At 36.1% G+C, this 144,179-nt stretch overlaps 1 protein-coding gene, 2 long non-coding RNA genes and 1 pseudogene across 5 annotated transcripts in view; 1 reads left to right on the forward strand and 3 right to left on the reverse strand.

The window, feature by feature from the left end:
- Positions 1 to 2,563: 2,563 nt before the first annotated feature.
- Eif3e (eukaryotic translation initiation factor 3 subunit E) lies at positions 2,564 to 35,128 on the reverse strand. Its single transcript, XM_090339265.1, has 13 exons — positions 35,039 to 35,128; positions 30,485 to 30,599; positions 28,443 to 28,560; positions 26,598 to 26,640; positions 25,416 to 25,520; positions 20,629 to 20,754; positions 19,534 to 19,658; positions 13,488 to 13,614; positions 12,523 to 12,624; positions 11,465 to 11,574; positions 4,318 to 4,420; positions 3,357 to 3,491; positions 2,564 to 2,642 (listed from the first exon to the last, which is right to left on the reverse strand). The coding sequence occupies exons 1-13, from the start codon at positions 35,126 to 35,128 to the stop codon at positions 2,604 to 2,606; spliced, it is 1,338 nt and encodes a 445-aa protein (XP_090195391.1). The 3' UTR covers positions 2,564 to 2,603.
- An 80-nt stretch (positions 35,129 to 35,208) lies between these two features.
- LOC150059125 (uncharacterized) lies at positions 35,209 to 106,471 on the forward strand. 3 transcript variants are annotated; one of them, XR_016536688.1, is made up of 7 exons: positions 35,209 to 35,478; positions 37,989 to 38,130; positions 39,734 to 39,830; positions 50,480 to 50,552; positions 61,786 to 61,887; positions 91,020 to 91,139; positions 106,210 to 106,471. It is a non-coding gene; the product is annotated as an uncharacterized LOC150059125 (long non-coding RNA). The 3 variants fall into 3 exon arrangements; XR_016536687.1 differs by lacking the exon at positions 106,210 to 106,471 and having other exon boundaries at positions 91,020 to 91,377; XR_016536689.1 differs by lacking the exons at positions 50,480 to 50,552; positions 106,210 to 106,471 and having other exon boundaries at positions 91,020 to 91,377.
- On the reverse strand, positions 66,646 to 67,603 carry LOC150059126 (spliceosome-associated protein CWC15 homolog pseudogene; annotated as a pseudogene).
- A 33,725-nt stretch (positions 106,472 to 140,196) lies between the features above and the next one.
- Positions 140,197 to 144,179, reverse strand: part of LOC150059127 (uncharacterized) — a 5,205-nt gene continuing 1,222 nt past the window's right edge. The window contains exon 2 of the long non-coding RNA XR_016536690.1: positions 140,197 to 140,432. This is a non-coding gene — a long non-coding RNA (uncharacterized LOC150059127). The remainder of the gene's footprint in view (positions 140,433 to 144,179) is intronic.

Below are 144,179 nucleotides of genomic sequence, written 5' to 3' on the forward strand. Positions count from 1 at the left end.
TGTCCACCTGATTGAATGGCCAGTGAATAAATGGCTATTTATTATTTTGCCTACTTTTTGGAAATTTCAAGATGAACTAATTATGTTTATATGTACCAAAAAGGCAATGTCCTCATAAAACATAATTTGACAGTATTTCATTCCCAGAGAACCATCAGATTCTAAATGCTAATTAAGCAGGAGTGTCTACTGTGACCCAACTGCTTTCTCCAAGTGCATTTGCCATGCCTCTGGCCTACAAAGAGCTACACTAGTCAGCATGACCTTACCAGCACACTTTTAAACCATTAGAGTATATATACATAAATATACTTAGCTTATTTACCTGGAATGTTGTGTTAAGTGACCAGGGTGCCTTCCTGTTTAAATGTCAACTTCAAACAACCTCCTAGGCCCTCACTGTCTTCACAACACTTAAAAACAAGATGAATCAAGCTTGACATTCTTCTCCAATTATCACTTAGGACTAAATGGAAGGCAGCACAGAGCCAGTTTTAGAACCAAAATAGGAGATGCCTTAATGTTATTTCTTGCAGATTCTAACAGTTAAACAGTTTATAAAATACACGAGATAAGCAAAATAGAAGTGTTTGTGCTAACTCTCCAGGAAGATAAAGCTTTTGAAGAGGATGGCTTGATCTGAGAATTAAAAATGCATGACAGTAAATTATGCATGTAAAGACACAAAACAGTTTTACAGTGGGCTGTTTTAGTTTTTAAAATTAAAGCCTCACTGGAAGCTTTAAATATTTTACAGTAACAGTTCAGCCTTGACCTCTTCTCAATGCTAGTCTTCACTATTGACTTAATGCTGAAGTAAACTTGACTTAGGCCACCAGTGCTTCCTAATCAGCAACTAGGACAAGACAAAAGGGTTCACTTCCCAAGTGTGCTCATCTAGGTACTTGAGCATATGTCCAGATTCCTATAGCACTCTGGTCACATATCTAATGGGGAAGCAAAGCAGCGATCCTATTTGGAGATCAGTAGGTTGTTTTCTGACAACTGAGAAGTTTCAAGGGAGGAAGGTATCTAAGAAATCCTAAGTGTGCTTGCTCTTCTGCATTAACAAGTGATAGCCACAACCAAAAGTAAGCTGAGTCTCTGTTTTTCATAACTTATTGCATCATAAACATTTGAATGTTTTTAATCTCTGAAACATCACAGGATAAAAACAGAAATTTGCTAATAAACTGAACTTTAGTTTAACAACCAGTTAAAAAAGAAAACCAATCCACTTCTCTGTAATAAAGACCAAAAAAGAGATTTATACTGCATATCCATGTGTCCACTGAATGTATGATGTGTATGTGTAAAATTTATAAATTGTATAAACATACATCATACATTAATGGATTCAGCTTTCCATCCTACTTACTATAAGTTAGAATGAGAAAGATTAAGAAACCACCTTAAGGAATTAAGGAATTGCTTTATTTGTAATAACAGCCTCGATATATACAAAAGATACATAATCATTGCAATCTTATGGAGCAGTAAAAGGATCAGTGGATCTGTAGAAGATCAATAGATTTGCATCAAAATCTGAATTGATTTCAAAGGTATTGGAAGAAAAACATAATAAAAATTTCTATTCTTAAAAGATCCCACATTACATGAATCTAGAGTGAATCATGTTGAGTGAGACAAGTCAAGACCAAAGGAACAAGTCGCATGGTATCCTTAATATGTGGCTATTAGATCCAAACAGTACAAGAGCGAGGACTCAATATTTGCCTACTCAATGCTATGGACATGGTATTGGAAATATAAACATAACTACATAGACATAAAAACCTATGACTCTATAGACATAATGTTTTATTTCATAAATTAATATGTATCTATGATATACAAACCCTTAGCCTAATTTTGATTATGTTCTAAAAACTAAGTGCCAGTGATTGTATATAGAGATTCCCTTCTTGAACACTTGTTTGTTAAACATGTCATTTGAAATATGATGTAAAAATCAGTGTTAATAAATTCTTAAAAAAAACTTGTAAAAGTTTACAAAATCCTTTGATGCTCAAGTTCCTTACACAAAATAGAATAGTATAACTATATACTTTCCTTTTTTAAAACTACTATAGTTATAATACTTGATAACAGAAATGCTATTTAAGTAGTTGTTAAATTATCTGGGGAATATCACAAGAAAATAGCTGTATATGCTCAGTATACCATATTCTGATTGAATTTGCACATGTAGAGACTCTAACCATGGCAGTTTTGTGAATTTTGTTTGCAATGACAAATCTGTCTGTGATTAAACAGCATAGTCTTGGTTCATACACATTACCTTACATGGACCTATCTATACTGACTGAAATTTCCTACAAATATATAATCATTTCAAAATAAAAATTAAATGCACACACACGCATGCACGTACACACACATACACACAATAAACACATTCACACACAAGGAAATTCACAGCAAGATAAAATGAACCTCCACCAATTTTATTCAAACTCTCCAAAATTTATACCAAGTGTGTTAACTGCTTCTGTATGACACTGCTTATACAATAGTTGAATGATTTTGTCTTTCCTTTATGTTCTGCCTTTCCTTTATGCTTTCTCCACGTGTTCAGTTCTTCAGTAGAAACCAGAATCTTGGGTTGCCCAGTTAGGAGCCTAAAACACACAGAAAAATCAACAGAAGAAAATACTTTCTGAAAATGTTGATAAAAAATGGCAACAGCACAAATACTACGACAAATAATATAAATAATAAATACACAAACAATAACACACAAACAAAATACAAATAATAAAACTTCAGCTAATTAGAAAGCAGAACAGTGAATGAATCACCAACACTGGAATAGTAATCCATAGTGATCCTGAGGTATACAGAAAAAGACTACACATACAAGCAATTTTCTACGCTATGCTATTCTAATTCATTACTCCCTTCTAAAACTAAAGGATTATTCTAAGAACAAAACCCTATTCTAAGACTGTAATTTTTTTTGGGGGGGGGAGAGTGGGGGCAGCCCTGGGCTTGATCTCAGGGCCTGAGCACTATACATGGACTTTCTCAAGGCTTGAGCCTCAGCACAACTTCCAGCTTTTTTCTATGTATGTGGCACCGAGGAATCAAACCCGGGTCTTCCCGATGCATGGTAGGCAAGCACTCACCACTAGGCCAAACTCCTGGCCCCAAGAATGTACTTTTTTAAAGTTTCCTTGACTAATTTAAATACTATACATCTATAGCCAATTTCCTTTTACTTAGTAATTACTTAAAATGTTCATGAGCTTAAAAATGTACAGATAAAAATTATACTGGTATATTTTTAAAGTTCATAAAATAACTATAGATTATAGAATATGTGTGGTTCTTACCTCTGATCTACTATTCTGATTAAGTTTCTTTTCAATATTCATGGCCAACATCTGGCTTCTAAAAGAAAGACTCTTGGTCTTTTCAATCACTTGCTGATAGGGTGAGACTGCATTGTTACCCATAACCACATGGCCCTAAAATGAAAACAGGGAAATTGTTCCTAAAATGTTAATGACTAGAATTTTCCAGTAAGTCATGAGAATAAAAAACATGTGACTTAAGCAATATTTCATGCAATGTACAGGATCCAAATGTTTACATAGCAAAACAAAAACAAAAACAAAAAAACAGAAAGCTCTGTCTTCAAAAAAACTCAACAAAAAAAAATCATTTTTTGGTCAGTTATGAGAACTGAACTCAGGGCCCGATGCTGTCTCAGACCCTATTTTTGTTCAAGACTAGCACTCTATCACTTTAGCCCCAGTGCCACTTACAATTTGAGTGGTTATTTGGAGGTAAGAGTCTCTCACAAAGCCGGCAACAGCTCATGCCTGTAATCCTAGATACTCAGGAGGCTGAGATCTGAGTATCAAAGTTCAAAGCCAGCTGGGGCACAAAAGGACCAGAGACTCTTAAGTCCACTTAACCTCTACAAAATGGGAAGTGGGGCTTGGCTCAAAGGTAGGGCAGTAGCCTTGAGCAGAAAGAGCTCAGGGACAACACCCAGACCCAAGGGTAGGGCGGTATCCTTGAGCTGAAGAGCTTAAGGACAGCACCAGGCTGAGTTTAAGCCCCATGACCCACAAAAAAATAAAAAGAATCTCACAGGACTTTTCTACCCTGGACTGGCTTTGAACCATGATCTTTAATCTCAGCCTCCTGAGTAGCTAGGATTAAAGGCATGAGCCAGCAGGACCAGGCAACAAAAATTCTTAGAACATAGTATTTTATTTATAAATTCTCAGAAGTGTATATTAAGCAGCAGCTGTTCTGAACTACTATAATTAATGTAATACTTACTAATTTAGAATCAATCTTGGCATCCAGTCTTGCATTTCTTATCAAATTCACAATCCATCTTTCAGCTTCTTCTGGAGTCATATTAAGTTTATCTGCCAACATACTATCAATGAAAAAAAGAAAACAATTGTAACTTACTGTGACTAAAAATAGTTTTTCAACCACATTGTAAAGAAATTATTGGGTCATAGTCTCTTCTGCATCACTTATTTTCTAAATTACTTATTTGTGACTATTGTCTAGCATAGTTTTCATTGGGAAAGCCATACTGTAACTATCTTGAGAAGGTACCGTATTTTATATCTGCATCTAGAACAATACTTACATACAGGAACCGAAAAATGTAGCAAAGAAAAAGTCTTATACAATGAGTGGCAAATATACACTTACTATTGCATCAGTAGTAAGTATAAAGTAATTTTTTAAAAAATAACTTAAGGGTCCAGGAATTTGGCCAAGTGGTAGAGTACTTGCTTAGCATGCACGGAGACCTGGGTTTGATTCTATCGTACGATACACATAGAAAAAGCTGGAAGTGGTGCTGTGGCTCCAGTGGCAGAGCTCTAGCCTTCAGAAAGCCCAAGGACAGTGCTTAGGCCCTGAGTTCAAACCCCAGGACTGGCAAAAAATAAAACAAAACCAAAAAACTTAAGCATAACAGAATGAGTATCACATAGGTAGTATTAGTCATTACCCTAATTCAGGTTACATTACTATTCTTTAGGTCTCTAACTTACTTTGAGGACTAATATGGTATTAGTCATAAAACCTAATCAATTTAAAACCTTAACAGCGCTCTTATACCAGAAGAATAAAATTTCTATCTTCATTCATGGCTGGCTGCAATCTAACTTTCTAGTATTCCTTTACTCATTCTCATGAAAACCATATGCGAGCAGAGTCAAACTTAATTCTTTCCTTCACTGACATTCATTCAACAAATTATGAAGTGAGTTAGATGTTTGTGACAAAGTACCAATCATTTCCTTTCAGACTATGAGTTATTTCAAGGGATAGTTTAATTCCTTCCAAATGAAAACTACTGTTGGATATAATGAAGAAAAACAGGACTTAAAAATTAAAAAGTATAAATATAAGAAAGAAAAAATGAGAAGGAAGTATGTGAGATACACGAGAATTTATCAATTGTAGAAGGAAGTATTTGAAGCAAAGGTAGATAGAAGAACACTACCATTCTCTTTTAAGTTCAACTACAAATTTAAGTTTCATATTCCAGAATGGCAGGAGCAATTTGGCAACATTCGATTCATGACTATCTGTACTTTTAGCTATAATCCCACTCTGGAGATTTATTGTTTGATACTGGGCTTGGTTGATCATTTAGTAAGTAAATCAAGTCAAATAGAGCGCAAAATAAGGTCCAAAAAATATTAGTAAGTAAATGATGGTTATTTCAGGTTATTTAAGCTACTGGTCGCTCAGAACAAATTGAAGAAAGTGGTAACAGTTTAAGATGAAAATACAGTAAGTAAAATTAAGTGATACTAGAAATCATCGAAGTCTATGGTTTTTTTCCACTCTAATACTTCTATGCAAAACAGTGAAGATTAAAAAGAAATAGGAAGGTGCTTTTCTATCAAAACTTAAAAGAACAAAAGTTAGCTGAAATCATCATTCTACATTTACTTGATATTATTGGGATATGGACAGAATCCTGAAGTCTTTTTTCAAGAGATGAGCAAAACAAAGTATTTCATCCATAGTTTAATTTCTTTAATTGATCATGTTCATGCTTCCACCACAAAGTTACACTCTTTCTGTTTCAGGTAGCCACTGATACCAGTGGTTCCCCTTCATACTTCATCTAAATCTAGATTCAAAGAAGTTCATCAACTCTGGTTTGATACTGTATTAAGACTTCAAGGCCCAATCTCTCAGGGAAGTTGTTTCCTCATCACAATCCTTCCTTCCCACTCCTTATCTTACCCAAGATTTGGGAAAATGAAGACTTCACATGTCTTATTAATCACTTTTCAAATATCTTGTTAATCACTTTTTAAATAATCTGGCTTTCCAACTGTTGTGGGGCTTGGACTCTGGGTTGGACGCTGTTCCTGAGCTCTTCGGCTCAAGGCTACCACCCTACCCCTAGAGCCACAGCACTACTTCCGTTTTTTTTTTCCTTTTTTTTTTTTGCCAGTCCTAGGCTTTGAACTCAGGGACTGAGTACTGTCTTTGGGCTTTCTCAAGGCTAAAGCTCTACCACTTGAGTCACAGCACCATTTCTGGCTTTTTCTATGTATATGTGGTACCGAAAAAAAATCAAAACCGGATCTTTGTGTATGCTGGGCAAGCACTCTACCACTAGGCCAAACTCCCAGCCCCACTTTCTGTTTTTTAGTGGTTAATTGGAGTTAAAGAGCCTCATAGACTTTAGTGCCCGGGCTGACTTTGAACTGCCATCCTCAGTTCTCAGTCTCCTGAGTAGCTAGGATTATAGGCGTGAAGCACCATGCCTGGCCCAATTTTTACTTTATAAGCATACTTTAAATATTGCTGTCTGCAAGCACTAAGAAATGACAATCTCTGGCCCAGGTTTTACTGAAGACTATGACCAATATACACACCTCCTAGAAAAGAATGTTATCAAAATCAAAGAATAAAGGTTAAATACAGACTACGCTGAACTGCCAAACTGGGAGGAAAAGAAAACTAGGAAAAAAATGAGAGCTAAATGCTGCATGAGACAAATAAATATTCTCCCTGAACTCTCTAACATCTTCAGTAGTTAAGGAAATGTATTCACTTTAGAGCTAATACAGAAATATGGTATTAATGATCTTTGGAACTACAACGATCTGGTAATGTACCTTTCAATTTCTGTCAATGAAATAATTTTAAATATAAATTGTTAGGTGGTTAAGAGTTCAAGAAAAAATATCAAGATCTAAATTACTTAATAAAGTGAATAGAATAACTTCATAACATAAATAATAGTTGGTAAATATCTTCTTTTGGGGATAGCAAAAACTAACCCCCTTTAGAGAAATCAATATATGCTCCAACATGTTTATCACACACATTCAATATATCATTTCCATACTTTGCTTTATCTCCAACTGAAAACTGGTCCAAGAATTGTTTTAGAACAGCTTTTAAATTTCAGACACACCACACAAAATAAACTATTCAGCTATAGTAAATTATACCCTACCATAGTAATTGTTTTTTGACAGATGTTGAAAACGTTATGGTAAACATATTTGTGACTTATCCTATAAATCTATGGAACTGCACATAAACTGATAAAAAAACATTCTTAATTTTCATAAGGGAAGAATTATTACATGTGCTTATAGCCATTTTAGTAAAGAAACAAAGGATGTTTCAAATCACAAATGGAAACAGTTACTTAATAAACCATGGGTTTTATAATACTGTTCTATTCAGAACTAGAAATGTGTCCTTGGGGGCAAGGAAATAGGCAAGAGACACATACTTCCCTTCACTATTAAAAAATAAAAAAATCAAGTAGGCATATGAAATCAGGTAAAAGGCAGGTCAATAATAACTAGTAAAAGGAATAACATATCCTAACTAGTTTTCGGAAGAAAGTCTAGTTTGGAACTTAAGAGGCATTACATTTATAGCATTATGATGGTTCACTGAAATGTCCAGCTAACGTCTCTGGGCTTTCCAATGTACAAAAATAAAAGTCATGTAAATTAAATTGTTCTCCAAAGCACCTATCATAAAATTGTATTTGTGCACTTAATTAGTAAGTGCTTCTTTGCTTGACACTCTCTGAAAGGACATTCACTATTTTCTCCCCCAGAGTCTAGACAGAAAAAGCACCCATTAGTATTTCTTAAGTTTTGATAAGGTTTGAGTGAGGCTAGGCATTTATTTTTACTTAAAATTTTTTTAAAAAATGGAAACAAGAGCTTTATCTTGTGTGATTGTTGTTCTTAATGTACTGTTATTTCCTCTTCTCTATTTTTGCCCTTTGTTTAATCTCATATTGTTAATGTATGACTTTGTTACTTTGTATATACATTTATTTGAAATAGGAAAGGGAAGGGGGGGGAAACAAGATGATTGGGAGGGGGTGGGGAGAGGGAAATGGGGATGAGAAGCAGTATCAATGTGTGAGAAGTAATGCACCTACTACCCGACAAATGTAACTATAACCCCTCTATACATTATACCAACAATAAAAAATATTAAGTTGTTTAGCTTCTTCATATGATTGTAATACATATATGGTTTTACAAACCTTTAACATAGAGAACAATTGCTTTTATCTAAGGTATTACTCAAAGGAAGAGGTTAGTTCACATTAATCATTTTCATTGATTCTTAGTCACTGTAGGCTAAATTAAGATGTCTGCTGCATTTGTAAAAACGGAATAGACATTAAAGGTTATTTTTAGCTGCTGTATTTCTAATGCAGTAAAGTAGCTTTAAACCACTAAAAAAGCTACCTTACTCATTACATAATAAAAATACTATATCATTGATTTGTACTTCATCACTCTTAACAGTATGTGATTACAGAGCTAAAAATAGGCAACTTAACCTGGTAGTTTTCTGTTCTGGTTGTATTTTGGAATAGGCACCACTCAAGTACAACAAAACATCCCTGCAATACACCAGTAAACCTGACTCAATCTGAACTGGATACAAAGAATCTGCTTATAAACCAAAACTCTACAGGAATTTGTAGATTTTTTTCAGTTAAATACTGACAGATTCCTTCCTTACTGTCTGGGTCAACTGATACACTAAATAACCAATAACTAATTAGTCTAAACTAATTATCTCTGAAAAAGTTTTCACAACAAAGTAGAACCAATACTGTCATATAGTGAAATGAATGAGAAATCATCAGCTTATATTATATGCTTATACCCAAGCAGTTTAATGTCCTTGCTCCTCAAGTTTTCCAGATAAAAGAAAATGATGACTTATCCTTTTGAAAAGTGTTACCAAGTAGTTAAGAATTTAAAAGTCAGGGCTCTGTGTTTTACAGAAGCATCTAAGGGCCAGGATTTTTTTTTTTTTTTTGAAAGTAGTATATATATAGTCAAAAGAATGTCATATTGGACTAGAAGTTCTCTAAGGTTTCTTTTGACTCAAAATATATGCCGATATTTAATAAAAATACATTCATCTATGTACTCTTTTAAGAAGGCATGTTATATTTTTGATCATCCAAGTCAGTAAAACATTCTATGTACAGTCAATACATGTTTGAACAACTTAAAAGTAAGAAAATGTTATCATTAGAGGAAACAGATTTCTGGGCTCTGATAGCCCCTACAAAAATGCTTTGGAGGCTAGGTCCCAGTGTCTCACACCTCTAATCCTAGCTATATGAGGCTGAGATCTGAGGATAGTGGTTCAAAGCCAGTCAGGGCAGACAGGTAGGAGAAAATTATCTCCAATTACCAACAAAAAGCCAGAACTAGAGGCATGATTCAGGTGGCAAACCACTAGCCATGAGCAAATTAAGAGTTGAATGATAGCTTGCTACCCTAGTACTGGCAATCTTATTGGCCCGTGTGCATGCACGCACACACATAGTTTTGGAGATTTTGTCTACCAGAGAACTAGAGGTGAAAAAAAAATACAAACCCAAATATGTACACTAGGATAAATCTGAAAATTTCTTAGGTAATGATGTCACATGGAAGTTTTCCCACCCTATTATCTTTGGGCTACACATCTCTAATTAGACGGGATAAGTTCATAATTTACTTTAAACATAAGATATTGAATCACAAGAAAAAATAATGAAGCCAAGATCCCCATGTTAAAAAAGGGGTAGATCTAGAGTTGGAACAAACCTCCTTATTCACAATGCCTTGGAAGCAAACACAATATAAAAGTATTATCAAGTGCAAAACTTCGAGTTCACTAACACAAAAGACAAGAGATTTACTCATTAACAGTTGTATGTACAACTTTTATATTATACTGTACAAAGTCTGCTAGATGTTACAAAGTTAGTATACCAAGTGCTAAAGATACATGAGGGAGAATCAGCTTTCAACAGCCAACAGTGTTTCTGTAAAAGTCTTACCACACACAGAAGTGACCATATTCTAAGAGGAAATGGGGAAATACATCCAATACAAGAGAAACCAAAGAACTAATCTTTCTCGTTCACAAAGCCCCCATTATAAATCTTAAAAACAAAGAATATATGAACATTTAGCAACTATTATCCACTAGAGATCCATATGACACACCTGCCTAATTATCTTACAACCAATTACATGAGGAATATGAATGAATTTTTTGAGAATCAAATTTTTGAAATTATGTCTCAAATAAAGTACTAATAAAACTGCAAAGCATAAATTCCCATAGGAAAAGCCCCACGATTACTTCTAACTGGACAACCACTTCAATGACAACCCACTAAAAACAGAATGCCAGTTATGGAGTGCTTAACAAAAACAAAAGGCATAAGAAAAAGAATTTTCTCTCCACATAATTCCTCTAAGGCAAACATTAAAGTGCTAAAATTTTTATGCTTTATATTTGACTTCATCTGTGGCCAAAAGGCATTCATTATTTTTCAAACCTTAATATGTAAAATTAGTTTCTAATAGGTCATGTGCATTTCACAATTTTTTTCCCCAATAATTTTCTCAGACAACAGAGTAAAATTCACCATACTTTTTCCAAGTTTAAACATTTTGAGTTGTCACAGGAGTTTTCTATAAAAGAATTCAAATATGTAATTAAATAAAACAAACATAATCAACAGAAATTATTACCAAATGTAGTGGTCTTTCAACAGAATGTCCACTTTACTAAGGGCTAATTCCTTATTTGAACTACTGCTAAAAACTAGTTACTTCATTTTCCCTCTCAACATAATGATATAATCGCATTTACTTCTTAGAAGGGTAATTAAAAACAAGTCAATCAAAGTTGTCAACTTATCATTTTGACGATTTATGCTGTACTATACACATAAAAAGCAAAGATATTTCTTAAGTCTACAGCAAACAGAATTCAATAAGATTTTCTCCAAATCACTGTCAAAGTGTTTCCTTTCTTCTACAAGCTGAGTAAAATTAAAAATGTAAATAACTAAAATTATATTAAGTATTACTTTGCAAGTGACAATTTCCAGAAATTTAAAAAATATACATAATCAAGGTAATCTTACTTAATGCTGATACACTGGTGAATACGACAAAAAGTCTCAAATATGAAGAGACGGGCATTTTCAATGAAGTCCTCAAGACAAGCCACCAAGAAGAAGTCATTTACAAGCACCTGCATATGTAGAATATATATTAAAAAAATGAAAAGGGAGAAAAGAAATTACCCCATCCACATTCAAGCATCTAACAACTTACGTAAAAGAATGCTCCAAAGAAAAGACTAAAAAAGTAGACTTGAAAATTTTAAAGGCAAAAAATACAGAAGAGGCTCCTTTAACAATATACCACCAGTGACTCTCATGGATTCAAAGGGAAGTCTCAATATTTAGCATAAAGAATATAGAACAATGCTTATTTGCTAGTACAACATACATATAATCCCAAGCATTAAGGAGGCTAACAAATAGGACAGTTATGAATTCAAAGCCAGATTGTGCTACACACTGAAATCTTGTCTATAAACAAATAAGCAAATGAAAAAGATGAAGTAGATGATTATTATTTGTGAGTCTGACAAACATAAAAGGTAGATTAAGTATTAGTTTAGTGTGGAGAAACACAAACTTACTATACATTACTTCGATCTTATTTTCCATTAAACAACAGTAAAAATTACAGTTGTACACTCTGCAACTACATCAAACTGCCTGGTTTACAGAAACTTTAAAAATCTATAAAAATTCTAAAGATAAACCCACTTACAAAACAAAATCCAGTTGTAAATGTGATGTATAGTTCAAAATGATCTTGCCTGCATAATCTGAAACATTCTACATGTTTACTCATACAAGATATAAAAAATATACTGTGCATTTAAAGTAATCCCAATATAGGTCAGGCGTGGTGGCTCACACCTATAATCTAGCTACTCAGGAAGCTGCTATCTGAGAATCTGAGGATCCCTGCGCTCAGGGACAACACCCAGGCCCGGTGTTCAAGTCCCATGACCAGAAAAAATAAAAATAATTTAAAAATCCCAATGTTTTAACAAATTGCTCTGAGAAAAGATAAACACATATGCAAACAATCAAAGAAAGTAGTTAAGGAAAAATTCACTTACCGATTCACATTCCCTCAGCTTTTTCTGAGCCCCATCAAAGTCAAAGTTAACATATAAGCATTCTACAAATTCTGTAATTGGATCTTTATACGTGTAAGACTCCTATAAAATTAAATCAGTTAGATTTTAATCAGCAAAATGCCTCCAAATTATCTCAATATTTCAGTTTTATTCTTTCTTACCATTTACTTTTAACAAACCAGTTATTTTGTTTCCATAACATTTTATCCTATTCGTTTATTCAAAATCATACCTAAAATTCTATATAACCATTCTAAAATCTTTTATATTTTTTCTTTCAGGCAAAAGGTTCCTTTAATCAAAAAAGTGACTAACTTTCCCAGCTCTACAGCTATTCATAACCAACTCAAAGACTGCATCTTCTTTGTATTTAATTCTTTTCCACTGTCCTTGGGCTTTCCTCAAGGCTAGTGTCTACCACTTGAGCCACAGCATCACCTCTGGCTTTTCTATGTATGTGGAACCAAAGAATTGAACCAGAGCCTCGGTGCATGCTAGGCAAACAATCTACCACTAGGCCAAACTCCCAGCCCCTGTATTTAATTTATTCTTAAGCCAAAGAAACATTTGTCTTTTTTCCCCCAGAGCAGCTTACTAAAAATCAACCAGTAGGAATGTACCTTTTGCCTAATGGGAGGAATATTAACACTCTACTTAAAAGCTCATTACTAACTACTGTTACACCCAAAAAGCAAGCTCTAGCCAGCTTCCACAGAAACAACACAAATTATGTGTAGAAAAGCTTCCAGCAATATCATGGATTTTAGGAACAGCAAACTCACTCAAGGCTCTTTTCTTTCAATTATACTTCACTGAGTATGTTACCAGGTATTGGATGCAGAGTCCTCTCAGCACTCTACTAACTGAACAATGTTCTATTTCCAATTCCACAAAAGAGGACTAAAGCTTCTGTACTTAAACAACAATAGAAATTCAAGGTTTACCTGTTGAATAACTTTAACTAGATCTTTTAGCACCTGCCGGCGTTTTCGTACATCTTTGTTTGTTATGACTGCAGTAGTCAAATAGCGGAGAATATGTGGACACATAGTCTGAATTGCATTAAGGTACCTAAAACAAAAATATAAGTGGATGTAATATTCAGTAAGCTTATGTATATAATGTAATGCAAATTAATGGGAATATCTGAATACCCAAGTAGGCTCTAATATTTAGGTAAGATGAAAGGAATAGTACAAGGGCATTTCCTCTCCTCCAAAGAAACTATATAATCTAAATGATCATGTCAGGCTTTTTGGTAGTTAACTAGAGTAAGAGAGACTTTTCTTGTGTAGAACCTCTGTAGTAAGATCTCTTAAGCAGCTGATTTAGTTATGAGCCAGTATGGATAGCTAATTTTTTTTTAAATGTCAGTGTGTATACTAGGGACTGAATTCAGGAACTCATAATCTTGCTTGGCTTTTTCATTCAAGTTTGATATTCTACAACATGAGCCCACAGCTACATTTTGGGGTTGTAGCGGGTTAACTGGAAATTTCGGGAATTCTTCTGTCTGGGTAAGCTTTGAATCTTGACCTTAGTGTAAATAGTAGCTAGGATGATAGGTGCAAGCTGGAAATTTTTAATTTCTAAAATATCACCTGTCATTTAAACCCACGATCATTTCTAAATATTCCATCTATTTTATTCTCAAGTAAAATTGTAAATTAAAATGGTATAAATTATAAAATTTCAATTTCTTAACTGTTTACACTTAAATTAAAACAAACTGCAGGTAAAGATTATGCACCATCTTCCAGCTCAGTACCATGTTCATCTTCACTTTTCAAACAAGAAAAATTATCTGTTGCAGAAACATCCAAGCAGTGACTAAATATATGAAAACCAAACTTTAGTTGGAACATTAGTATAAAAAATATATCCAACTGCTAAAAATACTTCTATTAACCAGATTTAGGGAAGCATTTAATGTTTAATGTACAGAACATTAACACAGCTTTTTAAAAATTAGTGCTTGTCCATGAAAAAAACAAAAAACCTCCAGTACTCCTCATTGAATACTTTTTTACAGGTATAAATAATCTAACTTTCTTTTATATTCAAAGTCCTGGTAATTATTATGCTAAGAGTTAACTAAAAAGGCCAAATATTTCAGCACCTCAAAAACATGCCTAGGGGCTAGGAGTTTGGCCTAGCATTAGAGTGCTTGCCTAGCATGCATGAAGCTCTGGGTTCTAGTCCTCAGTACCACATACACAGAAAAAGCCAGAAATGGTGCTGTGGCTTAGGTGGTAGGCTAGCTCCTTGAAGACAGCACTCAGGCCCTGAGTTCAAGCCCTAGGACTGACAAATTCTTTTTCAAATGCCAAAAATGAACACTTAAAAGAAATTTTATTAGTATTTCAGTTAAGATTTTAGCCCACTGAAAAATCTCTGCAAAGGTATCATTTTGGTTTCATGACTAAAAATTCCATAAACTTAAAAATAGGTAATTCAGTCTTCATTAATACTTACCTAATTAACTTTAGCTAGTTGTACAAAGGGGTCCCCAGAAATTTATGAATACAAGATACCCTTTTTGGGGGGAGACCTTTTTTTTGGGGGGAAGGGGTTAGTAGGGCTTGAACTTTGGGCTAGCACAAGGCTAGACGCTCTACCACTTGAGCCACAACGCCACTTCCAGTTTTCTAGTGGTTAATTGGAGATAAGAGTCCACAGATGTGCTCAGTAGTTTAGCTTTGAACTCTGATCCTCAGATCTCAGCCTCCTGAGCAGCTAAGATTACAGGTGTGAGCATTAGTCAACTCTGAACAATCTCATCTATGCCACCCCACCCACTCTTAATTTTGTAGGATTCACATTGGGTTTTTTTCTTGGCCAATCCAGGTCCTGGGCACTGTCCTTGAGCTTTCTCAAGGTTAGCACTAGGCAGTAGCCTAGGATAGTCACTGGGCAGAGAGGCTAGAGGCTAGCCAGGCCGCTAGCTTGCTGTAGCAACACTTCTCACTTTTTCTGTGTATGTGGTACCAAGCAATCAAACCCAGGGCTTTGTGCATGCTAGGCAAACACAATACCACTATGCCACATTCCCAGCCCCACACTGGATTCCTGACTGCATTTTCCTCCTCCTCTCTTCATTAATCTACCAGTTTCCTTTTGATCTTGCCCCATCCCTTCCAAGTACCTGACTTTGCCTTTCTAAAGAATTAAGAGTTCTCCCTTGAATCTAACACACTGCAGATAATACATGTGCATACACTTGCACACCATCCAAGCTAATTCTAGCTTCCATATACATGGGAAACCATGTATGTTTTGTCTCTCTGGGCCTATTACTTCATTTAACATAGGTGTTTCTTTTCCCATTTATAAATGGTACAGTATCATTCCTTCTAATGGATAAATAAAATTCCATTGTGTATATATACCACATTCTGATTCATTTATCCATTGAGCGGCATGTGGGCTGATTCCATACCTTGGCCATGGTGGACAGTTTTGCAATAAATATGGTTGCACAATGGTTCTACTGTCTCCTGATTTGTAATCTTTTAGGTAAATGTCCAGTAAAATTGTTGGAACATAGGATACTTCAATGCTCAAGTTTGTGAGGAACTTACACTGCTTTTTGTGGTTGACCAAGTTTACTTTGTCACCAACAGTGTATTAGGGTTCCCTTTTGGCTATGCCTATCAGAAAGATATTTCACCTGTTTCTATACTATACTTTTATAAATAAAAATGAGCACTTTAGAAAAATGGTAAAAATAATTTTGCTTTGTATTTGTTAAAAATCCCAATTTCACAGGCATAAAATGACCATAAAACAAATATATGTGTATTTGGTTATTTGAAGTCGGATAGGGAAGGGAGGAAAACAAGATGAGGGGTAGGGGTGAGGGAAGGGAAATGGGGACCAAGACATGAGAAAGGGTATCAATGTATGTGAAGTAATGCACCTTCTATTAATTACAATAGAAATATATGAAAAAAAAAAGAACTCAAAAAGCTTCCTTTTGGTCAATAAATACATGGATTCTGTGTGAAAATTGGCTAAAAAACAGTCAATGTAGGTCAAACTAAATTGCTAAAACACTTTTTAGTAATCTTTGGCTATTTTAAGCACATGCACAGATTGCAGGAGCTAAAACCACCACAATCTATAAAAGACAGATAGCAAGCCTGGAATAAGGTTTCAATTTCAAAGATACAAAATTTGAAGGTAAGCATAAAAAGAAAATTATCTGAAAATCTATATTTTAAAAAAGTAGTCTCTGGTGGGGAGTTTGGTCTAGTGGCAGTGCTTGCCTAGCATGCATGAAGACCTGGATTCAATTCCTTGGTACCACATACATAGAAAAGCCGGAAGTGGTACTGTGGCTTAAGTGGTAGGGCTCTAGCCTTGAGGAAAGCCCCAAAACAGTGCTCAGGCCCTGAGTTCAAGTGCCAGGAGTGACAAGAAAATTAGCCTGAAGGATATATAGAAAAATAAAAATTAACTTCAAATGAGTTGGTAACAAATAATAAAGTTGTATTTTCTGTTGTTGTAACCAATAAAATGAACAGTTGAAAGTTTCAGAGGCATTTGATCTTTTTGTGTGTGGTACTGGTTCAGGGGTTTGCATTGGAATCCTCATACTCTGGCTTGAAATGTATGCTCAAAGCTGTAACTCGGTACCATTTGAGACATACCTCTACTTCTAGATATTTTGAGATTCATTACAGATAAGCATCTTGAGAATTATCTGCCAGGCCTGGATTCAAATCAAGATCCTTGGACCTCAGCTTCCTGAGAATTATAGACATGAGCCATTAGTATACGATAAAATTTTTGTTGTTTTGGTTGGTTGTGGAGCTTGAACTCTAGGCCTGGACACTGTCCCTGAGCTCTTCAGCTCAAGGCTAGTGCTCTATCACTTGAACCAGCACCACTTTGCAGTTTTCCAAATGAGTTTCACTGACTTCCTTAGGCTGGGTTTGAAACCTGATCCTCAGATCTCAGTCTCCTGAGTAGCTAGGATTATAGGTGTGAGACGCCTGCACCCAGCTGAGAGTAAACGTTTTAAAACTAACTTCTGGATAACAAAGAATGGTCTTTATAAAATAATAAATTTCCTACCATAAGATTAACCAAACCTAGATAGGAAAAACATGACATAAAAAGGATCCTTGTGCTATTATAGCTCAAACCTTTATTTCTAAAACATTAATGTATAATCATCCCTCAGTAACTGCAGGGGCTTAATATCAGGACTCTAATTTGTGCTGAAATTTGTAGATGCCTAAGTCCCTAAGACCAAGAATCACAACAAATCAGAGAAAGGCTGGATAAGTGGGACTGCATTAAACTGCAGAGCTTTTGTATGGCAAAAGAAATAGCTAGTAAATTAATTAGGGAGCCTACAGAATGGGAGAAGATCTTCACCAACCATACAATGGGCAAAGGCCTCATATCTAAAATATATCAACAGCTCCAAGAATTGAATCAATCCAAAACTAATCTCCAAAGAAACAACCATCCCATTAAAAGATGGGCCAAAGACTTAAAGAGAGTCTTCTCTGAAGAAGAAATAAAAATGGCCTATAGACACATGAAGAAATGCTCAACATCTCTGGTCATAAAAGAAATGCAAATCAAAACAACTCTAAGATTCCACCTCACTCCAGTTAGAATGGCCAGGATCAAGAAAACTAATAACAACAGATGCTGGAGGGGATGTGGCCAGGAGGGATCACTACTACACTGTTGGTGGGAGTGCAAACTTGTTCAACCACTATGGAAAGCAGTATGGCAGTTCCTCAAAGGACTAAACAGAGCTCCACTATGACCCAGCAATTCCACTACTAGGCATTTACCCAATTGTCCAGAAACAAGGACACACTAAATCCACTAGCACAATGATGTTCATTGCAGCACTATTTACCATAACAAAGATATGGAACCAACCCAGATGTCCTTCAATTGATGAGTAGATCAACAAGATGTGGCATTTGTACACAATAGAACTCTATGCTGCTGTCAGAAAGAATGACATTGCCCCATTTGTTAGGAAATGGAAAGACTTAGAAAAAAATCATATTAAGTGAAGTAAGCCAGACTCAAAGGAACATAGCCTCAATGGTTTCCCTCATTTGTCATAATCAGTAGAAACCTTTGGCTCTCCTAGCAGAGACTTGCAATAGAGCAAAACCTACATACATAAGGCCATATAGTATGACACTAAATGAAAGGACCTCTAGGATATAAAAACAAAAGCCATATAATGAATGATTGTTGTCCTTAATGTACTATGTTATCTCTCATCTCTTTTGCTGTCCTTTGGTTATCTCATATTGTTACAGTATCTCACTTTTTTATCTGATATATTGGATATATTTGTATTTGGTTATTTGGGGACCAAGACATGAGAAATCAGGGTATCAATGTATGTGAATTAATGCACCTTCTATCTGGCGAACATAATGTAAACCTTCTATTAACTACAATAAAAAATATATGAAAAAAAAGAAAATGCAGGAGTGTTTTCATATAATCTAATCATCGCATTCCTTATACTTTAAAATTATCTCTAAACTAATTGCAATGCCTAATAAAATAAAAATGCTATATGTAGCTGTTCTGCTGTATTACTTGGAGGGTAATTAAAAAAACAATATTTATACATGGTTTAGTACACAAGTTAACTTTATCCCCAAGTATTTTCAGTACTCACTTGGTTTAACCCAGAAGTGGCTTACTCACAGAAACAGAAAGCCAAATTACCTGGGACCTTGTTAAAATGTACTTTCAGATGTTTAGAATGAGTCCTAAGATTCTTCATAAAATAGTATTTTGAAGGGCCTAGTGTACACTTTATCAATTACTTTATCTAGGAGCTGCACATGAGCTTTTCAAGTAAACAGTAAATCTATCACATAAGGAAGAAGTAAACGAGGATAACAAAGTCTAAGTAGAGAGAAGCTCATTTTACAATTTAAAGAATTCCATGAAATTTCAGATAATTATAACCAAAATTATAAAGTAACTTACTGTGGCTGATAAAGGAAGAGATCAATAATATTATCTCGACCTTTGGGGTGGTTGAAGAAAACAAACAAAGACCAGTGAATGAGCCAAGTTCGTTGCTGAAGAGACTGGAGTGGAGAACTCACAGACTAAAGGATTAAGAAATATATAAATGGGATATATTAATATATGAGAAAAAGGCAAGGGAATAAATATCACTAACTTCAAAACTGTAATTTCACTAAATCTAAGGCATGCAGTACGACCATTATAATTAAATTTTCACTACCCATCCTTTCATTCTACTGGATCCTTGAGTTCCCAAATTATACTCCTTAGAAGCAGAAGTCAAAAATGTACACTAAACCATACTTACACGTTATAAATAAAAAAATCTCTTCAGAAAACTATTGGATTTGAACTCAGAGCCCCATGCTTCCTAACAAGCATTTCATCAGTTGAGCCACACTTCTAGTCCTTTTTGCTTTTTTATTTTAAAGCTACTTTTCACGTAGGGTTTTGTTTTTATGGTGGAGGCCAGCCTGGGAACATAATCCTCTTGACTAAGCCTCTGTGTAGCTGGGATTATAGACATGCTCCACTAAGCAGTTTATTTGTTAAGATGAAGGTCTCACTAACTGTTGCCCAGAACTATGACCCTCTTGATCTGCTACTTCCTGGCTAGCTGGGCATACAGGGATATATTACCATGCCTATCCCTCAGAAAACATTTTACAAGCAAGGACTAAACTAAACAGTCCCTAATTACTGGTTTAAGTAGAGATAAATTGGTTGAAACTGCCATTTTCTGCAAAGACTGTGTATAACAGCAGGCACCAACAGCAGTGTCACTTTGACAAGTGCAGAAAAAAATGGGTACAGGAGATACCACATAAGTGAACAGTGAGTTCTATTCTCCAAGAGCCAAAAGAAATTTGATAGTTTTCTTCCAGAAGATTTGCTTACCCATAATGATTCTGTTTTTTGGTCAGGTCAGGAAAAGCCAATTTGAAACATTTTTAGCCCCTTGCCCCAAACTACACAATGTTTTCCCTTGTGAGAATTTACGAAGAGTATTTGGAAATTTTAGAGACTCTCTCTAAAAAAAGTACTACTCACATTATTATCAATGGTCTCTTTTAAACGTGTGAGGTCTTCCATGGCTGCATCCCAATTTTGCATTAAGATTTCTGAAGCCAGTTTCCCCCAAAGTGAACTTAAAGCATTTCTATCTGTTGCTGGTACCTGTTTAAGCAATGAAATTATTTTCTTAGTACAGTACTTAGAGCAAAATAGATAATGTCCTTAATGTTATTCTAGCTCACAAAATAAAGCAGCACTATTTTAGCATGACTCACTTTAGAAACCAAGTTAGAGTTATAGCAAACTTTTTACTGAAATCACTAGAATGAAGATACAGGAAATTAAGATTTGGGGGATTAACTATAATGTGAAACAATTATGTAGATAATGAAAAGAGAATGAAAAAAATCTAATTATTACACAAATGGAAGTAGTGTACAATGCAATAGAAAAAAAATACAGGCCTACTTGTTTATACCAATATACAAGATCTGACACTAAATGTTCATGTTTTTTTTTATAACCCTAAGAAAAACTTTCTAAGGTAAACTATGTTTTTTCTTTGTACCTCCATTTTCAAGAGGGGTCTTAGATGCTCAAAATTATCCACCTAATCCTACAATGCAAACTTTTGACATACTAGAAAGGAAGGCTAATAGCTATTCTTATTTCTTCTATTAATTAGTGAGTGTTATAAACACAAATAACAAAAACAAAGCAGGATTCTCTAGAACAAAGCAACAAATGTAGGTAAAATGGTTCTGAACGAACCATGTGGTAAAGCAATAAGAGTAAGTGAAAACACTGGAGAGAAGAACACATTTCTGTTCCCACAGAATTAAACCTCTTATCAAAATACTCAGAGTAGTATAACTATAATAATTTATGTGTATTATAAGTGTCATTGTATAACCAGAAATCACCAAATACTTTGGCTTTTTCCTCAATATTGCTACAAACTGGTCATAAAAATATTCTTCCATTAATGGATAATAGTTATTAACCAGAGTTCATTTAAAGTAAAACACTGATTTATAAAAATTATTGTTTAATAGGATTAAATGTTTAATCTTTAAGAAAGAAAATCTGAGTATTAAAACATTTCAACAAGTCTAAAAGGCAATCGTTTTAAGAAACATTTCTTTTGTTTCTCAAAGCAAAAGCAATTGAACATTACCAGTTCAGATGTTTTCAAACATCACTGTAACTTAAGCTTCACCAAATTTCATGTTAAAGTACTTTTAAACAGAATAGCATGTAGTAACTAGAGTAGTTACATCTTAAATTCTGACTGGAAAAAAGTCTATAAATATATGATAACATAGTTCTAAAATCTTTAAATCATCTTTATTTCAATTAACTGCTTAATAAAGGAATGGATTATATTTTGGAACAACTAAAGGCTACACAGGACTGATTTTAACAAAATAATTCATTTTAACTTTTAAGCCAAAAATATTAATAAATTCCCACTAATCTTCTCAATTTCATTTCAGTTAACAGATTTCTTGGAGGATAAGGTAAAGAATTTTCACCACCAAACAGGGTGTATATATATTCCTTGTATAGTCTAAAAGATACCAAGTCTTTTTTAAAAATAAAAGCAGATTCTAGGGTCACACAGCTTTAATTTATAAACACTGACCTACAATAGGTCATTTGGAGAGTCAAATTCTAATCTCGGATCATTGTTACAATGGTTCTTTCATAGCTTATGTTTCCCTAACCATAGATTTAAAAGAATAATCAACCACTAGAAAAGAATTCAGAAATGGAGAAAAAAATAAGGGGGAGCTATTACAAAAAATTTAAATTACATTTAAACTACAATATTACCATTTTTCAACAAACATCCAAAATTGTTTTTACTCTTGTAATAAAAATTTCAAACAAGCACATGTATTTTATAATACTATTTACCTAAATTAAAAATATAACTTGTTATTTTAACTTTAGCTTTGTTTACACCTGTAAATATGCAATGCAAAACTTCCGGATAACTCAAATGTTTGCTTGTACAAAAAGGAAAAGGCCTATTTATTCCCTATATAGTGACTAATCTTCAGTAGCTTATTAATATTGTGTTCAGAGAATGTAATCATTTATGAAAAGTCACAAGTTCTAGCACAAGAGCTGCAGGTCCAATTCAAAAGGTTAAAATTAAATTAAGACAGAATGACTTGATTAGTATAATGTAAAAAAGCCTAAGAACAATTTAATAATCTATACTTTCTAAAATGCAATAAAAAACTAGTCTTTTCAAAAAAGAAAAAAAAAGCCTAAGAACAGTCCCCAAACTTTTTAGCATATACCAACATTACAAATTTTCAGACTAATTAGAAAACTGTTCTGTACCAACACAGGACATTAAACTAGAATGCGGTGTTATATGTGGTAGGATAAAAGCTTTTTGTAGAACTGCTGAAAGTTTTTCAGGCCTCAAAGGTTCATGTGTACTACTCTGGCTCAACTCCATGTCATTACAGTTGGCTCTTCATACCAACCTGCTTTCAAGAGTGGATATACTAGAAGCATTTCAATATCTGGATTTCCAGCAGTTACCTTAAGTATCTATGTCTTAGCAAAACGGCACATTCACTTACTGACCAGCAACAATAAATTTACTGTGCTGGACCTCTAACATGACACTAAATCTTCATTCTCAAAATTCACTCCCAGCATTAACAAATGATATGAATAACCAGCTCTTTTCATGTACTTGTAATCATACCAGGCTTCTGATTTTACAATCCTGGTTTAAGCTGTTTACATTCTCAAAGTAACCAACTTTTGCTTTCCTAAATCCAGGTAATATTCAAAGCAAAACTGATGGAATTTTTTGCTAAGGCACTACAAGTTTAGCTTCACTGATTACCTTCAATGCACTTACAAGCTAATCAGAGCTAACTTGAAATTAATTCATTTATAAATATAAGGGAAAATTTGTTTAAAATCAAACCTAATAAACAAAAAGTTTTTATTTCTTTGAAGGGAGATGACCGTACAATTCCAGTCTCAGAATCATCTGAATCAATACTTCACCAACTCTAAACACTACAAATCATTTAATATCTTAAAAAGCAACTAAAGACTGTAGGCATGTCTTGTCTTGTGGCATATAGAACTAAAAGAAGTGTCAGAAAATAGACTTAAAAAAAAGACAAAAGAAATCTTTTTTAAGATTGGAAGACAAAAAGTCTCTGCCTTTTATTATTGTCATTACTATTTTCTTTCTTCCTTTTTTTTTGGTACAGGCACTAAGGACTCCTGAAACTTTATCTTGTTTTGTTGAGATAGAGCCTTACTAAGATTGTTCAGGCTATCCTTGAACTCTACTTTAAACCTGTTCCTCTACCTCCTGAAAACCTGGATTACAGGGTATCAGTAAACCCAAGAAAGGCCTTGTTTTAAGAGAAATTCATGCAATTTTCTTAGGAATAACAATAGAAACTACAGGCTTTAGTAACTTGCTCAAGGTAAATACCAAATTACAATTTCTCAAATCAAAGGGAGCATTTCGATTCATAGTACCTACTAATACAATTATCTAAACAAAATTTGAAATCAGTCAATGTAAAGACCTGACTTAAATCTGGCTTTATATCACCATCTTTCCCTAATCAAAAACACTGATCCTAGGAATTGGTCAAATGAACTAACAAACATAAGTAGTACACCTGAATTAATAGTATGATTTAAATTTACTTAAATCCCACGGAAGAAAGAAACCCCTGTTTTTTTCAGTTTAGGTAAATAGCAAAATAATAATAATGTTACCTTTAAGGCATAAAATCCCAATACCCTTAGAATTCTACAGCTGCTTATAAGTTTAAGGATAAAATGTTAGTACTGAATTAAAAATAACAACTATGGGTTCATTCAGTAACTTCAGGTTAACTTCACAAAGCAGACTTAATCTGTTGGACAGTAGTATTACATTAATAAATCTATTACAGGACAGAATTCTGCTATTGGTAAAAATCATATAATTATAAAACAAAATGAATGGTTCCTACTTATGGACTTTATGGACGAGGTAAAACTTTCTCTAAATTTTGAGACTCTACTAACATAAGCTTAACTGGGATTTTTGTGAAAAGATTTTTGTTTTTGTCGATCAGGCCCAGCACTCTGGGCCTGAGTGCTGTCCCTGAGCTCTTCAGCTCAAGGCCCTACCCCTAGAGCTATAGAGCCACTTCCAGTTTTCCAGTGGTCAATTGGAGATAAGAGTCTCTTGGACTTTTGTACCCAGGATGGCTTTGAACCTCAATCCTCAAATCTCAGCCTCCTAAGCAGCTAGGATTACAGGCATGAGACACTACCCGGCGAAAAGCATTTTATTTACCTTTTTTCTTTTTTTTTTTTTTCTTTTTGCCAGTCCTGGGGCTTGAACTAAGGGCTGTCCTTGGGCTTTCTCAAGGCTAGAGCTCTACCACTTGAGCCACGGCACCACTTTTGGCTTTTTCTATATATGTTATACTGAGGAATAATTAGAACCTGGGTCTTTGTGCATGGGAGGCAAGCACTCTATCACTAGGCCAAACTCCCAGCCCTTACTTATCTTCTTTACTAGAGACTAAAGCTTAATGGAAAGCCCATATTCCTTATGAAACTGGGGAAGGAGGACCAAGAGGTGCTTGAGAATAGCCTGAGATACATATATATATATATATATATATATATATATATATATCCAGTCCTTACCTCAAGAAACAGAAATTTAGAAAAAAATTAGAATTTTAAGAAATAAAGTACCGCAACAGAGAACTAGGATTCTACCAGAAGACAAAGGAAATTTTAAAACATACAAACAGGCTACTTACCAAGACTCTAAAAAAGTAAAGATATTCTGCCGCTCCTGAGTAATTTCCACATTCATATTGGAATTTTGCATACCTGTAGAGTGTATCTAAAAATTCTTGCCTAAACTGAGAAAGAAAATAATAGTTAAGTCCTACTCTTAATTTTGAATTCTAAAATTCCATTAAGTCCACTTTTCACTCTCTCTAAATTTGCCACCAAGAACAAATACATAATCAGAGAAATGACTGACCATTAGGAATGGGTGACATGAATGTTATGGTTTTAACATCAGAGTTACAAATTTTTATTTTTATTTTTCTACAATACGACATCAATTATGACTAAAGGTCTGATCTATGACCCAGACCAACTACTAAGCACATGCACACCTGAAAGCTTTGTGTTTCTATATAATGTGTACTGTAACATCTGATCTCTGAAAACTAACTTCAAAATGACACCAACTTTTAAATAAGGATATAAAGAAGTCGACGAAATATCTATATGGGAAGTAAGAAGAGTACTGCACAGTATGTGGTCAACAACATTTCTGACAGTTAAATTATTAAATGAATGTACACTTAAGATTTAAGTATGTGGTAATATAAGCCTGTACATTGTATACTCAGAATCTACAAGTTTGAGGTTACTAGAGGTCCCCCAAAAAACCCAAAAGAATTAATTTTATACAAAGTGTCACACTTTCAAAGTAACATAGGAAATGAGATCGAGAGATGGCTAATAAAAGCTTTACTATTGTTCTATTTGAGAATTTTGGAATTTACAAAGACTTCGATAATGTCAAGAGTTACTATAAAGTACTTCTTTATCTTATTGTTCAGAGATATCATTTTTATTTCAAATCTAGTTCTTGTTCTCGATTATAAGTAAATCCAAAGAAAATGCATCCTGTGCCTTGAAATTCTTAGTTGGCTGTTAGCATTAAAGATCATACTAATAGGTACTAATGTCAGACTAAATAAAGCAACAATTTTGAGAATTCATTACTGAAAGCTGTTTTCCTATCAGCATCAATTTTTAAAAACTGAAATTTCAGAAATATACTAGACCTTACATATAGGCTACGAAGCTACTTGAATAGCCCACTAGTCTGGAACTAGCATTATTAGAACATTTACTACTGAAGTTTATTTAATTATTGTATTTAATTTTATTAGAACCAAAACAAAATATAAACTTACTCCGTGCTTATCTGCCAGGTAGTCAAACAGCATTCGACCATCCCTGAATAAAAAAGTGAAAAACTGTGTACTTTATTTATTTATTTTTATTGGTAGTTTGTTGTAGATAATGAGGCTTGAACTCTGGATCTGGGCACTGTCCCTGAGCATTTCAGCTCAAGGCCACAACTCTACACTTCCTTTTTTTCCAGTCTTGGAGATAAAGAGTCTCCAGGACTCCAGTCTCCCAGGCTGGCTTTGAACCATGATCCTTAGATCTCACCCTCCCCAGTAGCCAGAATTGTAGGTGTGAGGCACTGGTGCCCAGCTTTAGTGAATTATATAGGTGACAGAAAATATAAGTATATCTAACTTCTAAGTCACTATTCATAAATTTATGGGTAGTAACTTTATTATAGGAGTTTTAATCTGAATACTAAAGCAAGAGAAATAGAAATTCCAGAATAAAATAAACAGAATATCCCATATTTTAAACATAAGAACCGAATAGGGGAAATACAAATTTAGAATTTTTACTTTCAGATTTCCTTAGCTTTAACTGAAAACTATACATTTAGTATCACCACATTTAGGGTAAAGGCTTTAAGAAATTTCTAATAAACTAAAAGGCTAAAAGAGTGACGTATATTAAGTCATATATTTAGGAAATACAGTTTCTCTGGAAACCAAACAAAGACTATTTCTAGCTAAAGGGAAATCAGAAATAAAATAATCTTATCAGCTGGACTGGGCAGAAGTTGAAAAGCTGTAACACAAAGTAACAAGATAAGTGAGTTCAGATTTCTCTTACAGTAAGCAACCCATGTGTCCAAACTCAAGGTTTCCTAAGCAATACTTAGAGCTAGCTAATGTTTTGGGGGAAACAGAAAGATGAGGACAAGGCCCCAAGGCTGCAGCATATCTGATCTTTACTTGCTAGGTACCAGTAACGTCTCTCCAGTTGTAACATCTAAAAAGGCTGCCCAATACTGTCAAATGTCTTCTAGAAAAAGGGAGAAGGGGTGGAATGTCTATAGCATAAACAGGTTTCACTAACTGTTAAGGAATAAAAACAGTTATTAAAAAAAATCTGCATCACAGCCCAGTGTGGTGGCTCATGCCTGTAATCCTAGCTACTCAGGAGGCTGAGATTTGAGGATTGCAGTTCAAAGCCAACCCAGGCACAAAAGGGCACAAAAGTCCATGAGCTGGCGTGGGGGGTTCACGCCTGTAATCTTAGCTACTTAGGAGGCTGAGATCTAAGGATCAAGGTTCAAAGCCAGCCTGGGCACAAAAAATGACCTGAGATCTCTTATCTCCAATTAACCTCTAGAAAACAGGAAATGGGGCTTGGCTCAAAGGTAGCCTTGAGCTGAAGAGCTCAGGTACAGTGCACAGGCTGAATTCAAGCCTCCGACCCACAAAAAAAAAAAAAAAAAAAAAAAAAGTCCATGAGACTATTATCTTCAATTAACCCACCAGGAAACATAAAGTTGGATTTGGCTCAAAGTGATACAGCACTTGCCTTGAGATGAAGAGCTCAGGGACAGCACCCAGGCCCAGAAGCCCCACTACTGAAGGGAACAAAAAAAAAAAAAAAAAAGAGAAAGAAATTTGCATCAACCCTTATCACTGGAGTTATATTTCAAGCACCTGCCAACCACGTATGAAGCTCTGAAATTCAAATACCAGTTCTACAAAAGGAAAGGAAGGAAGAAAGGGAATTAAAGGAAGGGAGGAGGAAGGGGAAGGGAAGGCAGGCACCCTACAATATCAAACCCATGAGTTTTTACTATAGAACACTAAATAATGTTGGTGTTAACATTTAGTTAACAATCTAAAGAATCGAAGTCAAGAAGAGATTACCTGGTTGATTGCATTTGCCTTGTAGTTTCTGGATCTTCAAACATCTTCACAATTGGGTCTGTTTCTGCCTGTAGCTGTTTCAGTTGGGCAACAACTGTGGTTCTTTTCTCTCTCAAAGCTAATCAAAATCAAGAGTACTTTTATATTAAGGAGTGTTAAACTATACTGCTTGCTTATGAAGCCCATTAACCTTTTACTAAACACTCATATTCTGAAATTTTTATATGCCAAGGATTAACAACTCAGTAACTTCCTCAGATTCAATATTCCTTTTGTGGTAGTGGACCACATAAAGGGAGAGGGAAAATCCCGCCTACTATAAAGGAAGCATGGGCATATCAATCATTTAATTCTACATTTCTGTAATTTAAAAATAAATTGTTACCATTCAATTTTCAAGCAAGTATTACCCTAGTTTCTCAACTGAGGTTAAATGGGTTTGCATATAATTTATAACTGCAGGCTCTGAAAAGAGAGAATAGAAGTTCAAGATTTTATCTTTTTACTATAAATTCAGTCTAATCCTATAAACCAAAATCTACATTTTTTTTAATTACAACATAAAAAGAGAACATTTTGCCAGGCACTGGTGGTTCACACCTATAATCCTAGTTACTTAGGAGGCTGAAATCTAAAGATTACAATCTGAAGTCAGCCCAGGAAGGAAAATCAGAGAGACTCTTGTCTCTACAGACTACTCAAAAAAGTGAAATTATTTTTCAAGTTGTAGAGTGCTAGCCTTGAATAATATTAATAATAAAAACTTAGGGACAGTGCCCAAGCCTAAATTAAAACCCCAGGAGATATATGAATGATTGAATGAATAAATGAATGGAGAGAGAGCACTCTGCTAACATTTAGATTTAAGACTTTACTAATAAATACTAATTTTACTAAGAAATAATTAGCTTTGTAAATTCTTTTTGTAGGCTGAGATAGGAAGATCACTTGAGCTTAAGGCCAGCTCACCAAACATTGAGAATCCCATCACAAAAATAAGAGAATGGGTTTCAAACTAAATCAAATAGCTATTACTATTGCAGATGAATGTAAGGAAAAATGAAACCATATACTGCATAATATACTAAAATATAATATATACAGTGGTTCTCAAACTCAGAAGGGGATCTCTGAGCTAATTTAGAGAAGTCTCTAAATTCATTTATTGCAGAAAGAGGCGGGAAATCCATCCCATTTCCTAGTTTTCCAAATGGAACGTAAAGCTTTCAACAATTGGAAAAAATTATATCAATTATATCTTTGAAGTAAGCCAGACCAAAATAAACATAGGATGCATGTTTCCCTCCATTTGTAATAATTAGTATGTGCCTATAAATTTAAATGTAAACATAATAGATAGTAAAACAAAAATTTACACTTGGAAATGATAAATTAAACCCCCCTTTTGTTGCTATTTTTATTTCTGTACCCTGTCTTGTATGTTAACTTTTGTTCTGGAGAGGATAAGGGAGAGCACAGGTATGACGGGACAAATAGTAAACTAAGGTAACAATGATACTCAGTAGGCACATGTTGAAAATGAACTATACAAACTTTTGGAGGGAAAGGAGCCAAAACTGAGAGAAAACAAGGGGTGACACTGTTCAAAAATAAACTTATTATGACGGGACAAATAGTAAACTAAGGTAACAATGTTACTCAGTCGACACATGTTGAAAATGACCTACACAAACTCCTGGAGGGGAAGGAGCCAAAACTGAGAGAAAACAAGGGGTGACACTGTTCAAAAATAAACTTATTACATGACTTATGGTACATCAACTTTACTATAATAATAATAATGAGGAGGAGGTGATAAAGCCTAACCCATTTGCATTTCTAAGAAATTTTCACTGGAAGGGTTAAATGCTAGTTTTAGAGAATGCAGGAGGAAATGAAGGTTATACAGGATGGTCCAAGTCTCAGAATACACTAACTGAAAAAGTAACCAAAACTCTCAACTTTCAGTTCTTAAAGTTTCTGAGTTAAAGCAATTTATGAATCACAAAACATGGTCCCAAGCTTTTAATGACAAAACTTACCATGAGGAATGTCATCAGAATAGAGGTTTTTATACACATCCATAGCGAAATCTACCATGTTGGTATCACTGAGAAGATCCAATTTCCCTTGAAGTAATTCTTTTTCATTATATATCTGCAAAAGAAAATTACTTTTTAATAAATATATTTGAGTTCTTCAAATTAATTGATGAATATCAAGATGAGTTTACTTGGAAATGCACTACATGAAACATTTCTTTCAATAAATACTATAAACTATTAACCTTACTTTCATACAAAAGGAAAGGCAAATCAATACAGCAACCATTTAACTCAGAGACAATAAGAGTACTCTGGTTATCTAAAAATTTGAAAATAAAGTCAATTACAAACTAAAGCCATTACCACTTTTTTAGGGGTAGGTCATGGAGCTTGAACTCTAGGCCTGAGCACTGTTCCTGAGTTCTTCAGCTCAAGGTTGACACTCTACCACTTTGGAGGTAAATCTCATGGATTTTCTTGCCCAGGCTGGCTTTGAACCATGATCTCAGCCTCCTGAGTATCTGGTGTTACAGGTGTGACTCACTGGCACCCGGCCCCACTTCTGATTTTTTTTTTTTGCCAGTGCCAGGGTTTGAACCCAGGGCCTCATACTGGCTCACCGTGCTATACAAAATGGGAGCCTGTTATTAAGTGCCCAAAAGTATTAAAGTATTAGAAAGCTATATATATTATTATTTCTTTTCTTCTTCTCCTTCTACTTCCTCTTCCCCTTCTCCGTCTTCTTCTTGTTCTCCTTTTTTTTTGCCAGTATGGGCCTTGAGCTCTGGGCCTGAACACTGTCCTTCGGCTTTCTAAAGGCTAGTGCTCTACCACTTGAGCCCCAGCTCCACTTCCGGCATTTTTTTCTATGCATATGGTACCGAGGAATCAAACCCCGGTCTTCGTATATGCTAGGGAAGCACTCTACCGCTAGGCCAAACTCCTGGCCCCAGAAAAATATTTTTTTAATGTCCATATCAGCTCTACTCACAATAGCCAATTCCATTACAACATGAAAAAAAGGTTTTGTTTCAGTAAATACATGTCACTTAATTGGAGCATAAAATTAACTTTCTAACTTCACATGTTTGTAAGTGCTCATTGTTAGAATTCCCAAATACATTCTACCAATACATATCATTTGGCATCTTTCATGATACCTTCTGCCCTTCCCAATTCTTTCATCATCCTTTTTGGTATCATTTTCTACCTTATTCTGTATATCACTTAGCTATTTCAAAGATTTTTCTCTTTAGCCTCAATTCAGACACCAATTCTTTTGGTTCACATACAAGTCAATGTCAAACTATCTCTGGGAGAAAAATGTCTTCTATTTTTTAGATTCTGGCTAAGCACAACTGGAAAATGTTTCGAAAGTAATCAAAATATTATATGTACTTTTCTTTAGATAATCTTTTCTACTAATCTGTAAATGATATCTACAAATAACCCTCAAACATGTTTATACTACTCATAACCTTACATTACTCCTCTGTTACAATAATCTTTAAGATCATCCACTAAAAATGTTTGTCTTTGGTCAGTTTCCTCAGTTATCTGCCACTTCTATTTTTTTTCCCCCCTGAGGTACCAAACCCTTTGCTCTACTCCTCTCCCTTACAGGTTGGCCTTACCTCTTTTTAGAAAACAAGTAGCAATACTTAAGTACTTAATTATCCCCAAAGAGCTAAGTGGTTTTTAAAAAGTAAAAGGCTGTACAAAGTTATAATTTAAGCCCCCGTGCCAGTGGCTCACACCTATAATCCTAGCTACTCAGGAGGCTGAGATCTGAGGATCACAGTTCAAAGCCAGCCTAGGAGACTGGAGTCCTGAGACTCTTATCTCCAATTAACTACCAGAAGACAGAAAGTCCTGCTGTGGCTCAAAGTTGTAGAGCAGTAGCCTTGAGCTGAAGAGACAGTGCCCAGGCCCAGAGTTCAAGCCCCACTACTGGACCAAAAATAAGTAAATAAATAAATTACAATTTAATATGTTTATGTGTCTCCAGTGCTTCTCTATCAGTCACGCCTTTCAGCATTCACCCAGAATCATTTCACATTTCCCACTTCCTTTACCGCATAGGGTGGTATAATTCAGTCTTCTTGCTATATTTACCCCTTGTTCCTTTTTGCACTCATCCACCCTGTTCCCATCACTCAATTCCCTTCACAACCTTTTTTCATCTTCTTGATCATTTTGCTTACTGACCTGCTAAATATATATATATATATATATATATATATATATATGCTCATATAATTTCTCTAACATATCCCTGACTGGTAGATAGTAATATTGTGTTCATGAGAAAAGACTCGGTTAAGAGGTGAAATAGCCTGCTTTTTAAGCGGGGTTACTGGGTGTTAAAGGCAGAATTTTAATCCAAGTTCAAATCCAGAGCCCAGAGTTTCTGTACGGTGTCATCGTGTCCTTCCACTTCTCAAAATAAAAACAGTGAGACATAAACATATAATCATGTAACTACCAGTCATTAAAAACCTTTACATCAGTCTTTTTTCACACGCTGAGAACACAGCAGCAAAACAAGTTCCTGTTCTCTGGAGTTTATATTCCAAAATACTACTAATTTATCTAATTATAGTCCTAGTACAATATTCTTATGAATAATGAACATTACCTTATCAAAACCCACCTCTTTAAAGAAGTTGTCCCCTTTGAAAGTAACAAAATGTTTAACTTGTACAGCACTTTGCCAATACTTTCTAACATACATTATTTTTGGACTTACATTTAGTTTTAAAGGATTTGAGTTTTTTTAATGATGAAATGCCCGAGTTATAACTTGTATTTCTCACATTTCTACAGCTCCAGTACTTAGTTATTAAATAAACACCACAGAATGTCTTATTGATGCATTAAAGCCGTTTTACTAACATTCCCTCCAAGAAGGCAGACACACTAAACACTTCCCCGATTTATTCATAGTTTTGAACTTGCATTAAGAAAACCTAATCTATACCCTTTCCCCTTCTGTCTTGAAAAATAAAGTGTAAAGAATAAAATATGAATTCCAACTAACCCAGAAGTATTTCAAATACAGCATATTTTTCCTCACTTTTCCAAAAAGGGAAAGGGTGAGAAGAGTTTTACCAAAGATAATAAAATATCACAGAATGCCTGCATTTCACCATTAATTTGAGTGTATCCTTACAAAGCAATGTAACAACAACTGGACATTTTTTGAAACTGTATGCTCTTGAGTGACTATGAATATATATACATATTTTTTTGGGGGGGGGGGCCAGTCCTGGGCTTGAGCTCAGGGCCTGAGTACTGTCCTTGGACTTTCTCAAGGCTAGAGCTCTACCACTTGAGCCTCAGCACCACTTCCAGCTTTTTTTCTATGTATGTGGTCCCGAGGAATCGAACCCGGGTCTTCGTGCATGCTAGGTAAGCACTCTACCACTAGGCCAAACTCCCGGCCCTGACTGTGAATTTTTATACAAGCCCTTTTATAAGTCAGATAAAACAGAAAATAATTAAATATAGGCATTAAAAATAAAGGCAAAAGTGTATCTTTTCAAGATAGTCATGTCATCTTGGAAAGACACTGTTGACACTTGCCATTCATTTAGGTTTCCTAACATCAGCAACTCTAAGGTTGTTTATGTTTTAGAGAGAATTCTGCACTACGAATTGTAATAGGTAACTTTAAAAAGTTATTAAAAACAAATGAGTATACATTAGTAAGGTGTTTTGTTGCCTTTCTGCTGTTGTGACACACAAAATACTTCGTTGGTAGAAAAAGAATTCATTTAATTTTCTGGACAAAAAAATCCCAACTCTTTTCAATTACTGTACTGTCACCGCAATTATAAAAACGCACCCATTTTCCTCTGGCCTAAATGCATACCTAAAACCTCGTGTTGGTTTTAACCCGACCATTCTTTAGAGGGGGGGCTGACACCTGTTTTCACAAGTTCCAGAACTACGCCTGCTTCTGCGAGGTTCTCTCAAGAATGACCAATTCAAGCAACGTGAGCTCCGCTGCACACACAGTCACAGACTGCACCACCACATTTCGGTGAAGGATCTATGGCTGTCGACCAACAGCCGGGTAGCAAACGACTCCTGATCAGGAATTCACAACTCCCTAGGAGTTCTCCCCGCCCCTTTCCAAAACAAAACAAAAAACCTTCTTTTATTTTTTGAAAAGATTCCGCCTGTAACAACTCAAACCCAAGCCCACTTCCCGCCGAGCCCCGGAACACGGTTTTCACCAGGCCGGCCTAGGCCAGGCCGCGGCCGCGCGGTCAGCCATTTCCCTGGGGTCCCCGGGCCTCCCCGGCACGAGGCTCGGCCGCGGCGGCCGCTCGTCAGGACCCCGCCGCCGCCCCGGCTTGAGGTGCCCACCTCCGGCCCCTCTGGCCTTCTGTCCTTCACCGGCCCAAACGCCGCCCCGCCGCCGGCCGCCTCGCACGTGCGCCAGGCCTCCAACCTCCCCGCACCACCTCACCCCGCCGCCGCCGCCGGACCCCGCCGCGCCCCTCACCCGCTCCCACGCCCGCCACGCGCCCGAAGCCCTCTCACCTCCTTCACCGAGAGAAACTCCAGGAGCGGAAAGACCAGATGGCGATCCAAAAAGTGCGCGATTCGAGTGGTCAGGTCGTACTCCGCCATCTTGCCGAAGGAAAGAGGAAGCCTGGTCGCTAAAAACTTTATTGACAGCGTCAAAGAACGAACACACAGGCGCGCGCAGCCCTCCGCCCCGCCCCCCCAACCACCCGTACTACGCATGTGCACCAGGGAGCGGCCTCCTCCCGGAGCGAGCCGAAGACAAGTGGCGCATGCGCGATGACACGCCCACGCCGTAGGGTGGGGCTCCGGGCGCCGGCGCGCTTTCCTCTGTTGGTCAGCTTCCTGCTGTCACCCTCCGGCCGCTCTGCGATGCTTGGGGTGCGGACAAGAAAGACGCTGTGCCTTCCAAGAAGTTATCTACGAGGAGGAATGTTTGAGCTTGCGGTTGACCTGTATGAATCAGTTCGTGAGCTCATGTTAACCTAGGGGGAGTGAGTTGACTCTAAAGAGCTATTTTCTTTCTCTTTTTTTGACTTGTTGGGATTGGTTGTGATGGACCAATTAATGAGTTGCTAAACTGCGAGGAGTCCTGTGTGTCGGGAGAGTTCTATTAAAGGGGTTGAAAAGAGCCCTGTCGTGATAATAGTCAGAAACCCCTAGCTAGATGCCCTCCCCCCTACACCCCGGCCTGCCATCTACCACAGTTTGTTTGTTTTTATGTTTTTTGTTTGTTTGTTTGTTTGTTTTATCCTGTGGGTCATGGGGCTTGAACTCTGGGCCTGGGTCCTTAAGCTCTTCAGCTCAAAGCTACCGCCCTACCCTGGAGCCAAGCCCCACTTCCCGTTTCCTAGAGTTTAATTGGAGATGAGAGTCTCGGGTCCTTTAGTTCCCCGGGCTGGCTTTGAACCTTGATCCTCAGATATCAGCCTCCTGAGTAGCTAGGATTACAGGCGTGAGCCACCGCAACCAGCTTCTATCAGAGCTGTTTATTTTGGCATTGGAGTCCAGACCAGAGAGCCCTGAGTGATAACATCCAGTCTGGTGGTCATCGGCACACTGAAAATTTCCAAACTACAGCCCCAGTACCAACTCTACAGGTACCCAGAATCTCCAAACTACAGCCCCAGTACCAACCCTACAGGTACCCAGAATCTCCAAACTACAGCCCCAGTACCAACCCTACAGGTACCCAGAATCTCCAAACTACAGCCCCAGTACCAACTCTACAGGTACCCAAAATCTCAACGTGAACATATCCCGAATCAGACTCCTCCAGGTAGCTCACGGAAACCTCAAACTGCACTACTTCTCTCAGTGAATAAACAGTGGCACCCGCGCAATACCCAACCTGGGAAATCAACCCCGACTTCCCGTTCTCTTAATAGTAACCTAAAACAACAAAGCCCTTGGCTCTGATTTGATGTCCAGATCCAATCTACACAGCCTACAAAGTTGCATCCCTAACCATATTTACCATTGTTTTGATTTCTGTGACAGCCTCTCTTCACTAACTGCTTTCTCTTCTTCTCCAGTGTTTCACTCTTCACACAGCAGCCAGAATAAACTTAAAAAAACAATTTTTTATTAAAACCTCTGTGTTACAGTTTCAGAGTAAAGTATATAAACTTCTGGACCCATTATGTTGTGCTCTGATCTATCACCTAAACCTCTTCCTCTTTTTTTTATAATTTTTATTGTAATTAATAGAAGGGTTACATTATATTTGCCAGATAGACGGTGAATCACTTCACATACATTGATACCCTTTCTCATGTCTTGGTCCCCATTTCCCTCCCCCCACCCCAACCCCTCATCTTGTTTTCCTCCCTTCCCTATCCTATTTCAAATAACCAAATACAAATATATCCTATATATCAGGTAACAAAGTGAGATACTGTAACAATATGAGATAACCAAGGGACAGCAAAAGAGATGAGAGATAACATAGTACCTTAAGAACAACAATCATTCATTATATGGCTTATGTTTCAATATCCTGGATGACTTCAAATAACCAAATATGCATATATACAATATATCAGATAACCAGGAGAAATACTGTAACAATATGAAATAACCAAGGGACAACAAAAGAAATGAGAGATGACATAGTACATCCTCTTGATCACCCTAGCTTGACCTGATCAGATAGCTTTCTTTTTAGTTCTTTTAATGTTCCCTCACTTTTTTCTTTGCCTATCATTGTTATTCCCTTTATTTAAAATGTTCTTCCTAGTCAGACTAGGTGGCTCACACCTGTAATCCTATTCAGGAGCTGAGATCTTTGGAACCAAGTTTAAAGCCAGCCTTGGCACAAAAGTCTGTGAGACTCTTATCTCCAATTAACTACCAGAAAATTGGAAGTGGCACTGTGGCTCAACGAGTAGCCTGGAGCTGAAGAATTCAGGGATAATGCCCAGGCCCAGAGCCCAGAGTTTCCTCCTTTAATTGTCATCTGTGTAGATGAAATAGAAGATCATTTACCAAAAGGAGGACAGGTAGGATAGATGCTACTTTTAAGAGGAAAAAAAAAATAAAAAATTTGGCTTTGATGTAAGTTTAGCAAGCTTTTTTTTTTTTTTTTTTTTTTTTTTTTTTTTTTTTTTTTTTTTTTGTCTCCCACTGCCAGGATTTTAACTAAAGGCTTTGAGCTTGCTTGGCTTGGCTTAGTCAGCTAGTGTTTTATGACTTGAGCCACACCTGCAGTCTAGCTTTTTTATTATTATTATTATTATTTTGGAGATGGAGTTTCTGCCCAGGCTGGCTTTGAACTACAATCCTCCAGGTCTCAGACTTTTAAATAGAGAGGCCTTATAGGCATGAGTGACTGGTAACTGGCTTTGGCATGCATTCTTCATCCACCAGTAGACCTTAATAAGAATGTGATACATATAGATCAGGGGTTGCGGGAAATGTCGAAATGTCAAAGCAAACATATCTCTTGTTAATCTGGTAAAATTAGGCACCATGAAATTATAAATCAGAGCTCATGCTGGGAAGACAGATGAGGAAGGCTAAATCCTGAGTACTTCTACTAATAAGTAGCCGTTGGAACAAGCAGCTTAAAGCAAAGAAGCTGGAAGAAGACCTGACAAAAGATAGAGGTGAGAAGTAGAAAATTGGTGTCCCAGAAGTCAAAGGAGGGATATGGGCCAAATAGCAAGCAGTATTTCACTAAATGAAATGGTTTGTGAATTCAAGATGATAAATAGAACATTTCAAGAATAGTGTACTAGCTCCAAAGATAAAAGAAGCAACATGTACAAACAGATCTTTTGAAGAATTTTTACTAAAAAGTACAGTGTAGGCCAAGTGTGGTGGCTCACACCTGTAATCCTAGCTACTCAGGAGGCTGAAATCTGAGGATCAAGGTTCAAAGCCAGCCGGGGCACAAAAGGACCTAAGACTCTTATCCAATTTAACCTCTAGAAAATGGGAAGTAGAGCTTCCTTCAAGGGTATGGTAGTAGCCTTGAGCTGAAGAACTCAGGGACAACACCCAGGCCTAGGGGTAGAGTGGTAGTCTTGAGCTGAAGAACTCAGGGACAGTGCCCATGTGGAGATCTAGCTCCATGACACCCCTACCCCCAAAAGAAACTACAATGTAGATGTAGGATATAGGCATATATATATATATATATATATATTTTTTTTTTTTTTGCCAGTCCTGGCCTTGGGCTCAGGGCTTGAGCACTGTCCTTGGACTTTCTCAAGGCTAGAGCTCTAACATTTGAGCCTCAACACCACTTCCGGCTTTTTGCTATGTATGTGGGGTACCGAGGAATTGAACCCGGGTCTTTGTGCATGCTGGGCAAGCACTCTACCACTAGGCCAAACTCCCAGCCCCCCTAGGCATATATTTTTAAAGATGCAAAGTAGATAACAAAACAGACATAATACTTACATGGAATAGAATAGCATATTTTTATTTATTTATTTATTTTTGCCACTCCTGGGCTTCAGCTCAGGGCCTGAGCACTGTCCTTGGACTTTCTCAAAGTCAGAGCTCTACCACTAGAGCCTCAACACCACTTCTGGCTTTTTTCTATGTATGTGGGACTGAGGAATCCAACCTGGGTCTTCGTGCATGCTAGGCAAGCACTCTACCGCTAGGCCAAACTCCCAGCCCCTAGAGTAGCATATTTTGTGAAGCTGTATCAAATACGTGAAGAGCATGACATATCAGACTGATTCCCCATGGAGACTGATTATCAGTTAAAACAGCAAAGTGGGAAAGGCTTGGGAGATTGGATGTCGATGGTAGGGGACTGCTAACTCTTAGGACAAAGAAGAGAGCATTTCTCAAGTAGTTCAGGAACAGCTTGAACACCAGAAGACACAAAAATAGGAAAAAGCCGTATTTGTGGATAACTTGGGAATTTCATTGAATATTGTAATCTATAGGAGAGAATATACCAGAAAAGAAAGACCAAGGTGAAACAAATGTGTGCAATCTGAACTTTATCTTAGATTATGTAGAGCCTTAAAGTATTTTCAAGTAGGAGAATGGATAATCCTTTGTGTGTTTCAGGCTGGTAATTCTGACAAGTTATATAGACAGTGGATTGGACTGGTGAAATGCAGCCAAGACTGTGAAGGTCTTGAAAACCAGATTGGGAAATTTGGATTTAATCAGATAGACAAAGGGAGCCACTTATTAAGTTTTAAATAGAAGAAGAAATGAAGACAGTGTTATTTTGTCCTTTAGAATTAAACTGGAAGTGATTTACAAGATGGATTAAAGCGGTGACAGATTGGAAACTCTGCAGATTTGCCTGGCTTTTTCCCTGGAATTTTCCTTGCTGGTTAGTAAAAATATCTTGTTTCTTTTTATAAGAGAGATTTAGCCCCAAATATGGAAAATCTGACTTTATTGCGTTCATCTCTTTGTAATGTTTTTGTTAAAGAGAGAGATTACACAGGAAACACAGGCTGTCCTCACTTGGTTCTGTCAGGTGTAAACTCTGATTATTACATATTTATCAAATGTTGAATCCTTTCCATTTAACAATCATCATATCAAGCACTTGAGAAACAAAGGAAGAAAACCAATACCCGCCCACAAAGAATTTACGGTTTCATGGAGGTGGCAAGCATATAAAATATAAGGTTAGCAAGCTCCTGGTGAAAATAGCTAGGTACACAGTGTTCTCAGAAGGCCAGGGAGGAAGTAACTCACTACAAGAGAAAGTTAGAGCTTCCTGGGGATGACAACCTTTAACTACTTCTACCTGAACAGATGTTGCACTGGAGAAGAAAAGGGAAAGGCTTGGTTTTCTGAGGAAACAGTATGATCAGCGACGTAAGAAAGTCTAAATCCTAGTGGGTAGTATATCTCTTATCCAGTGGCAGGCAGGAAATGAGACTGTATTGAGGTGCTGGAGCTGAATTGTCAGAAGTTCTGAGAATCTGAGTTATGTCCTGTAGGCCAATAATTTCCCTTCCTGTCTCCATCACCTTGAAATACTGGAGAAGAAACCCTCTACCAATGAGCTTTATTTCCAGCCCTTAGATTTTTTTTTTCTTCCTTTGGAAGTCATGGAGCTCAGGTTCTGGGAGCTGTCCCTGAGCTTTTATGTTCAAGGCTAGTGCTCTGCCATTTGATTTCTAAGATGGAATGTTGTTGTAAACTCGAGCGTGATCTTTCTTCCTTCCCAAACTACAGAGCCCTATGGTTCCTGGTGTTTGCTACTGTATCAGGCCAGTGATTCCTCTTGTGTGTTTTGGTCCTGGAGTGTCAACACAGGGCCTGGCATAATCTCTGAGCTTTTGTGTTCAAGGCTAATGCTCTGTGACATGAGCCACAGCTCTATATCTGGCTTTTTGGTGATTAATTGGAGGTGAGACTCTACCAGACTTTCCTTGCCTGGCCGGCTTTGAATCATGATCCTCAGATCTCAGCCTCTTAAGTAGATGGAATTACTGGTATGAGTCACAGGTATTCAGCCCAGAGATTCTTTTCATTGTTGTTTTGTGTGCTGATAGTAGGGCTTGAACTCATTGCTTTCTGTTCTTGCTTGGCCTTTTCTACTCAAGCCTGGCACTGTACCACTTGAGCCATATCTCCATTTCTGGTGTTTGCTAATTTATTGGAGATAATAGTCTGACACATTTTCAGCCAGGGCTTTGAACCTCAATCCTCAGGTCTTAGCCTCCTGAATAGCTAGTATTAGAGATAAGAGCCACCATAGCCTGGCTAGGCAAGTGATTCTTTTTTTTTTTTTTTTTTTTTGAGGGGCTGGGGGCGGGGTCATGGGGCTTGAACTCTGGGACTGGGTGCTATTCCTGAGCTCTTCAGCTGAAGGCTATACCCTACCCCTTGAGCTACCACCCTTCCTATTTTCTGGAGATTAGTTGGTGATAAGAGGTTCTCTGACTTTTTAGTGCCTAGGCTGGCTTTGAACTGAGATCCTCAGATCTCAGCCTCCTGAGTAGCTAGGATTACAGGTATGAGCCACAGCACCCAGCTTAAATTTTTGAGTTCTAAGTATACTTTAGATATTAGGCTCTTGTCTAGTGCATAATTAGTTTAAAAAAATCTCCCATTCTTTGGGCTATTTATCTTGTTGGCTGTGTCCTTTGGACACAAAAACAAATCAAAACAACACTGAGATTCCATCTCACCTCAGTTTGAATGGCCATTATCAAGAAAAGTAACAATAACAAATGCTGGCATAAATATGACCAAAATGGGACACTAACATCTCTAATACCTTGTTGGTGAGAATGTAACACAAGCTCTTGTTAATAGAACACAAACAAGGCCACACTAAAGCTACTAGCACAACTATGTTTGTTGAAGAATTATTTACCATGTTAAGATATGGAATCAGCTCAGATGCCTTTCAATGGATGAATCAAGAAAATGTGATATGTACAGTAAAATTTTGCTTATTCGTCAGAAAGAATAATATTTTACCATATGTAAGGAAATGAAAAGACTTAAAAAATTATATTAAGCAAAGTAAGCCAGACCTAGAGAAATATAGGTTGCAAGGTTTCCCTCATGATAGCTAGAATGTACCTATATATCTACAAGTGAACGTACTGGATGGAAAAATTAAAATGAAATAAAATACATTGGGACATGATAAATTATACATTTATACATTATACATTTGGCATTTACACAATGGTGAGACCAAAAGAAGATATTCTTAGGAGAGGAACACAAAGGTATAATACCTATGCTCATCTGATCATGTAAAATTTATCAAAATGAACTCCAGGAAATGGGAACAAGAGATTTTTCCTTCTTGCTGTTTTTGTTTTCTTTTCTTTTTGTCTTGATTGTTCATTTCTTTGTCTTTGGAAAGGAGGGGGGCACACAGAAATGTTGGGTGAACAAATGCATTACTGGTAAAACGTTCCTCCCATTCTGTGGGTTTCTTATTTATCTTTTGTTGGTAGCAGTGGTACTTACTAGGAAGTATGTTGAAAATCAACTATACAACTTGTGAGTAGCGATGGAGGGAAAACCTGGGAGAGAGCAAGAGATGGGGTGTCTGTTCAAAAAGAAATGCACTCCTTGTCTGACTTACATACTATAACCCCTCAGTACATCACCTTTATAATAAAAAATAAAGTAAATGACATTGAAGTACATTGGCTGCACATATGAAAATTTCACAATGAAACTCATCTATGTAAGAAGCTAGGTGCCAGTGGCTGATTTCTAAAGTCCTAACTATTCAGGAGGTTGAGATCTAAGAATTGCCGTTCAAAACCAGCCTGAGCAGACATATTAGTCATACTCTTCAGCAAAAACCAGAAATCGAGTCATAGCTCAAGCACTAGAGTACCAGCCTTAGACAAAAAAGTCAAGCAAGGGCCAGGAGTGTAGCCTAGTAGTAGATTGCTTTCCCAGCATGCACAAAGCTCTGGGTTTGATTCCCTGGTACCACATATAGAGAAAAAGCTAGAAGTGCTGCTGTGGCTAAAGTAGTAGAGCACTAAACTTGAGAAAGCCCGGGGACAGTGCTCAGGCCCTGAGTCCCCAGGACTAGCAAAAAAAAAAAAAAAAGTCAAGCAATGCCCTGAGTACTAGCCCCTGTTCCCTATCCTCTCACCAAAAGGGAGTAGAATAGGTAGGGGATAAAAAGAATGAGGAAGAAAGTACAAGTACATTATACAGATATATGAGATCCAAGTACATTATATGCATATATAGAAATATTGCTGTAAAAGAGATAGGTTAAAACCAGATTGTTAGTGTGGACCCTCATCCATTGTAATTAATGTGTATATAATAAAAGAATGAAAGTATGTACTGGGAAAAGACCATGTGAAAAACCCAGGTAGATAAACATCTATAAGCCAAGGAAGCTTTATGAGAAATGACCCTCTGAACACCTTGATCTTAGATTCTAGTCTCCAGAATTTGAGAAAAGTTATCACATAAGCCACTCAGTCTGGGATGCTTTGTTAGAGCAGCCCCAATAACTAACTATATTTTCACTTCCTAATATGTATGCTATACAGTCAAAACTTCTTGGCATATTAAAATGCTTTAGGGCCATGTCTGTAGATCAATACACCTTATGCCATGATCACTGCTCATCTTGTTGATTATACTTCTTGTCAGGCTTGCATAAAGCATCATCTTCCTTATACTATGTTTTACACTTGCAGAGCATTCTGACGTAATCGCTCCTTCCTACCCCTCTAGTTGACAACAAACTAACATCTCCAAGAGTATAATGTCTTAGCCTGTGATAATAAGGTTAGTGAACATTGTTGTAACAAATCCTGTACAAGCACATGAACAGAACTGAGGACTGATGGAATAGAATTGAAAACCCAGAAATGAACCAATGGCCACCTAATCTTTGGTAAAGGGAAAAACAACAACAAAAACCTCAAAACAACAGAATGGAAGAAAGCCTCTTCAACAAGTGGTGCTGGCAGAATTGGCTATACACATGTAGAAAATTTAAGTTGGATCCTAATATATTACCCTGCAACAGAATCAACTCCAAATGGATCAAAGACCTTAATGTAAAAGCAGATACCCTGAAAATATTACAGGAAGGAACAGGACAAACACTAGGGCTCCTCTGCGCAGGTTGAAACTTTCTTGATAAAGACCCAAAAACACAGCCAATCAAAGAAAGGTTGGAGGAATGGGATCACTTTAAACTGCAGAGCTGCAGTTTAATGGCAAAGGACACAACTAGCAAGATAAGTAGAAAGCCCACAGACTGTAAGATCTTTATTAGCTATACAACAGACAAGGCCCCCATATCTAAAATATACTTAGAGCTCAAAAAATTAAACTCCACCCCAAACAAATCCTCAACCACCCTATTAACAAGTGGCTTGTGACTTAGAGAATTCTCTGAAAAGGAAATAGTTATCTCTTATCTCTTTTGCTGTCCCTTGGTTATCTCATATTGTTACAGTACTTTATCTTGTTATCTGATATATTGTATATATGCTTATTTGGTTATTTGAAATAGGATAGGGAAGGGGGGAAAACAAGATGAGGGGTGAGGGTGGGGGGAGGAAATGGGGACCAAGACATGAGAAAGGGTATCAATGTTTGTGAAGTAATGCACTTTCTATCTGGTGAATATAATGTAACCCTTCTATTAATTACAATAAAAAATATATGAAAAAAAAGAGTTGCCATTAGATACACAGAGAAATGTTCAACATCTCTGGTCATAAAAGAAATGCAAATCAACATTGAGATCACCCCTTACACCAGTTAGAATGGCCATTATTAAAAAAAACTAATAATAAAAAAAACCTAATAAGAAAAGATGCTGACAAGGATGTAGCCGAAAGGGAATACTACTACAGTAAACTTGTTCAACTACTCTGGAAAACAGTTGAAGGTTCCCCAGTAAACTACATGTCCCCCTGCCGGGCATTTACCCAAATGTCCACAAACAAGGACATCCTAAAGCTACCGGCACAACCATGTTCATTTCAACATTTTTAAAAAATGTTTCCAAGACATGGAAGCAACCCAGATGTCCCTCAATGGATAAATGGCTCGAGAAAATGTAAATATATATAATGGAATTCTATGTTGCTGTCAGAAAGAATAACATTGGCCCATTCATAAAGAAATGGAAAGACTTGGAAAAAAAATCATGTTAAATGACGTAAGCCAGATACAAGAAAACATAGACTATCTGCTTTCCTGTGTATGTAATAATTTGTATATGTCTAGGATAATTCTAGCAGGCAATCATAATACCTCAATAGCTATGTATGTATGACCTTATAAAAATGATATGAATATCAATGTAACCCCTCTATAATGTATAGAGGTGCTGATCAAAATAAACTACAAATTATGAAAATGAGGGGTTTTTCTGAGGGTGAGGAGTTCTTAGTGTACTGTATGCAGCTATTTCTTTTTTTTTTTTCTCTCTCATTCCTCCCCCACCCCTTGGTTTACTCCCTGTTGTTACTGTTTTTGGTTTTGGTTCCCTTTTTTATTTTATTTTATTTATTTATTTATTTATTTATTTATTTATTTATTTATTTATTTATTTATTTTTGCCATTCCTGGAGCTTGAACTCAGGGCTGGGCACTGTCCTTGAATGCTTTTTGCTCAAGGCTAGCGCCCTGCCACTTGAACCACAGCACCACTTCCAGCTTTCACTGAGTATGTGGTACCAAGGCATCAAACGTAGGGCTTTGTGCATGCTAGGTGGGCACTCTACCATCTACCACTAGCCTGTGCTCCCAGTCTTTGGTACCCTTTATATTGCATATAAGTTTATCTGATTTGGGGATAGGAAGGGAAATTACAGAAATGCTGAGACAAAGGTCAAAGTGAACCAGTGCAACAGTGATACAAGATAATGAACTTTATAACTTGGTGGGGGGGGGGGGAGAGGAGGGGGAGGAAAGGAGGAGAAAACAAGGGAGGGGACAATACTGTTTGAAAGGAAATATACTCAGCTTACTTATGTAATTAACCACTTTGTACATCACCTTTAAAATAAAGTTCTGGCCTGGGAGTTTGGCCTAGTGGTAGAGTGCTTGCCTAGCATGCACGAAGACCTGGGTTCGATTCCTCAGTACCACATACATAGAAAAAAGCAGGAAGTGGTGCTGAGGCTCAAGTGGTAGAGCTAGAGAAAATCCAAAGACAGTGCTCAGGCCCTGAGCTCAAGCCCAGTTCTGGCAAAAAATAAAATAAAATAAAAATAAAAAATAAAAAAGTTCTATCCAATTAACTGGCATGTAAGTACTTAATAAATATTCTATAAAAAATATACCAAGTGCTTGGATATCCAGAGCTACATGATCTTAAAAGAAATGTATCTATACTGAAACAAAAGCCATATAACGAATGATTGTTGTCCTTAATGTACTATGTTATCTCTCATCTTCTTTGCTGTCCCTTGGGTATCTCATACTGTTACAGTACCTTACTTTGTTATCTGATATATTGAATTTATTTGTATTTGGTTATTTGAAATTTGATAGGGAAGGGGGGAAAACCAAGATGGGGGAGGGGGCGGTGGGGGGGAGGGTAAAGGGTACCAAGACATGTGAAAGGGTATCAATGTATGTGAATTAATGTACCTTCTATATGACAAATATCATGTAACCCTTTTATTAATTACAATAAAAATATTAAAAAAAGAAATGTATCTATATTCTTGATATTCATTAAAGGAGACATATTTGTACTATGGTAGATGCTCATTTAGTGATCAAACTGTTTATATCTGTTGATAATCTCTCTCAGACAAAAATAGCATTCTAAATCCAGCTATCTTTTTTATATACTGCATGCACATGCCTATGGTATTTGAATGTGTTTGCTTTCTGTTACGTTTTCAGTTTATTCTGTCTATACATTTTTATTTCCTGTTTGGTGCTTGACAGTGCTATATTCAAATGGAAAAAAATTATGAAATTGCTGTTTCTATGTAAAGATATTTTTAGCTAGGCAGAAGAAACCAGCAATCATACTGCACAATGATAAGTACAAAATGTGCATGAGGTTTGACAGTGTAGCTTAACTGCAATACATCTAAGTATTGAGGGTTTCTTTTTAAACTTTTTTCAGCAAAGAAATTATTGTTTCTTGTGTTTATCTTCAAAAGATGGCTTTTTCCTGACCTTTCACCCTTGCTGTAGAAGAACATTATTGGAACTCCCTATATATTGATTAAACCCAATGTCTGTGTGAGAATTTCCAGAATCCTCTGTCTGGCTGTCCTCTTCATTAAAGAATTCGTAAGAGAGAAGGAGCCTTCAGAGGACTTTAGCTCCCACCCCCTTCTCTGCTTATCACCCTCTTCTCACCTCATATAGAGTTAGTATTGACAGCTATTTCTTTTCTATTTCTGTGGCCTTCCAATATGTGAAGGAAAGATACTGAGAAAATGGAACCTCCACTGCTCTTTCTTGTCTGTCCCCAACACCAAGTTCTTAACTGTAGCTAGTCAATTCTTCAGGGGAGAGCAATGCCTAGTTTTTGGTGGTATCTCACAGGAATCTGAAAGAATTGTGATAAATCTAAGAGACTTGATAAACTAATATAAACTACTAGCCAACTTAGAGCATAACTAGAATGCTTATGGATTTGTTGGAATATTTCTAATTCTTGTCTCTTATACAGTATTCTGTGTCTGTGGTATCTGCCTTTTAACTTTCCCACAATATAAAAACTACAAGCCTGATAACTGTGGTTGGTGAATATACTTACAGATAAACTACAATTAAAACAATACAGTTGTACTGGAATCAGTATATATATATGTCTAACTGATAATTACCAAGCAACACCCTTTATCACTTCTTTCATAACCAACTTCAATTTTTAGCCAAAAATCTTAGCATTTATTTATTTATTTATTTATTGCCAGTCATTAGGCTTGAACTCAGGGCCTGAGCATTGTCCTTGGACTTTTCTCGAGGCTAGAACTCTACCACTTGAGCCACAGCACCACGTCCAGCTTTTTTCTATGCATGTGGTACCGAGGAATTGAACCCTGGCCTTCATTGAACCCTGGCCTTCATGAATGCTAGGCAAGCACTCTACCAATAGGCCAAACTCCCAGCCAAATCATAGCATTTGTTTGAAAACTTTTGCGTTATAGTCTTCTTACAAAGTTGATTTCAAAATCAATTTGTTTCCCTCCCTTTTTTCTCTCTTTCCTTCCTCCTTTTCTTCCTCCCTCTGCCTCTCACTCTTTGTTGTGCTAGTCCTGGGCCTTGAACTCAGGGCTTGGGCTCTATCCCTGAGCCCTTCTCTGCTCAAAGCTAGAGCTCTACCACTTGAGCCACAGCACCAATTCTGCCTTTTTTCTGTTTATGTGGTACTAATAAATCGAACCCAGGGTTTCATACATGCTAGACAAACACTCTACCACTGAACCACATTCTTAGGCTTTTTTTTTTTTAAGTTTTATTTATTTATTTATTTATTTATTTATTTATTTATTTATTTTTTGCCAGTCCTGGGCTTGAGCTCAGGGCCTGAGCACTGTCCTTGGACTTTCTCAAGGCTAGAGCTCTACCACTTGAGCCTCAGCACCACTTCCAGCTTTTTTCTATGTATGTGGTACCGAGGAAGCGAACCTGGGTCTTCATGCATGCTAGGCAAGCACTTTAACCACTAGGCCAAACTCTCGGCCCCCATTCTTAGGCTTTTAAAATCAATTTGGCGCGTGACTTTAAGAAATTGTAGAGCTCAAGTCAATGCTAGAATCAACCAGCAACGGGATAACTAGGCCAGTATTGCAGGCAAGTCATTTCTGTTAAGGCCTGTGTAGGAGAGGTTGGTGAGAGGTGCTCTGAAGGGAGCAATTTTATTTCTTTCTTGAGTTTTATCATCTCAGATCCCAGGACAATTTTTTTCTTTTATTTCTCTTTCTTGAGTTTTGTCAATGGCTTTTCTGGCCAGGTTTGGTGTCACACACCTGCTTTCCCACTCTTGTACTCACAGTCTCTACTCTTCCTGAGAAAATTATCTATTGCTAATACTATTGCCCAAGATACAAGACTCCAGCTTCTTCCCAGCCTTTTTTTTTTTTTTTTGCCCGTCCTGGGATTAATCCCAGGGCCTAAGCACTGTCCTTGGACTTTCCCAAGGCTAGTGCTCTATCACTTAAGCCACAGCATCACTTCCAGCTTTTTCTATGTATGTGGTACCAAGGAATTGAACCCGGGTCTTTGTGCATGCTAGTCAAGCACTCTACCACTAGGCCAAACTTCCGGCTATCAGCCTTTCAATGTTACACAAGCAACTCTTATTCTTGGGCAGAGAGGCTGCATCATGTCCTCTTATTATGAAACCTCCATCTTGTTGAACTAGCCACATCTAGTTCTTCAGCTTTCCAGCCTGAGCCATCCAACCTTTGATTGTATAAGCCAATCTAATAATCCCCATTTATATTATGCATGCATATGCAAAAATGTATATAATATGTACATACATAGAAATACATACATATATGTATAAAACATATATATATATACATACATGTCATGCACACACATATAGGAATTAATTCCTGACTTTTTTATACCAAGACTAAAAGTAAAGTATATTAACAAATGTGTGGTGGTGGTTTTAATGTGATTTTTTCTCCAACTTTCTATAGAAAGTATATATAACTTATTCAAGGAGAGAAAAGAAGCTAATATTGCTTTTTTTGGAGTAGTTGAAAATTTGTGGTCAAACTTGAAGTCTGGCAGAGAAAACTTCTGTTTCAGTCACAGAGGCTCTGGCATTACTTCCCCTGGTGGCAATCAGATTCAATTTCAGGAGCATGCTCAAAGGTTTGATAGTCTAGACTTCTGAAATTTGAACAGTATAAAATTTTAACTTTTAAACTTACAAATTAATAGAAAATGATACTGCTTTACTGTTGTCATAGCCAGGAGGTAATGGTTCACACCTGTAAATCCAAAATACTTAGGAATCTAAGGATTACTACCCAGCCTGGGCAGGAAACTTGTTCAAGAAATGCTCAGGGAAAGTGCCCGTCACACCTGTGCATGCACACATACACATGCACTCCTACACATACAAAGTTACAAAAATGTAATCTCAAAGTGTAACATTTTTAATTCATTTAATTTTTGAAAACTCAGTTTGGTCTTTCTAATTTTCATTTTTTCTATTTATTAGTAAAAGTTCATATGGGAAACTCATTCAAAGAAGGAATAAATGATACTGAGATGTAAAATTATAATAGGAATAGAAAATGCCATGTATATTGTTGCTCAATAATAAAGTACTTTGGTTTCCCAGCACAATTATCTTTGAAGTGGAGAGAAATGAAGCTTCTAAAGTCATGAGTCATGCAGGCTTCTTCCTAGAGCAAAGTATCTCCAAGTTAGATGCTTATTAAATAGTCTCAGAGGCCCTATCCTAAACAGATTATTAATCTCTGGAAGAGTGGCCTGCAAATATACATTTTAACATACTCTGGAGAGACATCTATACTTGACAGTCACATTGTTTTTTAGGAATTCTCTATCATGATCTGATTGGTGAAGTGGAGAGAAAACAGAAGAAAAAGAACGAAAGTCTGGAATATAGGTAAAAATTCCTTAAGATATATACTGAGGACTGATCATGGCTTAGCATGACAATATTCCCAGGACTGAGAGGGAGGAAGAACAATACATTAGGAGACTATTTGGCGATCAGTATAGGCTGTATAGAGACTGTCTCGAAAATCAAATCTCTAGTTAGAGAAATAAAGCAAGAAGAAAGACGTAATATGGATTCACATAGGGGAAGAAAGAAGTCAAAATCTCTATTTACAAACATGATCTAATATCTAAAGGACTTAAGAGACTCCATTCCCTAGGTTCTAGAGCCAGTGAGTAACTTAGGCAAATTAGCAGCATATAAAACCCACAAAAAGCAGTAGCATTCTGTATGACAATAATGACAATAATGTACAAGCAGAGAGGGAAGTCAGAAAGCTATTCCATTTGCAATAGCCTCAAAAATATTTAGGAAAAAACAACCTAAGGGAGCAAAAGACCTCTACAGTGAAAACTATAAAAAGCTGAAGAAAGGCTAGGGGTATGTGGCTCATTTGTTAGGGTACCAGCCTTAGGAAGAGAAAGACTCTTGAGTTCAACTCCCAGTACATCCTGAGTCAGAAAGACAGAGGCAGATACAGATAGGATGCGCGGCAAGAGATTTGTACCACTATCCATGTGGTTGTACTAGTTTACTTGCTCACTAATAGTACAATAGGGTTCCTTTTCCCCCATCTCCACGAACATTTGTTGTTCAAATTCTCAATGTTGGCATATCTAACGGGTGAGGTTTCTAAAGAAAAAAAATCATAGAACTTCTCTATGACCCAGCCATATCACTTCTGGGCATTTACCCAGAACATTACAAGTCAGGTTACCTTAAAGACACTTGAACACTCATGTTCATTGCTGCATTATCGACAATATGAAATTATGGAAACAGTTCAGCTGCCCGACAATAGATAAGTGGATCAAAAAGTGTTGTACAATATATGATGGGATCTTGCTCATCCATTTGAAAGAATAAGATTATGTCATGTATTCTGAAATGGACCTAAAACAAATCATGATAATAAGGTAAGCCAAGCTCAGAGAGACAGCTTGTTTGCAGAATCTAGATCTAAAATACAATTGGATATGGTAATTTATACAGGATTCTAGGCATTCATACATAAAGGATGATACTCTAGGAGAAGAAACCAGTGATATAACTCCTCTGAACATGTAAAATACTGTTTTAAAATATGAGTTCCGGAAAATGAAAACATGGGTAGTTTTCAGTTGTTGGTGGTGTTGCTTTTGTTTTTGTTTTTGTTTTTTCTATTTAGAGGGAACAAAATGGGCACAGAAATTGGGGGAGGACAAATATTCATGGTATTCTGGTACATTGTGGTAAATCAACTATGCAACTTGTACGCAGGGACATGAGGCAAAGGGGTGAATTGTCCAAAAAGGAAATGTAGTCATTATCTGATTTATGAAATGGTAGCCCCTCTGTATATCACCTAAATAATAGCAATAAAATTACATTTAAAAAGATTAAAAAAAAACAGCTGGAGATGTGGCTCAAGTGTTGGAGTGCTAGCCAAGTAAGCAAGGTGAGCAAGCATTAGGCTGTGAGTTCAAACCTTACCACTATCAGAAAAAGTAAATAAAAGGATTTACATTTAATGTTCTCACTTTGTGTCATTTGCTCCTTATTAGAATAAGAAATATCTAAGAATTATATATTTTGGCAAAATAAGCAGAATAGTAAATTTTATTTTTTTCAGGCATAATTTATATATTCCTATGGTACTGAAGCAGACTGGTTTTGCATTTTTAATAGCAAAACTAGGTGCTAGTCATTTTACAAAGAATTATTGACATTCTTTTGGTTAAAATACTATGATTCATATATATATATATATATATATATTTTTTTTTTTTTTTGCCAGTCCTGGGCTTGAGCTCAGGGCCTGAGCACTGTCCTTGGACTTTCTCAAGGCTAGAGCTCTACCACTTGAGCCTCAGCACCACTTCCGGCTTTTTCTATGTATGTGGTACTGAGGAATCGAACCCGGGTCTTCATGCATGCTAGGCAAGCACTTTAACCACTAGGCCAAACTCCCGGCCCCAATGATTCATATTTTTAATGGCTAAAACTTTTAGTTTATACCCTAATTTACTTGGCTGTCATCCTGCAGTTAAAATTCATTAGTTTCGATTTTAAATTTCATATTTCCTTAAAAAGTTGGTGATTCATCTATATGGTCCATCCAAACTCAGTAGTTATTCTTTTTTTTTTTTTTTTTTTTTTTGGTGGGTCTTGAAATCTGGGCCTGGGCGCTATCCCTAAGCTCTTCATCTCAAGGCTATCACCTTACCCCTTGAGCCACAGTGCCTCTTCCAGTTTTCTAGTGATTAATTTGAAGATAAGAGTGCCCAGACTGGCTTTGGACCTCCAGACTGGCTTTGGACCTCGATCCTCAGATCTCAGCCGCCTGAGTAGCTACGATTACAGGCATGAGCCACCATACCCGGCTAACAGTAGTTATTTTTTAAATAAATATGAAATAAAAACTGTGGAAAGGTAGAGAATGAAGAGAAATGGAAATAAAAGAAAATGAGAAAACCATTACCATAAGGACTAAATATTTCTTCCCATCTTTTCAGAAGAATATACTTTGCAAGTGATTCTTAGATATCTTTCTGTTTCTCATTGGTTTTCATCTAGAATAGTTTATGTCTCACTTTATGTTTGAACATAGTTTGGTAGTGTTAATCCTTATTTGTCTTTCCAGGCTTTATGGTGATGTTTTTTAAATTTTACTTTATGGTAATCTTTTAATGTATGAATTTCTGTATTGGAGAGTGAGAGGCAGAGACTCACTAGGAGAGGCACAATACCTTTAAGAATCTGTGACCTCTCATTTTGATCCTTGATTTATCACACATTTCCACAACTTTACCAGTGTCAGAAGGTCTGTTTTCTCTTGGGTTCCTACATTCTTGGGGGATGAAGTGTTCAGAGTCTTCAACACTATATTGGAATTCCCCTGGAGTATTTAGCATCTGGATGCAGCCATTATCACAGTAATGAGAAATTGAGCAGGTCATGAATGACTCTAGGGGAAATAACAGGACCAATAGCAAATCTACCTTACCTCTGCAGTATTGCAAACATAATGAGTCAATAGGCTTCTCTGTGAAATATCTGCTTTTGTTTGTTTGTTTGTTGCCAGTCCTGGGGCTTGAACTCAGGGCCTGGGCACTGTCCTTAGGCTTTCTAACAAGGTTAGTGCTCTACTACTTGAGCCACAGCACCACTTCCAGTTTTTTCTTTGTATGTGGTACCAAGGATTTGAACCAGGGCTTAGTGCATGTTAGGTGAGCACTCTTACCACGAGGCAATGTTCCCAGGCTCTTTCTGTTTTTTTTTGGTTTTGTTTTGTTTTTAATCAAATTTGTATTACTGTTATCTGATCTATTAGCATAGGATTAGATTAGATTAGATTAGATTACAATAGTGAATGATGTTGCTATGAAAATTTCATAGTATTGGCCAGGAATTTGGCTTAGTGGTAGAGTGCTTGCCTAGCATTCATGGAGACTGGGGTTCATAAAAAAGAAAGTGAAAAGTGGTGCTGTGGCTCAAGTGATAAAGTGCTAGCCTTGAGGAAAGCCCAAGGACAGAGCTCAAGCTCACGACTGGCAAAAAAAAAATCAGAGTATTACAAATTATGATTTTCATAAAATTATGCAGACTGTTACTGTAAACTGTGTTATGCCTCATGCACATAATACATTTCCGTTTTTAAATAATACTACTAATGAGATCAGTACTTCTGAAATATAATAAATGGCACATATTTGTTCAAAACTAATTGTATTAGCATCACCAGAAGAGGCAAACTTTTAGATGGATCATCTTGACATCTTTTTTTTTTCAACTAGTTTATTTTTTTTTATTGTAACGTATAGAGGTATCACAATTACATTTGCCAGACAGAGGGTACATCACTTCTCACACATTGACATCTCCTCTCATGTTTTTGTCCCCATTTCCCTCCCCCACCCCCTCCCAATCATCTTGTTTTCCCCTCTTCCCTTTCCTATTTCAAATAAACAAATGAACGTATATACAATATACCAGGTAAAAAAGTCAGATACTATAAAAATATGAGATTAACCAAAGGGCAACAAAAGGGAAGAGAAATAGCATAGTACATTAAGAACAACAATCACGTGATACTAATCTCTTGTTTCCACATCCTGAAGATCCTTTCATTTAGCCTCATCCTATATGTATCTAGGTTTTTAGCTATTGTAATCCTCTGCTAGGAGAGTCCTAGGTTTGTACTAATTATGACAAATGAGGGAAACCATTGAGCCTATGTTCCTTTGAGTCTGGATTACTTCATGTCATCTTGACATCTTTAGTGTAGTAAAAGACACTTTTTATAGTATAAAATCATATATATACATAATAAAAAGCTGAGAAGAAAATAACTAAAATATCTGATAGCAGAGATTTAGACCTCTGCTACAATGTAAACATACAAGGCGTTAGTGAAATGGAGTTGGATACTGGTGGCTTACAACTATAATCCTAGCTACTTGAGAGGCTGATCTTGGCAGAAAAAGTTCTTAAAACCTCTTTTTCAGGGGGGAGGGGAAGAGGGGGAGGGGGACCATGACATACATGTATGTGAAGTAATGTACCTTCTATCTGGTGAATTTAATGCAACCCTTCTATTAATTACAATAAAAATATATGAAAAAAACACCTCTTTCTCAAGAGCTACACACAGTGTCCCTTTCCTATTTTCCTAGATACTAGAAAACCTAACACCTAACATAGGTGTGTACCTAAGTAAGAAAGTAAGCACAAAAATTACCATCAAAAACTAGGGTTGAAAATGTTTCCAGGTTAGATCATCTCTTAGCAAGCTTGAAGACCAGTGTTCAAATTCAAGCACTGCCGAAAAAAAAGAAGTGAAAGGTAAGTCCTTCCTTCCTTCCTTGCTTCCTTCCTTCCTTTTTCCATCGTGCAGCTTGAACTCAGGACCTGGGTTCTGTTCCTGATCTCTTCAGCTCAAGGCCAGCACTCTACCATTTTGTGCCACAGCAGTACCACTTCTGGTTTTCTGGTGGTTAATTGGAGATAAAAGTTTCATGAACTTTCATGTCTAGGCTGGCTTTGAATCATGATCGGTAAGTCTCAGCCTTCCTCAGTGTAGCTAGGGTTTCAGATGTGAGCCACCAGCTCCTGGTATTATGTTTCTTTAGTATGATACTAGTCTTGCTTTAAGTATATTGACAGGAGTATTATTTTCCTCCTTTTTCACAAAGGAGGAAGCGAAGAAGAATGTATCCCTGGTTATACCATTAATATGTGGCAGGTAATCTCTTCTAGCGATTTGGTGGTTTATTGGAAGTAAGAGTCTCACAGACTTTCCTGCCTAGGGTGGCTTCAAATCATCATACTCAGTTTTTGCCTCCTGAGTAGCTAGGATTACAGGCATGAGCCACTGGTCTCCAACCAGACTTTCTGTTTAAGGCTAAATAATATTTTATTATAGCTAAATATCACATTTTGTTTATCCATTCATCGGTCAGTTGACAATAAGTTGTTTCTACTGTTTTCTTTCTTGTTTTGTGATGCTGTATGGATCCCAGGATCCTGTGTGTGCCAGAAATACCTCTATGTCTCGACCACAAATAATGCTACAGAGAACATAAATGGAAGATATCTCTTGGAAATCCAGATTTTGGCTCTTTCACATATATATATATATATATATATATATATATATATATATACTGAAAAGTGAGATTACTGTCTCATATTACAGTTCTTGGTTTTAGTTGTTTGAGGAACACTTATCTCCATGGCAGCTGAACTACTAAGTTGTTTTGCTGTTGAGTTTTGGAACTTCTGCTCTTATCTTGAGTATTAACCTGAGGAATATATTTTTAAACAAGTATCCTTTCACAGGCTGATTTGCCTACTGCTTTTTCATTTGACATATTTTGAAAAATTGCTGTAAGAAATTCTGTTATATGGCTAAAGCATAATTTTAATAATCTCTTGCAATTACTTTCTCTTTCTGTGTTAGAAATAAAACTATGCTAATCATATCAATTGATTTTTTTAAAATATTTTTATTGTAATTAATAAAAGGGTTACATGATATTTGCTAGATAGAAGGTGCATTAATTCACATACATTGATACCCTTTCACATGTCTTGGTCCCCATTTCCCTCCCCTCCACCCCCCCATCTTGGTTTTCCCCCCTTCCCTATCCAATTTCAAATAACCAAATACAAATATATCCGATATATCAGATAACAAAGTGAGATACTGTAACAATATGAGATAACCAAGGGACAGCAAAAAAGATGAGAGATAACATAGTACATTAAGAACAACAATCATTCATTATATGGCTTATGTTTCTATATCCTAGAGGTCCTTTCAATTAGCTTCATACTATATGGCCTTATGTATCAAGGTTTTGCTCTATTGCAAATCTCTGCTAGTAGAATCCAAGGTTTCTACTGATTATGACAAATGAGGGAAACCATTGAGCCTAAGTTCCTTTGAGTCTGGCTTACTTCACTTAATAGGATTTTTTCTAAGTCTTTCCATTTCCTAACAAATGGGGCGATGTCGTTTTTTCTGACAGCAGCATAGAATTCCATTGTGTACAAATACCACATCTTGTTGATCCATTCATCAACTGAGGGACATTTAGGTTGGTTCCATATCTTTGCTATGGTGAATAATGCTGCAATGAACATTGTTGTGCTAGTGGATTTAGTATGCCCTAGTTTCTGGATGGTTGGGTAAATGCCAAGTAGTGGAATTGCTGGGTCATAGGGGAGCTCTATGTTTAGTCTTTTGAGGAACTGCCATACTGCTTTCCATAGTGGTTGAATGAGTTTGCACTCCCACCAACAGTGTAGTAGTGATCCCTCCTGGCCACATCCCCTCCAGCATCTGTTGTTATTCGTTTTCCTGATCCTGGCCATTCTAACTGGAGTGAGGTGGAATCTTAGAGTTGTTTTGATTTGCATTTCTTTTATGACCAGAGATGTTGAGCATTTCTTCATGTGTCTATAGGCCATTTTTGTTTCTTCTTCAGAGAAGACTCTTTAAGTCTTTGGCCCATTTTTTTAATGGGATGGTTGTTTCTTTGGAGATTAGTTTTGGAGTGATTCCATTTTTTGAGCTGTTGATATATTTTAGATATGAGGCCTTTGTCCATTGTTTGGTTGGTGAAGATCTTCTCCCACTCTGTAGGCTTCCTAATTAATTTACTAGCTATGTCCTTTGCCATACAAGAGCTCTGCAGTTTAATGCAGTCCCACTTATCCAGCCTTTCTCTGATTTGTTGTGATTCTTGGTCCTTATTAAGAAAGTTTCGACCTGTGCCAAGGAGGCCTAGTATATCTCCTATTCCTTCAAATTTCAGTATTATTTTCCTGAGATGGTTGTAACAAGGTACCACAGACTTGATGAATATAAAAATTTATTATCTCCTAGTTCTAGAGGCTAAAGGTATAAATGTGGTAAGGCCACACTGACCTAAGAACTCAAAGAAAGATAATGCTCTTGTACTTTTTAATTTCTGTTCACTGTTCACATTTTCTGACTTGAGTCTGCAGTATCTACCTCTGTGTTGATATTGCCTCATCATATCTGACTGTCAGCTCCCACTGCTTCAGGTTTTTTTTCCATAGATTTTTTTTATTGTAATTAATAGAAGGGTTACAATATATTCACCAGACAGAGGTGCATTACTTCACAAACATTGATACTCTTTCTCATGTCTTGGTCCCCATTTCCCTCCCCCCCACCTTTGCCCCTCATCTTGTTTTCCCCCCTTCCCTATCTGATTTCAAATAACCAAATATGCATATATACACTATATCAGATAACAAGGTGAAATACTGTAACAATATGAGATAACCAAGGGACAGCAAAAGAGATGATAGATAACATAGTACTTTAAGGACAACACCCACTGCCTCAGTCTTATAAGGATAACTGCTACTGGAAGTATTGCCCATCTGAATAATCTTGTGTGATCTCACTACCTCCAGATCTTTAATATTGTATTTTCTAACACCCTTGTTATTCACTACACTCCCAACTTACAGGGCTTGAGATGTGGACATACCTTTGAGCAGGACATAATATAGCCCAACATAGTTACTGAATTATTTAGATAAACCACTAAATCAAAATTATTTCTTCATAATATAAGCATAAATGACTTTCAAAGTCATTTCATGAACAAGGTATCTCCATATATGTGCATGGATATATATATATATATATACATACTCCATATATATATATGTACTCTTAATATTGGTGATAAGAAAATATTATTATTAGGTATTAGAAATATAAGTATTAGGTATTTCTACTTCTACTTATTTCTACTTACTTATTTTTTAAAGATTTATATTAACACTTTTTGCCTGTCCTGGGGCTTGGCTTCAGGGGCTGGGCATTGTCCTTGGACTTTCTCAAGGCTAGAACTCTACCACTTGAGCCACAGCATCACTTCCAGCATTTTTCTATGTATGTGGTACTGAGGAATTGAACCAGGGCTTTGTGCATGCTAGGCAAGCACTCTACCTCTAGGCCACACTCCGGGCCCCATTAACACTGATTTTTTTTTTACATAATATTTCAAATGTCAAGTTTAACAAACAAGTATTCAAGAATGGAATCTCTATATGCAATCACTGGTACATAAATTTAAGAACAAAGTTAAAATGAAGCTGAGAGTTTATATGTCATAGACAAATATTGATCTATATATCAATATGTCTATAGAATATATCCCATCATAGATTTATATGTCTATCTAGTTATATTTATATCTCCAAGTTCTTGTCAATTATCTTGCATACCCGAGTATTGAGTCATCACTCTTGTGCTGTTTGGATCTAACATTCACATATCAAGGAGACCATGAGCCTTTTTTTTCCCTTTTGGTCTTGGCTTATCTCACTCAGTATGATTTGCTCTAGTTTCATCCACTTCCCAGCAAATGTCATTATTTTATCTTATCTGGTTGCTATGTGGAATTTCACTGTATATATTATATGCAATTATCTGTAGAGGGGCATCTGGGTTGTTTCCATCACTTGGCTATTGTGAATAGGGCAGCGATGAACATGGCTGTGCAGATATCTTTATCATATCCTGGGTTTTGATGCTAGGAGTGGTATGGCTGGGTTGTACTACTTATTTTTAATGTTACTAGAACTCAGAGACTCATATTTGCTAGGCAAGTGCTCTACTACTTGAGCCATGCCCTCTCCTATTAGTCTTTAAGTATTTTTCTTAGTTCTTTTTTTTTGCCAATCCCAGCCTGGACTACAATCCTTCTGTTTATGCCCCCCACAAGTAGATGTGCACTACTATGTCCAGCTTATTATCTGAGTTAAGGGTGTCACTTTTTGCTCTTTTTGCTTAGACTGTTCTCAATCCCCAGTCCTCCTAATCTCTACCTCCTAAGTAGCTAGGATTAAAGGAATGAGCCACTGTCCCTGGCTGGAGTATTTCTTAGATGTAAATGAAAAGTTTACCAAAAAGGAACTATGTTGGGATACAAGACATTTTCACAAGCATTTTGGGTGATGAATTATGTAGAATTCTAATTTGAATACTAAATTGTTAATGAGAATGAATTTCAAGCCAAAACTCAGTGGCTCATGCCTATAATCTCAGCTACTTGAAGCCAGCTCAGACAGGAAAGTCTGTAAGACTCTTATTTCCAATTAACCATTAAAAAGCTAGAGGTAGAGGTGCGGCTCAAGTGGTATAAAACTAGTCTTGCATTAAAAAAAAAACCTCAGGGATAGAGTCCAAGCCCTGTGTTCTAGCTCCAGGACGGGCACAAAACCGAACAAACAAGAATGAATTGCCAGCTTTTTAATATACAATTTGAAAAATTAACATAAGCAGTTGAGCATCAGTCCTTTAAAGTCTGAGGTAATGCATTTTTTCTAGGGTTATGATTTTTTTAATCTAAACTGAGTTTTGAAATTTTCTGCTGTAAAGTACTGCTTTTCTTTTTCCCTCCCTGGTACTAGAGCTTGAAATCTTGGCCTGGATGCTGTCCCTACGTTCCTTTTACTTAAAATCTTGGCCTGGATGCTGTCTGTCCCTGCACTCCTTTTGCTTAAGGCTAGCATTTTACCACTTTGAGTCACAGCCTACTTCCCCATGTCTTTGTATGTGTCAGAAACAAACCTTTATCTGTCAATCATCTGAAATTTTAGGATTGGATTGCTATTTTCCACAGGTTTGTGTAATCCATCCTAAGAAACTGTGTATCACTAACATGAGTTAATTTTTGCAAGTATAAGTTTGTTGTTATTTAAACTTGATGGAACTGTCATAAATTTAGCAGATGTGTTTGGAAAAATAACTGGAAATTACAGATGAAATCTTCAGCATTTTTCTGCTGCATGTTAGGCAATAACAACAATGACATTTAAAAATAGCATTCATATGAATACTGAAAAATTTTAATACTTATAGTCTTATGAATTGGTATATTATCATGTCTTACAATAATCTTATGAAATTGGAGTTATTATTTCCATTTTATAGCTAAAGGAAATGAGAGTTGGAGTGGTTAAGCAATTTGCCTAAGGTCATTTCACAAAACTCTTATTAAATGTAGAAATAACTTTTCGTTTCAAGGCTGTCTGACTTCAAAATCCATGTTTCCAAATCCATGGCACATAAATATTTATCTATGATATTCAGAAGCCTGCCATTTACTTTTTGCCACTCACTTATTTTTGAAACATTGACTGCTAACTATATGAAAGACCCAATATTAGCATTAGAGATACAAACATGAACAACCAGATCATTCTTGTCCTTAAGGAAGGCTATATCCTCACATAAGCATACTCTTACAAATTAGTATAACTTATGTAGCAGAAAGATCACAGGATTCAGAAGGAAGACATGTTGGATAGGCAGAGGGAGAGGGAGCATTTTTATAAGCAGGCACAAATCAACTTGGTATATGTGGGAATTGTAGTTAGTTTTATGCTTGGGTTACAATCCTGTGATGAGTTCAATTCATTGTAAAGGCTGCCCAGTGGGAATTTAATTACCATGATAGGGCTAAGATTATCCAAAGGGACAAAGGCCTAGAAGTTACTGTAAGGGATGCTGAGATTCCACCAAAAGCAGAAGGTATAGAAATGACCTGAATAACTTTCTCTTTCTCCTTATCTGATTTCCCACTAGGATCTCCCATTGATAAACTTAAATGGAAGCCAATTGGCAAGAGAGTCAAAGAAGTATTATTAAGAGCCACCTTTTTGCCACATAGGAAAGAACAGGGGAAAGGTAAGGACTAGATGTGAAAACAGTGTGTGAACATTAAATGCTCGCATTCTTTCATCAGCAATATTAAAATAATTCTATTGTCTCAAAGGATCTGAGGTACAAAACATGAGATAGAGATTAGGATAAGGGAAGCTTATTATTATTTTTAATTTTAGTTGGGGTAATGTACAGAAGGGTTACAGTTACATTCATCAGGTAGTGGGTACATTACTTCTTTTTTTTTTTTTTGCCCCCAGTCCTGGGGCTTGAACTCAGGGCTTAAGCACTGTCCTTGAACACTCTTTGCTCAATGGTAGTGCTCTGCCCCTTAGCCACAGCATCACTTCCAGCTTTTTCTGTGTATGTGGTACCAAGGAACTGAACCAAGGGATTTGTGCATGCTAGGCAAGCACTCTACTTCTAGGCCACACTCCCGACCCAGTACATTACTTCTTGAACATTGTTACCCCTTCCCATGTTTTTTTTCCCTTTCCCTCCCCCATCCTTCCCTAAAGGAAGCTTATTGAGTGATGGTTTCAGGATCAATGCTTGTAGAAAGATGGAGAGGTAGGAATTGAGCTGCAAAGTAGCCCTATCAAATCCTTATCTTACCCCACAGGTGGCTCTGCAGCTATGACAGTTCTTCAGAACTATCTTGAGCTAGGTATAGGAAATAAGTTGTAGTGTCTAGCATTTTCTCTTTCCATAACTAGTGCTGGCTCTTTCCACATATTCTAGGTCACTTTAATCTACACTAGCAGCTTTGCATTGCCAGTGGCTTACCTAGTGCCAAGACTCTCTATTCTGAGGAGCCATACTTGTCATATTCTTCTTTGGCCAACGGAACTATGATAATGATTTAATGACCCAATTGGAACAGTGACTACCAAGAATAACCCACATAGATTATCTGAGCCCCACCCATATTCCAATCACTCATATCTCTTCCTGATGATCTGGGTCAGTTTTCTCTGTAAAAATAGTGACTCCTTATCTTTCTGACTAGTCCATGAATACAAGAAAGAGGATTCTTACTGCATCCTTGATGGAAATTTTCTGTATGTGAGAACTAAAATATCTATATACATATTCCAGAGGGCTATGCTCTAGTAGAAAAGAAATGCTCAATATCTATGAAGATTCATCTTTGATGCACATAAAAATTCAGAGGACAAATGAAAAGGAAAACTACAAAATGAGACAAGAAAGTAGGCAGTTAATTATAAAGAGTGAAATAGCATTTAATGATTCTGATATGGAAAGATAAAATCATTTCAGTAAATAGAAGATGATAACTTGACAAATGCTGCTCTAGGAAAGGTACAGTAACTTGAGTACCCAGAATGACCCCAGGATCCATAAGAACTAGTGGCCTTGAAGAACTGTTTTCCACTGAATGACAGCCCGATTGGATGAGTACAGAGAGTTAAAAATAGAACAATGAGGAAACAAAGAGAAAGGTGGGGGGAAGGAATTGCTTGATTTATTTATTTATTTTTACTTTCAATATAGTAGAAATAGCATTAGAGAGGAAATCATTGAGAAAGTTGTTGAATACCTTTTTCTCATAGGTGTCTTAACGGGTTCTTGGTGAATAGTAACTACATCTTTTGATGCTACTTCTAAAATCTGATCTAGATAATTATAAAGTCATCTGACCACTTCTATAAAATTATTTCTAGCAAGTTTTCAACTACTGTTGTCAATATATCCACAATCTCAAATGTCCTTTGAATGTTTCTGTGAAAAGTAAGAAAAAGAATGTTCACTATTTCTTATGACCATATTAGAATAAAAAGCAATATTTGTTTTAGAGGAAAGGGGACTAGTCTATGAATTTGAATATAAACATGGTATTACTCCAAAATATTTTAGAAATGTGATAAGAATATAAACACATTTTTGGCAATCATCAGTACTAGAATACCCTGGGGAAGAATAGGACCATGAAACCAAAAGTCAAAATACAAACAATAACATAAAACAAAGAATGAGGTAAGTATAACTGCCAAGGACAAGTAAGCATATTCTATTATTCAGTTAAAATGTTTTTATGTAAAAGTAACTATGTTGACTGAGTCACTAATCAAGTAGTGGGGACCCGACCTATTTACTTTATTGAGTCTAAGACAGTGAGAAAATAAGAGTATAATTTATAATTTTTATTGTCTTCAGCTTAAAAGCAAAAGGTGAACTTCTTCTTTTTTTTTTTTTTGCCAGTCCTGGGCTTGAGCTCAGGGCCTGAGCGCTGTCCTTGGACTTTCTCAAGGCTAGAGCTCTACCACTTGAGCCTTAGCACCACTTCCGGCTTTTTTCTACATATGTGGTACCGAGGAATCGAACCTGAGTCTTCATGCATGCTAGCCAAGCACTTTAACCACTAGGCCAAACTCCCGGCCAAAAGATGAACTTCTTATGAAACTTTACTTTCTGTGTGGCTATAACCCATCAGAGCCAAGTAAAAGATTACAGAGAATTATTGTCAGATGCTAGACTTTTCCTTCCAGAGAGATCACAATCCTATACCTTGAAAGGGCAGTCTTCTAAAACTCCTAGGAAATATTAAACAGATATACCAGCAACTTCAGTACAAATCAGGAAATGCCGGACTTATAACTGTATTAACTAAGTTAATATGTACCGCATCCATGATCATTTATCCTAAACCAGCCCTGTTTACAGTTAATATTTCTTTGGGGACTGAGTTCATGTATTTTTTCATCTTCTCTGAATTAAATTTAGATGATGAAAATGAAGTTTGTATATTGGTTTTAAAAATAAAAAATTTTAAACATTACCAAGAGATTTAGCTGACCTCTGATTTTCTACCAGTATTTGAGTGAAGGTATTAAATCAGATATTTTAAGACAATTTTAAAGATTGTGTCATTTACGAGGCCCTTTATATTTATAATGCAATAATTTTATGCATGAATTTTTTATAGTATGTTTCCATATATTAAATGGAGAAAAAAATACTAATTTAGGAAGGCACATTTCCCAGTTTTTCATCCTTTAATGTGAAAATATTGAGCAGAACAGAATCATGTAATTTAAAATTTGATTTGTTTTCTTGAGATTTTTTTTTCTCATACTGTTTATTCATTAAATTGTTCAAATATTTTTGATTGGCTTCAATATTCTGGAAAATATGCATACTGATTTGGAAGCTGATAAAATATTTCTGAAAGTCATGATGGTTTATACATTGGCCAATCTGAAAATATCCTCAAAATAGCTCTGTACAACTGAGAAAAAAATTATTGATGTTAAATACTGCTATCGACCAATATGATTTTTTAACATAAGGGTACTGGTGGAGGATCTAAACTGAACATATACCAGTTGTCCACAAAAATGAAGATGTTGGGGATCTCTCGTTCTTTATTATGTTAATGTTCTGACTCTTCAAGGTTTATGTGTAAACCAATAGCTGAGTGAATTCCTACAAATACAACAGCAAAATTCTCCTGATGTAGAAAGCAAGAAAACTTGATGCTTTCCACATCTGGTTGTCATGGCAAGAAGTAAGCTAGAAGAAGATTCAAAGGATAGATCTGGGCTAGAGCATGGAAGCTATCTAAACATACTCTTATAATAAATTTTGGACAAAAGTAACCATTAGTCAATGTGATTATCCAAAAATGAATAATTAAAGTGATATAGGAATACTTAAGTGGTATCATAATAAGTGTGAATAAAAACAACTAATCAATCAAGTCTAATCAATTATATTTTGTGTGAGATGAGAAAATTGGATATAATGAATATATCCAATATTATCTAGTGTATAAAAGACCCATTAAGAAGAAAATAAAAATATACTTTAGTGGCTTTTTATGTCTTCCACATAGTTACCAAGTCCTGTGTCCTAAAGAACTGTTAAATAGTTAACCTGCTTGGCAGCATTTAAAAAAGTTTTTTTGGTGTTACAAACAGAAAAATCCAATGATACAAAAAATAACAGTGAAAGGTACAGAATTGTGCAATGGAAAAAATAACAATAAATATCTGGCTAGACATTAAAAAAAATTTAGTGTTAATACTGGGGTTTGAATTACTTAAGGCTTCACTTGCTAGGCAAGCACTTTTCCACTTGAGCCATTCCACCAGACCCTTTCTTATAATGGTTATTTTCAAGATAAGGTATCACTTTTTGCTTGGGCCAGCCTGGATTATAATTTGTGCTTCTCCATGTCACTAACACAGATGCCACCATGCCCAGCCATTGGTTGAGATGGAGTCTCACACTCTTTCTTTTTTTGGCTTGAGTTAGCCTTTAACTATCCTCTACTGATCTCCAACTCCCAAATAGCTAAGATAATAAGCATTAGCCACCACACCCAGCTTAGCATTGGTTTTAGTAAAGCTGAACAACAGGCATCAGTTTATTATAGCCCAACGTCATTAATTAGGAACATCATCTAACTTTATCCTATTTCCATATTCACCAAATATCCTTCTTATTACCAAGAGTTGTTATACAAGATAAAATGTACTCGTTCTCAAGCTAATTGTGTTCTCTCCATATTCATATTTATCAATGTGAACTATAAAATCGAGCCATAGTTTATATATAACTTCACTGAATATATGAGTAAAACCAGAAGAAAACTATGGGACACAATCGAGGATGTTGTTTAGGAATATATTGAGCAGTAGCTTGGCGAGGTGGCTCATGGTAATCTTACCTAATCAGGAGGCTGAGATCTGAGTATCAAGGTTCGAAGCCAGCCTGGACACAAAAGGATCTGAGACTTTTTTTTTTTTGGATATTTAGATTGAAATATTTATTATAAGCAGATTCATTTTCCCTACGTTATAAAGAAAATATGACTGGAAACATTCAGAGGATGAAAACTGATAAAAACAATTCTCAAGTCCATCATCAAATTCAGCATCACTAAAGGAACATTTTGGAGCTTATAGTTAAGGAGCTTATATATCATTTATACAGGGGGAAGGGGAAGAAACTACAAGAAAAAAGCCAAACTGATCCATAACATTCTATTGTTTAAGCACATAAAACTGTACTACTTAATGTATTTCCCCATGAACTTTTTATGAAATTCAGATCGCAGAGTATCATTTACAAATCGTTTGTCTTTCTTCTGATCATCTACACCTTTTGCACAGTTCTTGAAGACAACATCATCATCCCACCTTCTTTTCACTTTGAAGTTGGCCTGAGGCTGAGAGGGGCCAGTGAGATTAAGAAGAGGGTTTCCACTCAGAATGTTTTCCATACGAATCCTCTCTTCTTCTGCTTTTTGCTTTTTGTTCCTTTCGGGCCTGTTCCTCAGCTCGCTCTTTTTTAATCTTTTCCAGTTCAGCTAGAAGTGCTGCAGTATCATCATCATCACTCTCCTCTTCAAAATCTTCATCTTCCTCATCTGTTAGAGGGTCATCCGCATCAAGATTGGCAGCAGGAATCTGGTCTAACCGAGGCTTCTTCGATACTGAAGTTGTTTGTTCTCGGTTTGGACGATCCCTATTTTTCTCTCTCGCAGCAGCTCTCTCTCTCTCTCTTCCAATTCTCTCCTGAAGTCACGGTTACGAACCTCTTCAGGGGCATCCTGAGTAGTTTGTCTGTATTTTATCTTTGTGTGAGAGGGAAGGTCTCTGCTTGAATATTGTTTTGAAAGTTGACTCAAATCACCTTCTCCTTTTCCTCTTCCACCTCTTGCAGGTTCAAAGGTTGGCCTGGCTGCTGTAGTCATCTTTTATTCCAGGTCGGGCACCGAGGGGATCTCACACTGACACCATGGCTGCTCCTCGCTCCCAGAAGCCTCTGCCAGGATCTGAGACTTTTATCTCCAGTTAACCTCTAGAAAAAGAGAAGTGGGCCTTAGCTCAAGGGTAGGGTGATAGACTTGAACTGAAGAGCTCAGTGCCCAGCCTGAGCTCAAGCACTATGACCCACAAAAAAAAAAAAAAAAAAAAAAGAATACATTGAGATCAATATTCTAAGACAAGAGCATTACATTAAGTTCTAGTAGAAACATGATTGCAAAGTTCTAGGGCAACCTAACGGACCTGTAAGTTGCAGAGTGCAAGGAATATGTTGATTCTTCTTCCTGGCTTCATGAGCAAAGAGAAGGAGGTTTGGAAGACAATATAAATTTCAATTAGAAGGAATAACACAAAGTAGTTAGGAAAATGCTCAAGACCCCAGTTTGGCTATTTTGACAGTAGAAAGGGCTCCATGAAGAGCTGTGGACCAAATTATTTTCAATTTTGAAACATAATATGATAAAGTAGTAACTTTCTCTTCAGTAAAATCACTTCTCCAGGTTTAATAGTTTGGTTTGATCTATTACCAAAAAGTCTTTGGAGGATGAACATAAAAATGATTGCAGAGCATTTGGTAAACATAAATTAGTATAAAACTCAACATTAACAAATTTCCAGCAAATGTCCCTGAAGCCATACAACTTTACGGAGTTGTTTCTTGATACATTAAAATGTTTTTTTTTTTTTCTTATTCACAATGCTTTCCTAGCTGGCCTGATTCACTTGATATTGATGATCTACACTGTAATAAAATTTAAGCAGAGAAATTTAATACAGTCTGAATTAGGAACCACAGCTTCACTGGGACTTAATGTATCATGTTGCAGCATAACATTCTAATATACATAATTTCCTAAATCATGCATAGACTTAGGGGAGTACTTAAATATTCAAGCTCAATTCTCCCCTAAGTGACTAGAATACAGTTAACAGTATAATGGCCTGCATGCAAAAGTTACAAAACTTTCCACACCCAGATTCTCTAGCAAAGGAAAAGTAAAGCAACAACCACATAAAAGATCTCCTTGGCAGAACAACTTCCAGCATTTGATGATGTAACAAAGGAAAGAGAAATTAGTGTTTCTCAAATGCCTACTCTGTGTTAACCTTTTCACTGGTATTTTAATATACTTCAGTTATCAAACAACTGTAAATATAAGCATTAAATAATCTCATGTTACTTTCCCCCCACATCTTAGCATTAATTGATTGTATAATGGGGGTCTCCATTTTGACTTAGCTATATATATATAGATATATATATACACACACACATATATATATATTTTTTTTTTCTCAGCATCCTCTCAGTCACTAGGTCAAATTACTTTTTAAAGTGTGTGTGTGTACTGGTATTGAGGCTTGAACTCAGGTCAGGACCTAGGCCGTATCCCTTAGCTTTTTCATTCAAAGCTAGTGCTCAGCCACAAGCGGTGGTTCACCCCTGTAATCCTAACTACTCAAGAGGCTGAGATCTGAGAATCAAGGTTCAAAGCCAGCCCAGGCACAAAAGTGCCTTATCACCAATTAACTACTAGAAAACAGGAAGTGGTGCTGTGGCTCAAGCTGAAGAGCTCAGGGACAGCTCCCAGGCGAAGAGTTCAAGCCCCACAACCGACAAAAAAAAAAAAAAAAGCCTCCCACTCTACCACTTGAGGTATACTTCTACTTCCAATTTCTGTCTCTCTTCCTCCTTTTCCCTTTCCCCCCTTTATTTTTGCTAGTTAATTCGAGACAATAGTTTCACAGACTTTCCTTCCCTATCTGGCTTCAGACATGATCATCAGATTTAAGCCTCCTGATTAGCTAGAATTATAGGTATGAGTCACCAGTACCTGGTCTCTCACATTGTTTTTAAGGAGGCTAAGCTCATGTTGCGGAAGCTAACAGCTGGGAGGAGGTAAGACTGGGATACAGAATAGTTTTCAACCTGCTTATTTATTTGTCTCATAATCTATGTCTGAAATTAGGAGTTCAGAAACCTGCCTCTGAATTATATAATGGGTATTTAAGTATCAGTCCTTCATCAGACAGTTTTTCAGACATGTATGTCCTCATGCATTAAGTTAAAAGGTCTCTATTGCCTTCTTGAAAGGGATATCAAACCCATGTTTGCTTTCCTAGCATATTTTAAGATTTCAAGAAGAAAACCCTAACATGTTCACTGTAAGCTTCTGAATGGCAGAGATAATAACCTTGTCTCACAATACTCAGTTTTTACCTGGCTTTAAGCAATCTTTCCCTGAGTCAAGCTATAATGGTAGGTTATGTTTTAGGTAAATTATGGCTTCCTCTAAGCACTGAAGACTGAAGCCCAAATTCTCTCAGTTTTGTATCAAATAAGCCAATGCTTGTATTAATGGACTTATTTGTTTGATAGATGCAAAAGAAGAAAATATTTGGCAATTGCTTGTTTCTACAGTCATATTGGGTTTGGCAAACTGAGTGAGTGGCAAAGGATTTGGATGTTTTCAGCTGGCAGTAAGGAATAGAAAGAATTCTCCATTTTCTCATTGACATTTTAGTTAAGGAAAATTCTGTGCTGTTATCCTGATAGTTTTATATATTAAAACAAAACTTTCCATGGAAGACAACAGATGGAAGAAATAAGTCTATACTTTTTTATACTCAAAAGCATAAAATCTTTTAGGAGTAGGAAGGTTACAATTAGAATTCACTCCAATTTCATAAAAGTTAATTATTTATATAAATAACGATAATTGCTTCAAATGAATAACTAAATAAGCAGATGCTAAATAGAGAAGTATTTTGTGTGTAGATTTTAGAACAGCCCTAATCATCTCAGATTATTGATATTCATAGCCTTGTATGCCCTCTCCTGCTGTGTATGGGGTAGACTTAGATAACTGACTAGAAGAAGGTGAGATTAACGGTGCTTGACATGAAAGATACTTTAGCTCTATTTTTTCTCTTCTCCATTCTTTTCCTTGTCCCTCTCTTACATCGATGTATCTCCATTTTCTTTTCAGAATCATTTGTCTTGTAGGAAGCTAGCTGACCTCTCATAAGCAACCTTACAAAGAGGCCCATGTGACGAGAAACAGTCCTCTTGCCCACTGTCATTGGAGTGAATGAGCTCAGAAGTGGATGCTCTAGTCCCATTTAGGCTTTCTGATGTTGGTGACCTCAGTTTGACTGCTGCTTTGAGAGAGTTTCTGAATTGAAAGGACTCAACCATGCTCCTTGTCAATTTCTGATCCTGAGGAATTGTGCAAAATCATTATGTGCTTGTTGTTTTAGGCCACCCAGCTTTGGAATCATTTGTTGTGCAGCTGAAAAAAACTAATATGGAAGGAGGAAGACATAATATTATGGTCTTACTGGGAAAATGTTTGACAAGAACAAAATGATATGTTCAACAAGAGTGCTTCATTTCTAAGTAGATTTGTTATAGTAGGCTTTAATAGCCCAACAAATGAGAAAGCTAGAATAATTGGCACATTGTACAAAAACTAGGCACCTAAATGTTTAATCCCAGAAGCTGTTAGAGGATAGTTTTCAGGAATCCATATTTTATTTTTATTATGTTATTTTATTGTAGGGTTAATGTATAGAGGGGTTATAGTTACAGGGACCCATACTTTAATGGATAAATTGATATTGCAAAGCATACAAAAGAGTGTGTCTAAACATATGATTCTAAACATACTCTAAACACATGTTCCTCTTCCTCATTCTCTCTGTCACCAGCATCACTGAGGCTGTCCAAATGAATAACTGAGAAATTGTTTTATAGAGAAGCATTTGGGGGTGTATTTTCTGGAACAGTCCTCATGTACCTCATGGCTAGCATTTAATTGCTACCAGGTTATTTCTTGTTGTTTAGCCTTGTCTCCTCCGCTAGACTGTAGGCTTCTTAAGGAAAAGATCATGTCTCTTTCAATACTCATCCCCCAACCACAAGTTCTTCTTATTTGAAATGTGAGTATATGTGGATTTATTTCTGTATACCTTCTCTGAAACCACAAACATTTTGGACCACTATGCACAAATCACTTCAAGTTGTCACCATCTTATCTCTAGTGAGATTCAGGGTCTTCTCCGTTATTTGTTTCTGCCTTTTTTGGCTTTTCTGTAGTATAGCTTGTATTCCAAATGTATTATTTGTATTTTGGGCCTTATCATGTGGTGCCAAGAATTTTGCTAAGTGCTGAGAGAACATATTGCTGTGGCTGAAACACCTAGTCTCTACTTTCCTACCATCTGTTACCTATGGATTTTGTACAATATTTGAAAAAAGTAAGTAGACTTAAGTATACTTAACACTGTGGCAACTCCATAAGTAAGTTCCTAACTCCATAAGTAGTTCCCTACTACTTATGTTTCAGTCACAGGAAAAAGACTGCATGAGATCTTATACAGAATGCTTTTCAGGACAGAAAAATCCCCTTACGAATGAGGGGCAGAACAAATGAACAAAAAATATAGAGAGATAGAAAAAGGGTCATACCTTGTAGTAGCTAGCTGGTTATTGTCTGAGTATATTAAGAGAGGAAAGACCTTAGAAAATGATTTCTAATTCTGTGTTATATTAAAAAGTCTTAACTTGAGTAAGTAGATCTGTAAAGTATATTATACAAAGATTGAAATTTTTCTTGAATTATTTACCACAATTCTGTGAAGTAAGTTTAATAGGGGCTTCTTAAAAGCCATCTCCTTCAGAAAATCCATGTGTACTATACTTATTATAATTTAGAGTCAATTCACATTCAAGCATCTATTTCCATTCATGGATTCTGGGTTTTTAATTAGAGTAGTGACTTTTGATCTTTATTAATTTTGTTATGCTATTCCTACAAAGTGCATTATACATGAAAAGTAGCCCACAAGTATTTGCTGAATGAAACACATAGTATATTAAAGCTAAAAGCTATAAGAGCAGTTGTTAAATACATGTTTGATCAAAAAAATAAAACACTTGAGAGAAATAAAATCAACATGAAGGGCTACTCAGAAGTGTGACAGTACATTTTTCATGTAGGATTTTAAGTATTGATAGTTGATTTCCATTCATTTCCTCTTCATTTAAGTAATATTTTCTCTTCTCCAACACATTCCAGGTAGACTTTTCCATGGTTTTGTTCTGGAAAAGAGACCTATCCCCAAATTTATTCTTTCTTATCTTTTTCCTAAAAGAGTCAGATAAAAAAATAGCTCAGCTTACTCCTTCACAGCAGGTCAAAATGTTTGAACTTTAGTCTGCAAGCAATACTAGCCACACAATGTGTAAGAAAAAAGAAGTGACTTTGCAAAGCTAGATACACAAGACTCTTCAGTCCATAGTGATTATAATGTTTTTTTCTTGGCAGTGTGGGGATACACGGTTCTGACATTGAACACACAGTTTTTGAAAGCTGTGAAATGAATATTTGCAGGAGGAAATACAATCTAATGTTTTTATTTAGGGCTAAGTGAGTATTTAGGGCTAAGGAGTTTAGTTTAGGGGAGATGCTGTAGGATGGTAGGACTCTATACCTCAATTATGAAGGGAAACATAGTTACCTTTGAAGGATAGAACCACTTGAGCCACAACACCACTTCCAGCTTTTTTCTATGTTTGTGGTACTGAGGAATCGAACCTGGTCTTTGTTCTTGCTAGGCAAGCACTCTACCACTAGGCCAAATTCCTGGCCTCATCCCTGAGTTTTGTTGCTCAAGACAGCAACAAACCATGTTGAGCCACAGCTCGACCTCCAGTTTGGGGATAGATAATTGTAGATAAGTATCTCATGGAGTTTCTTGCCCAGGCTAGCTTTGAACCATGACCCTTAGATCTCTGCTTCCTGAGTAGCTAGGATTACAGATATGAGCCACCAGTGCTGAGAATAAAAGGGATTTAGATAAGAAATAATGCATATGTAGTAGAGAATGGCTTGGTTATAACTGGTTCTAAACATTGAGTTTGGATTTACTTGAGGAGTTCAGTAAAACAAAAGTTCATGTGATCTGTCAAATGTCCTTGAAAACCTCTATAATAGGAGCATACCTGCAGTTGAAACTTGAGTTCATTGATTCATTCCATGTTCCATGGAGACCTGGAGTGTCACAAGATTTTAGAAAGGATCTTGGATTTTGTTAGGTTTTTAGGGGAATTATCAAGGAATAAGATGTTACCAGGAATTGGGGATTATTCTATGGTTGGTACCATAGAACTTCGATGGAAAGAACAATGTTAAAGCTATAACTGATAAAGAAAAAGCAATTAATAAAACTGGTCAGAATAGGGGATAGTTGAGTATTCTCATGGTTTGGGTAATTCTCCTGGTTTTATTCTGTGCTTTCACTTGATTACAGACTGGCTATTGTGATCATGGATTCTTTAGTGGACTTGTCTGCTGTAGTCATTCTTTGAAATTATTTGTGCTTAACAGGAGAATACCAGGGCCTAGCTATGACTGCCAGATTAGCTGCTGGATGTCAGGAAATGTTTTTCAGATGCATGAAAGATACTGATCTACTGGCAGACAAGATATCTATTTTTAATAAGATACTTTGTGATTCTGATTGAGAGAATCTGACAACCACAATTGGGAAAACATTCCTGTTAGGATGTGAGACTCAAAAAAGAAGAGAAGATTATAGAGGTACTTGAAAAACAGTTCAGTAAGTTTGAGCAGGATTTTAGCAGAAATAACCATAAAAAGTTATATAAGCAAAGAACAATACTGCAAATAACGACTCAGGAAAATTAGTATTTGGATAATGAATAGAAAGGTTTGATAAGGCCTAAGGGATGGGGACAGGCCTGGTTATGAATAGAGAGAAGAGAAGCAGAAAGACCACAAGCCAAAAAATGAACAAACAAAAAACCCCAAACCCTCTTTCTAGAGTACTAGCCTTGCATGACTATAAATAGGATTAAATATTGGTGATAGGAATGGGAAAAATGTGAACGATATTAAATCTGAAACTCATTCACATTGAGTCTAAAAGACAGGACTAATTTCAATATTCTTAGTAGAGCTCAGTTCTTTAAGGCACATATAATCAGCTAGTAGGTTTATCTAAATGACAACATATAGAGAAAAGGGAAAAATCAGTAGTGATTTAGGGCAATTTGGAAAAGAAATTCATTTCAGATTAAGGGGAATCAGTTCAGTCATGTTTAACTTTGTGATGGTGGAATGTTGAAGAGGAGACATACAGCCAGTTAACAATGTGGGTTTGGAGTTTGAAATGAAGACAAGTCAATGTAGGGTTTCCAGGATTAGCATGTGAGAAGACTGAGGTCAAAGGAGTACATGAAATTTTCATGTACTGGGTAGATGAAGAAAGAACGGGAGACAGAGTCAGCTTCCATTGATTTGCCATGGCTCTCTTATTTTCTCTCTCTTTCTTTCTTTCTTTCTTTCTTTCTTTCTTTCTTTCTTTTTTATTGTTAGGGTAATGTATAGAGGGGTCACAGTTATATTTGCCATATAGAAGGAACATTACTTCTTATACGTTGATACCCCTTCTCATGTTTTTGTCCCCATTTACTTCCCCCATCCCTACCAATCATCTTGTTTCCCCCCTTCCCTTTCCTATTTCAAATAATCAAATAAATGTATATACAATATTCCAGGTAACAAAGTCAGATACAGTAACAATATGAAATTAACCAAAAGGCAACAAAAGAGAAGAGAAATAGCATAGTACATTAAGAAAAACTATCACACAAGATAAAGCTCTTGTTTCCATATCCTAGAGATCCTTTCATTTTCTTTCATCCTATATGTACCTAGATTTCGAGTTATTGTAATTCTATGCTAGGAGAGTCCTAGATGTGTGCTAATTATTACAAATGAGGGAAATCATTGAGCCTGAGTTCGTTTGGGCCTGGCTTATTTTACTTAAAATGATTTTTTCCAAGTCTTTCCATTTCCTTACAAACAGGGTGATGTCATTATTTCTGATGGCTGCAAGAATTCCATTGTGTATAAATACCACATCTTGTTGATCTAATTATCTACTGAGGGGCATCTGGATTGGTTCCATATCTTTGCTATGGTAAATAGTGCTGCAATGAACATCGTTGTGCTAGTGAATTTAGTATGTCCTTGTTTCTGGATGATTGGGTAAATGCCAAGTAGTGGAATTGCTGGGTCATAAGGGAGCTCTATGTTTAGTTTTTTGAGGAACCACCAAACCGTTTTCCATAATGGTTGAATGAGTTTACACTCCCACCAACAGTGTAGTAGTGTTCCCTCCTGGCCACATCCCCACCAGCTTCTGTTGTTATTAGATTTCTTGATCCTGGCCATTCTAACTGGAGTGAGGTGGAATCTCAAAGTTGTTTTGATTTGAATTTCTTTTATGGCCAGAGATGTTGAGCATTTCTTCATGTGTCTATAGGCCATTCATATTTCCTATTCAAAGAAGTCTCTTGATAAATCTTTAGCCCATCTTTTAATGAGATAGTTGTTTCTTTGAAGATTTGTTTCGGAGAGATTCAATTTTTTAGCTGTAGATATATTTTAGATATGAGGTCTTTGTCTGTTGTATGGCCAGTGAAGATCTTCTCCTACTCTGTGGGCTTTCTATTTAACTTGCTAGCTATGTTCTTTGGCATACAAAATCTCAGCAGTTTAATGCAGTTCCATTTGTCCAAACATTCTTTAATTTGTTGTGTTTCTGGCTCTTTATTAAGAAAATTTTGACCTGTGCCAAGGAGACCTACTGTATTTCCTATTCCTTCTTGTAAAGTTTTCAGGATATCTGCTTTTACCTCACAGTCTTTGATCCATTTGGAATTAATCCTGGTGCAAGGTGACATTAGACTCTATTACAGAGCTATAGTAGCCAAAATAGCTTGGTACTGGCACAAAAACAGGCCTGAAGAACCATGGAATAGAACTGAAGACCCAGAAATCAACCCGCAGACCTATGGCCACCTAATCTTTGATAAGGGAGCCAAAAAATAGAATGGAAGACAGCCTCTTCAACAAGGGGAGCTGGCAGAATTGGTTAAGCACATGCAGAAAACTAAAGTTGGATCCTTCTATGTCACCCTGCACCAGGCATCTTATTTTCTATCCTAGAAGATGACTCTATGTTAAAGGGAAAAAAAAGCATATCTATTCAAACTAAACCATGTAGGCCTTGTAGACTGTCATTTCTAAAAGCACCAGACAAATTTCTAATAGATCTGTAGCTTTTATAACTAAACTGAAATTTTGTTACCTGTAAAAAAGTTGATACTAAATGTGACACCAGATATTAAATATGGGCCAAGAACTGAAGTTAAAATGCTTGCCTCATATGGGAAAGCATGTGTTGTAACCAACACTAAATCGGGAATAGCTAGTTTGTTAACCTGGGCATTTCCTTTTCCCAAAACACAATCTCTTTGGTAGGAGTGACCATCTTCAGAAATATATCCTTTCATATTGCAAGATAAAACCTGAGCATTCAAACTTGCATAATTGTTCCCCAAAGAGTAAAAGTATCAGATCATTTTCTGTGAGTAGAAACTGTGTAAGTAGAACCAGACCAAATCCTTTTGGCTTGGTTATATCCAATCATGAACCAAGCTGTCGAGTAAAGTAAGCTTGAGGCTGAAGCATCATTTTTTTTACACACACACACACATTTTTTTCTTAGTCATACCATCTGGATATACAGAATTGATTAGGGCTTCTTTTCCTTTAAACCTTAGACACATATTTATTGTCTAGCCTTCTTCTCGGGGTAGTACTCCAGTGTACGGCAATAGCAGTTTGGGTAATCTATGAGAAAAGGGCATTGGCCTATATCTAAACATATATATGCTTTAACTCAGTATACATCAGCATAAATATTAATTCAGTATCTGCCACGCTTCAGGTCAAGATGTGTGCAATCTTGCAAAGTGACAAAGAAGACTGAAATAATAGATATCATTTGTTCTACTTTATGTAACTGAGTTACATATTCCAGGACTGACTGGAAACTAGGATGTAAACATTTAAACTACCTTTGAAGTCCCTATTCTTTAAAACATATCAATTTATGTGACTAGAAATTTCTCATATTTCTTGGTTGCTTTATATTATAAATGGAGAAAGTGCTGCTGGAAGTTTTGATCACTTTTCAACTTTTCATTATTTTATGATAAAAAATGGTGCTGACTTTGTTACCTGATATATCTGTATATATTTGTATTTGGTTATTTGAAATTGGATAGGGAATAGGGGAAAACAAGATGAGGGGTGGGGGTGGGGGGGAGGGAAATGGGGACCAAGACATATGAAAGGGTATCAATGTATGGGAATTAATGCACCATCTATCTCGCAAATATCATGTAACCCTTCTATTAACTACAATAAAAAATATATGAAAAAAATGGTGCCGGGAGCTGAATTGAGGGCCTCCTGCTTGCTGGTTAGGTGACCCTGTCATGGGCTCATCTTGCCAGCCAATTTTTGTTTTAGTATCACTTTCTGATCCGTGACTCCCATATAGCTGGGGTGAAGGCATGAGCCACCATATTCAATAAATTTCAGGACTTTTAAAAAAATATTATTTTAATAGCTCACAGCATGAGAGCATCAGTTAGATATGAAGTATAAAGACATGGAAGTATTCATTCTTGTGAGTACATTATAGTTATACTGGAATAGACCAATCAAACACACTGTTTAGATTTTTTTCCATATATTTTTATTGTAATTAACAGAAGGGTTACATTATATTCACCAGATAGAAGGTGCATTACTTCACAACATTGATACCCTTTCTCATGTCTTGGTCCCCATTTCCCTCCCCCGACCCTCGCCCCTCATCTTGTTCCCCCCCTTCCCTATCCTATTTCAAATAAACAAATAACCATATATACAATGTATCAGTTAACAAGGTGAAATACTGTAACAACATGAGATAACAAAGGGACAGCAAAAGAGATGAGAGATAACATTGTAGGGGTTTTTAGTCTAGGTCCCTCCCGACCAGTAGGAGGGATAGAGAGAACTTGCCCTGACCAGGACCAGCCAAGAAAGGAGAGGGCCAACTGACTGCCTGCAGCCAGCCCTTCCTCACTGGAGGACAATCAGACGTGTCAGGGAGACCCATCAAGGCAGGATCTCATTTATTGAGGAAGTACATTCAGCTAATATAGGGTGCAGGAGCCTATCAGCACAAAGGTGGGCAGGGCGGGGAGGTCCACATGTTTACTCTCACTGTAGGTCTCAGCAGAGTGATAAAGCAATAACACAGTTGTACCCAATGGTAATCAAGTCTCAGCAGAAAGTGATTCACAATACCAACGATATAGCTCAAAGTTAGGCATGGCGTTCATACATGACGGCTCATTTCTTTGTGTGGTTATCTTACTCAGCGATGCAGATTCATGGGCCAACCTGGCTCTCAACAAACATAGCACATTAAGGACAATAATCACTGATTATATGGCTTTTGTTTCTATATCCTGGAGGTCCTTTCATTTAGCGTCATATTATATGGCCTTATGTATCTAGGTTTTGCTCTATTGTCTCTGCTAGGAGAGCCCAAGGTTTCTACTGATTATGACAAATGAGGGAAACCATTGAGCCTATGTTCCTTTGAGTCTGGCTTACTTCACTTAATATAATTTTCCACTGTTTAGATTTTTATCTAAAGTTTAATATGAGAGGAAAAACTAAAGATTGAATGATTTAAATGGTAGAGTGCCCATCTAGCAGGCATGAGACCTTGAATTCCTAGCCCTAAGAAAAGAAGAAAAATAATGTAAACAGATAAAAAAGGAGAGAGAAAACTGGATTATATTAATTATATTTAGGATTTGTCTCCATACTTCATTTTTAAGCATTATCTTGTACTTTTCTTCTAAAGCTTGCATTTTCCAATATTGCTTAGGATTTTAGATTCTCTAGAGTTCTGTTTTTCCAGTCCAAGCCTTTGATAGTGTCAGTACAACTTTATTTGATGTAGTGGCATGATTTCCCTCACTTCCCCTTTTACACAACAGTCTATTTCTCTGGAATATTTTGAGGCAGTTCCTACCATTCCCTGCGGGGTGGGACTTTTTTTTTCCTGCTATGTTGTTTGCTTAAACTATGAAGCCATTTCAAATAGACATATTTTATCATCTTTTTTTTTCCTTCAGAGGAACCTCCCTATAATTTATGGTTGTTAATAACCTCACAAAAATGACATTTCTAACATTTATTTGTTTTTCTCATAATAAAAGACAGTGGCTTTTCAGTAATAGTTTGAATCCCTAAATATTGAACAGTTACAAGGAATTGTTGTTGACATACTTTCTTGATGAAGTAGTGTCATGAAAGTGAGACACACACACACACACACACACACACACACACACATATAACCATTTGAAAGATAGGAGTAATAGCTATTACCAATAATAATAAAATCTTAACATAAAGCTCATTTGTTTTGGGGTTAAAAAAGAGAACATATTTTCTAATGCACTTTTAGGAGAGCAAAATATATTAGGAGTAAATCTCTTAAACAAGCATTTAGGAATAGTGTATTAGTATCTTCTTCATTGTCATTATTATCAGGGTGCCTTCCTGACAGCATAAATGTGGTATGTATGCTGGTTTACTTTTTTCTAATCGTCAACTCTAGTAAGATGCTCTTTGAGAACTTGATAATCAGTTCTAATATAAAGCCAACAAATACATTAGATTGTTATAAACAAAGGAAATGAATATGCTTTCCTTTTCACAGATATAAACTTAAATACTATTTTATAAAATTACTTGAATATTTCCCTGTCTGTTGAGGAAGTTTCCACTTTTTTATTCACCTACAAATGTTCCCTGACTTACAAATGTGTTACCATTAGCTACATTCCAGTATAATGTTAATTACAGCAAATAAATCTACCACACTTGTACTTCAGCCACTCTACTAATTATTTCAGTGTTATATACCCATTGTGTCAGAGTGTAGGAAGGTCAGGAACCCCAAAAGACAATTTATACAGTATGCTACACTGACTAATTTGAGTGAACAACATCCTTTTAGATATGTTGTGTAGCATATTCTTTTTTTTAAGAAAAAAGGAGCAATTTTATCTTATTTTAGAGATACTTTCTCATTTTATTTTTAGCTTTTCACACATTATTTTGGAGATTGTATATTTGTAGAGTATTTTCAGATTAATTTCTCTCATACACATACCCTCATTTCCCTGTCCCACCATATTGATATCCTCATTATTACACCATCAGGCTGGTATCATAATGAACACACATGGTTCATTATTTTCCATGGATGATAAATGATTATAGTCATATTTACATTAGCATTCATTCTTGATTTTGTATGATCTATTTTTTGAAGTATGTAATATATAGTGTGTAGCCATCATCACAGTAACCACAATCAATATTTTCTCTAATCTAAAAATTCTCTGTAGTCTGTTCATTTTTCCCTTTCTCCCCAACTTCTAAGCTACCACTATTTTTTTTTACTATTTAAATAGTTTTGCCTTTTCCAGAATTGTTGCTGTCACATAGTATGGCACCATATTGTGGGCTTCTTTCACTGGTTATTTAGGTTGTTCTAAGTCATCCCATTCTTTAATAATTTCTTTTTAGCAGTGAATAATATTCCATTTTCTAGATGTACCACAGGTTATTTATCCAATCATGTACTAAAGGATATCTTGCTTCCAAGTTTTGGAAATTATAAATGATGCTGCTATAGATAATCATCTACATGGTTTTGTGTAAATATTACTTTTCAGTTTTTGGAGTGATAAATATCAAAGACCATTATTGCTAGATGATATGGTAAGAGGTTTTTGTTTTTGTTTTGTAGGAAAACACCAACTACCTTCAAAGGTCTTGTACAATTTTGCACTCTTGTCAGTAAAAGGCGATTCCTGTTTTTCTACATCAAGAGCCAGTATTCTTGACAGCAGTATTTTGAGTTTTATTATTTGAAAAAGTGACATAGTGGTATCTCATTGCTGCTTTAAATTTCATCTCCCACCAAAATTTCAGAACACATTTATGTATGTTTGTTAGCTATCTGAAGTCATTTTGATGTGTCTCTTAAAGAGTTTGGGTCTATTTTTAATTGAATTATGTGTTTCCTCATTGTTGGGTTTTAAGAGTTCTTTGTAGTTTGGATAATAATTTTTATTAGATGTATGTTTTGCAAGAAGACATATCTTCTCATTCTCATGACATTGAGGTTTTTACTTTTAAAGAAGTTCCACTTACCAATCCTTTCTTTCATGGCTCATGTCTGATGTTATGTCTAAAAAGTCATCATCATACTCATGGTAATCATTTTTTTCTCGTATTCTATCTTCTAGTAATTTATTTGTTGCCACTCCTGGGCTTGAACTCAGAACCTGGGCACTGTCCTTGGGCTTTCTCAAGGCTAGTGCTCTACTACTTGAACCACAGCACCACTTCTAGCTTTTTCTGTGTATGTGGTACTGAGAAATTGACCCCAAGGCTTTGTGCATGCTAAGCAAGCACTTTACCACTAGGCCACACTCCCAGCCCTCTCTTGTCTACTTTTACAAATAAGAATAGATAATATATTTTCTGCTAAACTAAACTCCCAGCAGGAAGAGCAGTGATTGAAAAATAAGTTATAAAAGATAAGATAGATAACATTATTCAAAGATTCTGAAACAAGTCAAGAAGCCAAAAATAGCTTGATAAAAGAAATCATCTTTAGCAAGTTGATATTTTGAAAGCCTGGAAAAAGTAGACACTTCACAAAGGACAGAGGTTATCCCAGGAAAAAGTTTTCATGAAGAAATAGCTTGATAAATGGATTTTAATGAAGCACATATCCCACAAACATACAAATTTGAAGCAATAACAGTCATATACGGTACACGTGTAATGATACTATATTGGGCCAAATACAGAGGAACCAAAGACCCAATCAATTATCCTACATTATTTGAGTTAATCAAAATTAGCTTCCCCAATATGCATTTCTTATACTATAAAGCAATTATAACTTTCACAAATTATGGTTTCTGTAGAAAGAAAGAGAAAAATGAAGGAAATTTTTAAAAATGATTTTCAAAATGCATTTTGTTCTACAAGGGTAACTAATTTGAATTGTATGTGAAAGCAAATAAATTAGCTTTTTTTTTTTTTTGGTCAGCTGTGGGGTTTGAACTCTGGGCCAGGACTCTGTCCTTGAGCTCTTCAATTCCAGGACAGCGTTCTACCACGTTAAGCCACAGAACCAGTTCCAGTTTTCTGGAGGTAAATTGGAGAAAAGAGTCTCATGAACTTTCATGACCAGGCTAGCTTTGAACCATGATCCTTAAATCTCAGCCTCCTGAGTAGCTAGGCTTATAGGTGTAAGACACAGGCACTCGCCACACCTTTTTTTTTTTTTTTTTTTTTTGAAACTAGGAATTGAACTTAGGGCTCTGTCCTCACAAGTCCATCCCTGGAACAATGCCACCTACCTTTTGCTTTTAGGGTTGTTTCAGATAAGGTTTTACACTAAATTTGCCCAGGCTGAACTCAAACTATGATCTTCCTATCTCAATCCTGAGTAGCTTGGATTACAGGTATACCCACCCCATGCTTATAGACAAAACTTAAATAATAAAAATTTGTCACATCAGTCTCTTTCTATTATTACTTCAGGACAAAATGTGTCTAATATTAAAACATTAATTGTGTACTTTTAAGTATTACAGTTGACAGATATTTATCAACTGAAGATAAAACTTCTTAAATTGAATGATTTACTGTAATATTATTTGGTGAAATGGTATGTGAAGTCTATGGGTAAAATAAATATCAGATAGTTTATATGATGAATCTGTGAAGATTCATTCTATTATTCTCTCTGTTTTTATGTGTGTCTTCTGTAATGAAAGATTAAAGTATTTTTCAACAATTGATCCATTACACATAAACATTTCACTTTGTCCAGAGAAAGCAATACAAATGAACACATAACCTCTAATAACCTCAGTTATTAGAACATTTTTATTATGGAAGTTTTCTGGGTCCCTACCTTTAAAAAAAATGCAGTAGCTTTCACAATTTTATTTTTCGACATCATCTAAGTTTTTCTTTCAGAACAAATGAATTTTGTTTTTAGAATTTCCAGTCCAGGAACACCAGAAATCTTAAGAGATGGACAAAAACCAGGTACTTAGTATACAGTTTTCCACTGTGCTTTATGTACAGTAAGTTCCCGATTCTAAAAGCAGAAAAGGCAGGATCTTTATGCCTTAGGTAAAGATGTCTCATTTGTTCCATGAGCAACCTGGATAAAGAGTCGTGTTTGGAAGCGTGGCTTTGGCTATCACCTGACTGGTGTCAGGGAAATATAGTATCCTCAGCCTCTTGCAAGAGAAGAATGCTTGCCTCTCACTCACACAGTGCTTTATTTGCAAGTTGAAATCCCAGAGGAGATAGCCTGACTACCCAGCTGCAGAATGTGTATTCAGTGATTGCATCTGTTGCCATGGAAACTGAAATATACCCGATAAACGACACACCCCAAACAGATTAAAATTGACTTAGGGAAACTATGCAGTTATTACAAAATTTATGATAAAACATTTTTATTATACTTCCCTCATTTTTAAATGATATAGCCTGTGAAATAGAATTTTCACAGATATAATTTTTCCTGTTAATTTGGTAATAGAAAGGCTGCTTCTGGATAAATTGGTATAACAGTTTAAATAGCTGCATACTACAGCAAATGGATGAACAGTATAAAATATAATGCTAGCCATGAATGACATATTTATTAAAAAACTGTGAGTCCCCAAATACAGTCCTAAATATATTTGAACACTATAGCACTACAATTGAATTTTGTGTTTAAGGTGTCTTACTTATTTTAAAAACTTTTTTTCCTAGTTGTTTAATTACTATGTCAACCTTAATTTAATGATAGTTACTACTTATACATTATTTACTATATCATGAGAAACTATCTTGGTTTCATCTCATTGAATTGCTAGTAGTATCTGAATCTGTTGCTTTTGTTGGTTGTGGGGCTTGAACTCTAGGTCTGTCTGGGTGCTGTTCTTAAGCTCTTCAGCTCAAGGCTAGTGTTCTGCCTCTTGAGCCACAGTGCCACTTCCAGTTTTCTGGTGGTTAACTGGAGATAAGAGTCTCACAGACTTCTATGCTTGGGATGGCTTTGAACCTTGATCCTCAGATCTCAGCCTCCTGAGTAGCTAGGATTACAGCACATGAGCCACCAGAGCCCAGCTTATTTTTTTAATCATTAATATAAAGGAAAGCTGAATCTCAGAGAGATGAGACATCTTGGAGCATAGGTTAGAATGTAAACATCAGACTAAGGATCTGTAAGCTTAGTAAGCTTGGAGCCCTTTCCTATGGACTGTCAATTGTATTAGTGTGATAAAAGCTCATCACAACACTGGTGGACCCTATGTTTCCAATGGCATATCTGCAAGTAGTTTCTGCTACACGCACCTTAAATTTACTTTGCAAGCTTCTTTCTCACAAATCATATTGTAACCTTTCAGAAGATAGAAAATGAAAGTTCTATAATATTTTGTACAATATAAAACATGAAAAATACTAGAAATATTGTTATATAAGAAGGGGATGAAAAACATTTATGATGATAATATTAGTTGATTGAAATGTAAACAGACTCCTCTCCCCTTACATGACCATAATGCCTATGCAGTTAGAATTGGTGATTTAGACAAAGGGGAAAGGTAAGCAATGACTGTGTGTGTGTGTGTGTGTGTGTGTGTGTGTGTGTGTGTGTGTGTGTGTGTTACTAAAGTTTGAACTCAGGGCCTTGTGCTTGCCAGGCAATCACGTTACCCCTTGAGTCACACTATAAGCCCTTGTTGCTTATAGTCATTTGCAGGTAGGGTTTTGTGCTGTTGCCCTCGTTGATCTAGACAATGAACTATAATTTAAACTTCAGCACAGCTGTAATTGAAAACATGTACCACCATTCAGAGTGTTAGTGGTTGAAATGGGGGCGATTTGCTTGATTTGGCCTTGAATCATGATCCTTCCAACTTTTGTCTCCCAAGTAAGTAGGACTACTAGTACTACTATTCCTGGATGAAATTATAATTTTTAGATGCACCCCCTTACTAAGACATTATTTAAACAATGTTGAAGCTATTGTTGATAGCAATTTTTTAACTTCATAGGAAAAGTAATTGGTGGTTAGTATATACTAAGGTAAAAGAGCAAATGGGAATTGTATTTGAACACTTCGGGATTTTGTGTTGTTAAATTTGTATTAGCTATAGAGCAAGGGGACACATGGTATATATTTTATACAATATAGATCAAGGGGACACGTTCCCCCAAATCTGGAAAGGTTTACTTTCCTATTTGTCACTCTGAGTTATTTTGGAAGAAGCTGGAACAATGTTCCAGTGTTCTGAATTCTGTTCTTGGAAATTACTTGTAATTTCTAAAGTAAGTGCACAGATATAGGAAATAGTTATGCATAGATACAGGAAATATGCAGTTGCCAGGAGTTGAAATAACTAGATCTTAGTCTGTACCTTGCTGTGGATCCAAAGATAATTCTGGTCCATGGTTTTCTCATCTTTCAGACCTCAGTGAAATAAACTTGCATAGGTCTTTCAACTCCAATTAGTATCAAATCCTGTGGCATAAGAATTGATATATTTTATTTTATCCTCAGTTTCTCCACTGATTCTCACATTTCAACCTCCTGAGCAGCTAGGATTACAGACCTGAGCTAGCAGCACCTGGCTTTTTAATCTTTAAAAATATTCATGTATCTGTTTGTATATTTGCTTATTCTTCTTCAGACATATTTGCTTATTCTTCTTCTTACCATGTAGCTCAGGTGGACTTTGAATTTGCAATCTTTCTGCTTTGGCCTTCTCAGTGCTGGGATTATATATCATCTCACTCGAGGACAAAGGATCGCTCCTCTCCTCTCCTCTCCATTCCTCTCCTCTCCTCTCCTTTCCTCTCCTCTCCTCTCCTCTCCTCTCCTCTCCTCTCCTCTCCCTCCTCTCCTCTCCTCTCCTGTCCTCTCCTCTCCTGTCCTCTCCTCTCCTTTTCTCTCCTCTCCTCTTCTGTCCTTCCTCCCTCCCTCCCTCCTTTCCTTCCTTCCTTCCTTCCTTCCTTCCTTCCTTCCTTCCTTCCTTCCTTTTTTCCTTCCTTCCATCTTTTTGCTACTTAGGAAAGAGAAAAATCTCTCAGATTTGTCTTCTCTTGCTGGCTTTGAACAAAGAATACCAAACCTCTTGCTTACTAAGTAGCAAGAACTATGGATATGAGCCATTGGTGCCCAGCAAGGGACAGCTTTTTAGAAGAACACACTAAGCTTGAATGTTCTGCTTGATTAATTATATTGACCTAGACGTTGTAGAGCTCTCCCAATGGGATGTTAAATTTTACCAGCTTTTGAGGGAATGGGTGGCTAGGAGAAGGATGGGTAAGAATGTTGAAAGAGGTAATAGATCAAGGTAGGTTGTATTCATAAACTGCTTTGTTAACTGGTAACTCTTATATAACTATTTAAAGACAATAGTGATATATTTATAAAATATTTATTAGCTTACTTTGATTCTAAACCTGTATCCAAATAATATTTTCTTAAATTATTCCTTAATTGAAAAAAAACTTTTAGAAAGAAGTTCTGATAACCCATTTCTTTCTGTTCAGCATATAATGGCTTGTCCTACATTTCCTACAACCCTAATCATTCATTGTTTTATTAAAGTATGTACCAAATCCCATTTCCTTTGTTTATACATTTCTCTGTATTGTTCCGATGCTGCATTGATCTTACTGTAATTTCCAAATCATTGTCCAGACTATGTGATCTGATTAATTCTTCAACATAGATAAGATAGTAAATTACATTGGCTTTAGTATTCTCTTACCCTCAATGTATGCCAGTGATGGTGAATCCCAAACTTGTTACAGAATTTTTAAGGAAGCTTTACCTAATACCAATATATATCCCCTCCCTTCCAATGGAGTTTTCATTGAATGGGTCATTGAGTGGCAAAAATGCACCACACAGGAAGGTTTGAAAGCAGCTCAGGCAATACTGTGCAGCCAAGGTTAAGAACCAGTGATCTCCATCTCCATTCAACTTACCTGCACAAGGTATCTAATGCTACAAGCTTTCCTGTGAACTACTCTTGTCCTTGAGGATTCAATGATTTGTAATTACTTTAATCATAAGGAGATTCTTTTTCAAAAGAAAGATTTCCAGAAAGCTATATGTAATGTTGTTCCTACCAGAGGTGGAGAACATAGAACTTGTTGAAATCCTTTGATGCATGACAAAGACAGACAGGTACACTAGTCAGTCACCCATCTGCCAGTATTGATCTCTTGTCTGGCCCCTAAATAATGTATATATTCAAATGGTCCTTGGCAGAAAAAAGATTCCCTACTCTTGCTAGCGTGTCTCTCTGTTTCTGTCTCTGTCTCTATCTCTGTCTCTCTCTGTTTCTTTGTCTCTCTGTCTCTCTCTCTGTGTCTGTCTGTCTGTCTGTCTGTCTGTCTGTCTGTCTGTCTCTCTCCTGAATATCTGGGAAACTTTTTATTACTTGATGGCTTCCTCTACCCACATATTCAATTCATTCTGATCTTTGTATATCCACTCTCCCTGTCTGTCTTTCTCTCTGTGTGTCTCTATCTCTTTCTCTCTCCACTCCCCAGCTATGTGGGAAACTTCTCTAACATCCTAAGGTCAGGAAATACATCTGTCTACTAAACTGGAAATTGCAACTACCCAGTGAGCAACTTTCTCCTAATGTAAATGAAGAGGTGTCTCTATAAGGGCACAGCCTCATAGGCGTATTACTGCTACTTATAGACAACAGTTTTTTAGTTCTTGGTCTCCTGTTTAAGAGACAGACACAGATTTCGAATTTTGTTATTTTTACTTGGACTCTCCTAGTAGAAGATTATAATAGCTCAAAACCTAGATACATAAGTCCATCTAGGATGAGGCTAAATGAAAGAATCTCCAGGATATGAACCCAAGAGCTATATACTGTGTGATTGTTGTTCTTAATTACTATGTTATTTCTTTTTTATTGTAATTAATAGAAGAGTTACATTACATTCGCCAGATAGAAGCTGCATTACTTCATACACATTGATACCCTTTTTCATGTTTTGGTCCCCATTTCCCTCCCCCCACCCCCGCCCTTCATCTTGTTTTCCCCCCTTCCCTATCCTATTTTAAATAAATATGAGAAATATTTCTCATCTCTTTTATTGTCCCTTGGTTATTCTCATACTGTTACAGTATCTTACCTTGTTTTCTGGTATATTGTATATACGTTTATTTATTTGAAATAGAGAAAGGGAAGGGGAGAAACAAGATGAGGGGAGGGATGGGAGAGGGAAATGGGAACAAAAACATGAGAAGAGGTATCAGTGTGTGAAGTAATGCACCTTCTATTTGGCGAATATAACTGTATCCCTTCTATTAATTACAATAAAATAAATTTTTGTTATTTTTAAAAGTTCACAATGGGGAGAATCTAACAGACTTGATATGGTTTGGCCCTCAGTCGAGTTTTCTCAGAAGCAGGCTGACATAGTTGCAAAGAACTCACTGCCTCTGTAGGGGAATGAGACATAAACAAAAAGGTGATCATTTATCAAGTGGACAGTTATGAAATGGCCTACATGATGCCTCAAAGAGATAATTCTGTATTAACTATGAGACTTAATTTCAATATTCAAAGAACTTTAATTAGTGTTTTTTCACATATATTTTTTATTGTAATTAATAGAAGGGTTACATTATATTCACCAGATGGAAAGTGCATTACTTCACAAACATTGATACCCTTTCTCATGTCTTGGTCCCCATCTCCCTCCCCCCACCCTCGTCCCTCATCTTGTTTTCCCCCCTTCCCTATCCAATTTCAAATAACCAAATAAGCATATATACAATATATCAGATAACAAGGTAAAATACTGTAACAATATGAGATAATAAGTGTTTTATTAATGGAGTATGAACATGGAACACAAAAGAAATCAATTCTAATTTTTTTTTCTTTGCCAGTCCTAGGCTTAACCTCAGGGCCCAAGCACTTTCCTTGGACTTTCTCAAGACTAGCGCTCTACCACTTGAGCCTCAGCACAACTTCTGGCTTTTTTTCTATGTATGTGGTACTGAGGAATCTAACCCTGGGTCCTTGTGCATGCTAGGCAAGCACTCTACCACTAGGCCAAACTCCCGGCCTGTATTTTAGGAAAGCATCAAGGAAGAACCTGTATTTTCATCGATAATGGAAAGAACAGGCAGAGCCATTATAAAGAATAAGAGCCTGGAAGTGAGTCTGGTGACTTACAGAGCGACTGGGCTGCAGAACTGGAATGCAGTGGGAAAACAAGTCATGAAGAGTTGAAATTTGAGCAGAGGGGAAAGGAGTCTGAATAGAGGAAATATATGAGCAGACTTATACTGTAGAATGATTAATCTGTTCCAAGGTTTGTAGTGTAAAAGAGGAGAGGATCTGAAAGTAGATAAGAAGATAAAGAGGTAATAAAAGGGTCTAATCTAGATTGGAGTAAGAATGAATTAGCAAGAATGAAAAACTGAGAAATTATTCTTGAGAATTTCAGGATTTTAAATAGCTTGCCAGAGGCCAGGGGAGAGAACTTTGAATGAGAATATAATTATTTTCCCCAAATTCTGGCTGCCTGAAAATATAGTTTAGCTAATCCTCTCCAATGTCACCTTTGCTATATTTATTTTATTTCATGCCATTATTCAATCAACTAACATTTACTGAACACTTGATTTGATCAGGCTTTATGGTAGAAGGAGATTGAGATATGTTAAAAAAAAATGACCAGTCTCTTCTGTTGAGGAGATAGACATAAGAAACAATGGATGAAAAGATATGATTAAAAGCACTACATTACCTCATAGGGCTGCTGGGAAGATTAAATGAGATCACGTCTGTAAGATGCTTAGTTAGGCACCATGCCTGGTACCCAGTAAGCGCTCAATAAATAGTGGTTATAATTCCACATAAAATCCTATGAGAGCAAAAAGAAGGAATAATGAACTGTCTTCAGATATTGAGAACAGATTCAGGGAAAAAGTGAGAAAATGAAGCAGGCAGAAAGAAAGAAAGATGGTCATTCTAGATAGAAAGACAGGAGAAAAATCCTGTGCAGGGTACGAGGTATGAATTTACAAATGGTAGATTTAAGACTGATAAGGTAAGTTCAGTCTAGACTTCTGATAGCTACCAAGTAACAATAGTAATCACTCCTATGTATCTTAGGGTAAGAATAAAATAAATGAAAGCAAAATTTCATAGCTATTACATCTTGGATGGATTGTTTGGATAATGTGAAAATAAATAATTTCATGCCAACATTTTAATGTGATGCCTTTTGTGTATTTCTGTCTTGGAACAACCAGGTTCCAGGATACAACAAGGAGCCCCAGATGAGACATGAGATTGAAGAAAAGAAGCTGTCAGATCCACAGCTGCATAGAGTGCAGTTTATTGGGGGACTTGCTGCCAGAGCTTGGGCCATGGTGAGAAGAAAATCAAGAGCATCTCTGTAATATAGGCTAAGTGCATTGATCAGGACAAAGGTAAGTTTATGCAAGCCAGAATGAAAGAGGTTTATCTTAAGCTAATATCAAAGAATCAGATACATTCTTCCTTCTAGGGCCCAGTTGTAAAGCTCCACTTACGACTGTCTCTTAAGAGAATGGTGGGAAAGTGCATAAGAGACGAATGAAGCTCTGAGACCATGATGGTAGTTATGACTTCAGAGGGTTGTGGTCATGTGGAACTGTTCACATAGATAGTCCTGTTTTTATTCTTGAAGATTATGAAATGGATACAGACCAAATCTAAGTGTACTGGTTTGCTAATGAAGAACATTGTTTCTTTTCCATTTCACATGGCAGCTTCTCAGACTACCCATAAGTATATTACCAGTAGAGACACCTAATCTTCTTGACTCCTGGAAAAGTTTATTTCATAATTACTAGAATCAGCAGATGCCTTACTAATGCAATGCTTATGTACAATCAATGCTCATTCACTGGAAACCCTACTAACTAGAAATTTGTATTGTGTGAGTAAAGAAATAATTATATGTGACAACTTCTATTTGCAGCAATAACAATTTTGTTAGCACCTCATTCTTCAAAATAATGAATAACTATTTTACTTTTAGTCTTTAGGTTTTTTTTTTTTCTGCCAGTCCTGGGCTTGAGCTCAGGGCTTAAGCACTGTCCTTGACTTCTCAAGGTTAGCGCTCTACCACTTGAGCCTCAGCACCACTTCTGGCTTTTTGCTATGTATGTGGGGTACCGAGGAATCAAACCCGGGTCTTCGTGCATGCTAGGCAAGCACTCTACCACTAGGCCAAACCCCCAGCCCCTAGTCTTTAGTTTTAACATAAGAATTGCCATATAATAAATTTCCAAAACAAATTATGGAATCTACCCTGTGAGGCTTTGAAAAACATCCATTATTACTCACGTATGTCTTACATATCTCTGATCTAACTATGTTAAGGTATTCAGCCTTTAAAATGATTTTGAATGATAGCAAGCATTCTACAAAATATTCTATCTTATTAGCCATATTTTCCTACCTATAACCTTTATAAAGCAACATAAAACCACAAACAGGGAACACAAAAAATCTCAGGACCAATTTTTTTCAAGTTTGCATTCAAAAACTCTGCTGTACCATTTACCATTAGAAAAGAGAAAAAAGATAAAAAGTCTCAGAAATGGATGCTCTGATATGAAATGTAAGTACAGTGAATGTATATATATATATATATATGTATTCATGAAAATGCATATTTTCCCAAGGACTACACTTGTTTTAACAAGCAGGATTGGTTTGGATATATGAGCTAAATGGTTTAAGATACACGAAATAGATCTGCAAACTATTAAATACACTAGTTGTTTATTTTTAAAACATTTGATATTATGGAATTGTATACAGATTTCTTAAGTAGTTAGCATTACAGATATGCACCAGCACCAAGCTTCTAATTTGCATTTGAGGCAGAAAATTGGTGTATGTAATATGTTTAAATTGGCTCTGAACTCAGAGCTTCATATTTGCTAGGCAAGCACTCTACCACTTGAGCCGTGCTACCAGTCATCCTTTTTGCTTTAGTTATGTTTATATAGCAGTTGCACATTTTGCTTGGGGCAGCTTCAGACCATTGTTTCCCTGTGTGTGCCCTCCACATAACTGTGTATTGGGTATGTACCACCATACCTAGCTGGATCTTTGGGACAGAGTCTCAGTAAAGTTTTGCTCCAGGATGACTCAAACTGCAATCTACCTCGCTGTGCCTCCCAAGTACCTGGGATTACATTAGCGTCCATTCATGGCCCTTGGATTTTGAGACTATCTAGCAGATATTGTAAATATCTGACAAGAAACAATTTTGATGCCATTTGTGAAGTAGTCTCCCATAATCCATTAACATACTCTTACAAAATCAATGAGAATTGTCAATCAAGATTTCACCATCACCTTAACACAGAGTTAACATTGACAGAATATATGCTAAAGCTTGATATGTACTTTTCTTTTTCCAATCTCTGCCAGTAGTCAAACAAAAATCCAAACCACTAGTCAGAAATTCAATTCAATATTTTCCTGAGAGTAATTCCCAGATGTCAGGGCTACGTACTGGCCAAGATAACCTGATGACTACTTTCTGGAACAATATACTGTTTGCCATAAAATACATTCCTATGGGCACATACTTACTCCCTACACACCTAATTTAAAATATAGATGAACCAATATCATAGCTCTAGTGGGAACACTACAACAGTGTTAGGATCTAAGTGACAGATGGTTCTGGACGTCACCATTGGCTGTAGCTCTTCCAGGCTTATAAACAAGTTACAAGAACTGAGCAAGAAGTGACACTTCTGTGGACACGATGACATAATTATGGGTGTAGACTTAATCTTAGAGAGGAATCCCCAAAGAGCTTATGTCAGTACAAATTGTAAAGACTCTACCATCGGTATTTTTAGAATTTCTTTACTCCCACAGTAAATTGCAAAGAACCTAGTGTCATCTGTCAGTAATTCAATAATTGTGAGAACTTTCTGCTTGACTTGTAGGGCAACTATTCTCTAATCCTACCTGGCACTTTGAGGCTAAAGACGCTCCAGACTTCATCTCTTTAAAAAGCAGTGTTTTGAATTCTGGGTGACTTAGAGATGCAAATCAAGAATTTAATAATTCTTTTAACATCCTGTGGAGTGATTTTCTACCAGTAACTCCAAAACCACCAGATATTGTTTTCTGATAGACAATGTGGTATTCGGCAAGACTGGTTCATGATTTTCTTGTTTTCAAAATAGAAGCAACTTTATTTTCTTCTGCATTTATGACTATATTGCCTACTTATTATAAAATATCTAAGCTGTGCCCAATGATAAAAAATCACTTCAGATCTCACTGTGCGGTAGAAATTGGTAGATGTGTAGATTTTCCTTTCTCCAGCTATCCTTTCTCTTTTCCTATTATTTATTTATCTATCTATCTAAAATAAGGCCATAAATATGCATCTAAATATATGTATTCCTAAACAGTTTCTTAGAAGTTAAATGTTCATATTTTACTTATTTAATTCATTATATGGACAACTCCAAATAGCACCATTTTCTGCTATTAAAATATTAATTTTAGACATTATCATCTTTTAGCTACAAAAGGCAAGAATTTTATTTATCTTACTTTCTATTTCTCTTTTTTCCACTAGCTTTAATGAGCAGATTGCCATAGTAATGTCTGTTGGTAGTTTGTATACATTAAATACTATCCTGGAATTACTCTTCTCTCATCAACTGTCAAATCCATCAAATCCATCTCTCCTTTTTTTTATTTTTGTAAGAATTCATAATCCCCCTTCAAACTTTTATTTCTCCTACCCATTTTTAATTTATCAATTTATATATCTTCACAGCATCAAGGTTTATAATACCTATAAATATAATGTTCATATTCCCTCTAACTCAGAATTAGCCATGAGATACATTTCTGGGATAAAGTTGTAATTGACCTCAGACCAAGATGGTGAGCAAGAGTTAGCAAGAGCAGTGGGCAGAGGGAAGGCTTCCTGTAACTCAGCACAACTAGAATCTGAAGGCAAGAGGGATTATGAAGAAATAAAATATTTCAGTGTGGTTACAGTGCAAAGTCCTGTCACATGCACAAATGTTTGGATATTTTATATTCAGAAGATAAATGTATTTAAAACTCTGAAGCCATAATTCCTATAAATGCTGCCTTGGTAATACAGTGTTAGAATGAAAACTGAAAGAAAAGAAGGAGAGGGGAAGGGAAGAAGGAAAAAAGAAAGAACAAAGAAGAAAAAGAAAATGGTATCTTTCAGTGAATTAGAAAAGTGCAGAAAATTTGAGCACTTACAGTTTCATACAGTGTGAGTGAAAAGCAGAAATAGTCTTAATAAACTGCCTCTGGGTCAATAGAGTTGAATGCTGGCAACCTCATGATTTTACCATCAAGAGCAACCCCTAGCAAGACACAAATATCATTGAAATGTCACTGAAGATTTTAGTTTATATATCTGATCAGAAGACAGTTCCTTTTGTCAGTTAACTACACCAAATAGATGTTAGAAAAACAGAAATTAAATGCAGTTTTACTCTATCACTTCCCAAGGACATGGATTTGAGTTTTAGCAGAGGGGAAGAAATATTTCCAAAAAAAAATCTCTATTCTGTATCTCAGCATAGCATCTTGCCCTGTGAAAGGATCTGGTACATTTACAACATGGATAGGCCCGTGTCCTATGAAATGGACAGCTGGAGCTGGGGAATGTCAGCATGCTGATGACAAGCGTAAAAAATAACATTTCTGGCTCAGTTTGTACTGTTGTACATGTATTTTAAAAAATGAAATATTTTAAATGTCAGTCATAAACTCCTTTCAAAACAGAATCTGGGAAAATATGGCTTTACAACGTAGGACAAAATACAGAATTTTAAAATGCTCACCTTTAAGATATACTTCTTAATAGCCTTACAGTACCAGTGTAGTGTCAATGCCCTGTCTCCGTAAGGACTAATCAACAGAAGAGAAGTTGTCATTAACCAGGAATCTAGAAAGAATTATCAGGAGAGACCAAATGGTGATGCAATGATAATATGTTACAGGCGATCATTTATCACCAAAAACAATAGACGCATGATGGCATATTACATCTCAACTCCCCCAGGGTGTCACATTACTGGGATTTTCATATTAGACCTTACAGTAAGCAAAAATATGGAAAAGGCCAGATCAATGCCTCTATTCACTCAGAATCCTATTGGTCTTATTTGCAAATGATCTCTTCTCCATATTCCTATTAGCAGCGTTAGTTGTCTAACCAGGCTCTAGATGTGTATGTATGTATGTATGTATGTATGTATGTATGTATGTATGTATATACACCATATATCTGTATCTGCATCATGCTAGTATATATAAATATGTATATATGTGTGTCTGTATGTATATACACCATATGTCTGTATATGTAGATATATATTTATGGTATAGCCAAAGAACATGATCATGTTTCTCTGATTCTACAGATAAAGAAATTGAGATGTACATGAGAGTTTCAACATCATAGAATTAATAAAGTAGTAGAAGATTTAAACCAGATCATTCTGAATGTACCATATTCCAAGTTATATTTAGTTAACTTAAACTTTAAAGATAAAAGACTGAAGAAAACAAGTGGGTTTTAATAATAGCAGACATTTGTTTTAGTTTTAGTTTTTTTCTTTTTATTTTGTCGGTTGTGGGGCTTGACCTACAGGACTAGATGCTGTCTCTGACCAATTTTATGCAAGGCTAACTCTATCACTTTGAGCCCAGCTCACAGTATTAAAAGTCTCATGGATTTCCCTGCACCCACTGGCTTACAACTGCAGTCCTCAGATCTCAGCCTACAGCCTACTGATTAGCTAGATTACAGCCATGAGCCACCACATCCAGCAATACCAGGCATTTAAACACAGGCTTTTATTTTTACATTTGAGCCTTTGATGATTCAGAATAGGATATTCATTCACTTTATATGAATTTAAAGTCTGGTGCCAATAAAAGATTTTCCTTCTTTGTCCTCATTCATAGTGCATTTATGTATCATTTTCATTGTAAAGTTGATGTACAGAGGGTTATAGTTACAAAGGTAATGTAGAGAATATTTCTTTTTAAAATGTTAGCACCTCCCTCATCTTCTCCCACTTCCTACCCGCCTCAAGTTGTAAAGTTCATTTCAAACATATCATCTAGTGAGTATCACTGTTGTATTCATTCACCTTTGTCCTGCTATTTCTATGATTTCGCCTTCCTTCCCCAAATCAGATAAACTTATATACAAGGCAAAGTTACAGAAATTAACCAAAGGGGAAAAGATAGAAAAAAGAAATAATGGCAAACAGTACATTATAAAACACTCTTGTTTCCATTTCTTAGAGTTTTCTTTGATATGCTTCATTTTATATGGTTATTTGCACCTAGCTATTGAGCTATTGTAATACTCTGCTAAGAATATCATATTCTAGTTGTTACAAGTGAGGGAAACCGTGTAGCTTGTTTCTTTGGGTCTGGCTTACTTCACTTAATATGATTTTTTCCATATCATTCTGTTTCTTTATGAATGGGGCAATGTTATTCTTACTGATGGAAGCATGGAATTCCATTGTGTATGTATACCACATTTTCTTGAACTGTTCCTCTACAGAGAAGCATCTGGATTGGTTCTGTATCTTAGCTATGCTAAATAATGCTGCAGTGACCTATAGCCACCTAATCTTACATAGATGTAAGAAAGAGCCTCTTCAATAAATGGTGCTGGCAGAATTGGCTATACACATGCTGCAAACTGAAGTTAGATCCTTCTATATCACCCTGCACCAGAATCAACTCCAAATGGATCAAAAACTTCCATTTAAGACCAGATACTCTGAAAATATTTCAGAAAGTGACAGGGGAAACATTATGGTTCCTTGGCACAAGTTGAAACTTCCTAAATAAAGATCCAGAAACATAATGTGTTTAATAGACAAATTCTATTTTCATTTGTAATTACATATTTTTAATCTGGCTTGAGATTGAACCTAGTGCTGCACATGGGATTGGCAAGCACTCTACCACTGTACTCTGCTCCCAGCCCTTTTAGCTATATCTTTTTTCTTTTCTTTTTTTTTGTGAGTCCTAGGCCTTGAACTTAGGGCCTGAGCAATGTCCTTGGGCTTTCTCAAGACTAGAGCTCTATCACTGGAGCCACAGCACCACTTCTGGCTTTTTTCTATGTACATGGTACCGAGGAATAGAACCCAGGTCTTCATGCATGCTAGTTAGGCAAGCAATCTACCACTAGGCCAAACTCATGGCCTCTAGCTATATCTTAGGGGAATTCTTCATCCAGATAATTCCTTGCCCTTCTTCACTTGAAGAATTGACCTTTTCCTTACATATTGTCTTTATATATTAGTTTTTCACCTTAAACAATTTCCTATCATTTACAGTGATTGAAATAGTTTAATTAAACCATCTATTAGTGCCTGGTATTAACTGCTGAAAAAATAAATGTTTAATTTGTATGTCTGTATTTCATATACGGAAAATGGTTGCCAAAGGATCAAGTAACCTAAATGTGTGTTTTCAAAAGTTTATTGTTTGTTTATAGGAATAATAGTCCTCTAATTCATTTCTCTTCCACTTTGACTTACTCATTACTACTGCTTTGTCTTGTGCTCATACGCTTTTCCTTTTATGATTGTCTGTCTGTCTCTCTGTTTTTTATCATTCTCTGCTTAGATTCATTTTGAAGTCTCACATTCAAGGGAAGACAGCCACAGGCACTAGGTTTAAATTTTTTAAGCTTAGCAATTTGAGCAGAAAGAGAACTCTATTTCTTCTAGCATTGAGAATGTTAATATCCGGTTATGTCGTATCTTATGTTTTTTGAGTAATATCTGAAAATGAGAGTCGGGGAGAGATATTTTGACTGTCTGGAGCCTGATCTCTTAACATTCTTTGGTTTACTAACTCTATTTGAATCCTGATTATGCAACATAACTAACAACCTGCCAAATCTCAGAACTATTCTCAGATGGTTCTCCCTACTCATTTCAAAATTTCTGACAGCAGCAGCTCTCACGCTTTCCTGGGGCTTGAACTCAGGTCCTCATGCTCTCACTTGGCTTTTTTACTCAAGGCTGGCCAATTTGAGCCACACCTGTACTTCCCTTGGTCTTTCTTCTTACTGTTGTAAATTAGATCATTCTGCTAATTTCTGAGTGGGTGACAAACCTTACTAACCAGTTTAGGCCTGAGCATAGAAAGGAAGTAGGATCACAGACCTCAAACCCATGTTCCCTTAGGGGGGCTGACTAATTAAAAGACAATTAGGATGCTACAGCCAAGAGCAAGTGACAAAAGGCACCAGCATCAGCAAACACCCAGCACAGAAAACCATGCTTACATTTGACCTTTTTATTTTGAGTTTATGGCTTACAACATGGACTCATGTTATTTTTGTGTATTTGTATTATATTTTAGTTGTACAAAAGAGGTGCCATTCATTAAACCAGTGCATCCTGATCAATATCATTCCTTTCAATGCTCTCATCCATTCCTCCCAACCCACCTCTTTCCTTACCTAATTTTAGGTTATGTTTGAATTTTTTGCAATTTAACAAAGCTAATTATATGTACAGCGCATCTTAATCTGTGTTGCCACTTCAACATCTTTACCACCCTTCAACTCACCCCTTCCCTTATATTTCTTAATTCAGTGTTGCATGTATATACATATATGTGCATATATATTTATATATCCATATATGTATATCTCTATATATGGATAAATATATACATATATATGGATTCTTGCCTTCATTCTCCCCCTTTACTCTTTTATTCTATTACCCCTTGGACTCAGCCTCTCCTCTTAAAGGACTCATTTCTTGGTATGTATTTTGTCAGACTTTTACTTAGGCTCACCATACAGTCTATTATACTTCAGTTAATTCAGTTGTAGCCCCTTGCTTACCATCCATTGTGTTTACTTGTAGGTTTACAGGCACATCCTTGTTACCAATGAAGGGACCCCTTTCTTGACTTCCCCAAAATCCATCCACTCTAGGCATTTCCCATCTTTATGACAAAGGACTTGACCTGAGGCAGGGGCTGCAGAATCTCTGATAACAACTCAGATTACAAGAGCAGCTAAACCAGATGGAGTTACCAGAATTCCTCCCCACCCCACCCCCCTTGGCCTGCCAGGGAATTCCCTCCCCTTCCCTTGTCTTCAGAGCAGTGCACCAGAAGCCCACCGAGATGATAGGTCAGTTCAAACAGCAAAGGTGTCAGTGATTGCCCCAGCCATCAATCAACCATGCTGAATTCCATTGGCCACCTATATATGGCCAGCCCAACCACATGGCTGTGGCCTATAAAAGTAGCCTGTAAGATCAGGCGGGGTCGCTCTCTCACTCACATCTTAGAGGCGGCCCTGACCGGTCAGTATGATTCTCGATGCTAGGCACGGAATAAAACTCTGTTTAACTTAACTTCCAAATTCCGCTTTTGTGTCAGACTCGTTCCTTTGATCACAGACCCTAACACCACAAATGCAACACATGTTTCTTTATGTAATATAATCTGTCCCCCCATAATAAACCCATAATGAAACAACAACCCAATTAATAAGTGGGCTAAAGACATAAAAAGAGACTTTGCCAAAAGAAGTAAAACTGGCCAATAAAGGAAATGTAATTCCAAACAGCACTGAGATTCCACCTTTCTTAAGATAGAATGGCCAATGTCAAGAAAACTAACAATGTCAAATGCCAGCATGGATATGGCCAAAAGAGAACTCTATTATACTGTTGGTGGGAGTCCAAACTTATTCGGTCACTTTGGATAGCAGTATGGAAGTACCTAAAAAAAAAAAAACAAAAAAAAACCCGCCCAAACAAAATATAAAACTCAACATGGAGCTTCCTTGTGACTCAGCAATTCCACCCATTTATTCATTCCTCTGGGTGTTTATCTGGTTGACCATAAACCATGATACACTAATGCTACCAAGACAACCACGTTCAATGCAGGATTGTTTACCATAGCCAAGATATGGAATCAGCCCAGATGCCCCTCAGTGGATGAATGGATCAAGACAGTGTGGTATATACACCCAATGGAATTATACTCTTCCAGCAGAAAATGGAAAGGCTAGGAGACAACATTTTAAAGACTGAACTGAAGAAATTTTCAGAGTGACAGGGAGAGATGAAGACAAGGGCCTCTATGAGGGGTGATGCTTCTATTCCACTACCTAGGATTCAGAGCAATTAGTTGATTTCAATGGTTTTCTTCTCTAGAAACAGTATAAAACATTTTAAATTAGAAATTGGTATATTGGCTTTAGTAAAATGTTAGTCACAATATTATAGGAAGAATTAAATGGGATTTATTTGGGATTAAAACAATGGCAAAGTATATAAATGGGTGAACAAATTCATGAGGGATACTCATGAAATGAGCAGAAGTGAACCATACAACTTATGGGTAGAGACAGGAGGGAAAAACTGGGAACGACAGAAGGGGTGACAATGTCCAAGAAGAAAGGTACTCGATTTACGAAATGGTAACCTCTCCGTACATCCCCTTTATGATAACAATAAATACAAAATAAAACTTTTAAAGACAAATGCAAAAGGCCTTATCATATTAAATAATACAAGAATTCTTTTTTAAAAAGCTAGTACCTCAAAATTTCTAAGGCATGATAATTAAGAAAATACTTTCAGCAACATTGTTGATACTGTGGCTACAGTTCCTGGCCATTCTACAGAGTGTATTAATGGATTGCTATAGCATATCAATGAGAGCTTTCCTATGCAAGCTCCCTGGGATTCTAAGGATTCTGCCTCAGTCATTTTCTGTGTTTGTCTGAAGGGTGATTTTGAACTACACTGAAAATTTAGAGATATCTTGTATATTTCTACTTGAAGTGTTCTTTTGAGGAGGCCTACCACTGTCTGTTTCTATTCTAGGGATGGAAAGAAATATTATGTTTACTGTGATTGCAATAGTCCTAGGTACATGTTAAATTGCATGGCCAATTTTTTTTTAGGGCTGCCATTTTATTTCCAGATTATGTGAATGAGTATTTTTTTCTGTAAAAGTAGACTGTACATGCAAATTTCCACTCCAAGGATTAGATGGTAGGAAAATGCACCCACATGGGTGGTTTCTAACATCTCTTCTTTGGCAGTCTTCAGAGCCACCAGTACCTCACATGCAGCTAATGCTATAGGTAGCTTCTGGAGAAAAAGACTCTGGACATCCTCAGAATGCCAGGGTTTTCTCAGTGAATAGTATCCATGTGTCAGAAAGTGACAATTAAATCCAAACTTCCTTTGTCGTTGAACACTTGCTGTTCCTCTTTGAAAACTTGGTGAATCTGGCACTCAGGAAAACATGGGTTAATGCGAACCAGTGTGAAAGGCCGAGTAATATATATGTCTGCTTAGGAAACCAATAATGGTCAAAAGAAGAAAAACAAGGGAAAAAACATAATATAGAAATCATGGTAATAAAGTCATCCCTTAGGTTAACGATGTGAGAAATGCTACTGCAATGCAACACACCTTGCACGGGTAATTAATTGCTGATCATTAAATGACAATCTAGAATTTACAGTGGCTATATTTCAATATTACGATTATGTGGGTAAAATTCCTGTGTTATATTTTATCTATATTGTTATATGAAGAACAGCAAAGCAGTATTATTTATGGATTTGTTTCTTAAATACTTTTGAAGATTACAGTTCTTTGGAAGATTGTAGTCCTAATATATAACCCAAACTAGGAAAACTAAAAATGAATATTATATTCATTTTATCATTATTGGGGTTTGAATTCAGGGTCTCTTGCTTAATAGGCAGGAGTCTACCTCTTAAACTACCTTTTTAGCCCTTTAACTCTCAGGTTATTTTTCAGATAGGGTCCTCCTTTTTCTCTTAGCCAGTCTGAGACCATGGCACTCCTACCGATTCCTCCTACACATCTGACATCACAATTATCAATCACAATGGCTGGCATATAAATTAAGATGGTGGTCACTAACTGCTTGCCTGGATTAGCTTTGAATTTTACCTGCCAATCTCAGCTTCCTAGGAGGCTAAGATTAGAGAAATAAGCATTCTGCCTGGCAGTAAAGGATATTTTAATAGTATGTTTGCGTAAATGCCAATCAAATGATACGTTTTAATTGATTATTTCAAAGTAGACCAGAGCTAAACTGGAGATGTGGAGGTAAGTAGTCAATTTTTTTTTTTTTTTTTGCCAGTCCTGGGGCTTGAACTCAGGGTTTGAGCACTGGTCTTGGGCTTTCTTAAGGTTAGTGCTCTATCAGTTGAGACACAGCACCACTAGTGGCTTTTTCTATGTATGTGGTACTGAGGAGTCGAACCCAGGTCTTTGCGCATGCTAGGCAAGCACCCTACCACTAGGCCAAACTTCCAGCCCAGTAAATTTTGAAGAGAGAACTATTCGTATTTATATAGAGAGGGACAGAATGAGGAGTGTGAAGGGAAAAGCAGACTCAAAGACAATTCTGATATGTGTAATTGGAGTACCTAGACAGATAAATTTACTACCAATTGAAATGAGGAAAACCAGGAGCAGACTATCTTTGGGATAGGTGTGAGGAGAATGGGTTTATATGGGGCTTGATAAGTTTTAAGTTTGATTTCACAACTTGTGTAATTTTAAAAGTTTGATGCTAGACATAGTGGTGCTTGTCTCTAATCACAAAACTCTAGAGTCAGTAGGATCTATGAGTTTGAGATCGATCTGGGCTACTGATTAGTTCAAGGCCCTGCCACGAAAAGGAAACAAGAAAACAAATACCTACTAGATTAACTTCTTCCTTACTAATTTATTTTGATTAAGTCTCTTGATTTTCAGAGAATAATATTCTTCAAGTCTAGTGATTCAGGAAATCACTCTTCTTTTTGTTTTAAATTAGGAACATTTGAAGTTAATAATATTCTTTATTTTCTATGATAAGGGACTATTTTCCCTTGTGGATACCAGCTATTCTTTTGGTTAACTGTTACTTGATTATTTTCTCCCACCAGTGGTCCCAAGTTGACTTTTCCTTATTTGAGACCTTCACAGAGCATTCTTTCTTTAAGGATGAATTTATTCCAGAAATTTGACATGTATTAAGATTGGGGAAATAGTAAGCTTTTATAAAAAAAAGTTTTAAAAATCCATATACAAGTTGAAATAGTGAGGAAAAAGAATTCAATCATTTCTCATCTCTTTTTGAAGCAAAATATTTTAGAAATACTTAACAACCTAAGTTAATGCATAGTGTATTTATAAATATAATAGTCTTTTAATAACAATTTTTTGTTCGATGCTTCCTTGTACACTAATGTAGAATGACTTTATAGCCTGCTCATATAATGCACCACGTTCTGATTTCATTTTGGGTGTCTCAGTCCAAGTCCAGCCTTAATTATTGGAGTGACTATATATTTCTATTCTTAATTTTAAAATAGACCATGAGAAAGAAGTTATGCCAATGCAACAAATCTTTAGATAGCCAGAGCCAGAAAAGCAGCATTCATTACACTGTCCTCACTTTCTTTCCTCCTGAAACTTGTGGTGCCAGGGAGCATGATTTACTGCCAGTCTGGACTAAGACTTGAGCTTTGTAGAAACGATTTATTGGCATTCACTTAACATAAAGCCCTAATCATCCCTGAAAAGTCATTTGTCACTATAAACTCTTATTTTCAGGAGCCTGACATGTTCCATAAAACTATGTTTCAAGTGGAAAAGTGATTTGCATTTCAGATCCCTTATTCTATTCTTTCTTAACTATAATTTCTCAACTATCATTTATAGGTCTATTATATCTAAAAAGGTTTTGGGTGTACCAAGACGTTATTTCTGGAAGCCACCCCTAGGTTTCAAACCTAGATTTCCACAATACAAGATGGGAACCACAACTACACATTTTAAACAAATGCCTGAGGAGACTTTGCTACAAGTAGACTTTGAGAAACACTCATTAGAAAAGGGGCATGGCATTATGTTTAAATTTTGGCTATATCCTTTATATATGCATATCTTCAAATTACAAACTTCTCTGTCTCACTTGTTTCCTTATATTTCCTTGCATGTGTTTACCTGGCAAGTGAACTTTCTGCTTATAAAAATGAAGTTAAAAAAACAAAAAGGACCTAACAAGAAGTATATACAGGTGACAGATTCCTTGTCTTAGATCTATTCTTTTGTTTATGACAATAAACAAAACATGCAAAGTCACATATAGATGCAGGTAGTTTTCGAAATAGAGGATTAATCTCCAAGGACCAATGTAACAGTCAAGGTTAGAAAACTTGTTTATAGCAAGATGGACAAAGACTGGAAACACCATTCACCAGGAAGACTAAGAAGTTAGAAACATTCCTCAAGTATCAGTGATAAGCCCTCAAATTTGACTAAAGACTTTGGAGTTCTTAATGCACTTAAGGTAGCCTGAAATAGTCAATTATTTACTTTATCATATTTGTTAACTTGTCAAGACTTAAAGACTTTAAAACTATGCACAAATTAATTAGTCCATCATTTATTCTTATCTGTGCCACAAATCAGAAGAGTTCAAAAAGTCAACCTAATGGCATTTGGGTATTTCAATTGATTCCAAATGTTGGTATATTATAACATTTGCTTTTTAAAAAATAAATGTATAGGAAGCACATTTTAACGTGAATTTGAAAGCTCTAACAGAGGTTATTTATTTTAAATATTTAAGTGCTAATGTCCAGTAGTTAGGAGTTTGTTTATTTATTTATTTATTTATTTTGCCAGTCCTGTGGCTTGAGCTCAGGGCCTGAGCATTGTCCTTGGGCTTTCTCAAGACTAGCACTCTACCACTTGAGCCACAGTACCACTTCTGGCTTTTTCTATGTATGTGGAGTGCTGAGGAATCAAACCCTGGTCTTCGTACATGCTAGGCAAGCACTCTTACCACTAGGCCAAACTCCCAGCCCCGGGTTTATTTATTTTTATGGTGATGATCAAACTTGGGGCTTAATGTGTGCCAACATTTTACCACTGTCTATGTCCTTCCTAACTCTAAGGTCTGATTTTCATGTAATTCCTGAGCTCTGCTTTCTATTCGAAAATTAGACAAAAACTTCCCTTCTGTCACTTTTGAAGAAAATATAGTATAAAGATTGATGTCTTATCAAGTATGTTATTTCCAGAATCACTCATTTTTGTGATAGTCCAAAACATACCGGTTAAATTATTTTAAACTGTGGTTTACATACAAAGAAGAGTTGTGCCTTTTAGTCGCTGTCTTATACCTTTTTTGTCAGAAATACCTTTGTGACAAAAAAACCATTTATCCTATACTGAAACATTTCCAAGAATGCTAAGAGGTAGGTGCTTAGGTTTCACAACATTATATGCTCAAACCTTATGCCATCATTCTTATTTCTAATTGAGTTGTTTATTATTCTCTCTCATAACAAAACACCAGGCTCTTTTCCACCTTAGTGCTGAAGCTACTTTAAGCCAAGTCAGACCCGGAAACAAGAACATACACAAGACAGAATCTTGAAGTCAAGTTGCCTGAACACTTCATGGCATACAAATAGAAAAGATGCAGTCACACCAAAGGAAGCAGCAAGTCATCAGTACGTAGAAACCTATTGTCCATTATCTGACACACCACCAGTTCTAAATCACAATACAGCAGACTTTGAGGTAAAAGCATGCTTTGGATAGATGTTTTTGCAAGCCAAGGATGCAGCACAGAAACATTATTTCTAAGTGTTACCTTCTAAACAATGGGGCCAGAAAATGAAAGGCCAAATATTACAATATTTGGAGATAAGAAGGCTCACATGGCTGTGGAAGACTGTACCAAATATAATCTGCTGTAACTATTTGATGTTGCCTTTCCATTTTTTTTTCTCTTTCTTTATTTCTTGTTGCTGTAATGGGGATTGAATCCAGGGCCTTACACTTGCTAGACAAATGAGCTATCACTTGAGTCACTTCTAGCCCTTTTCTTTTAAAGAGATAGTCTCCATAACTTTCTGCAACCCTGGTGTCTAATGCATGATCCTTCTGCCTTTGCCTCATATTACAACTGCCTTGATATTGTATATGATGTTAAATTGGATGTTCAGGTTACAATTTCAGTTCTGCCCATGCCTGGTGGTTTCATCAGTTTTGTCTATGTCCAGCGGCTCCTTTGACCTCTAAAAGTCTGGGTTGAGAGTCCAGGATGCAGAATTAAAGACCCTTCTCCAGAGTTCTCCATGTTGGAAAACCCAGGGGTGGGGAGAGGAAAAAGGCTCAGACTATGGACAATGCCACCCCTGGGGAAACATCAGAAAGGAATAAAGTTAGGCAATCAGAAAGTCCTATGTTCCTGGCCTGCCACTCCAGCTTTATCCCATTCTCAGCACATCCCAGGCTCTAAGCAGCTGGAGTTGGCTTCTCCACTCCCTTACTCTCTACTCCTCTTACCAGTCCCTTCCAACAACAGCTAGCTTATACTGATTCTGTTATTAGGAAATCTGGCTTCCCACTTAGCAAAGATTTCATTGATCATAAATTGGACGATGGAATAAGATGAAGCAATGCATGAGGAAGCATTCAGAATGTATTTTATGAGTGCAAATTCACTGCAGCAAGATGGATCTTTTTTTAAAATTGTTATTATCAGGATGATACATAGAAAGGTTACAGGTACATTCATAAAGTAGGGAGAATATTACTTCTCAAATACTGTTACCCCTTCCCATGTTTTTCCCCCACTTAACCTCTCTCCACCCCCATCCAAGGTGAAATGGATTTTTTTTTGTTGGTGATGGGGATTGAACTCTAGGCCTGGGTGCTGTCTCTGAGCAATAGTAATAAAATCAAACCAACAAAAGAACAACAAACATTGATCAAATACTAAACACTGCTCATAAAACATTAACGTATTATTTCCATTAGTAAGATGACTGGCCTAATGAGGTATAAATTGTCATATAATTTTACAAATGAGAAGACAAATGAAAGGTAGTTAAGAAATCAATAAAGATAAATCCCACTACATTGTATAAGAAGAATTCAAACCTAGGCAGTCTAATTCCAAAGCAAAAAGTGTATATCACTTTAAATACAATCCCAAATAAAACACTAGAAGCGATACTGAGAAAAGATTCTCTGGCTCCCAACATGCCAACTGATGTAGTGGAGTGGTTAGAGTGAGGACCTGAAGAAAGAATATGAGTGGATGTTTGAATCCAATATAGAGTAAATCTTTGAGCATTTCAATTCAGTACTAATTAATTTTTGTTGTGAAAAATGCCATTTTAAATTAAAAAATTGATTTCATATATAATGTTCTCTTGTCAGACTTTAAAAATGACAGTTTTAATTTATCTACATTGGTGTCCTGGTGACTATACTGGGGATAATATCCTCACAGGATTCGCATCTGAATGTGGCTAGAAGTTTTATGCTATGTAGCTGTCTAGACTTCTCTGGAGATTCTGCGAACTTCCTGAGGTTAGAACCTATTCAGTTCTTTCTACTAGCTTAAGAAGGATATTGGCAAAGCTAGTCTTACAGGATCGGAGTCACTTACTAAATCAAATCAGAGTTTCTCCAGTAGGACATTCCAGCATGACAAGAGAAGTAAATATTGTTTTAAGCAGAAATATTACTTTTATTACATTTCCCCAATTACCAATTTTCATGAAAAGAGGAGTAAAGTTACTTGTGTAATTTCTAGTTCCAGGCATTGACCGATATAATGTGTCAACTGGGTTTTAAAGTGTCAGGTGGAGTTTTATTTCCTAGTAGTTTAGAAAGAATAGCTTCTTTCAATTATTTTTATGTGATATTTGAAGTATGCTTATGGCTACCACTAAGCCAAAGCCTTTGAAAGGTTAAGATGCACAACTTTAGGGATCATTCTCCTGTTATAAAATCTGAATGCTGCTGGAGATGGAGGGAAACTTTTATCATGAACGAGGAAGTGTGAAGGTTGATGAAAGGTATCCTGCTGCATCTTATTTGGCTCTTCTGCTGGCTTTGATCCTTTTATCACTTGGAGGCAAAGGAGCAACGAAAATCCAGAAACCTACAAGTACTACTACTAGCCTGTCCTTGTTCACAGAAACCCCCTAAACTTCCTATACTTAATAGTACTAACAGCATGTGTTGACAACTAAATGGTAAGGGAAATCTTGTATGTTGGGCTAAAGGGCATTTTATTTGGAGTTGACCTCAAGTAGTAAAGATCACTCTGTTACTTCATCTTCCCCAGACAAAAGGGACTTCCAAATAGAGTGTCTAAGGGGGAAAAAAAGATCGCCTAAAACCTAAGAAACCTATGCCATTTGAAAGACAAAACAACTATAGTAACATGGTGGGATATTGGTAAATCTCTGGGAACTTCACTGAACTTCTTGAAAATAAAATAACTAATTTGATTATTTCTTTATTAAAAACACATTCCACATAACATGTTAAAATGAAATTCAAATGAAATAGAGGGTCAAATTGGTTTTAAAAAAATTGGATGATGGACTAAGATGAAGCAATAAAGGAGGAAGCATTCAGAATGTATTTTATGAGTGCAAATTCACTGCAGCAAGATAGATCTTGTTTTTTTTAATTGTTATTATCAGATGATACATAGAAGTGTTACAGGTACATTCGTAAAGTAGGGAGAATATTACTTCTCAAACGTTGTTACTCCTTCCCATGTTTTTCTCCCACTTAACCTCTCCCCATCCCCATTCAAGGTGTAATGGATTTTTTTTTTTTTGTCGGTGATGGGGATTGAACTCTAGGCCTGGGTGCTGTCTCTGAGCTCTTCAGCTCAAGGCTACTGCCCTACCTCTTGAGCCACAGCACTATTTCCGGTTTTCTGGTGGTTAATTGGAGTTTAAAGTCTCACAGACTTTTGTGCCCGGGCTGACTTTGAATGGAGATCCTCAGATCTCAGCCCCCTGAATAGCTAGGATTACAGGCGTAAACAACCAGTGCCTGGCTGTAATAGATATTATTTTTAACTTTGCCTTTTCTTCTAGATATTAGGTGCACCAAATAGGGTCCCTGAGTCACACTTGATCTACTTCTTTGGTTGTTAATCACTTATTGTTATTTTTGATAATGGAATAGTAGTCACAACTGTTGGGTTAAAAAGAAAAGTACACACTTGACTCTAAGCCTCTTATCAGCCAAAGAATGGAAGAAAGGAAGTAGCAGTCACTTAACTTGGCATATTGCTTTTCTGTCCCCACATCCTTAAGACTCTATTCTCAACCTGGTGGCCAGTATATTCTTGTCAATTCAGAACATTCTTAGTTTAGATTAGATGCTTCTTATTAGTTTAGATGCTTCTTCTTATTAATTAAAATGGTGCTTCAGTTTACCCATAATTTTGACATTTACTTAACTAGTCAAGAAAGACAAAGAAGTTCAGGCATTATTTTATCTTAGCCATGATTAGTCAAGAGTTGAACTATTAACACATCTGCTATGCTCAGGGACTATCAAGATGTTTGAATTTTTTTTTTGAAAGCCCAAATTGATGCAACATAACTTTTGTAATAAAAGATACATTAGATAATGGGCTTTCTCCCTCACTTTCAAGATTTGAGCTGGTAAGTAAGGTCTAGAAACAATATTAAGTCAGCATAAGTTCACACTGCAGCGAATGGGGAGAATTATAACACTGGTATAGGAAAGTTTGCTTCATAAACTAATGTTTTAAAACTAAGGGTTTTTTGGTTTATTTGTTTGGTTTCTTTGTTTTTGTTTTTGCCAGTCCTGGGGCTTGATCTCAGGGTGTGAGTGCTGTCCTTGGGTTTTCTCAAGGCTAGAGCTCTACCACTTGAGCCACAGCACCACTTCTGGCTTTTTCTATGCATGTGGTACTGAGGAATTGAATCTGGGTCTTCATGCAAGCTAGGCAAGCACTCTACCACTAGGCCAAACTCCCAGCCCCCTAAAACTAAGGTTTTAAATTTGTGAATATCAAATTGTTTTATAATTTAAAAAAATATTGCTTTTATATTGGTTCCCAGGATAATGGAATGTGGTAATTTACATTTTTGAAACTATGTTAGATTGGGCATTATTCAAGACAGGACAAATTCCATATTTTTTTAAATCACTATTCTAACTTCCAAGTCGTTTGAATATTAAGAATGGGTTTTAAAACCAAACCCACAAAGTACTCCAGGAATTGCAAATCATTCTTCAACTGTCAACCACGAAAGAACTTCAATTTAGAAAAGAATTGAAAGACTTCCCAGTTATTTAAATCTAAATGCCTTTACTAAGTTTCAGACTGAGGACAAAATATTCCAAAATGGGACAAAAAATAAACTGAAACAATCCTCCATCTTAGAAAAGTAATTCCATTTGCTAAGAACCAGGTAAAACAACTGACTTTACTCATTATTGATGAAGCTGGCAATCAGAAAGTTGAGTGATCAAAATACCAGACTTTCTTTAGACACCAGAATAGTTCCTCAAAATTTGTTGAGGTGACTAGCTCTATCTCCTACATGATTTCTCAAAAGCATTTTTATATTGTTACCCTGTGTGTTTTATTTTTGTTACTTAAAAAATATTCCCTAAAACTGAATGAAAAATAAGGACATGAAGTAAAAAGCCTAGAAAGGGCCCTTTATTCTTTTTCTTCTTGAACACCTTATATTAAGCATAGAGTTCCCCACGCTAATTCCTGTAGTAGTGGCAGGAGGCCCCTAACCAGCAATCATTCTTTGTCATTTAAAAATAACTGCCAGCCACACTTTTGCCTGGAAGAAATGCAGTTTAGGAATCACAAATCGAGTGTCAGCGATATGATCTTTCAGTTGTGCCTAAGTTCTGGCCCAAAGTAAAAATTTTCTAAATCAGTTAATACCAGGCTTGTTACATTATTTTTGAAAAAAATTCTTTCGTCTTTTTCAAAACCCTAAATATATCACTTACAATTATGTCACCTTGTTATAACTACTGGCCTTACAAATCACTACTTAGTGTGAATAACGCAGACAGCTAAGTGCAAATATCAGTTTGCCCACTTGACAAGTGATGAGATCATAGCAGGATTTTTATACTTAAATTTGTTATGAAATATCAAGTGGATGAAAGAAAAGGAAGAAATTGGAGGACTCAATAGACCATATGGGATTTTTAATCATCTCTGGAGAAGGGCACCAAGTACCACCAAGCAGAGTTGAAGATACAAGATGCCCAGAAAGTAGAAAGTCCACAGTTTTAAGTAAAAATCAAACAAGGAATCAGCTGAGTCAGTTAGCTAAAGGTTTTACCCCAGACAGGTGAGGTTTTCTTAATAATTGCTCCAAGGAGGAGAATAGCCTTAGATGGGAATGGGGAGGGGAAAGGAAGGGGAGGAATTGGGCAGATGTAAAGTGGCAATGAAAGCAGTATTGTGTTTTAAGAACAATGCAGATTCCCATCAAAAATCCAGTTACTAAGTAGTGGCATCTAGAACAAGGCAGTTGAAAACTTGGAAAAGATGAGAAGCATGTGTACTATTAGAGTTTACTGGATTATTAGTTCAATATTTTAAAAACTTTTATTAAAAGATTTCAAACAAAACACCAGAAACTGATAGCCCCTTTTATACAACTACTTAAACATAGCAAAGATAAGATAAAATAAAAAAATAGTGATAGAACATTCATTTTTCTAACAAAAGCAATAATTTATCTAAAGATTTCACACATATCAGTGATCAGTAGAGAGGCGAAGCAAAATATTCTCTTTATCTATCTGTAAATGTTTTCACTGTACCACATTTAGCATTGGTTACAAGTGCATTTTATTTCCAGTGTTTATCTCAGTTTTGTATTTTATTCCTAGATAGCAACCACTGTTTATTTTCTTTTAAGCATTCTTTTTTTACCCCAAATTATTTTTCCTAGTGACAAATCAAATTCAAGTGCTGATTAAAATAAAAGAGATTTTGAGAGCTTTTCCAGATCCCCAGTCATTGGTGACATTTCTATAAATCACCCACAATCTCAACACAGGCCATTAGACAGAGAAGCCTCACTCTAATAAACATAATATACAGAGGTTAAAATAGCCTTGTTGTATTTATCTTTCACTGTGTAGTTTACCAAAACCAAATTTCTGTCATCAACAATTATTAATCATCCATATTGCCTACAGAGAATTTTAATATAGCATATTATGAAGCCGAGGGTGGTAGTGGTATGAGAAAGATACAAATGTGATCCAAATTTATAAAAGGAGATGAGGGTCTCTATTACTCTACCACATCTGTTTGCCACATGTTCATAAATCACATCAATGTTTTGAACTTTTCTCCTAGCACCTTCCTGTCACCTTGGTTTTATAGTTCATAATTCTACCCCTCACACATACACACACACACACACACACACACACACACACACACACAAAAGAAAGGAAGGAAGGAAGGAAGGAAGGAAGGAAGGAAGGAAGGAAGGAAGGAAGGAAGGAAACATGTATTATTAAATTTTAGAGTGCCATTTGACCAAGTATTAAGTAAAAAACCTCAGACAATAACATACTTTCCATTCTTGAAATTTGATCAGAGAAAGTAAAAGTGGTAGGCAGCAAAATTTATTATTTATTCTAAAGGATTCATTTAATAATATGAAGAGACCACTGCCAAACCATAGAGGCTACATTTGAGTTTGAGTCCATAGAATGGCATTATAACAGAAATGATGCCAAATTTCCTTATACAGTATTCCAACAGTACATTATAGTGATATTATATACTCCATTGCCCGTTTTTATTTTTCAGTGATGCTAATGCATTGCTTGTCCTCAAGAAATCTGCCATCTGCAACAACCAAGATATAAAAAGAGCAACAAAATTCAAGATTTCATTTCTTTCAAGACAATTTAAGGGACCCATCCATATTTATTTAATGACAAAGAAAGGAAGCAAATTAAGGATACAAAGATAGTAAAATAAGACTTCTGTTCAATATGACTCAATAGCTCCTCCCATCCTTTCATTAAACATAATGTAGTGTTGTTGAACAGATCAAACAAGCAGAAAAATATTTGTACACCTATCTAAACTTTAAAACAAAGCAAAAAACACAATGATGACAAATAGGAGAAAATCATTTGGTGCCAGAAATGAAAAGGGACATTCTGAAAGTAATTCCTGACCCTGTATAGTCTTAAAAATTACTGGTGCTATAGGGATTCCCTTCTTGAACACTTGTTTGTTAAACACGTCATTTGAAATATGATGTAAAAATCAATGTTAATAAATTCTTTAAATAAAACAAACCATAAAAAAGATACTTGTGCTTTAACTTGAGAGAAAAAACTGTTAAGAAATAAGGAAATGAAATGTAACTGTGGTGGTATAAAAATCTAAGGGGTTATGTCCAACATAAAACAGCCTTGGACAAGAGAAGTTCATCCCCTAAAATGAAAATTTGGCTCGACCAATAAGATGCCCATTGAAAGCCCTGTTTGAAAATTAATTGTCTGGGAAAATTGAAACTAATAATAGATAAAAATATGAGATAAAATTCACATAGCATGCTTAGGAAATGAATTAAGAAATTACTACAGAAACTGAGATACTCATTGTAGCAGCAGAGGTGGACATTAAGCTCCCCACAGTCAGAAGTTTATCACTTTGAACTATGACACATCAAAAGATAGGCTAATGTCTAAAATTTGAGGTACTCAGGGAAGTAGATTTTCATTGAGGAAGAAGACTCAACAGGAATAAAATATAGGACAGTATGGAAATAAAATTGGGGGGGCTGGAGTTTAGCCTAGTGGTAGAGTGCTTGTGTAGCTTGCACGAAGATCCGGGTTCAATTCCTCAGTACCACATACATAGAAAAAAAAGCCAAAAATGGTGCTGTGGCTCAAGTGGTAGAGCCCAAGGATAGTGCTCAGGCCCTGAGTTCAAGGCCCAGGACTGGCAAAAAAAATTGGAAGTATTTAAGGACATAAGAAATAAAAATTTCATCTTTTTGAAAAGGAATAGAATGGATTACTAGAAATAGAAAATACAGTATTTGAAAGGGCAAGGTCAATTATAAACTAAGCAATGTGTTCGATACAAATAAAAAGAAAATTAGTAATTTAGACAAAACACAGTTATACATTAAATACATAATATCCTTCAACTAACTGATTATGAACTCACTGATAGAAAAAGTTATATTATGAAATACAAAGTTAAATGCTGTGGATCAGAGAATGATAATCTCCAACATATATCTAATAACTTTCATAAATATTCTCTTCAGAATGAAAGACTGAGAAGAAATATTTTGAAAACAAAGAAAATAATTTTCATACTCAAGGAATGGATAGTTCTGAATAGAGTAGTTAAAGAAAAAAATCCAAGCTGAATATCAGTGGCTCACCTGTAATCTTAACTTCATGTACAGTTAGTTCTAGGCAGCAAAGCCTGGTAGACTGCATCGCAATAGGAAAAATAACAATAAAAAGTATGTGATGGCACATACTTGTCATCCCCAGCTACAGTGAGAAATGCAAAATAAGAGGATGTAGGCATAAACCCAGGCAAGAAGTGAGACCCCATCTTAGTGATCAGCAATACCATAAAGCCTAGCAAGCACGAGGTCCCGAGTTCAAATCCCAATACTGCCAAAAAATTCCATATCTATTCTAGCTATATCACAAGGGTATTATAGAATACTCATCAGTATTCTTTTTAAAATTCTTTTAGATTTTAGAAATGAGAGATACTTGAATTAAAAGATGCCAGAGGAAATTCTATTTCCTAGTAAAGAGTATGGAAAACAGTATTTCCAGGTTAGGACATATCTCAAACACACAGTCCTGTAAGTTAACACCAAAAGTTAATTAAATTTATATTATTTAAGAATATTACTAAAAGAAGCTGAGTGTAGCCGGGCACCATGGCTCACGCCTATAATCCTAGCTACTCAGGAAGCTGAGATCTGAGGATCAAGGTTCAAAGCCAGCTCGGGTACAAAAGGACTTGAGAGTCTTATCTCCAATTAACCTCTAGAAAACGGGAAGTGGGGCTTGGCTCAACGGTAGAATGGTGGCATTGAGTTGAAGAGCTCAGAGACAACACCCAGGCCTGGGAGTAGCCTTGAGCTGAAGAGTTCAGGGGAAGCGCCCAGGCCTAGTTCAAGCTCCATGTCTCACAAAGTTAAAAAAAAAAAACGAGCTGGGTGCCAATGGCTCATGCTTGCAATCCTACCTATTCAGGAGGCTGCCATTGAGGATTGTGGTTTGAAGCAGGCCTAGGCAGAAAATTCCCCCGAGATTCTTATCTCCAATTAACTACTCGAAAACCAGTACTAGCCTTGAGCAAAAGAATTCAGGGACAACACCCATGCCCCGAGTTCAAGCCCCACGACTGGTCAACGCCGCCCCCCCCAACATTATTAAAAGAGTGGAAACCGAACATATAGAACACTGCTTATTAGACTTGAAGAATGGTAAATAGACATAAATCTATTTCTTGTAAACTTATCCATCCAGCCTCAGGTTTTTCTGCTGCTGTTGTTTGTCTTGAGATAGCTCTTTTTCTGTGTAATGCAGACTGACTTTGCACTCACAATCTTCTTTCCTCAAGTCCCAAGTGCTGAGATTATTGGTATACACTACCACATCTGGGTCTCAGGATTTTGCTACAGCAACCGAAAACAGATTATAACAATTTCCAATATGATGATGTTGAAAGGTAGGGAGGCTTTTAAGCAGGAATTAGGTTATGACGGCTACATTGTCATGAAAGAATTGATGTAGTTCCATAAGAGTGAGTTATTGAAAATAGAAGTTATTATAAAACTAGTAAGCCTTCTTTGTTCTTTCTCTTTATACATGCTTCTGCTGAAATTTACAGGTTTCTGCTTCTCTCCTGTTTCTGTGTCTTCAGTTTGGAAGGTACAGGCTGTCCCACCATAGCATTGGGCACAGCTGGCCCAAAGATATTTTTTTAAAGAATGATGTAAGGATGAGAATAACCTAAGCCAGCTTGAAAGATGAAACGATTCCTTTCCTGCCTGGATTTTTTCACTGGTTGGTTATAGCTTAAAAAGTACAATAATGAAATCAAGGTGATATACACATTTTCAGAAAATGTGATGAATATAAGTTAAAAAGAGTAAACATAATTTTAAATATTAAATATATACTAAAAAGATGGCACATAGGAAAGCATATAGAGGAAGAATTCAATAAATAGGCATTATTATCATTATTATATTATCATTATGTTCAAATGTTAAAAAGTTTAAACTTTCAGATTTAGCAAAGAAATTTACTGTGTCATCTTCCTTCACAATTATGTGCAAGATAGATACCAATGAACATTCTAAACTTTCTAAAGGACTACAGATATTTTAGCGATTTGAAATAAGACAAAAAAATGAAAATACCATTTCTCATATTTATCTTACAATAATAATAATGATAAAATGTACAGGGAGAAACAAAAGCTTTAAAAGCTTCACAACTATTTTAAGGAATTGTACCCACTCATTTGAAAAGCTGGTACCATTCATAAGGTGGTGGAGAAAAGCTCAGGATAATTCTGGAAGACAGAATTGTTGTCTTCATTCTTAGCAATTGTAGAGGATTAAATGCAGTATTTGTGGAATTTTACACATTTCATATTTTAGTAAACTTTGAGTGCTTTTGGAGGTGCATTCAAATTTGAAGGCTTGTATCTACTTTGAAAGTAGTATCTACTTTGCACATAGTTGAAACTACTTAAAGTTGGTTTATAGTTGAAGAGATGTGAATGGTTCTTCTACCTATAACACACAGGCTGCTTCAGTGGTGCTGTTTACCTTGTCACAAAGAAGGATATTCTCTTTGCCCCTCTTTTCACCCCACCAAATAAGAGACTGAAAAGGAACTATAAGTAAGATTTATCAAGCAATGTATGCTTCCAATTGTTTTTAAGGTAAAACTCTTCAAAGTTTTCAGGAATAGATCTTCTTGACAGGAACTCAAATAGTCCCAGCTTTTAATGTATCTGCCACATAAAGTTGCTGCCCCATTACTCAGACACAGAGCTCACTCCTTTATTCTTCCTTTAAGAAGTATATGACTTTACTGTAGAATCTAGGATCAAGAATCAAGAGTTTTAAAGATTTTTGTTTTCCTCCATTCTCCTATTATACAAGGAAGAGGTGATAGATGTATAGTAGTAGCTGATTCATACAGGTTTTTTTTTGCCAGTCGTGGGGCTTGAACTATGGGCCTGAACGTTGTCCTTGGACTTTTCTCAAGGCTAGAGCTCTACCACTTGAGCCACAGCACCACTTCCAGCTTTTTTCTATTTATATGGTACCGAGGAATAGAACCCTGGCCTTTGTGCATGCTAGGCAAGCACTCTACCACTAGGCCAAACTCCCAGCCCCCTGATTCATGTTTTTACAGACGTTTTCTATGTATACTTCTATCTTTTATCCTCCATCTCTCCATTACTGTATGCATCTCATTACTGTAAGTGAAGAACTGCATGCATTTTCTAAATATCATCACCTATTAAGCCAGAGATAGCTTCCCTTTAAAGAGTAGCTTAAAACTCCACCTTACGCTACGTACAGAACTCTTAAGTGCCAGATGGTTTCATTTCAATGTTAAGATACTTATCTTCTCATGACATTTGCCAGGAGAAAGTTTGGGACACCTCTTCACATGTTTCTTGAAGTAGCCTCTTGATACTAAGGAAACCTCTCCAGATGTAACTGAGTAAAGATAATACCTTGCAAACCATAAATAAAATGACCTCAGCTAAGCTCACATCAGGAGACTGTCAGCCTTGGGAAGTCTTTTTCCCTCCAACAAGAGTCAACAAATAAGCTAGCAGGAAATAGAAACTATTGAGTGTGGTTCTGCCCACCTTAATTAATGAGGATTTTCAGGAAGGAAGGGGAAAATCTTTAATAGTTGGTAAAAATGTCTTTGGAGATTCTAAAGTTCAGTTAGGTTAAGAATCAGTGCTCAAGGTCTACTGGCAGATATTTCCCTTTATTAACTACACATACTCATTTTTTAAGAAAATATAATTGTAGATAAGCAAAGAGGGAAAAAATCCATGCAATCAGCATTTCTAAGGATATGAAGTATTATAACTTTGGTATGTTCTCTTCCAGGTATTTTACATATATAAAAACTTACTTTGCTTCTTGCTAATTTGTTTGTCCCTTTATGTATCATGAAAATATTTAGGATCATTATTCCAATGAGAAAATGAATGATAATGTAGGAAGCATGGTCCACATAATTTAGCCTTTACTTTCATATCTCACTTCAAATAGTTGTAATTTAGAATTATCCCATAAGTAGAAAAGCATTACCTGGATTGCTTTGTTCATCTGTTTTCCTTTTTCCCTCCCTCCCTTCCTCCCTCCCTGCCTCCCTCTCTCCCTCCCTTCCTTCCCTCGTTCCTTCCCTCCCACCCTCCCTCCCTTCCTTCTTTCCTTCCTTCCTCCCCTCCCTTTCCTCCCTCTCTCCCTCCCTTCCTTCCTTCCTTCCTTCCTTCCTTCCTTCCTTCCTTCCTTCCTTCCTTCCTTCCTTCCTTCCTTCCTTCCTCCTTTCCCTTCCCTTCCCTTCCCTTCCACCTTTTTCTCTCCCTTCCTACACTAACTCCTCCCTTTCTCCATTGCTTTCCTGTATTTTTTTGTTGTTCTTTTGAGATTATGAGTTTTATAAAATGTATTTTATCTAGAAAAAGTAGAACCTTTATATATTTCTGATAAAAATGGTGCAGCTCCTTAGGAAAAGTTTAAGACTTCCTTGGGAAGTTAAACACAAAATTACATATTAGCCAGTTTTCTGTTACTGTAAACACACTTGAAACAATTAACTTTAGAAGAAGAAAGGTTAATTTTGGTTCATGGTTTCAGAGGTGTTAGTCCATGATTAATTGTTCCATTAGTTTGGGCTTGTCATGAGGCTACTCTTCATGGCAAAACTGTATGGTGAAACCATTGACTGCATGAGCAAGCTATGAAGAGAGACAGGAAGAGGCCATATTCACACTAGTTCAAGGCTATATACCCAGCGAGCCACCTCTCAAAGGCTTACCACCTGCTAATAGTGCCACTCTGGTAATAAGCCTTTATCATATGACCCTTTAGGGTATCACGTGACATAGCAATTAAACTTTTGAGCATCTATCCAAGAAAATTAAAGCACACATGCTTCACTCAAAGTTTCATACAAATATTAAAACAGCATTACATACATGTCTACAAACCCACATTTCATCAACTAATGTGATATATAAAATATGATACTTTATACAGACAAAAATATACATGATATGGATTGCTGTTTAAAAAGTTAGGCTAGATGAAAAGAAACTAATCCCCAAAAGACCATATATCTATGATCCTGTTTTTTTTTTCATATAGTTTTTATTGTAATTTATAGAAGGGTTACAATATATTCGCCAGATAGGAGGTGCATTAATTCACATACATTGATACCCTTTCTCATGTCTTGGTCCCCATTTCCCTCCCCTTCCCCTACCCCTCATCTTGTTTTCGCCCCTTCCCTATCCTATTTCAAATAACCAAATAAACATATATACAATATATCAGATAACAAGGTAAAATGCTGTAATATAAGATAACCAAGGGACAGCAAAAGAGAGAGAGATAACATAGTGCATTAAGGACAACAATCACTCATTATATGGCTTTTGTTTCTGTATCCTGGAGGTCCTTTCATTTAGCATCATCCTATATGGTCTTATGTGTCTAGGTTTTATTCTATTGTAAATCTCTGCGAGTAGAGCCCAAGGTTTCTACTGATTATAACAAATGAGGGAAACCATTGAGCCTATGTTCCTTTGAGTCTGGCTTACTTCACTTAACATGATTTTTTTCTAAGTCTTTTTATTTCCTTACAAATGGGGCGATGTTGTTCTTTCTGAAGGCAGCATAGAATTCCATTGTGTATAAAAACCACATCTGTTGATCCAATCATATGATTCCATTTTAATGGACTATTCAGAACAGGCCAGCAGAGACAGAAAATATACTAGTGGTTACTTATGATTGGAGTGGAAAGTAGATGATATCAATTGATTCTAACAAACTTGGAGTTTCTTTTTGCTTTGTTTTTTTGTTGTTGTTGTTGTTGTTGGTCCTAGGGCTTGACCTCCAGGCCTGGGTGCTTTCCCTGAGCTCTTCAGCTCAATGGTAGCACTCTACTACTTTGAGTCACAGCCCCACTTCTGCTTTCTGGAGGTTAATTGGAGATAAAAGTCTCATGGACTTTCGCACCCTGGCTGGCTTTGAACTCTGATCCTCAGATCTCAGCCTCCTAAGTAGCACGGATTATTGAGTAGCTAGATTGGATTACAGGCATGAGCCACCTGCGCCTGGCTACCATGGAGTTTCTTTTAGGGAAAATGAAAATTTTCTAAAGTTTCATTGTGCTGATACCTGAAAAAAGCCATTTGTTGTTGTTGTTATTATTATTATTATTATTATTATTGTTATTGCCAGTCCTGCGGCTTGAACTCAGTGCCTGAGCACTGTCCTTGAGCTTTCTCAAGGCTTGAACTCTACCACTTGAATTACAGCACCACTTCTGGCTTTTCCTTTTTTGTCCTTCTCACTCTACCTTTTTTACCAATGCCCTTTATAGGCAGCTTTTTACTGCCTGCTGCAGGAGGTCAGGATATCATATCTTACTATTATTACCTATTAATGTGAGCCATATCTTTACGGGCTCATCACTATGATAGCAAAGGAAAGAACTGAATGAAGTCAGTGTCACTAAATGTTAACTTTCTCTTAATATTAAAGTAACTTCAGGATAAACATCAATTCTCAGATACAATAGTGAATTAGTGGAGTTTCTGGTTTGTTCTTTTTACTGTTTAAAGACATATCCTACATTCAATGTTTTTCTGAAAGAGTTCTTGAACATTCCATTCTCATGATTTATATAATCCTGACAAAATATAGGTATATAACAGTTTAGGTTGGCACTGTATTGAAAAGTAGTAAAGAGGAAATTGCAGGTTCCCAGGGTGCTTTGTATCATAATGAAATTGAGCAGAATTATATATTGACAAGGAGAGACTTAGCAAATATCAACTTCATCCTTGTGTATTGGGTTTTACTTGATTTGACGCAGGTTTAGGATGAGATTGAGCTAAAGGGTTGCAGTGAATTGGCCAAACAACTGTTTCTTGAAATGGCATTTGGATACTTAGAAATAGCAATTTGGGGCCTTCTTGGTGATTTTTGTTCTACCCCTTTGCTTTCAAGTGGAACAAAATAATGTCATATTTTTCTGGCTAATCATAAATTGATGGAGGATGGTACAGTAAGAAATCATTCACTAGCTTAATCTCTCAGGGCAGACATCCCAGAATTAGTGGGTACAGTTACCTTAGAATTAAAGTGCCAATTGAAGGTCTTGGAAAAGGGAGGCAAAGTTGTATTAATTTTAATAAAAGTCAAATCATTCCCCATCATTTTAGATTGGACATGATATAAAACAATGTAAGGAAAATACGTTTTAAATGTCTCTACTAAGGGGAGTAGGATTAAGGGGAGGGATGGAAGAGAGGACGTGGAGGAAAATTCAGCCACAGTATTTAATGCATATCCTACAAAATGTTTAAAAATGAAGGAAGAGGTAGGGTTAGGAAGGACGGGAAAATTATTGATCAAGATGCATTGTATTCACAAACTGCTTTGTTGGATGGCAACTCCTTTGTAGAACTATAATTTGTCAATCCTGGAATGGGTACATAAGTGAAGATAGAATACGTAACTTGAGAGGATCGTTGGGTTAGGATAGATGGTACAGAAAAGATGGAAGGGGTGACACTATTTTTTTTGCCAGTCCTGGACCTTGAACTCTGGGCCTGAGCACTGTCCTTGGGCTTTCCCAAGACTAGAACTCTACCATTGGAGCCACAGCACCACTTCTGGCTTTTTTTCCCTATGTATGTGGTACTGAGGAATCAAACCCGGGTCTTTGTGCATGCTAGGCAAGCATTCTACCACTAGGCTAACCTCCTGGCCCCAGAGGGGTGACACTGTTTAAGATGCATAGATTTGTTAATTGACATGAAACCTCTTGTACAACTACTTGGCTACAGTAAGAATGAATACATTAAAATTTTTAAATATTATACATTTTTCATTATATATATATAATTTTCAAAGCAAAAATATTTAGACCGGAGCCTTCGAAGGCAGTTAAGTAGAACCTAATGGATGGTAGGGCAGTTTTGACCCTGTCTTTTAATATATTCATGCAAGGTAAAACAAGGTTCTTTGCTTTTCTTTAAAAAAAAAACACAACTGTGCAAAGAAATAGTACAATAGCAACCTTGAAGTAGAATCAATAAATATCAACGGAATGGACAAGTAAGGCATAATAATTATTGCCATGTTGGGAAAGTCTAGTGTTGCACTCCAAAATATGTAGAGAATATAATGACCAGATTAGGGTAACTGGCATCTCTATTTCATAAGCTGCACCAAGCTTTTTGGATAACTTAAGAAGTTCCGTATGCTGAATTAGCTTTAAATCATTTCATCAGATACCTATGCTTCTATTGGTAAGTCTGACAGTATGGAAAAAGTAACAGCCCATTTGAGGAAAAGAAAGAATGAATTTTAATGGGATGATTTTCAGAAAAAACTAAAGAATTTAGAGTAATTTGTCATTGTAAAACAGATATTTGGAGTCTGTAAAATCCAGTTTGGTTTCATACTTCTTTTCTCTATAGAATCTTCCTCTATAAATCCAGGGTATTCTGGGAACCACTATTCATATTCCCATGTGTAAGTCTGTAATGAGTTTAATGATGTGCTATAAGAGTCTAAACCATTTTTTCCAATTCTACTTATCTTTAGAATTGAATTCTGTTAAAATAAAATAGGTTCTCCACTCAAAATTAGTCTTAAAATTATTATATAATAGCTTGTTCTGTTATCAATATTATGTCATATTATTACATTACAATCTTTAAAAGTCTTGCAATTCAAAAGTACTCAGATGGGATTTGGCTATAGAAACCTTCAGTTTCCTCTGATATCCTTTTTAAGAATGTTATTGTAAATATGATGTACAGAGGTGTTACAGTTACATAAGCAAGGAAATGAGTATATTTCTTGTCAAATAATGTTACCCACTCCCTCGTTTCCTCCTGCTTTCCTTTCTCACCCTGACTCCCCTTGTCTCCAGGTTGTAATGTTCAGTTCATAGTGTTTTGGGAGAATTGCTGTTGCATTTTCCTGATATCCATAATCACCACACAATATACTTTAGATATAACATATATTATTTCAAAAAGAAATCTACATAGAAATAAATATCTGGAAATTCAGGGAGATCAGAGAAGAGCTAATTATGCTTGATTACTGTTTTTGTGTGTGTGTGTGTGTGTGTGTGTGTGTGTGTGTGTGCTGAATGACAGACTGTGGAGGAGCAAGGTACAAGACAATACAAGCAATCTATAATGGGTAATAAAGAAATCCCAATTGTCTTTTGTTAATGGATTTTAAATATTTCTAGTGTCCATGATGACATACAGATAAGATTAAGTGAATGTTGTATAATATGGTGGTAAAAGGTAAAGATTAGGGCTAGTGGTAGAGTGCTTGCCTAGCATACATGAAGACCTGGGTTCTATTCCTTGGTTACCACATATACAGGGGAAAAAAAAAATCCAGCAGTGACGCTGAGGCTCAACCGGCACAGTACTAACCTTGAGGAAAAAGTGTCCAAGGAGAGTGTGTAGGCCCTGTTAGAGCTCTACCACTTGAGCCATAGCACTACTTCCAGCTTTAAAAAAAAAAATTTTATGTTCATGTGGTATGGAGGGCTTTGTGCATGCTAGCCGAGCAATGTGCTACTAGGCTACACTCCCAGCTCTTGCCCTACTTTTCTAACAACTTGAGATGCATAGTAGTATTTTTTATCTCTGATTTTTCTTTTTAATGTAAACACTCATTGGTATAAACTTTCTCCTTTACTGTGCTTCAAAAACAGATTTCATTTTCATTGCAAATCAAGTGAAAGTGTAGGTACAGAGTACTAATCTTAAGCATAAAAGCTAGGGAGAGAACTCAGGCCCTGTATTCAAACCCCAAAACCAGAACCAAACAAAAAATATGTAATATGTTTAGAGAAGAATTGAACAAGAGTAGGGAGGAAAATAAAAGTCATGGTGAATCACTGGTATGAATTGAACAGACTAAATGAACTCTCAAAGGTACCATAGAATCTTAAATTATTAACTGCTAGATAGTGTAATACATAGCATGTGAGCTCTTAAATTAGACAGAATCTTTCTCGGACAAGTTGTGTGGCTGTAGTTTAATTTGTTGGAGTCTCAGTTAATGAACAAGATGAAACAAAATATCATAAAAGCTACTTAATGAATAAATAGTGCCTAAAAAGTAACTAGAATGTGTCTATGATAGCCTAATCACTAAGTGCATAGAACCATATATAATGAAGCATATCAAATGAACTCCAAGAATTGGAAACAAGAGGCTTTTATGTCCTCTATGCAGTTATTTCTATTTTTTCTTTCTGTTTTAGTTTTTTGTATCCTTTATCTTATATATAAGCTTAGCTGATCTATAGAAGGGAAAGGGAATCACAGAAATATTAGCACAAAGGATGAATTAATGCAACAATGACACTAAACACTATGTCGGAAATGAATTTTACTACTTGGGGGAGAGGGGAGTGGGAAGTGGTAGTGGGAGGAAATTAGGGAGAAGGTAACAGTTTTTAAAAAGGATTGTTCTCATTACCTTACTTATGTAATTGTAACCCCCTCCCTGTTTATTTCCTTTACAATAGTTTAAAAGAAAATATCCAAAAGCTTCTTAATATAAAAATGTGTCAAACAAAACAGGTCTTATTTGAAGCCTCAACAAGCAGACTTCTCAATAGCAGCATCAGAAGCTAAAAGACAATGTAATAAACTTCCAAAACACTGAGTGAATGCTACTTAAGAATTGTTCTCTATCAATCTCTTAATCAAGTAGAACACACTTGCCTTTTATATACAACATAGAAAAGTCCCAGTATATATACTTGTTCCAGGAAGCTACTCAAAAATAACTGAAAGAATAGAGCAAAACCTTGATACAAAAGGCCATATAGTATGACCCTAATGAAAGGATCTCTAGGATATAGAAACATAAGTCATATAATGAATGATTGTTGTTCTTAAGGTACTATGTTATCTCTCATCTCTTTTCCTGTCCCTTGGTTATCTCATATTGTTACAGTATCTCACTTTGTTACCTGATATATCAGATATATTTGTATTTGGTTATTTGAAATTGGATAGGGAAGGGGGGGGGGAAACAAGATGAGGGGTGGGGGTGGGGGGAGGGAAATGGGGACCAAGACATGTGAAAGGGTATCAATGTATAGGAATTAATGCACCATCTATCTGGTAAATATCATGTAACCCTTCTATTAGTTACAATAAAAATATATTAAAAAAGAATAACTGAAAGAAAATAGTAAACCAAGAAAAAAGCATTAAAAATCATGTCTTTTGCTAATTAGGCACACAAAAGAATGATGCAAAAATCCATTTCATTAATACAATGGTCAAGTACACTGAGATGCTCACTGTTCATCATCTATCCGTTGCACTCTTTCCACAGTGGAAAGTCTCCAGAAGAGCCATCATATGTATAATCATATGGTTTCTGCTTTAAAAATATGAATCAAAAGAAGGGAGATAGTAATTGCAGACAATGTCTTCATGTTTACTGCCAGGGACCACTGATGATACTGTGGAAAATATGTTCATGTTTTCCTTTGGTTTATTGCATTCTTCATTTTTTTATTAAAGAATTTATTAACATTGATTTTTACATAATATTTCAAATGACATGTTTAACAAACAAGTGTTCAAGAAGGGAATCTCTGTATACAATCACTGGCACTTAGTTTTTAGAACATAATCAAAATTAGGCTAAGGGTTTGTATATCATAGATACATATTAATTTATGAAATAAAACATTATGCTTATAGAGTCATAGGTTTTTATGTCTATGTAATTATGTTTATATTTCCAATACCAAGTCCATAGCATTGGATATGCAAATACTGAGTCCTGACTCTTGTAGCATTCTTCATTTTTACCTCTGTAAAGTCACTTTTTATTAATAGAATTAATTTGATGAATTAAGCTTTATTAAATTGTTTCCAAAATTTCTCTAGTCATGTTTATAAGCCATCTTTCTAGAATGAATTATATTTACATTTCAGTGAATATGTGTGATTCTTATTTTTTCTATTCAAAAAAAGATGAACTTTATTTCTTACTTCTAGGATTTCTCACTATAGTTCCTTACACACTTATGACATATGTACCTCAAATAATCCAAATAAAATTAATAATAGTTCTGTAATAAAACAAACCTGCACTTAAGAATTAACTCAAAATACATTCCAAAAATATACGGTCACAGGGAATATAAATTAATTCAAGTAATTTGCAATGATAGATCCTATAGAATCCAAGACGAAGTACACATCAACTCTCAATTAATGAAACACTTGGAGCCATATTCAGCAAGACATTTTGAATCATTCAAGCTTACACACCATTTGTTACATGCCATTGTAGTCTTTTAGCTTTAATATGACTCAGGTAAACTACAAATTATGATTATTCTTCTCTCTCTCTTTCTCTCTCTCTCTCTCTCTCCCTCCCTCCCTACCTCCCTCTCTCTTTTTGGTGGGTCTTGAACTCGGCGTTGTCATCAACTCTTCAGCTCAAGGCTACCACCCTACCTTAGAGCAAATATTAATTTTTTTTTGCCAGTCCTGAGCTTGAGCTCAGGGCTTGAGCACTGTCCTTGGATTTTCTCAAGGACAGAGTTCTATCACCAGAGCCTCAGCACCACTTCCCGCTTTTATCTATGCATGTGGTACTGAGGAATCAAAACCAGGTCTTCATGCGTGCTAGGAAAACATTCTACCACTAGGCCAAACTCCTGGCCCACAAATAGTAATTTTTAACCATATGTTTTTAAAGTCTCAGGTCATAAAACACTAATTTATAGAACATTAAGTCCATGGTAAATCCAAGGTTCATGTCTGGATTGTTAAATTTGAACTATTTGCCAATAGATCAAATATAACCATAGATTACCATGGATGCTTTTACTAATCCTTGAACTCAGGGCCTGAGCATTGACCTTGGGCTTTCTCAAGGCCAGAGCTCTACCACAGAGCCACAGTCACACTTCCCTCTTTTTTCTATGTACATGGTACCAAAGAATCGAAAACTGGTCTTTGTGCGTGCTAGGCAAGCACTCTACCCCAGCCAAACTCCTGGCCCCAATTGCAACCATTATTGATGTCAATAGCAGGAGCTAATATTAAGTCAAGATAAGAGGTATTCTAAAAATGTAGGTAGGTGACAATCTCAGTACATAGTGAAGAAAAGTTAAAAAGGAAAATCAGTATCTAGGTAAAACAATGGAGGGAGGAGTAAAATAGAGAAAGGAAATGAAGACTACAGATGTGCTGTACTTTAAAAAGCTGAGCTAAATTCATGTGAATCATCATATTCAGGCCATGTTTAAAAAGACAATGGATGATCTGGACTCATTTATGAACAGGCCATGTGCTTACCGAACCATTTCACAGGAGTATTTTTAAATAAGGATACACAGCTACACTGAATGATGTGAAATTTGTTTCAAATGAGAGAATATTTTATGACTTAACTATGACAGCCTTTACTGATCTGTTAGCTACAGTATTCCAAGTGACTTATGGACAGAATTTGAGAATCTATAAACAGTTGAAAACAGTTACATCGCTATATTTATTGCCAATAACTCAAATTCAGCATTTCTTCTAATTTCAAATAAAAATTTGCAGTATTACTAGAAATACTTGAAACTATGTCATGGATGGAAGTAATATACATTTTTTACTGTATTTTATTGTCAGGGTAATGTATAGATGGGATACAGTTACTTTAGCCAGGTAGTGGGTGCATTAATCCTTTTTTTACCCATATATTTTTATTATAATTAATAGAAGGGTTGCATTATATTCACCAGATAGGAGGTGCATTACTTCAAAAACATTGATACCCTTTCTCATGTCTTGGTCCCTATTTCCCACTCCCCACCTCCGCCCCTCATATTTTTCCCCCTTTCTTATCCTATTTCAAATAACCAAATAAGCATATATACAATATATCAGATAACAAGGTGAAATACTGTAACAATATGAAATAACCAAGGGACAGCAAAAGAGATGAGAGATAACATGGTATATTAAGGACAGCAATCACTCGTTATATGGCTTTTGTTTCTATATCCTGGAGGTCCTTTCATTTAACGTCATTCTATATGGCCTTATGTATCTAGGTTTTGTTCTATTGCTCTGCTAGGAGAGCCCAAGGTTTCTACTGATTATGACAAATGAGGGAAACCATTGAGCCTAAGTTCCTTTGAGTCTGGCTTACTTCACTTAATATGATTTTTTCTAAGTCTTTCCATTTCCTTACAAACAGGGTGATGTAGTTCTTTCTGACAGCAGCGAAGAATTCCATGTGTATGAATACTACATCTTGTTGATCCACTCATCAACTGAGGTGCATCTAGGTTGGTTCCATATCTTTGCTATGGTAAATAGTGTTGCAATGAACATCATTGTGCTAGTGGATTTAGTATGTCCTTGCTTCTGGACGATTGGGTAAATGCCAAGTAGTGGAATTGCTGGGTCATAGGGGAGTTCTATGTTTAGTCTTTTGAGGCACTGCCATACTGCTTTCCATAGTGGTTGAACGAGTTTGCACTCCCACCAGCAGTGTAGTAGTGATCCCTCCTGGCCACATCCCCTCCAGCATCTGTTTTTATTAGATTTCTTGATCCTGGCAATTCTAAGTGGAGTGAGGTGGAATCTTAGAGTTATTTTGATTTGCATTTCTTTTATGGCCAGAGATGTTGAACATTCTTCATGTGTCTATAGGCCATTTTTGTTTCTTCTTCAGAGAAGACTCTCTTTTTAAGCCTTTGGCCCATCTTTTAATGGGATGGTTGTTACTTTGGAGATTAGTTTTGGAGTGATTCAATTTTTTGAGCCGTTGATATATTTTAGATATGAGGCCCTTTTTGTTGAAAATTTTGGCTAGTAAAAATCTTCTCCAACTTTGTGGGATTTCTATTTAGCTTGCTAGCTATGTTTTTTTGCCATACAGATACTCTGCAATTTAATGCAGTCCCATTTGTCCAAAGTTTTTTAAAATTTGTTTTGTTTCTGGGTCCTTATTAAGAAAGTTTTGACTTGTGCCAAAGAGACCTGGTGTATCTCCTATTCCTTCTTGTAAAGTTTACAGTGTATCTGCTTTTATCTCTAGGTCTTTGATCCATTTGGAGTTAATCCTGGTGGAGGGTGACAAAGAAGGATCCAACTTTAGTTTTCTGCAGGCGCTTAACCAGTTCTGCCAGCACCACTTGTTGGAGAGGCTGGCTTTCTTTCATTCTGTTTGTTTGCTCCCTTATCAAAGATTAGGCGGCCATAGGTCTGTGGATTAATATCTGGGTCTTCAGTTCTATTCCATTGGTTTTCAGGCCTGTTCTTGTGCCAGTACCAAGCTGTTTTGATAATTATAGCTCTGTGATAGAGTCTAAAGTTTGGTATTGAAATTCCTCCTGCGCTGTTCTTTCTGTGAAGAATTGTTTTTGCTATACGGGGTCTTTTATTATTCCATATGAAATTTTGGATGGCCTCTTCTATTTCTGTAAAGAATGGCATTGGGATATTGATGGGTATTGCATTGAATTTGTAGATAGCCCTTGGCAAGTTTGCCATTTTCACAGTGTTAATTCTTCCAATCCAGGAGCATGGGAGGTTTTTTCCATTTCCTCAGTTCTGCTTTAATTTCCTTTTTCAGGGTTTTAAAGTTTTCATTGAAAAGGTCCTTTACATTCTTAGTTCATTCCTAGGTACTTTATTTTCTTTGAGGCTATTGCCTCGTTCCTCTCATTGTTGGCATATAGGAACATTGATACTCCCTCTCAAGGTTTTATCCTCCTTTCCCTCCCTCTACTCCCTGAAAATAACATACATTTTAAGATTACATTCCAATTGTTGGAGGTATCAAACTATTCTTTATACATATTATATTTTGGAATTACACTAGTTATTACATCTGCTATTATTAACTAAGTCAAAAAATAACTTGTCTGTTACTGTGTCATGAATCTCTTAATATTTTGAAAACTTATTATAGTATAATTGTTTTCCTTTATACTCTTGAGTACCTTAGTTTGACATACTTAAAAACATGATTGGAAAAAGTACTTTGTAGTACTTATACTACTTGTCTGTAGTATAAGAATGTTCATAAAGCCAGGAGCAGTGGCTCAGGCCTGTAATCCTAGCTACTCAGGAGCTGAGATCCAAGCATTGCAGTTCAAAGCCAGCTCCTGCACTAAAGAATGTGAAACTTTTATCCCCAATTAATAATTAGAAAACAGGAAGGGGGGCTGTGGCTCAGGGGTATGGCTGTAGCCTTGAGCTGAAGAGCTCAGAGACGGCGCACAGGCCCAAAATTCAAGTTTCATGACTGACAAAAATAAATAAAAAATAATGGGCCAGCAGTTTGGCCTAGTGGTAAAGTGCTTACTTAGAATGCAAAAAAAAAAAACCTGGGTTTGATTTCTCAGGTTCCACATACATAGAAAAACCCAGAAGTGATGATGTGGCTCAAATGGTAGAGCTCTATACTTGAAAAAGCCCAAGGACAGGCCCTGAGTTCAAGCCCCAGGACTGGCCAAAAAAAAAAAAAAGTTTATCTGGATGTTGTAGCCATTTCTCCATATGATTACATATAGATTTACTTTGCTTTTTATGATTGAGGTATATATTTTCTAATATTGGTATTTTTACAAAGATGATATAATTGTTTTATATTTGACTATCTAGAGATCATCATATACTTCAGCAAGTATTCCTAATCACACGGCTGGTAATAAGAACATATGAAACTCCTCATATCTTAGGAATTCCCAGCCAGGCTTGGTGGCTCATGCCTGTAATCCTAGCTACTCAGGAGGCTAAGATCTAGGATTTCAGTTCAAAACCATCCCTGTCACTAAAGATTGTGAGACTCATACCTCCAATTAACAATCAGAAAACCAGAAGTGGAACTGTGGCTCAAGGGCATAGGGCAGTAGCCTTGTGCTGAAGGACTCAGGGACAATGCCCAAGCCCAGAGTTCAAGCCCCATGAAGACAAAAATAAATAAATATATAAATGGATCCCGACTTTCAGTGCTAGATAGAAGTCCTTTTATTACTAAGTCACAGGTAGACCTATTGCAGAGGGTCTAATAGCTAAGGAACTGGGTGAGGCACTCAAACAGCTCAGTGTAGTACCCCTGCTGGTATGTAAGGGTTTTAATAACCAGTGTGGCTGAAAATTTGCCTGTGGATGAATGTAAACATTGCTTGTACATATATCTTTGAAATTGTGTTCAAACTTACGTATTACATTAATAGAATCTATTAGATAAATGACAAATTGCCTTTCAAAAAGTAATTTAACAAACTTTCCTCCATTGATTTTCATCTTTGATTGAAACACTTAAAAGTGTAGTGCTAACAATATGCTTACAGAAATTCGTATTTTCTCCTTTATTTTAAATTTATAAAATTTTGAGGTTGAGTGTCTTCTCGTTTACTTATTTTGTCATCTTCTTAATATGTTTAAAGGTGACAGATGGCAGGGGGGAGATAGAGATAAAGAGAGAGTGACAGACAGAGAGAGACAGAGAGAGACAGAGACAGAGTGAGAGACCACATGCCACATCAAGACAGAACTTCAGCTCTTTTTTCCTATGTAATGTGCTTTTCTTCTGAAGTCAACTGCATTTAGTAATCTATCTACTTGCTATCAAGTTTTCATTGGTTTTTGTCTGTGTGTGTGTGTGTGTGTGTGTGTGTGTGTGTGTGTGTGTGTGTGTGTGAGATATGCGGGGGGACGAAAGGAAAGAGGGAGGAGGGAGAGAAGGGAGGTGTAAAAGACAGTGTCCTAAAGTCCTAAGGCTTGAACTCAGGACCTGGGTATTGATCCCAGAGATTTTTTTTTGCTGAAGGTTAGCAATCTGCTACTTGATCCACAGCTTTACTTCCAGCTTTTTACTAGTTAATTTCAAATAAGGGTTTCACAGACTTTCTTGCCCAGAGGTCTGCCTCATAAGTACCTAGGTTACAGGTAGAAGCCTGGCACCCAGGTTTGTTTTGATGTATAGCCTTGAGTTTGGAAAATTTGTATTAATGTTCCTAACTCCTTAATTAGCATTTTGGTCATGTCCATTTTTAAATTTGCATCTTTTTTTTTTAAAGGACCAAAATGTTTCATTTCTATGTTGTCAAAATTTTCAGTGTATCGCTTTTGAATTCTAAGTTTTCTGTCACTTTTTAAAGCCTTTTTTAGTCTAAGTTTATTAAAAACAGTCATCTGAGTTCTTTTTAAAGTACTTCAATGGTTTTATTTTAAATTTCATTAATCCATCTGGAATTTATTTTAGTTTAATGAGTGAGGGTGGAATCCAGCTTAATTCTTTTCCAAATGGCTAGCCAGTGGTCAAAACACTATTGACTAATTAATCTTTTCTCCATTGATTATACTAAATTCCAAATGAACTGGAATCCATTTTTTTTACATTTTCTTATATATAATATTCATATTTTTGTTTTGGTATACTAGTTTAGTTATCATAACTTCATCATTTGTGTGTGTGTGTGTGTGTGTGTGTGTGTGTGTGCGTGTGTGCTGGTACTGGGGCTTGAACTCAGGGGCTTGGGCACAGTCTTTTGGCTTAGCAAGACTCTACTAAGCAAGACCCTATTTTGTTACTATTTCTTTCTTAAAAATGTTTTATTCCTTTGTGGGGCTTATATTCTAGCCCTGAGCACTGTCTCTGAGCTCTGCTGTTCAAGTCTAGAGCACCATCACTTGAGACACAGCACCATTTCCTGTTTTCTGGTGTAAATTGGAGATAAGAGTTTCACAGATTTTCCTGCCTGGCTGGCTTTGAACCATGATCCTCAGATTTCAGCCTCCTGAATAGTTAAGATTACAGCAATGAGCCACTAATGCCTGGCTCTCTTTTTAAGTTTTTCAATATTTTTTTTTTAATTTTTGCCAGTCCTGGGGCTTGAACACAGGGCCTGAGCTCTGTCCTTGGGCTTTCTCAAGGCTACCACTTTACCACTTAAGCCACAGCACCACTTCCGGCTTTTCTATGAATGTGGTACAGTTGAATTGAACTAGGGTCTTGGTGCCTGCTAGGCAAGTACTCTACCACTAGGCAAAACTACCAGCCCCAAGTTTTTCTTTTTTTCTTTTTTTTCCATATACTTTTTATTGTAATTAATAGAAGGGTTACATTATATTTGCCAGATAGAAGGTACATTAATTCCCATACATTGATACCCTTTCTCATGTCTTGGTCCCCATTTCCCTCCCCCACACCCCCACCCCTCATCTTGTTTTCCCCCTTCCCTATCCAATTTCAAATAACCAAATACAAATATAGCCAATATATCAGATAACAAGGTAAGATACTGTAACAATATGGGATAATCAAGGGATAGCAAAAGAGATGAGAGATAACATAGTACATTAAGGACACAATCTTTTTTTTTTTTTTTTGGTCATGTTGCTTGAACTTGACCTGGGCATTGTCCCTGAGATATTCAGCTCAAGGCTACCACCCCACCCTTGAGCCAAGCCCTACTTCTCCTTTCCTAGAAGTTAACTGGAGATAAGGGAAACAGGGACAAAGACATGAGAAGGGGGAATGATTGTTAAGTAACGTACCTTCTATCTGGAGGTCTCAGCTCCTTTTCTACCAGGGCTGGTTTTGAATCTTGATGCTCAGATCTCAGGCTCCTGAGTAGCTAGGATTACAGGTGTGAGCCACTACACCCAACTACAGTTTTTTTTTGTTGTTGTTATTATAAAAATGATGTACAAAGGGGTTACATTATAGAAGTCAGGCGTAGAGTATATTTCTCTTTGGACAATGCCATCTCTTCCTTGCTCTCTCCCAGTTTTTTCCTCTGTCTCCACTCAATATTCTGATATGCTCAGTAGTACTAATATTTTTCAAACCAAATTTCGGAGACTACAGGGAACTCATAGTTTAGACATAACTGATATCACATTGCTGGGTCTTATTAATATAAACGAAAATACAGATCTTCCTATAGATCAACCGAATCTGGAAAATGTCAATCAATGTCTTTTCCAGAAATGTATCTTGTTGATTTGGGTGGTTTCTTTATAAATAATTTCAAACTATTTGGGGGAATATGTATTGAAAGTTACTGTCATTTTGGTTTCAGAAATTTCAGCCTGGTTGGTTTGCTCCAATTGTTTTGGATCTGAGGCCAGGCAGATTACCATGGTGGTGGAAGTGTGGTGTGAGGGGATGGGGAGAAGGGAGGAAGGCTGCTTACTTTATGACAGCCAGAAAGCCAACCAAGGAAGAGAAACCTATTTCCTTCAACTGTGGCAACCAGGAAGCTGAGAAAGGAGGACCAACCTACTTCTGCCAAGGAGGCCCTACCTCCTAGTTTTCCAGCAGCTCCCAATAATGTCATCCTGTGTATCCATGGATACACTCTAAGTGGGGACTTACAGCATGATGTAAACTACAACTGCAATGTGAGAATGAAAGAAAGGCATTTTTAGAGTTTTAGAATTGTAATCTCAAATTTTTTTTTCATCCCGTATGTTTTTGTTAGAAAATGGTTGACAGAGAACTCCATAAAAGTCAAAGAGTAGGAGCCTGGGGGAGGAATTAAAGCAAGGGGAGTAAATCTCCAAAGTGCTACAGTTCACATGAGAGTAGGTCAGGGGTGCCAAAAGGGATGCTTCCAAGAAGATAAATAAAGATACATAGACTTAAAAGGTGACGTTTAGATGACTGGCAGTTGTGGACTAAATTTAAATCTATGATGAAGACACTAAAAATTAAAATGAAAACATAAATCAATTATTAACATCAGGATAAATGTAAAGATTATTTTTTAAAGATGCATTTCATTGATATAGTTTTAAGTGTTTTTTTAGACAGTTAGTATGAATGATAACCTAAGTAAATCATGCCATAACTGTAGTGAAAGGATTGGGGCTAGAAACAAATGTGGGTATAAACTGGAGAGAGGAAAGAAGCCTACTGGCTTAGGCCCAGTAGGAAGGAATCAGAAGATGACAGCTAATAGTGAAACAAAAATTAATGTCATTATAGTCATTTAAGAGATATGTAATAAGAATGTTTTCTTTTAAATTTTTTTTGAATAGTCTACAAAATGTTTTTGAAGGATATTGTTTTCCAAATTAAAGAACCTCTATGATCTTTTTAAAAATTTACTTGCATTGTCAAGGTGATATACAGAGGGGTTATAGTTACATGCATAAGGTAAAGAGTATATTTCATTTTTCTCTTACTTTCCCTTCCTCCAGTCCTCTCCCCAAATTGTAAAGTTTATTTCTAACATATTGTCTTGTCAGTATGGCTGTTACATTGGTTCACCCTTTGGCCTTTGTCTCACCATTTTGTTGTTCTTTTTTCCTTCCCTAATTCAGATAAACGTATATATAAGACACAGAATACCAAAATTAAATACAGAGACAGTAGAGGATAAACCAACGAGGGAAAAAAGAAAAGAAAAATTACATTAAAAACAACAACTAAGAAAAACTTCTTGTTTCCATATCTTGGAGATCATTTTATTTACCATCATCTTATACTGCCATATGTAGGTAACTTTTGAGCTGTTGTAGTCCTCTTCTAGGACAATCCTAGACATTAGCTTTAAAAATTATATAATTTTTGTGAAGTAATGCACCTTCTATCTGGTGAATATAATGTAACCCTTCTATTAATTACAATAAAAAATATATGAAAAAAATCTTTCCAAGTCTTCCCATTCCCTTACAAGTGGTAAAAGGGGTGGGGGGAGGGAACGGGGAACCAAAACATGAGAAGGGGTATCAATGTTAGAGAAATAATGTACCCACTACCTGATGAATGTAACTGTAATTCCTGTATACATTACCCCAACAATAAAATACAATTAAAAATGGTACCATATTAAAAATTATATATTAATAACTGTTAAAATTTATTTGCTTTATTAGCATTGCCTTATAACCAGTATTATTTAGAGAATAAATTGAAGTCTTTTTATTATTGAGCTCAATAAAGACCATTTACATGCAGTAATTCATAATTCATAAATATAATATAGCACATAAAAATCTTAATTTTTGTATTGAAAAAACTCATAAAATCATCATTAACCTCCCTTAATAATCTTATCTTAATGTATTTTGTATCCTTATGAACTAGACATTATCTTCAATTTAAAGTGAAACTTCAAAAGAATGAAACAAATATTTTAAATTGCCCAACATCTCCGTAGGAATTTGGAGAGAGTAAGGAGATTGGAACAAACATTTCAAATTCTCTGTCCCTATGCCACAAAATCATGCTGAGTTTTTCCAAATATGTAAAAAATAATAAACAAAAACCCCCAAATAGTTTGAGAATCTCCAAAAGAAAAAAATGAAGCAGTATGTTGGCACTATGTGGAGTAATATCATGCATTTTTGACAAGGACTTAGAAATTCCTATTGGACATGAAGGTAGAGAAGTAAGTTTCCTCCAAAGCTGTGGAAATAGCTACATAAAGACTATTATGAATAAGTATGAAAAGGAGAAATAGGGGATAAAATTAAGTACTTAATCAGTGAGTAAATGAGGTATAAGGCCAATTAGAATTTATCTATGAAATCAGTGAAGGGAAGAGCAAAATCATATATTCAACTTAATCATATCAATGATACTAATTATTTGTGATTTTTCATTGGATAGTAGCTTACTTTGTTTAGAGCAGAACATTACTTAAATTTAGTTTGTTTCTTTCTCTCCTTAATAAATGTTAGGAAAACATACACAAGTGAATAGATATAAAGCTGATCTGAGATTTCTTAACTATAGAAATTGTAAGTGTATGGTAAAAATCATATATTTTAGGGAGCAGCTGCATAGTGTTCCTATCTTTTAATGACAAACTCAACTCTTATGCTTAAATCTCTGCTAGTTTTCTATTCAGGTGAATATATTAATGTGCATATTTGAGAAACAAAATGTTCGTTATAATAGATTAATGTGGTATGAATTTTCAGTTAGTTAGGCGCATGGTTATAGATTTGGACTTTGGCGGTCTTGGACAGAATAGAGAGGAATACAGCAGAAGAAAAACAGTAAGAACCCCTCAAAGATGGAGAGACAGCTCATTTTAAAACAATTAACTTTACTTTTTCTTGTTCTATGTTGGGTATATTCCCACTCCCCAAATGTTTCATTTAATATGTTTGGCTACTCACTTAGTAATCTTTTGTTAGCAGAGCTCTGGAAAATGAGCAGAAAGTTAAGGACACACAAAAGAAAGACTGCAGAGGCAACACAGTGAATGGGATCAGGACTAAGGCAGGCATTGAGAGATTATTCGATCTTGAACTCTTTCCCATGCCCTTACCATCCTAAAGAATATCTAAGACACTGGAGAGTTCCCAATTTCCCAGTATGTGGAGAATAACTTGCTAAGCAGATTTGTTTGCTTACGATAGTAGGCAGACAAATGTAGACTTCTCAGGATTAACATCAGTAGTGCTTTTCTTTAGCTAAATTAATGTAAAACATAATCATTCTGACAAATGATGGCTAACGTCAAGCAAACAATGCCCCTGAGAAATAAATGACATCTAATGATGTCGTAGGAAAAATGGGCGGGGGGGGGGGGGGGGGAGAGGAGGAGGCTTATCTTCAATTAACCACCAGAAAACTGGAAGTGGAGCTGTGGCTCAAAGGGTAAGGTGGTACTCTTGAGCTGAAAAGCTCAGGGACAGTGCCCAGGCCCAGGGTTCAAGCCCCACAACCGACAAAAATAAAAAATATAAACAAAAAACAAAAAAAAGAAAAAGAAATTCTCAAATAAATTCTTAAGCTAAAGTAAAATAAAGCTAGTTTGCAAATATATAATTTTTACTATTAAAGTACTGATAAAAGTATGAAGCGTAAACACACATAAAGCAGAAATTTAACACCACGTAAAGCAAATACTTGGAGGGGAAAAAATTGTAATCAAGAATAAGAACCATTAAGGAGAAAAGACAATTGCAGTTTATGAGTTACATGCTCATGATAGAAATATATTGGCTTATGCATTCAAAAGTCTACGCATGAATGAGTTCCCAAAATGTGGCTCTGTATCATGCCTTTAAAATTTGATTTTCTTATAATGACCCATTGGAAGCACATAGAAAATCAGTTCAGTACCAAATTTCAATTTCAGAAGTATGCAGTCCACCCAATCTCCCACTGGCAGTGATTACTCTTTATATGGTTGGTACTGAAAAAGGCAACTATGCTTCCTGGTTTCTTCACCAACAAAATGAAAATCTATTGATTGAAAATGACAATGGCAAATTTGTCCTACTATTTTTCATGTTTTGTCAGCATTCCTATTAAATTGTATTTGAGGTAATATATCATTTCATATTAAATGAATAGGTATTTTTTCGTTCATGTTTGATATGTAAAAAGTTCTCTGCATCTTTGCCTTATGAGGATTTTTGAACTCTAAAGGACAAAGTTTTGCCAAAAATATCATGCCAAAAATTATTTAGCAATAGAGCCAAGATTGATGATTATAGCAGCACTTTAGCAGCAATATAGAACAAACAGTCTGGAGAGAGGGACCAGTATAAGAAAAGCCATTATACCTCTGCTATATTTCATTTCCCAAGAGCATTCTTTGAAAGTTTAATCAATAATCATTTTATTTGCTTCAGTTCAAATAAGAATGATTTTTCAAAGTTGAAGTACAAAAATCTCAAAAAGAGAAATAAATGGCAGTGTAGTTGAACACTTCATTGTACTACTTACCAGTTATACCTCAGCATACTTGTTAATATTTTAAAATAGATAATAGTGTGTACCGCATAGGATTTTTATAAGATATAAATAAGAATCTGGATGATAAAGTACAATATGGCACATAGTAATTCATCAACATTGTTTCTGGTTTTCTTTTTAGCATGCTGAACATATTAAAGTGTTTTTATCTGTACATTTGGGTCCAACTTAGACTAGTCCAAATACACAGAAGTTTGTTTTCTCACTTAATAATTCTGGAAATAGGCACCTCCCAAAGAGGCTCAGAAATATCAGGATGTTAGTTAATATTTCTGGAAATTGCTTTCTGTGCCTCTAATAACTATCCATGATCATAAGATGCCAACAACATTTCACGAGAATCCATAAAGGAAGTGACCAGCTCTTTGCCAAAGAGCTTTTCCTTAAGTCCAGTTTTCCCAAACAGAGTTGTATACTCATTTGTAAGCCAATAAACAGATGAGACCTATTTAAGAATTTATTCTCTGGGCCTAGGAGATTACCATGAAATACAACTGTAGCTTTGTTGATAAATCAGAAGAAGAGAATGGCAGTAAGACAATGGGTGACCCACTGTTTCAGTTCAAGGTTTCCTTCTGGTCAAGTTTAATAGCAGCACAAAGCTGAATTGTGGCTGTTCATTCTTATTATTTCAATGTGTAGAAAAAGGAGACCAGGACTCATCATTCATTTGGGGCATCTACAAAACAAAATAATGAACACATCAATGTGATAAGGAACTTTAATGTGTACAGGTAGACCCTTTTACTTAGTTCTGTTTTGTTAATTTTCCTTGAATTATCCAAGTACATATTTTTCTTCCTAGCTCTGTTTATCCATAGTTTCTCCAGATGAACATAGTCAGTCTTGTTTGACTGGTAATTATATTACAAACATGTCAGAAAATAACCTCAACCTAGTATGAATTAAATATACAACAAACATAATTTTTATTGTGGAAAATATATTCCTATTTTAGAATTTTCTATAAAGTGATCTCTAAGAGATTTGGCTATACATGTCAAATGGATGGAAATGTAGGTAACATATGTAAATCAGTAAGAAATTAGAGCCATTTTGAAATAACATAATTATTTAGGATCTTGGTTCCTTGAAAATGTAAGGAAAAAGATTAATATAAAGAGTGAATAATGTCTACTCTCAAAATAAGCATTATATGTTAGGGTTATCTTCAGGTTATGTAGTTATTTTGCTTTCTTCCAGGCAGTATTGCTTTGGTATAATGCACACTAGACTTGTGAGTGTCCCTTTACCCCAAATGTTCTTATGGTATCATAGCAGCTGGCAGGATACAAATAATCCTCAGAATGCTTTATGACCATTTTCCTATTTTATCCCTTTTGGGCTATTTCAATCCCACATATCTAGTAATACATTATAACATGATACACCACATAAATCCAAGTCTCTCCAAGACATAAAAATACACTGATAAAGAATTGAAAAATATTTGACATATCAATTTAGTAGAATTGTTTCTTTTCTCACCTGAAAATTTGTAAGCTAAGAATGATTTGTTCTTATGAAATGTTTCACAAACAACTTTGAACACAACATAAGGATGATCATCACAATAATACAGTTTCTATCCAAATAATATGTCGATTCAATTCTTTGATGGACTGAGTATAAGAAAGAGCTGTATAAGTAACTCAAATGACACAATGCTGATAGGATGTATGAACTCAAAATCTAGACAGCAATTTATTTTTATGAGATACTCAGTTGCAAAATGTGTTTGCTAAAAATTAAACCCAAACCCAGGGATAAATAACTTTCAATCCAAGGCTTAATTTCTGATGAGGAGTGAACAGAAATAAAACATCATAGGCCATAAGCCCTGAGAGGTGTGGCCTCTATATTCAGAAACTGTCATCTGTGGTCTTCTAGCTTTAATTGGCCTCCTGGGGCATGTAGAATGCTGCGTGTTTGTCACACTTGTAGAGATCTTGGCATAAACTATTTACAGCTGTTTGGAACCTTCACATACAATAGAACGGGCCTGCTGGGTCTGGCATTTGCTGACACAGCCTTGGAGTCTTGAAAAAGTCTGGCTTCTCTTTTGAGGTTCTCACAGTGAAGGATTTGCAGACTGTGAAGAACACAAGAAGCTAAGAATCATCCTGACCACAGCCAGTGCTCCTTTTCCACTGGGCCTTCAGCAGTTTTAGTACTCTTCCTTGGGGAAAAGGGCAGAGTCTTGGAACATTCCCACCTTGCCTGTTTGAATAACACCTTCCACAAAATAAATTCTTCAATAAATTTCCCAATATCAAACAAAAATATTATAATAGCATATATTACACGACAAATGGCAGAATGGTAGGCTGAGGGCTGAGCCCAGTGAACAAGCAATTGCTTTTTTATTTTTTTTTTCTCCTTTGGATACCCATGGTGTTTCATTTTACTTTGTTTAGTTAATTTGCATTGGTTGCCAATTTTAAAAAATCAGAACATTTCATATTAAAAAATTCCAAATTATTAAGTTCTTCAGCAACAGAGTCTGAGTTCCTGCTTGGCAATAGATAACTAGGGCAGGGTGACCACCCTCTTTGGAGGGATCCCGAACATGTCAGAGCCCCAGGGGCAGGCATTTGCCTTTACCTTCCATGACTGGCTTTACTCAACCTTTTCAGTTAGTTACCAAAATAAGTGGAACATGCCTTTAAAATACTGACTTTAATTATCACCGCCCCTCCCCAAACAAATTCTCAAAGGAACAACAATCCCATTAATAAGTAGGCTAAAAATGTAAAGAGAGACATCTCCAAAGAAGAAATAAGAATGGCCAACAGAAACATGAAAAAATGGACATAGAAGAAATGCAAACCAAGGGCCGGGAGTTTGGCCTAGTGGTAGAGTGCTTGCCTAGCATGCATGAAGACCACATACATAGAAAAAAGCTGGAAGTGGTGCTGAGGCTCAAATGGTAGAGCCCTAGCCTTGAGAAAACCCAAGGACATTGCTCAGGCCCTGAGCTCAAGCCCAAGGCTGGAAAAAAAAAAGAAAAAAAAGAAATGCAAATCAAAACAACATTGAGATTCCACATCGCCCTAGTTGGAATGGCTATTAGCTACAAAATCAGTAAGAACAAATACTGGCAGGGATGCTGGAAGAAATGCTACTATACTGCTGTGCGAAAGGGTAAACTTGGTCAGTCACTCTGGAAAGCATATGGAGGTTCCTCAAAAGACTAACCATAAAGCTCCCCTATGACCCACCAATCCCATTATTGGGCAATTACACCAGTGATAACAAATAGGGCCACTCTAAGGCAACCAGTACAACCATGTTTTTTGCAGTATTATCAAGTATTAAACAAGATATGGAATCAAACCAGATGTGTCTCAGTAGATGAATGGATCAAGAAAATGTGGTATATATACATAATGGAATTCTATGCTTCTATCAGAAAGAATGGCATTGTCCCATTCATAAGGAAATGGAAAGACTTGGAAAAAATTATATTAAGCAAAGAAAGCCTGTCCCAAAGAAACAAAGGCTGCATGGTTTCTCTCACTTGTAATAACTAGAATATGTCTAGGGTACTCTTAGCAGAGGATCACAATAGTTCAGTAGCTATGTGCATTTGTATTATGTAAGAAGATGCTTATTGAAATGAACTCCAAAAAATGGAATTAAGAAGTTTGTAATTATATTTTATTGTTGGGTGATATATAATGCACTGTTTGCAGTTATGTCCATGTTGTCACTGTTTTTGATTTTTGTATCCTTTGTCTTGTATTCAAATTTATCTCAATAGGCAACCACAGAAAGAGTAGCACAAAGGGTAAACTAATACAACAGTGATACTCACTAGACACTATGTTAGAAATGAAGTTTATAAGTTGGGGAAAAAGTAGTGGGGGAGAGGGGGGAAACTGTTACACTGGTTTTTTTTAAATGTACTCATTATCTTACTTATATAACTGTAACCCCTCTTTACATCACCTTTACAATTTTAAATCCACATTAAATAATTAAAATAAAATAAAAGACTTAAATCATAAATATACATAAAGAATTATACAGAACATAGTCACCTCTTACTCTATTTAATGGTGGATAATATATTTTTGCTTTGCATAAGATTTTTTTTGTTTAAAGGAGCAAAACATGCAAATTTAAGATTTGGTATGTTTTGAATTAGATAATCAAAATGGTAGATTTTGTGTAGATTTCTATTGACCCTACTCAATTCTCAATTATCTTTTTCCAACTACACAAAAATCTACCATTTTCATTATCTATCTCATGTTTGCTTTCCTAATGAATTCTACTTTGTCCTAACATGTACTTACAAAAATGTGAATAAGGGGCAAGGAGTATAGCCTAGAGGTAGAGTGCTTGCCTACCATGCATGAAGCCCTAAGTTCCATTCCTCAGTACTACATACTCAGAAAAAGCTGAAAGTGGTGCTGTGGCT

This window comes from Megascapheus bottae, chromosome 9 (assembly GCF_031878675.1).
Source record: "Megascapheus bottae isolate mThoBot1 chromosome 9, mThoBot2.hap1, whole genome shotgun sequence".
Lineage (NCBI taxonomy): Eukaryota > Metazoa > Chordata > Mammalia > Rodentia > Geomyidae > Megascapheus > Megascapheus bottae.

Coding starts and splice junctions, on each gene's coding strand:
- Eif3e (XM_090339265.1), bottom strand. CDS start 35,128: ATGGCGGAGTACGACCTGACCACTCGAATCGCGCACTTTTTGGATCGC. Junction 20,755..25,415: donor TTTACTTTTTTAGAGTCTTG/GTAAGTAGCCTG, acceptor TTGCTTAAACAG/GTACCAGCAACAGATAGAAA. Junction 4,421..11,464: donor CACCAGTGTATCAGCATTAA/GTAAGATTACCT, acceptor TTTCATTGATAG/TATGTTGGCAGATAAACTTA.